Consider the following 144,179-nt stretch of genomic DNA (forward strand, 5'->3'; position numbering starts at 1 on the left):
CCCTCAAAGGTCGAAAAATTTAGTACCATTTTCAGTGCCATTTTCCCGCAAAATAAGATCGACGACCCCCCAATTTTACACTACTATTATATTAGAGACTACCTTAACTTTAATTTCCCAAATTTTCAGATTTTTCGGCCCGGTAGTTAAGTCAAAATTGAAATTTTAAATTACAGTATATTTTCCAAAATCTTTACTTTCGAAATTAAAACCCCCCCCTATTAATCAAATTCAAAAAACTTATTTCAAAATTGTAGTTCAGTTAGCCCTATATCGGACTATAACATCAAAATTTACTTTAACTTATTTTTTCAATAAAAACAAACCACTTTGCGGTTGTTGCGGGAGGGTGGCACGGAGAACACCCCTCAGAAGAGGGTGAAGACGTGGTTGCGCGCAGACGCAAATTAGATTTTAAGATAGTGAAGACTCTAAGCTATAAGCTAGTTTTTAGTTTGAAATTTTTGGAGTGTTTTTCGAGTCGCTAGACTTTTTGATAATTTTGTTTACAAGCGGCATCAACCGCAAAACAAGGTTATCTACAAGATCGCGAATCGAAAATCGACTTCCAAAATAACAAAAAATTCTCATTTTCAAATATACCATTGTAAAGGGCTTGGCGATAAACCAACCCCCACGTCGAAAAAATTGACATAAACACCCTGGAACAGGGTAGAAATCAGCCCTAAAGTTACAAGTCTTAACTTAACCATAGGGGTTACATTTTTAAATATTATTCGGATGTTCTTACCCAAAAACCCTCGTTATAAACACTGCAACCCTAATAAATAGACTTCTTCAATAATTAAATTTAAATAACACGCCCCGGCTTAAAATTCGATTTTTTTTTTATGTTTATGTTAGGGTAGTTTTAAAGGGAAAAATAAATTAATAAAAATTTAAAGCGGCATAGAAAGACACCGACGAGAGCTTTCTAACAAGCCTACACACGTCGAAATCGGTTCAGTAGAAACGTAGTTAAATAATTTTACAAATTTTACAATTTTATCCGACACAACGGAGGGAGGTTCTGTGTTTAAGCTAGTTATATCTCGGAAACTAGGAGAGATGGACGATTTTCGACCTCAAATCCGGCCTTTGTGGTGTCGAAGACACCACGGTTAAAGTCGGATATAAAACGTCCATCCCCCCTGGTTTGCACCCCCTCCCCCGCACACCCTCTAAATAAAACCTACAAATCCCGATATCTCCGAAACTAAGGGAGATAGCTCATTTTGGAGCTTCAAATCCTGCCTTTGTGGTGTCGAAGACACCACTGGCAAAAGTCATATAAGAGGAACCCCCCCCTCAGTTTGGACCTCCCCCCCTCCCCCCCTAAAATTAAAATTTATTTTCTTATAATTTGGTTTTATACATAATTGATGATAAACCGGTGGCGTTTAAGAGCTAAAACATAGTCCACAAACCGACTTCAGGTACAACTGATACCTAAACTAACTGTACAGTTTTTACACTATTATCGACTCTGACCCCCCTATACAGGGTCAGACTGACAACATTCCCCGTTCTTCTCGCCAAACATACAGCACCACACAACACACACACATCACACACATAAGCCGCACACAACATATACACGTTACACAAAAATAAACAAGATGTATCGCACACCGACAACCTCCGGCTTACACCCCAAGCCGGGCACCTCCTCCAGTACCCCTTCATCTCCATCCGCTCCAGCGCAGGACGCTGCGTTCACCTTTATCCGCAGACCAGACAGAAACAGGAGGTCGCTGGACAACATGGCAATATACAAAAAACAGGATTACGGGGCAAAAACAAACGACGAGCTCCTTCAGGAAGTGATGAAGACCTTTGAGGACATTCCCTCAAAGGTCAAAGAGTACCCTCAAATGAGGAAGGACATCAAGACCTTCCTGGAGGAGAGATCAGATAAATGTCTGCGTATCCTGTTCGAGCTTAGCAAGCGAGTGACCGGCCTGGAAACTAAAGAACGAACACCAGCTTTAGCACTAGCCAGGCCTCCCGGAAATGAGGGTCACATGCTCGAAAAACTGGAGGAAGTGGAGTCCCAACTGCAAACGCGGCTTAATCAACTGGAAGAGAAAATGGTTTGGTGCTTCGACCAGCAAACAGCACTGCGCGACGATGGCGGGTCCGACATCATCGACAAGATCGTCGACAAAATCGACGAGGCTAAGGCGGCCATCAGTCAGACGACGCAAAGCGTCCTGGTGGTGGGCCGCACTCAGATTACTCTCGACGAGAAGCTCGACGGTATTGCCGGTGATGTCGTAACAGCCAAAGAAACAATACTTGACGTCGCAAAAGGCAGGCAGCCAGGCGAGACCCTTAACAGGTCTTACGCCAGCGTCACAGCAGCCAGACCCGGGCATCGGCCGGCGCTTCACTCGATGGCGATCACACTCGAAGGCAACCAGGAGACTGCCGACGAGGTGCTCGGGCGAGTGAGGAGGGCAGTCGATGCCAGGGAAACTGGGCTCAAAATAAACAAGGTGCGAAAGGCGAAGAACCAAACCATAATCGTTGGATGCGATACCGAAACCGAACTGGACAAAGTGAAACAGAGAATAGAAAGCCGGGGAGAGGGCTTGATAGTCTCCAACATAAAGAACAAAAACCCACTCGTCATCTTAAAAGATGTATTTCTTGATAGTGACGACGAAGAGCTAACACAAGCAATACGTGTTCAGAATAAAGAAATCTTTATGGACCTTTCGGAAGAGGACACGGATATGACAATTAAGTTTAAAAAGAGAACAAGAAATCCAAAAACGGCACACATCATAGTTCAGGTAAAACCCATTATATGGCGGAGGATGGTGGAGGCTGGAGCCCTTTACCTGGACCTGCAAAGGGTCAGAGTGGAGGACCAGTCTCCGCTCATCCAATGCACGAAGTGCTTGGCATTCGGACACGGCCGGAAATTTTGCATGGAAGGTGCGGACAGGTGCAGCCACTGCGGCGGCCCGCATCTGCGCGAGAAATGCGCAGACTACATCGCAGGGAACGAACCGCAGTGCTGCAACTGTTCGCACTCGAAGTTACAGAAAACCGACCACAATGCCTTTAGCGCTGAGTGCCCCGTCCGCCGGAAATGGGACTACCTGGCCCGACAAACGACAGCCTATGTATGACTCACTACTCACTGGCTGGCACGCAACATACACGACAACACACAAACACATTCACGCGACACACAATAACACAAACCGGGAATGCAACACAAAATCTAACAAACTATCGGTAAAACCAGATACAGCGACACCGGATAAACAAAAAACAGATAAAAAACGATATAACAAATATATAGTGAATATATATATTGTATATCGCAAACACAAACATTCATACAACACACCTCACAAACCTACAATCACGCCCAAACTAGTAAAAAGTATAAGAAAAGTTAATAAATATATATAAAATCAGTATATATATATTATTACCAAAAGTTATCCAGAAGTGTAAATGTATTAGACTATATAAAAGTGAGTAATACAACTACTAAAACAATTGCATAAAAGCCAAACCAACTCAACTAAAGTTATTGAATGCTTAAATACAACTAAGAAAATTAGACATGTATTATTTAAATAGAACAAAATTAAGAAATAGTACCTTACTCATAATAGACTGCAAGTAGGAAAAAGCAACATTTATGTAACATTAAAATCAATAACAAGACAAAAATGCTAATAGATTACTTATATAAGCAATTATACAGCTCCACTAAAACACAATAATCGCCAAGGTATGGAATTAAATACAATGCCCTAATGCACGCAATAGAAAGTAAAACTAGTATTAATAAAAATAAAAGTTCAGTTTATTTACATAGTATAAGCTTGGACAATGTAAATAGATAAATTAGAAAGCTAAAATGAGAGGTACAAAGTAAATAATAAGCTTCAAACTTTGGGGTAGGTATATGTTTAGGGACATAATAACAATTAAGTTTGAAAGGTGGTACAAACTAGTAAACAATTAGTTAATGATACTAGATAGGTAATAAGTAAGTATTAATAAGTTAATAAGCAATAAGTTTTGTAAGATTTAAAATGTCATAAAGTTCCTAGTTGAGTAAGTTAGAAGTACATAAATAAACAAATTCTTTCCATTATAATAATTGTTATCTACATATAATATGTTGTAAGTACGTTAAATATGGTCAAAACATAAAATGTAATAAAAGTTAACGTTTGCATCTACCTATATTGACGCATCGGTTTGTATAAGACAAAGTAGTACCTAAACGACATATTGTAAAATAGACTTAAGTATTGGAAAGTTTGTGTAATAGGGGCGTGCCTGCTATTAAGTGAAACAAGAACAGGATTAAAACTTCTCAAATAAAAATACATAAGATAGTAGTTTCCTTATTGGAACTAGGTACTTTTTACAAAATATGCTGTTTCATGTCATAAAACTGCAATGTGTTAAAACATAAAAATTGTAACAAAGTGCTAGTGTACAAATTAAACATTTAACAAACAAAATTGTATAAATATTTGAAAAACTTTAAGACATTGTTAAATTAAATACCTATGTAATGGACAGACTAAAAATATTGTTTAAGTTAATGTAATTTAATGTTTTGAAAGAAAAAAGTTACATATCTATTATTAAGTAAAATATGAAAAGTATCTAAACTTTATAAATTATTTGCATTGTATAAACTACAATTAAATAAAGAAATTGTAAGTCATTATCAATCTTTGTAAACATTGTAATAACTAGCAAATGTAAAATTGTTAGATAAACCTTTAAAATTGTAAACATAAAAATAAATATGCATTGTCATCTAATTATTGTTCTTAACATACATATGTACATAGTAAGTATTAAAAATTTCAAGGTATAAATATAAGATATCAAATTCTAAAATGTAAAATAAACAAAATTGTGTGACCTACCTTATTGAAATAAAAACAAACCTGATAGTAACATCCCTGTAGGAAATTCATAGGCTATTAGCGGGAATCCCACCCGGCAAAGAATAAGAGATGAAGTATGCATGTGTAACGTATGAGGCTTGAAAGTGCGAGAGGCATAACTGCGAGAACTGGCATGAATGAGAAACTTAGAATACCAAGGTCCCGTTGATCTCATGAACGGGGAAAAGCAGAAAATAATAAAAAAAAAAAAAAAAAAAAAAAAAAAAAACCTAACCTAACTGCCTACTGCTAAGGTTGAGCCTACCGCACCCGGAATCAGCCAACGAGCAAATCGACCCCGACCTGACCCAGAGTACTCGGTCATCCAGACAAACCTCCAGAGAAAAAACCTAGCCACGCAAGAACTGCTTATAGAGGCCGGCGATAGGAAAGTTGCTCTGGCGTTGCTCCAGCAGCCGTATGTGGGCGGGATCCGGAAGATGCGAGACTACCACGGAGTTAGAATCTTCCAGAGCGCCGACCAAGGAGAAGGAACTGTAAAGTCGGCAATAGCCGTCTTCAATCACGACCTAGACGTGCTACAGTGTCCAGAACTTACCACCAACAACATCACGGTGGTAAGGATCCGTACCCGCGCCTGGGAGATTGCGGTAGTCTCGTTCTACTTTGAACCGGACCAGCCCATAGAGCCATACTTGGAGCAACTAAGGCGGATCCGAGAGGAAATGGGTCACCTAAATATTATAGTCGGGGGCGATGCGAACGCAAAGAGCACCTGGTGGGGTAGCTCAATCATCGACAGCAGGGGGGAAGAAGTAGCTGGCAGCCTCGAGGACATGGGCTTGCAGGTACTCAACACCGAAACCGAAACAACAAAACTGCGACCTTCGACACCATCAGAGGAGGAAAGCAGTTCACCAGCTTTGTTGACCTCACAGCCTGCTCGGAGGGACTCCTTGGTCTAATTGAAGACTGGAGAGTCGAGAGCGGTATCACGAGCTCGGACCACAACGGTATTGTGTTCAAAATTAAATTACAAAAATCAAAAGGTATTAACATTAATAGGCAAACAAGAATTTACAACACCAAAAAAGCCAATTGGAGTCAATTTCGTGAGAAATTGGCCCAATTGGAAGAAGAGTATCAAATTAATAGTATAGAAATAAACAAAATTAACAGCACACAATCTTTAGATCAATCAATTCAAAATTACATCAACATAATAATTAAAACAAGTCAGGAAACCATACCAAAAATTAAAAATAACAGTTTAGTCAACATACCGTGGTGGTCAACCGAGCTCGTCGAGATGAAGAACGAGGTCAACACTAGGAGACGCCGTACACGTTGTGCTGCAAAGATCCGGAGACAAAAGGTCGTTGATGAGTACCTGCAAGCAAAAGAAAAATATGAACACGAGGCAATGAAAGCACAAGTGCAAAGTTGGAAGGGGTTCTGCGAGAAACAGGATAGGGAGGGGGTATGGGAGGGGATTTATAGGGTTATCGGTCGCACCGCAAAAAGATGTGAGGATGTGCCCCTGGTCAAGGACGGACTGCCATTGAGCCCAGAAAACTCAGCGCGGCTCCTGGCGGAGACCTTCTACCCCGTGGACTCGGAAGAGGGCGAAACCGAGGACCACCGCCGTACTCGTGAAGATGCCGATCGTTCGAACGTGTGGTCGCATGATGAGCACCATGACCCACCGCTACTGGAACTGAAACGGCGGTGGATAGCTTCAACCCAAAAAAGGCACCCGGGGCGGATGGTCTCACCGCCGATATCTGCGCTCAAGCCATCTTCCACGATCCGGGGATCTTCCTCGCCCTGGCCAATAAATGTCTGGAGCAGGGACACTTCCCCGGAGCCTGGAAGGAGGCCACAGTGGTGATCCTCCGGAAGCCAGGAAAAGACACCTACACCGCCCCTAAGTCTTACCGACCCATCGGCCTATTACCTGTCCTGGGCAAAATCCTGGAAAAGTTGATGGTAGCTCGTCTCAAATGGCACCTAATCCCGCGGCTTAGTACTCGCCAGTTTGGCTTCATGCCACAAAAAAGCACTGAGGACTCCCTCTACACCATGATGCAACATATCAAGGAAAATTTAAATGACAAAAACTGATCACTGTTGTCTCTCTTGATATAGAGGGAGCCTTCGATAGCGCATGGTGGCCGGCCATCAGGACCAGACTGGCTGAGGAAAAGTGCCCGGTAAACATAAGAAGGATGATAGACAGCTACCTCAACGACAGGTGTGTCCGGGTCAGATATGCCGGAGCGGAGTGCCGCAGGGACACGAACAAGGGATGTGTGCAGGGGTCCATCGGAGGCCCTATCCTTTGGAATCTGGTGCTGGATCCCTTGCTGAAAGGTCTAGAACAGCGAGGCGACTACTGTCAGGCGTTCGCCGACGACGTCGTCCTCATTTTCAGCGGGGATACGGCACTCGAAATCCAGAGACGTGCCAATGCCGCCCTCGAGTATGTTCGGGGGTGGGGCATCAGAAATAAGCTGAAATTTGCGCCACACAAAACATGCGCGATGGTCGTAACCAGGAAGCTAAAGTACGATGTCCCCCTCCTGAGCATGGGTGGGGTCGCCATTGGCATGTCAGAGGAAATAAAGATACTGGGGCTCACTGTGGATCACAAGCTCACCTTCAACACGCACGTCGCAAATGTTTGTAAGAAGGCCATTAATATCTACAAACAGTTGGCCAGGGCGGCAAAAGTCAGCGGGGCCCAGCAGGGCCAAGGCCTGCCGGGGCTGCGGGTTGTTCGAAAGAGATACCGCGGCCCTGGTACATAAAAGGCCTATGACGGAACACGACGATTTTAGTCAGTAAGAGTCTGACACTCCCTCACCGCTGCTAACCCACAGCGGGAGGGGTCATTTGATGATTTTACGTCGCTAAAAAAAAAAAAAGGGCGGCAAAAGTGGGCTGGGGTCTACACCCCGAGGTGATCCGCAGCATCTACACGGCGGCGGTGGAACCGGTGATTTTGTACGCGGCTAGCGCCTGGGCGCCAGCAGCCAGGAAAGTCGGTGTGCAGAAACTCCTTAATTCGGTCCAGCGAGGGTTCGCTCAGAAGCTGTGCGGAGCATACCGCACCGTCTCACTGCATTCGGCACTTGTGCTGGCGGGGTTGCTCCCGCTTGACCTCAGGATTCAAGAAGCAGCCGCGCTCTATGAAAAGAAAAAGGGAGTAACTTCGCTGGCCGGTCGTGAGGTGGAACGGGTGGTAGCGTTCGCAGACACGCCACATCTGGCGAAACATACGGCCATGGGGTTTGTGAGCTTGGTAGATCAGTCTCATGTGGAGCCCCACAACAGCCAGGACATACGGTTCTTCACAGACGGCAGCAAGATCGAGGGCAAGGTCGGAGCAGCACTCTCCCTTTGGGATAGAGAGGCCGAGATCAAGTCCTCGAAACTCAGTCTGCCGTCTTGCTGTACTGTCTACCAGGCAGAACTCCTGGCCATATGCGTAGCCACCAGGCAAATACTGCGGCGCCGGGAGGGCACTTTTGGCATATATAGCGACTCGAAAGCAGCCCTGCAAACGGTCACCAACCAGAGTGCCGTCCACGCCCTGGCAGTGGAAGCAAGGGCGAACCTCAGCGTGGCTTTATCCCAGGGCAAAGTTACATCCTTGTTCTGGGTAAAGGCACACGCTGGACTGGAGGGAAATGAGCGCGCCGACCACCTGGCCAAGGAAGCGGCTTTAAAGAACAAAACCAGGCCAGATTACGACCTCTGCCCGGTTTCATTCGTCAAGCGGCAGATCCGATTGGAGTCGCTGGGCGAATGGAATCGGAGATACAGAAACGGAGCGACAGCGGGGGTCACAAAGATCTTCTTGCCCGACGCTGCGGACGCGTACAGGATCGTCAGAAAAATTCTGCCACGTGGGGTAATAATACAAGTGCTGACGGGGCACGGCGGGTTCTCCGAATACTTGCACCGCTTCAAGTGTAAGGAGAACCCATCGTGCATCTGCGACCCCAGTGCGATCGAGTCTGTCCCCCATATCATACAAGAATGCCCTATCTTCGCGCGGGAACGGTGGACACTGGAACAGGAATTAGATATAGAGCTGAGCCTGCAAAACATTAGCCACATAATGCACAAACGAAAAGCAAGAGAAAAATTCCTAGAGTATGCCGAAACAGTTGCAAATAAAACAATACGTAGGAATAAAGAAGCCTGACCCATGCTTCCACCTTATTAGAAATAATATGGCCTGGTAAGCATGGGGTATACAAAACAGATCGTCAATTTATTACATATACATATACAGGGTTACTGGTAAGTAGACCGCATCCTTTCAGGAGGTGATAGTATAGGTCAATACGGACAAATTTGACCCTGGGATACACATAGGAAGTGGCGAAGGGCGGGCGTTTTGGGGGCTGTCTTTTGTTCTGACTAATTTGAATAAACGTTTGAGTTTTGAGTTTGTTTGAGTTTTGAGTTTCTTTGAATTATCTCTTTGCTTGATTACCCTAACTGATGTCGGACGATAGTGCCATCCTGATGACGCCTCCGACATCAGAAGTGGGATGTAATCCGAATGTCCACAGTGTCACGTGTTCAAAATGTGAACGTGTAAAAATTGTAGTGGTGAAAATTGTAACGCCTGATACGATACTGCTATCACATTGAATCGATCTAGGTAAGCACTAGGAAGAATCCTAAGTGGTTATTCGGTGGAATGGTTATTTGGGTGTGCCTGTCAGACGCCGGATAGAGGTTGTCTTGAAGGGCAAGTCGACTATCAGACTCCGGATAGAGGATGTCTTGAGTCGCAGATATCAGACGCCGGGGAGAGGTTGTCTTGACGGAAATTGTTGAATTGAGCTTAGTTTTTGACTTTTGTTAGTAAGGTTTGCTATATGAATTTTGCTAGTGTGTATTTAACGATGTAAGTGGACTTTGAATCATCTGGATTAAAAAAAAAATGGAACGTCTATAATTTGAAATGGAGTTTGTAGTAGAAGATTTATTAAGAATTTCAGCGAAGGTACAAGTATGGTAACCACGGTTATGGTAATGGTATCGTTTTCCATTGTTACATGTCAAGCTTATTATTGAGGGTATGCTAGAAAATTAACTGAATCTGTCTTTTTTTTCATGTTTCAATAATGACGGTGGTTATTGTGCAATATGGCGACAAAATTACTGCGGAGCATCCCAGCTGCCTGCCAGGAGCCCAACGTGTCAACGTGTCATGTGTTATCGTGAGTTCGGAGTGTTGGTGCTCGTGCATCTACGTGGCTTCACGTTCGCGAAAGCCACTGTACTGCGCGCTATAGCGATGTGCGCATCGTCACGCACGTTGAATGGAAACCCGGTGAGACTGATCCATTTTTGCTTTATGTTGACGTTATTTGTTTTGCGACATTTTTAAACTTGAGAGGCAGTCTGTCTCGCTGATTATTGTTGGTTATGAACTGCCTGGGTTCAGGGAGCATTCATTGCCACAAGCTTCGTTATAAAGCTGCTGTTAGGTTTGTTTTGATCCGAATGTGTCCAGGAGCTGACATAATGTTGACGTGACCTTCATGAATTGCATGGTTGGGAAAATCGTCAGTCAGTGAAATTAGACTTATGCCATGATAGTAATATTGTCATAGTTGTTATGAAAATGTTGTGATAAAATTAACCGATTTCCGATTTCTTTTGCATGTGATAATCCCGTGAGCCTCTCCTGCTTCGAGTGAAAGGAGTCTAGTCTGCTAGTTCGTCGCTGCGGCGTCCGCGAGCGCGACGCCTGGATTCTACTGCGCGCCGGATTTCAGCATGAACATACACGAGACGCTATGCACAGAGATGTTACGACGCCTGAATGATAAACCTGGTGAGATCAATCCAATTTTATTGTGGCTTGTCATTGTACATTGTACTGTTTGACTGACTCGTTGGCCTAGTGGTCGCAAGCGTGACTGCTATACACGAGGTCTTGGGTTCGATTCCCGGGTCGGGACGAAATCGCTTTGTGAGTTTTAGAAACTTTCACAAAGCAGCCCTTAGTATGGATGTTGGTGATTGATTCACTCGTGCATCGGAGAGCATGTAAATGTGTGTATGCTTGTGTGTTGCGCTTCAATCACAGGGTTGATTGACTGTTAAGTTGGAAGTCACAGAGATGACTGCCGTTGAACACTTGTCACAGGGATGGCTGAAGTGTGTACCTTATGTTTGGACACAGGGATGACCTGGTTTCTGTTTATCAATTATAACCTCAAGTTAGAATATTTCAGTTTTTGCGTCATTTGATTGAATTGTGCATCAGACTATAGACTTTTGGTAACATTTTGTGCTAAGTTGTACCAATGATGGATACCGGGGTGACTTGGAAAAGACCCGTTGGCCTGTGTGATGGCATCGGGGTGACCAAGAACAGACCTGTGTAGTCTGCGGTACTGTTGTTTTATTGTATTAAGCTGTAGCTATGATGGGTATTGGGGTGACCTGGAAGAGACTCGTTGGCCTGTGTGACGGCATCGGGGTGACCAGGAAGAGACCCGTATACATCTGTGGTACAGTTGGTGTCATATCACTGTGGTTGTGGTCCCTAGGAGGCCAGGATGGGCGGTGAGCTCGGCTAAGGGACAGACGGTTATGTGAAGCCTATCGAGTAGAAGGCGTTGATGTGAATGACAACCATAGCTGTAATGATTTAGTAATTTACGAGTTGAGTCTGACTAGCAATTCGATCTTTCTTTGATTTCGTGCTTAGCATTTATAGTTCGGCCATTCAGAGAATGCGTTCCTGACACGTCGCGATTGAACTGACGACGTAACTTTGCAATGGCGTTGCAGTTACGATAAAAATATTTTTGCTGGTTGTTTACCGTTTTAACAATTGAGGAGCATTAAAACAACATTATTATATCAATAATCAATGAATGTAGTTACGTCGTCAGTTCAATCGCGACGTGTCAGGAACGCATTCTCTGAATGGCCGAACTATAATGTAACTAGTTTCTTCATTTAAATGGTGATTGCTATTCTTAAAACCCATAACATGTGTTTGGGTCTTACCATCGTGGTAGTCTGTTGCTGACCCATATGTTGTCAATATTTGATCGGTTGCCTAAGCACTTTCCATTTCTGAGTTAACAGATAACATCTAAGGTGAACCGAGCCTGGAGAACAGGACGAGGTCTACTAGTCGAGCGGTGGGCGAGGTGCGCTGCAGTTGCTGTTTGGAGCGTCATCCTCCCCCGGATTTGTCGTGGAGGCTGTATGAGTTACGACAGGCCAGGACATCGCATGTCATCACACAAGGTGAAAGCATTCTATTTCATTGAAAATGTTTAAATTGACCAGACAAACTTCACGATAACCAATTAGAAAATGTTGTAACTTTGAATTATTGAGCAGGTCCCATCAAACGATTTTTAAGTTGGTTCGAATGTTGAATTTGTAATTTAAATGCTGAGATTCTTGTGTTATGACAATGTAAATGTGAATGAGAATCAATTTTGTTGTTTTCATTTTACGATTTCATTTCCCAACGTTTGGTCAGGAAGGCCGAACAAAGGACGTCTTACTCTCCGTGAATTCTTGTTCCAGATACCTACCTCACACGAGGACGTGTGAGTTGTCAAGATGGCCGTGTCGGAGACTGTCATTAGTACGGACACTAAACGTCACGCAAGCGCGCCCTCTGGTGGCGTTTCCGGTGAAACAACATTTTGGCGCGCTTGGCGGAGTCGTGGCGGTCAGCGTGGCGTCCGCGGTGCTCAGTCTTGATCGAGTCTTGGTCGAGGCTTCGTCGAGTCGTCGCGTTACTGCCTGTCGTTACGTGTAGTGTACCCAGTGTTATTGCTTAGCGTTGTAGTACCTAAACTTATTGGAGTCTTGTGATTTTTGTATTGTAATGGTTCTTCTAACCTAACAGAGAGACATGTGTTGCTGGGGAGTTTGTTCCGCCACTTCTTCTCCCCAGCCAAAACACATAGGAAGTGGCGAAGGGCGGGCGTTTTGGGGGCTGTCTTTTGTTCTGACTAATTTGAATAAACGTTTGAGTTTTGAGTTTGTTTGAGTTTTGAGTTTCTTTGAATTATCTCTTTGCTTGATTACCCTAACTGATGTCGGACGATAGTGCCATCCTGATGACGCCTCCGACATATACAACTATATACAAAAATTTATAATTTAATATATACAAATAATAATACTGTACCATATACAACTATACACAAAAATGACAATGTATTATATACAAAACTGAGATTTTATGATATAGACTACACATGAACTACTTAACATAAATATATACAAATATGTAAATGTATATGAATATTTATAATACACAAATATATATTGAATACGATCTAAGATTCCACGTATCATCAAAAAATAACCTAAGCTATAATAAAAGACAAATAGACTAAACAGGTCCCTGATCACGTCAGGGGAACAAGGGACGGCAGGAGTGGGTTTTAGCCGGTAAGAGTCCGGCACTACCCCTCGGGGTGTCCATGAGGATTTCCCACTCCTGCCACAAAAAAAAAAAAAAAAACCTAACCTAACTTAACCCCACGTTTGCCCACAGTCGAGAACGGCTTCCGCTCTTATTCAAGAACCTTACGTGGGCTCTGTCCGGAGAATGCGGGGCCACCGAGGGTACTGTTAAGGCTGCCGTAGTGGTATTCGACCATCATCATTTCATTCATCATCAGCCTATCGCAGTCCACTGCTGGACATAGGCCTCTCCAAGTGTGAGGATCCGGACCCGAGCCTGGGAAATCGCAGTGGCATCAGTATACTTCGAGCCGGACAAGCCCATGGACTCGTACCTGGAGCACCTCAGAGTGATTCGGCGGAAGTTAGGAAGTCGCCACCTTCTCATTGGAGGCGACTTCAACGCAAAAAGCCCATGGTGGGGGAGTCTCACGGAAGACAGCGGGGGGGAGGAGCTTTGCTCCACACTCAACGAGCTGAAGCTGCAGGTGCTCAACAGCGGCACCCTGCCCACATTCGACACCATCCGAGGGGGCAGGAGACACTGCAGTCACGTCGACGTGACGGCATGCTCCACGGCTCTTCTCTGCCTGGCTGAAGGCTGGAAAATTGACGAAGGTCTGACGAGTTCCGACCACAACAGCATTAAATTCAATATAAAATTACAGAAATCATTTGGCATAGAAATAAAATCAACAACCAGGTAATATAACACAAAAAAAGCAAACTGGGTCCAGTTTCATGAGAAACTGTTCCAGTTTAAAATAGAAGAAAACATAAATAGAGAAAAATTTGAAGAAATTTACAATAAACCAAACCAGATTTAGAAACTATCCTACAAAAATATTTAGACATAATTAACAAAACTTGCGAGGATACAATCCCCAAAAAGAAAAATTTTGATAAAATCACCTTGCCGTGGTGGTCCCAGGAGCTCGTCTGCCTAAAGAAGGTGGTTGCCACCAGGAAGAGAAGACTCCGCTGCGCTGCTCCAGTCCGTAGGCAGACCGTCGTTGAGGAGTACCTGCAACTAAAAAATGAATATGAGGAAAAGGCCAAATGCGCCCAAACCAAGAGCTGGAGAGAGTTCTGTACCAAGCAGGACAGGGAAGGGATGTGGGAGGGCATCTACAGAGTAATCAGACGAACCGCAACACGACACGAAGACGCAACCCTAACTAAAAGTGGTGTATATTTGACTCCGGCAGAATCCGCATCGCACCTGGCTGAGACATTTTATCCCCAAGACCTGGAAGAAGAGGACACAGAAGAACACAAGATCATCCGGCGTTTGGCCATGCGGGTAAACGACCCGGATCATGATGAAAACCATGACCTGCTGGTTACAGTGCATGAGCTTATGACTGCGGCGTCGTCCTTCAACCCAAAGAAGGCGCCAGGTGCGGACGGTCTCACAGCGGACATCTGTCGCCAAGTTATCCTCCAGGACCCCGAGGCGTTCCTTGCCCTGGCCAACAAATGCCTCAGTCTGGGCCACTTCCCTAAGAAGTGGAAAGAAGCCACAGTCATGGTACTGAGGAAGCCGGGCAAGGACAACTACACAAACGCCAAATCATACAGGCCAATCGGGCTCCTGCCCGTGTTAGGAAAGGTCCTGGAGAAGATGGTTGTCACGAGGCTCCAGTGGCACCTAGTACCGAGACTGAGTACCCGCCAGTACAGTTTTATGCCCCAGAGAAGCACTGAAAACCATAAAGGTTAGACTGGCGGAGGAAAAGTGTCCGGTTAATATTAGGCGGCTACTCGACAGCTACCTTGGCGACAGATGTGTGCGACTAAGGTACGCCGGTGTCGAACACTTTAGAAACACGCATAAGGGTTGCGTCCAAGGCTCGATTAGCGGGCCGATACTTTGGAATGTCCTCTTGGATCCCCTCCTCAAGAGCTTACAGGACCGCGGGGTTGTGTGCCGGGCGTTCGCCGATGCCGTGGTTCTGCTGTTTGCCGGACATACTGCGCTGGAGGTGCAGCGACATGCCAATGCCGCCCTCGAATTTGTTCAGGAGTGGGGAGTCAGAAATAAACTCAAGTTTGCGCCACACAAGACCTGCGCAATGCTGCTGACCAACAAGCTTAAGCATGACACCCCACTCATGCGCATGGGCGGGGTCGACATTGGCATGTCTCGGGATATAAAAATCTTGGGCCTGACTATAGACGATAAGGGTCAATTCCCACTGAAAGAGCAGCGGCCGGCAGCGGCCGTAAGAGCACGGAAAATGTAAGAGCGCGGCGCCGCGCGGCCCGCCGCGCTCGCGCTCAATCCCTTGCAATTACGGCCGCTGCCGGCCGCTGCCGGCCGCTGCTCTTTCAGTGGGAATTGACCCTAAGCTGATCTTTAACACCCACGTCGCAAACGTCTTCGTGGCGCTTCAGAGCACACTTCAGCGGCTTGTCGACGCGCCTGATGAGGACCGCGGGCGCCCTCTCATGGCTCCTCCCAAACATCGGGAGGCCCGGCGACCAATGCCGGCGTCTATACGCCGGCATACTCAAAAGTATGGCACTGTACGGGGCCCCAATCTGGGCAGACTCATTGTCCAGTCGGGTGAACGCCGCTGCCATCCGCAGGCCACAAAGGGTCATTGCACAGCGGGTGGCGAGGGCGTATCGCACGGTGAGCTTCGCGGCGGCGTGCGTTCTGGCAGGAACCCCTCCCTGGGAGCTCGAGGCATGGGTGCTCGCCAGAGTGTACGACTGGACGGTGGCGCAGAAGGCGCTAAACCGGCGCCCAGACCCGATAGAAAAGGAAGAGGTGCGTGAGGAGGCAAGGGAGGCAATAACACTACACTGGGCCGAAGACCTTGCCTCGGCAACGTACGGGCGCTGGACGCTGGATGCCGTCGGGCCTGTCCTGAAGGGATGGCTCGATCGGCGGCACGGGTGCCTTTCGATGCGTCTGGTGCAGGTGCTGTCCGGGCATGGCTGCTTCGGATCGTACCTGCACCGGATTGGGAGGGAGGAGAATCCACAGTGTCACCACTGCGAAGCCACGGTGGATACGGCAGAGCACACACTTCAGGTGTGCTCATCGTGGGCTGAACCCCGCCGCGCCCTGATGGCAGTGGTCGGGAACGACCTCTCGCTTCCCAGCGTGATTGCCGCCATGCTGGGAAGTGAGGAGGCATGGGAAGCAGTAGCCTCCTTCTGTGAGGACATCATGTCACAGAAGGAAGCGGCGGAGCGCATGCGGGAGAACGACCCTCTCGCGGTGCCGCTCCGCAGACGAAGAAGGGGCAGAAGACGACAAACACGACGTCCGTCCCCATCCGCCCCGGGGGGCGATCAGCAGGCGACAGGCGCGGGGGCGCCACCGCCTGCATCACAAGGATCAACCCCTGCGCTCCGGCCATTATAAGGACCCTTCTCCACTAGGGGGAGGTATGAGGGGCCTGCCGTAAGGCGGGCAATCGCCGGTGGGGGACTGGACGCCATAGATTCCCAGACCCCCTCCACTCAGGCGAGGTCGGAGTGCCGCTGGGCCTTTTTAGTGGGTATACCGGAAACGATTTTACCGGGGAGTCCCGCATACCCCTCTCCCGTCCCCCGACGGAAGGGGATGCGTAATAGCATTTTTAGCCCAGCGACAACAAAAAAAAAAAAAAGTCTCCACCTGCCATTTTTACATGTACCTAATACATTGTCATCTACTAACATCCCATCACAATAGCCCAAGTACTTTTCCTCCATAGTTAGCAATAGTTTAGCACAGAACCGGGGATTGTCTTTTTTTAACGACGTCCACCGGGGATTGTCCTTGGGTTCATTTCTATAGTGCATAAAGGGATAATCGTCGGTTTTGTGTCACTAAAGTTGTCATTTCATTAAAGTTGTCTCAAAAGGGCTTCAGCGTGTTGGCTTCGGCCCCACGTTTGCCTCCCAAAAATTCGGAACTCTGTAGTCCCGAGGTCTGGAAGAGACATACAAAATAATAATGAGATATAACGCAACAAAGTCGGAGAGTGGGGGCTCGTGACGCCACGTCTAGGTATGTAAAATTTGTACTAAGCAGTGACTTAACACAAAATTCAAGCGTGTTGTATATTCGTTATTATTTGTTTGTGAGAGAGAGAAAAGAAAAATATGTGTCCATTATTTAAGGGTTATCTAAAAGACGGACTAATTACTTTTTTTTGATTCGCCATACCTATTTCATAACATTCGTTTCTATACATTTCAAGTGTAGTATTGCTCTTGAAGTTCCACATCAGGTGTTCCAGATCTTCGATGTATATACGTCAATAGAGAGTGCTTATTAGATTGAACCACTTTTGCAAAAACGTCATATCTTTATATGTTATAGTCTAGCTGGGCTCCTGGGGTTCCACATCAGGTGTTTTACATCTTCAATTTTTATAAGTCAACAGAGAGTGGTTATCAGATTGAACAACTTTTGCTAAAACGTCACACCTCTATATGCTATAGTCTAGCTGGGCCCCTGGAGTTCCACATGAGGTGTTTTAGATCTTCAATTTGTATAAGTCAATAGAAAGTGCTTATCAAATTAAACAACTTTTGCTAAAACGTCATACCTGTATATGGTACAGAGAAGCTGGGCTCTTGGGGTTCCACATCAGATGTTCCAGATCTTAAAATTTATTATCTCAGCTGAAAATGCTCATCACATGAAACAATTTTTGCCATGGCATCATTTTTGTATCTCTTATAGTTTTGTTGGTCTGTTGGTGTTCTGCATCAGGTCTTCAAGTTTCGAAGATACATTATAGCCTATATGTTGACCAGGCTTAATACTGATACAACAAAGAAAAAATCATTGAAATCCGTCCAGTAGTTCCGAAGATTAGCGTGTACAAACAAACAGACATACAGACATACAGACAGAATTTTTTTTTTGGATTTGTGCTCCATTGCTGTTTCTAAACCCCACCCAATTATTATTTTTTTAATATATTCAATGTACAGACACAGTTTTTTTACAGATTTATTATATGTATAGATAAGTAAATATAAAAGTACATACTTTTTGTTATAAAAGGTTTTTTTATATAATGTGCACAATTTGTTTACATATTTTTTTTATTATTTTTACCAAAAATAAAAAAGTCTTTCATTGTGGCCCCATTGCCTTCAGTCAGCATAGATCCATCATTTGTCTCCTCCAATGTAGTTAAATGTGGTGGAGGGGATGGGATATGCAGTTGTACAGATGGTAAAGGGTCTGACTGAGGGATGTGGGATCTGAATTGTATATTCCTCCACAGTATGAGAAGATTGTATTTGTCGCCATTCTCAATTTTTCAAATAACAAACGGCATGCGACATATTGACACATCCACTCGCCGAAAGTGCTGCACACCGACTAAATCGACTAAATGCGATCATACTTTCCTAAATTCGACTCTAATTAGATTTCTAAATGATTTAGTGGGTCAGTAGCCGTACTTTTTCCTTAATTTAGAAACCTACCTTCCTGAATGCGATTACATTTGTCTGAATTTAATGACTGAATCATTTAGACGACTGAATTTAGTCAAGTGTAATAAGCCCTTATGTAAAATTTGTACTAAGCAGTGACTTAACACGAAATTCAAGCGTTGTTGTATCTTTGTTATTATTTGTTTGTGTGAGAGAGAAAAGAAAAATACGTGTCCATTATTTTAGGGTTATCTAAAAGACGGACTAATTACTTTTTTTGATTCACCATACCTATTTCATAACGTTCATTTCTATACATTTCAAGTGTAGGTAGTATTGCTCTTGAAGTTCCACATCAGGTGTTCCAGATCTTCGATGTTTATACGTCAATAGAGAGTGCTTATCAGATTGAACCACTTTTGCTAAAACGTCATATCTTCATATGCTATAATCTAGCTGGGCTCCTGGAGTTCCACATCAGGTGTTTTAGAGAGTGCTTATCAGATTGAACTACTTTTGCTAAAACGTCATACCTCTATACTTATGCTATAGTCTAGCTGAGCCCCTATAGTTCCACATCAGGTGTTTTAAATAGATCTTCAATTTGTATAAGTCAATAGAAAGTGCTTATCGAATTGAACAACTTTTGCTAAAACGTCATACTTGTATATGGTACAGAGAAGCTGGGCTCTTGGGGTTCCACATCAGGTGTTCCAGATCTTAAAATTTATTATCTCAGCTAAAAATGTTCATCACATGAAACAATTTTTGCCACGGCACCATTTTTGTATCTCTTATAGTTTTGTTGGTCTGTTGGAGTTCTGCATCAGATCTTCAAGTTTCGAAGATAAATTATAGCCTATATGTTGACCAGGCTTAATACTGATACTACAAAGAAAAAATCATTGAAATCCGTTCAGTAGTTCGGAAGATTAGCGTGTACAAACAAACAGAAATACCTACAGACAAACAGACAGAATTTTTTTTTGGATTCGTGCTCCTTTACTGTTTCTTAACCCCACCCAACCCTTTTTTTATTGTATTCAATGTACAGACACAGTTTTTTTACAGATTTATTATATGTATATAGATGACCAAATCTAGCTCTGCACAAAAATCAGCTTTCTGGGAATTTTTGTTATTTCAAATGTCTATTTTGACCGGGCTAGTAGGAGAAGCCCAAAATGCATTAAGTGTGCTGGTGATCATCTATCAGCCGACTGCCAACGGAAAACTAGATCCGAAAGCGTTAAGTGTGCGCTGTGTGAAGGAAACTATCCAGCAAATTATAAAGGCTGCAAAATATACAGGGAACTACAAAAAAACAAATTTCCACCAGTACCCCTAAAGATACAGAAATACAGACAGTCATATGATAAGACCAAACAAACAAGTAGCTGGAACATATGTTCTACCAGCTACTGGAACAACGTATGCTGAAATAGTGCATAACAAAATACCACCACAAGCAAGTGAACCTGTCAATAAGACGAACAGTAACCAGAACTCTGATATAAAAGAATTAATGATAACAATGAGATAAATGATGGAACAATTAACAGCAATTACTAAACTAATACTGAATCTCACGACCAAACTAACTGCACACTGGACTCCATAATAATGGTGCTCTGGAACGCCAATGGGCTGTCACAACATACCCTTGAGGTAAAAAAATATTTGAAATTAAATATGATTGACATAATGTTAATCTCGGAAACCCACTTTACTAGCAAAAGCCATTTCAATATGTTGTCCATATGGGACGACCAGACCGAACTGCGTATCCGAAAATTGAGCTTGCCAGCGTACTACACAGTCTACCAAGCTGAACTCCTGGCCATATGCATGGCCACCAGCGAAGCCCTGACCAGCGGAGCGGAGAGCTGTGGCATATGCATTGACTCGCGGGTGGCCCTACAGACTGTGAGCAATCCCGGGTCTATGCACACCCTCGCAATCGAGGCGCGCCGAAACCTCAGCGTGGCCTTGACTCGAGGCAAAGCCGTGACCTTGTCCTAGATCAAGGCTCACACCGGCATCGATGGCAACGAGCGCACCGACAAGCTTACAAAAGAAGCAGCACTTTCGAGTCGGAGGAAGACAGACTATGACCAGTGCCCGGTCTCATTCGTCAGGAGAGAACTTCGTAGCGAATCGCTTGACGAATGAAACCGGAGGTATAAAACCGGCGAGACGGCCTCCGTCACCAAAGTGTTCTTCCTGGACGCGAGGGAGGCATATTGCTTGGTGCGGAAAATACAACCGCAGGGAATCCTTACTAGCATCTTTACGAGCCATGGGGGGTTCTCCTAATATTTGCACCGCTTCAAGTGGCGGGAGAGCCCGTCATATGTTTGCGACCCTGTCGAGGAATCTGTCGAACACATTTTGTTTCAGTGCCCAGTGTTTGGAACAAAACGATTCGAACTAGTCCAAAAAATAGATACATATGTGACAATCGGCGAAGCCTTCAGGCTGGTCGCAAGCAAAAGGATAAGAAGTCATTTTATAGACTACGCGGAACACATCTGCAGAATTGTTGTGGAGAGGAAAGCACCAGACTAAATCGGGGCGTTTCTCTTCACAACAAAATAAATGAGACGAAAAATCGTTAAGATATATAATGTCTCATATCATGTCAGAGGTACACTGCAGTACCCAAGATGGGTGCATTTTAAAAGTAAAACCTAACCTAAAGACACCAACAAAGGATGCGTCCAGGGCTCGGTAGGGGGTCCAATTCTCTAGAATTTGATGGAATGATTGGATTATTCGTTGTAAAAATGTTGTGTTTTATTGACCTTTTCCCGGTACTTTCTTGACAGAGTGTACGTCGAATCAAAAGTATCCTTGTATTATTAGGTAGGTAAATAGACCCATCAGCCACATTTTTTTTTATTTTATTTATTCCTTTATTTCAGGCAACTAAGGCCCATAAAAATACAATACAAAAATTTAAAAAATACTTATAAACTAATACATACATATGCTTACTTATAACAATAAATACAATACTGTAATATTTAACTTAAAATACTATACATACATACAAAATAACAAAGAAAATAAAAACTACTGCACACGAATCATCGGCGTCGTGTTACGCTGACTGGTGTCACGTAGCCGGCCACGAAACCGGCGGAACACAACACCTTTCGGCCAAAGGTCCTCCTTTAGGAACTTTTCGAGATCGCTCGTCGGAACACGCACCACAAACGAATTGAAGTTCATGTTGTGACGCGGCTCCAACCTCTCGACCCTCAAGGTCCATTTGGTCTTTATGCACAGGTACTCCACGATCTCCTCAGCCTTCGTGGAGTGGTGCCGTCTGGAAACGTACAGCAGCGTCGTATGAATAGCTGGACGCAGCAGCATATTGGGTCCCGTCAGTGCAGTACCGCACTGGTTCCGACAAGGAGGCTTCTTCTTCTTCCTCTTCTCTACCACCTTGAAACCATCCTTATCGCACGTGTCCTTCTGTGGACCCTGCCTCTTCAAAACCTGTTTTGGTTTCGACTGGCTCCTTTTACCCCCTTTTGGTTTTTCCGCTGGTTTTGCCTGCGAGATTTGAGGCCCAGCAGGCTTATTAGCGGCTACTATTGCTGCGTAGGCTTGTTTGGGGGTCACTAAACCCACGCAAGTCATCGTCTCTACCAGTGGCGAGGCAGGGACGGTGGCGGCACACGTTGCAACGCATGCATTCTCGGCAGTTGGTGACGCATTCGAGCCCGCCGACTCGAAACTGCAGATGGAAGCATTTTTTGCCTCGCGACGCGTGTTTACATTTACAGCGTCGACATTCGTAGGTGACCTACTTGCAGAAATTGCATTGCGCAATGGTACTACTTCTGCCCGTAGATCACTGATGGTGTTGTTGGACACCTCCAGCTGATGCTGTATCTCAGCCTGGCTCTGCTTCAGGAGTGTGATGTCCTTCAGCAGCCTGGTGACGTCTACGTGGTCGAACGTGACGGGAGGAAGCTTGTGCAGATCCTTCGCCACGAATTCAGGCACGTCGTTCGGGTCGGTCTCCTTGAACATCGTTATGATGTCCTGGACACTCTTCTGTGTGCCATCCCTTCGACGAGACGGCATCTGGCTAACTTTGCCAAGTGTCGTGAACAACAGCAACTTGGCACTGCTAATCTCATCCTCCTTGAAAGATGATTTGCAGATCTGCATGATGCTGACTTCGTCCATATAATCGATGGCATCCTTACTAATATTATAAATCGGAAAGTGAGTTTGTTTGTTTGTTTGTTCCGTTTTCACGCCGTAACTACTGAACCGATTGCTTTGAAATTTTGCAGACGTAAAGTCAGAAGTCCGGATTAAATAATAGGGTACTTTTTATGACGAAAAAATAGACATTCCCGAGGGAAAACAAAAATATTGTTTGCTTGATGGATGGATTGTAGATGGCGCTGTGTGTCGTTTAAAACAAGGTAATATATTGCAAACGAATATAAACATGTAAAAGAAGCTAAATGATACGATAATGAATCCTCCAAAATGAGGAATTCCCGAGGGATGACGTACAATTTGTTTTATCGTCTTAACTGTTTTTTTTACATCTACTTATCCTGAAATAACTATAATTCAACGAATTACTAATTGGTAAAAGTATTAGTTAAGTTATTTAGTTCTTGAGGTATGCGATAGATGGCGCTGGGTGTTTTTAAAACGTGGTAACGATGTGTTTTTAAAATACGTAAGAAGTGGAATGATAGCTTTTTAAAACGTGGTGACGTTGTTTTTTTTAAGATACGTAAGAAGTGCAATGATATCTCGCGCTTTAACCTGTAGCTCATTGTTCAATCGCGAGCTTCCCGATAGCTCGATAGATGGCGTACTATTTATCTTTACTACTCTACTACTACTACTTTTTATCAACACACCACGCGGGCGAAGCCGCTGGCGGAAGCTAGTGTTTTATAAATGCCAACACCTCATTGGCTATAAGCGTTTGATTACTCATAGCCGAAATCGGGCAGCGGCTATAGCCGCGCAATTCGCGAATGTAATATTCGTACACTGCAGCGCAAACGCATCCGTACTTGACCGCGCATCGCACTGCACTCGTGCAATTTTGTGGAACCGCAACCTTTTTACTGTATGACTTTTGACAATATGTTCTGACGCTTGTCACGGTTTTGGGGTTATGTAGAAATGTTTATTATAGTTCGGCCATTCAGAGAATGCGTTCCTGACACGTCGCGATTGAACTGACGACGTAACTACATTCATTGATTATTGATATAATAATGTTGTTTTAATGCTCCTCAATTGTTAAAACGGTAAACAACCAGCAAAAATATTTTTATCGTAACTGCAACGCCATTGCAAAGTTACGTCGTCAGTTCAATCGCGACGTGTCAGGAACGCATTCTCTGAATGGCCGAACTATAGTGGAGAGTTGAGACGGTCAAATCAAACTTTTCAAGAATTATAATATAAAATGACTCTCTCACCTAAAAAGTATGTTTCTAATTATACTACTAGTACAGCTCAGAGAGGAGTACACGCTAAAGAAGTCGAATTGGGGAATACGAATTTGGGTAACTCCTCATAAACACATTTTATAGTTTTATGCTGTGTGAAATTCCTGCGTTGTATAAGTGCTCCTATTTCGGTCTTGTCTATTTGTACCACGCTATCATGGCTGAGGACATATTGGACTATTCAAGAGCTTCATTCCTAATATAGGCTGTGGGTCTACCCGCTTCCCGGGGAAACTATCAACGTTCAGGGTAGGGCAACATTTCAAAATAATATGTACCTAACTAACAGTTTTGCCCCGAATAATTTGATTGTTATGTCTTATACTTTATATCTTGATAGTATACTTTCAGGTACATAGTATTAATAGTTATTTTGTACGCAAGAGTGCAAAGTTGCTTTTTAACCGCGGGCTATATTATTGAGCAAGCGAAGGATTCTAAAATTGAAACAAGTGTGTAGCGAGTATTTCAAATATTAGAATCCTGAGCAAGTATGAGGTCGCGGGTCCAATTCCAGGTCAGGCAAGTACCAATGCAACCTTTCTAAGTTGGTATGTACTTTCTAAGTATATCTTAGACACCAATGACTGTGTTTCGGATGGCACGTTAAACTGTGGGTCCCGGCTGTCATTGAACATCCTTGTCAGTCCGACAGAAGCCAGTAAGTCTGACACCAGTCTAACCAAGGGGTATTGGGTTGCCTGGGTAACTGGGTTGGGGAGGTCAGATAGGCATTCGCTCCTTGTAAAGCACTAGCACTTAGTTGGATCCGGTTAGACTGGAAGCCTACCCTAACATAGTTGGGAAAAGGCTTGGAGGATGAGAATCCTGAGCGATAGCGAGGGAATCAAAAGAGCACAAGGTGAAAAATCTTAGCACTCGAGTGCAACACGGAACTTTTCATCCCACCTCATCGGGGAAATTAGGTAGGTTCTAAATGCAAAAAAAAGTGTAGAACTGCGAGTAAAAAAAACGTAAGCGGTTCGTGTCTCAGCGTAGGTACGGGGTACATCGCACGGAATGGTGTGTATTTGTATGGTTGCATGTCGCTGGGCAGAACTGGACATGTCGGCGTCGACGCCCTGCGCGGCCGAGAGCAGCGCGGGCTCGGCCGGGCGCGCGGCGGACGCGGGGCAGCCGCCCGTCGCCTCCAATGACGAGACAGGTTCCTACCTCCAGGTGCATAACAACCCTTGTTTTACATAGGTACTCGTTCAATAAATTTTATATTTTTATAACCCTAACGAGAAGTATACAGCATATATTTGTAAAAATAGTTTTTTACTGCTGTCGTTGTGGCCTAGTGGGTAAAAGACCAACCTCTCAAGCATGAGGGCGCAAGTTCGATCCCAGGTCAGGCAAGTACCAATGCAACTTTTTTAAGTTTGTATGTACTTTCTAAGTATATCTTAGACACCATTGGCTGTCTTTCGGATGGCACGTTACAACTGTAGGTCCCGGCTGTCATTGAAAATCCTTGGCAGTCGTTACGGGTAGTCAGAAGCCAGTAAGTCTGACACCAGTCTAACCAAGGGGTATCGGGTTGCCCGGGTGACTGGGTTGAGGAGGTCAGATAGGCAGTCGCTTCTTGTAAAGCACTGGTACTCAGCTGAATCCGGTTATACTGGAAGCCGACCCCAACATGATTGGGAAAAAGGCTCGGAGGATGATGAGTTTTATACTGCTGTATATATCTTTAGCTTTTCATGGTGTCCAGTTGTTAATGCACCTGCATGTCATGTTCGAATCTACAGATTCGAATCCAGGCAAGTAACAATGTTTAAGTTTAGTTATATTATTTACATTTTTTGAATAATAGCCATGCCTTCTTAGTGTTAATAGAGGTTATGCACATCCGTACTTTCCTATACCTAGATACTCGTGGTTTTTAATTAAACACTGATTATTGTTGTGTAAGTTAGGGCATGCGTTGACGATATCGACCATCTTGCTCTCGCACTGGTCCATAGCCCGTCTGTCCTGGAGCGACTGCATTGAAGAAGACCTTAGAAAGATGGGAAAGTTTACCAACTGGAGAAGAACAGCCAAGCTTCGTGATAACTGGAGGATGATTGATAGGCCAAGACCCACAAAGGGTTGTAGAGCCAACGGAATGAATGAATGAATGAAGTTAGGGCATGCAGTACCGGTTTACCGGTTTCGGTTTTTACCGGTAAACCGCCCATTTTCGCTATTTTTAAATTACCGGTCAAAATAATATGTTACCTACCGGTAAATTACCGGTTTTTACGTTTTTCTGATAAAATATCGAAATTATTCATATTTAACGTCAAATCTTCATTATGTAGCCTGAAAATAATGTAATTTTGCATACATTACATATTGTAAGAGTGTTAAAGTTGCTGTTTTATGGGAAAGTAAACTTATGTGGCTCCCTAGCTATCTCTATACACAAATCAATGGATACAAATCTTCTTTCTTATCTTAATTTACAATATCTAAACAAATTTTATTCATTCGGTTATTCTGATTTAAAAAAAAAAGTCGTGGTGGCCTAGTGGGTAAAAGACCAAGCTCTCAAGTATGAGGGCGCGGGTTCGATCCCAGGTCAGGCAAGTACCAATGCAACTTTTCTAAGATTGTATGTACTTTCTAAGTATATCTTAGACACCATTGACTGTGTTTCGGATGGCACGTTAAACTTTAGGTCCCGGCTGTCATTAAACATCCTTGGCAGTCGTTACGGGTAGTCAGAAGCCAGTAAGTCTGACACCAGTCTAACCAAGGGGTATCGGGTTGCCCGGGTAACTGGGTTGAGGAGGTCAGATAGGCAGTCGCTTCTTGTAAAGCACTGGTACTCAGCTGAATCCGGTTAGACTGGAAGCCGACCCCAACATGTTTGGGAAAAAGGCTCGGAGGATGATGATCGAGATTGAGTACATCGCATTGCCGATGTACTCAGGTGGTCGCCTTTTTACATGACCGTACTATCGCAGCCGTTCCTCTTGCATTTTGTCGGCGACATCGCGTACGGATGGTATAGTTATCGGCACGAATCTTGAGCTCTGACCTTCACCTGCGCAGAAGCATTTATTGGGTCCCTTTTGTGGTATGAAGTGAGGCGCGGGGGCGGGCTAAAGCGGTGATTGGCCCGCAGTGCATCGCGTCATAGCCGTCACTCGGGATTGGTTCTTTGCTAATAAATCACTTCTGCGCAGATGTAGGTCAGAGCTCAAGATTCGTGCCGATAACTATACTGAGTGCCTAGTGCGAGATTTGCAAGTAAATTTTTTCGATGTGAAGATTATCATACCATTGAATCACGTAGCACTTATCGTAGAATCGTTTATTTAATAAAGACTGTCATCGGTACTTGGTCGTATAACACTCCAGCTCACTTTTGCGAGTGTAAGCATTATTAACCGGCAAAATAAATGACCATTGTAATATCTAAATCATGTGACGTAGCATACGACTCTTTATTTCAATAGACTTATAATTACGTATCGAATTGCGAACGCACACAAAACTCGGAATCAGCACTCTGATATGTTTTTTTGTTACGACCCACGTCACAAAAAATGTTTAACACATCATACCTTGTATATTTATTTATTTTTTTCTTCAAGACTACCCAATATTATTGTTATAATATCACATTTAAAAAAAATACAAAAATTACCGTTTTACCGTTTTACCGGTAAAAATATTTTTATTACCGAATTTTTACCGGTAAGAATTTTTATTTTACCGAAATTGCATGCCCTAGTGTAAGTATTATACGAGATGTGAAATACCTGTTATTAAAAATTGGTCTCAGAGATTGTTTTTTTTATATGGTGCAGAGTCAAATCATTTATTTCATTTTTTCACAGGCACTTATTAAGCGTCAAAAAATAAAAAAAAAATGTCTTACTCGTTCTCTTCGTTCGTCTTAGTTTTAGATAAAGTACGGGAATGGAAGTGGAATCAAATAAAAAAGAATAAGAAGAAGAAGAGAGTGTAATAAATAAATAAATGTAACGGTCAAATTCGTTTTTTCTATTAGTTTTGCTGTTACTTTAGCCTAGAAAAACGAATATACTATTACTTTGACTTTTACTTTTGATGAAGAAACTGGCTGTTAGTACCTAAAAGTTACTCTAAATTAAGCGGACTATTTAATATAGGTCTCGCTCGTGGTGGACATTTGGACCGAGCTTCATAGGTACCTACATTCTTGTTCAATCTTAGTAGATTTTACGAGATTGTTTTTTTTTTCAAAATACTTTATGTAGGTACAAAAATAACTTCCCTCAAAATAGATTATAATTATGTAGGTACAGATATTCTGTTCCTGTTGTAAGAAACAGGGTTGAATGAAATGACATTGACGTGCCTTATTCGGCAGGTTGTGGTGGAGAAGCACCGGCGCGCCCGCGGCTCGCCCCCCCCGCGCGCCGCCTCGCCGCGCCTGCCCGCCGCCTCCAGCCCGCTCGCGCACAACCAGGTCATTCACACACTACACTTGCACCCCAAAGGAAGTTCTCTGTTTTTTTTTAAGTATGTTCACCGGTTACACTAAGAGTCCTGGACCGATTTGTAAAATTGTTTTTCCCAGGTGGTTCCATAATAGTATTCAGATCAACATCTGGGGCCCGATTCTCCTAATTTTACTTAAGCAACATACGATTCACATTCGACTGTGATCCAATCCCGACTCGATTACGATTGAAGCGTATGGTTAAAACTACTATTAGGTACGATCATGGTACTATTGCGATCATATTACGATTCGATTTCTATTCAATTTTGACATTATTAACTTAAGAGAATTGGGCCCCTGGTCATTGAAACAGAAATTTCGAAAGTTGGAGGCATTTATAGGGTAAAAACTTAACACTTAGGTGTATATCTGAAAATATTACCAACTAGCTGATCTCGCGAACTTCGTATCGTTTAAACCTTCCCTGGAACTCAGCCAAATCGGTTCAGCCATTCTCGAATTTTAGTCAGACTAACGAACAGCAATTCATTTTTATATATGTTACAGCCAGAGTGATTAAATAAATATTATACATAATCACTGGTCATTGTAAATAATACCCAAATTGACTTGACAATGTAATAAATTAATCACTTTATCTGGATATTATTCATATTAGCTAGTCAATGTTGGCCAAAGTAATAAATATGGTATAACCAACATACTACTGTCTAATTCTTAAAAACGGTTTAAGTTATTGTCGACTTTTTTTATGATAAATCATCAAATGATTCCTCCCGCTGTGGGTTAACAGCGTGAAGGAGTGTCAGACTGTTAGTGACTTCAACCCAATGGGGTTTGTTGCATCTCTTCGTGGAGCGCGTGGAAGAACGTGCACCGCCGTCTCGGCGCCCGTGTCTTCTAAAAGACGGAAGGACGATGAGCCACCCGAAACTCACCGCCCACAGACCCACGCCCACGGTGGCCGGGAGACGTCACTCGACACCCGGCGCCCTTCCACCAGTTCCACCTCCATTGCAGCAGCTGGGATGAGAAGTGTGAACTTCTCTAGCGTCTGCATCAGACCACGGCATCCCATTACCTCTCACCCCGGGCCATGGCTTGAACCAGGGCCGGGCACGAGAGGTCGCCGTTACCTATTGCCTCTACGAGGACACGGCGGTGCCCTTCCCAGGCAGGGCACACATGGACTGTGAGGTTCACCGTATCCTCCGGGCCGTCCGTACAGTGGCCCGAGCCACACCTCAAAGAGGGGACCTTTCGCTTCTATTATGGCGTGCCCTGCATTGGGCTAACTAGCCTTTTTCGAATTATATTAAGGTCAGCTACTAAACACTTTAGTTAGTTAACATCTATCTATATATGTAAAAATGAATTGCTGTTCGTTAGTCTCGCTAAAACTCGAGAACGGCTGGGCCGATTGAGCTGATTTTAGTTTTAAAATGTTTGTCGTAGTCCAGGGTAGGTCTAAACGGTGAGCAAATAAGGAAAAAAAATTGCGAGTAAGATTCCCGGGACGGGAGTGATTAGACAAAAACCAACTTACGGAATGCCGCAGAACCACAAAAGTAAAGTACTAGGACAGCATAATTCACCTTAGTAAAGTATACCAATAACGAAATTTCGATGCAACTGCTCACCATGTACCAGGGTAGCATAACTTATATGAGTATACCAATACCAAGTGTAGGTAGACGCTACTGCTCACCATGTACCAGAGCGGCAAAAAATACACCGGGCGCGGGTAATACCGCGGGGAACGGCTAGTGAAATAATAAATCTTTACCCACTTGTTTTATTACATTATCCAAGTCTATGGAGATATTATATAAAATTGCTAGTTAATGTGATTAATTCTGTGTCAATTATCACTTTATCCATATTGAGTAGATATTATAAATAATAGCTAGATAATATATAAATTATCCAGACCTCTTAATTTGGCTGTAACATATTTATATATGTCTTCTTAAGAAGATAGGTACCTACCTAGGCAAAACAGTGAAGGCATCAAGTTGACGATAATGGAGACGTCAAAGTTGAGGAATGATCACTTAAAAACTAAAAATAATAAAGCATAGCTGCATCCACTTACCACCGATTTCCCGAAAAATACGCAGGTACACGATTTTTTTTTGTTTAATTTTTTGTAGGGTTCTGGACTCAGTCTGTCTGTCCGTACCGTGTCATTCCGTGTCCATTCCTGGATATATACCTACTCAGTGATCGTTAACAATAGAATTGATTTGAAAAATCCTTTCACTTTTGGGACCATCCAGACTACCTAACTAGATTAGCACCGAGTACCTAACAGGGTATATTTTGTCTGGGGACGGGAGGAAGTTCCCCGGGCCGCGGTCGGAATAGCCGGTGAATAATATGTTGGAGACATCGGTCAGGGCGGGCGCGGCGACGGCGGCGGCGTGTACGTGCTGCCGCACCCGCTGCTGCTGGCGTGTCCGGCCGGCTCGCCCATGTGCACTGCGCTACAGGCGCATCCCTACTTTGCGTAAGTTGCTTTTAAGTTAGGTACCTACAGTACTAGGGCCGGCTGCGGGATGCTTCGGAAAGGTTTCCGTGGCACTGGATCTCGCTTCCGCTAAGTTAATAATGTGATAATTATGTAACAATTGAATCTCAATAGCAGTTTGAACCTTACTGGGCATTCTGCTACTAATATAAGACCAATCGTATTCCAATGACATTTCTTTGGTTTTTATTTATTTATTTAATAACAAGGGAACACCAACAGCTTCTGTGTACAAATTAACAATACTTAATACCTATGTGAAGTAAAAACAACTAGGTAAGTATTATAAAAATCTATGTTTATCATCTAATGTAGGTATGTCTACTGGTCTACACGGCTAAGTGTGGCTCCAAAGAGATTAGTATAATGTTTAATTCAGATTAATGTCTATGGGTTGCTTTGAGATTCTATCGTGCCTTCCAGTCAGAGAATTCTATTATTTCGCAAAGAACTAATGCAAGGATGTTAAAGTGCCATTAAAAAAGTTAAATAAATGTATCTTTAGATGTAAATGGACATCTGATCTTATCAAAACCAACTTTTGACAGATTGGTCGTGATGTGACAAGGATCCCGAACGTCTCGTTAGTTTTAGTAGGTAACTGATTCCGCCTAGCCTAGGTACGTTGCCTGACCCACAAGAAGACGTCTGGCCTACCTTCCTTATGGCATCTCCGCTAATATCTTACCGTCTTCCGTAGGAGGATCAAATTTAAATGCAGGTTATTGGTGCCCGCAGACGCAGCGGGCGCGCGCTGGCGGACGCGGCCACGTCGCCGTGCCGCGCCGCGCCGCCGGCGCCGCCTCCGCGCGCGGCCTCGCCACCGCCGGTGCCCCCGCATCCTTCGGTCTGCGTTACAACTACTCCTAACCCTGCATCGACGTCAACTTAGTGTACTTACCTACAACTTTCATTTTCAGAAAAAGTATCATACTTGGAAATTACTTCGAGGCATCGGTATGGAAAGATCGTACGAAAACGGTAGGTCTTAAAATATTCCCCTCTGCCGCTTTTTTAGTGTTCCGTAGTCAAATGGGAACTCTTATAGTTTCGACTTATCACATTATCTGTGTTCCGTGTATTTACTGTTAAGTGTGCAATCTATACATATAATAAATCTGTAGAAAAGTAATTTTTGTACATTGAAGAAATTGACAAAAAAAATTGCCAGCATTTTAAAGGATAACTAACAGAACCCATTTCCATCATTTTTGTCTGTTTGTCTGTTTATCTGTTTGTATGTTCGCGATTCACGTAAAATCTACGAATTAAATACAGACAATGCTTATATAAAAAAATTACGTACAAAAATACGTAACTTGGGGTATTACTTAGTTTTTGTTTCATCGAAATCGATTCACTCTATCAAAAGATATGATTAATTTTGTGAATTCAAGATGTAAAATATTACGACACGCAATCTATTTGTCAAAACTGTACATTTGAATGTTGTACTTATATTAGTTGATCGGCCTATTATCTAGACACACGGCAGTGTGTCCGCCAAGTTCGAGCAAAAAAAGCGACACACCGGCCGTGGGTTATATTACACGAACCATTTCGGGCCAAATTCGACCCCCCTATAACTCAAAATCTATTTTATTTACACATTTCAAATTTCTAGTATCTGTTGAGACCCCCTCACTTATCTAAAATACAAAATTTCATTAATATACCTATTGTAGGTCTTGAGATATTGACGTCAGAAAATCGCTATTTTTACTATACACTCACTGACTGACTCACTGATTCACTGACTCACTCATCAAAAACCTAGACCACTTCCAATGGTCGTATTGACTTGAAATTTGGCATGGAGGTAGGTCTTTATGTCAAGGTAAAGGGAAAAATCTGAAAATGGCCAAGTGTGAGTCGGTTTCAAAATAATGAAGGTGTAAAATACCCAGTGTAAATTTTACTTGCCAAGTAACATCATTAAAAAGTAACTATTTTTAACTGAGGTATGTGTATGGAACTTGGTACTTATTCAGATCTCACTTCTTTTATAGGCGAAGGATTTCCATATTATCGAACTTGGCAGCCTTTCACATTTTTGTTTTGGGTGGGATTAATCTTTACACAGAAAATCACACCTTTATAAGTAAATTAGGAAGAAAAAAAAAAAGAAAATTTTGTTTAGCCAAGGTTAAAGTAGCTAGGGCACGCCACCATCGTGGCGGTAAGTCCCCTCTTTGAGGAGTGGCTCGGGAGGAGTCACGGCGCCCTCACGTACCGCATGACGCAGGTCCTCACCGGACACGGTTGTTTCGGGAGGTACCTGCACCGCATCGGTCGTGAGGAGGCGCCCGGGTGTCACCATTGTGCGGACAGCCCCGAGGACACGGTGGACCACACAGTCCAGGTGTGCCAAGCATGGGAAGGGCACCGCCGGGTCCTCGTCGAGGCTTTGGGCGGCGGCGACCTCTCGCGTCCGGCCCTGGGTCAGGCCATGGTCCGGGGCGAGAGGGAATGGGATGCCGTCTCCTCCTTCTGCGAAGCGGTCATGCTCGAGAAGGAGGAGGCGGAACGCCAGAGAGTTCGCGCCTCTCATCCCGGCCGCCGCGCTGGACCAGGTAGACACCATGGGCGCCGGGTGTCGCGAGATGACTCCCGGCCACCGTAGGCGTGGGTCTGTGGGCGGTGAGTTCGGGTGGCTCATCGTCCCTCTGTCTACTTAGACGACAGACCCGTGTCGACGGCGCGCGTTGTTCCACGCGCTCCTCAAAGAGATGTCAGCAACCCCAGCGGGGCCCAGCAGGGCCAAGGCCTGCCGGGGCTGCGGGTTGTTCGAAAGAGATACCGCGGCCCTGGTACATAAAAGGCCTATGACGGAACACGACGGTTTTTAGTCAGTAAGAGTCTGACACTCCCTCACCGCTGCTAACCCACAGCGGGAGGGGTCATTTGATGATTTTTGAGGTCGGAAAAAAAAAAAGGTTAAAGTAGCTCCATCTGTGGTAAATAAAATACATCAAATTTGTCAAAGGAGCGAGGTGGTAAATGACAATATTTACCATACATTCTTTATAGAGGACTAGCTTTTGCCCGCGACTTCGTTCGCGTGGAATAGTGACTTCCGGCAGATTTGTGTGTAATGACACCATTGCGCGATTAACGCCATCTATCTACGGAGCATAGGAACAGCTCGACATTTGACCAATAGATGGCACTGTATGTCCGTAATAAATTTTATTTTTTATTTTTATTTTTTGTAATAAAAACTATCCTATGTCCTTTCTCAAGTTTCAAACTATGTCTGTACCAAATTTCACACAAATCGGTTCAGTAGTTTAGGCGTGAAGAAAAGACAGACAGACAGACAGAGTTACTTTCGCATTTATAATATTAGTTTGGATTATTATTTCAACAGATTGAGTTGTGTATTTTCCGTAATTCACCATATTTTAACACGTAGTGTAATTTTTCGATAGACATTTCAATAGTGTTTGTCAGTTTGCCGTGCCACATCAAAATCCAACTATAATAATTATTACCTTGATGAAAAGAAAATTAATAGTTCTCAGCCAAAAAAACGGTGACATCTAAATTATTTTTTGAACATTATGTCAAAAATGATGACTTTAGTGGCACAATTAATTATCATTTAAAGTTACAGATGATGGAGTTCATATCAGGATTTTTTCATAAACATACTTTAGCTTATCTTCCACTAATGTGGTGGCCTTAAAACAAATTACTTTGAGTGAGTAGTATTAAGTAGACCTTAATTATTTTTTCTGATGCAAAATATGTAAACTTAATCCTCGAAGAAATGAGAATATATCTCTCGCAAGCGCTGCTAAGCTTGAGGTAGGTAATGTAGGATTCTGTGGCTTTAAAAACAAGCCCAGATACAAAGCGCAGATAAGAAATGGGAGCTTTCTCTATTTAATACCATACACACGTAAAATGCTTTATGCGTCTGAAAACGTACAAATTACGCGCCGCATACCAGAGACATGCTTACTTTCAACTTCTGATCGCAAATACACTGTTCACGATTACGAACAGTCTCAGTAAGACCCGAGCCAAGTCTAAAAAAAAACCTTTTATATAAAACTACGTTTGATGTCATTTAATCACAAAGACAGAATTGTTCTCTGTTGCAAATCCTATCCACCTATATCCTATCCTAATCTAGAATGCATTGTAGATGTGCATTGCACAAAAACCAATGGTATCCTATTCGAGAAGTCAAAAGAGTTGACCTGCCAACGTCAGCTTCTGCGCTAAGCAAGTGTTCTTAATAGTACCATCAGAATTACATTCATCGTTGAATGAGGTGAATAAATTTTCAGAAACCACAATAACAGTAGGAGCCAAAGCGTATTATAGAGCTCTGATTGGCCCCGGGTGACCAAGTCAGGTCTGATTTGTTCGTTCATCAGATCTTTGAAAGTGTTTCGGTGGATACTTACTGTCGTCCTGTTTACGTGTGACACAAAATATGGTATATAAACGTCCTCCGCAAGAGCGAAATTTTCCCGGTGTGCGGTAGTGACGCACAGTATACAACACTTATGTTTCTTTTGATTTGCTGGCTCCACCAAGAAATGACAAATCGCGAGCGTACATTTTGAAAATCTTGGCAAAACTGCAGGTTTTAAGTACGAACACATGAAGTGGACTCTCACAGATACGTACATTTTGCCTATTCGTGAACTAATGCAAACATTTCGGTGGAGTCCCGGCTTAGGCCACCACATTAGGCGTGCGCGATCCTCGGGCGTGTGAGTAGCGCGGGCGGCGCGCGTGCGTCGCGAGCGCGCTGCGTGAGCGTCGCGTTTTGCTGCCCTGTGGCATTTGCAGCTCCTTGACGTTTAACTGCTAAGGCGTTTAGCGGGCGGCGGGGATAGCGGGCGAAGGGGTAAAAACGCAACTCGAGCGCCGAGTGCTCGCCGCGAGCGTGTCGCTTGCACTCTTCACACATGCCGCAGGGCAGCAAAACGCGACGTTCACGCAGCGCGCTCGCGACGCCCGCGCTACTCACACGCCCGAGGATCGCGCACGCCTAATGTGGGGTCAGCTTTACCATAGTGAGTAAATGAAACTATCCTACCCTATGTGCCTGCTGATGATGATGACTCATTTTATCATCCATCCAGCTATTCCCCAACTATGTTGGTGTTGGCTTCCAGTCACCGAATCTGTTTGAGTACCAATATTTTGCTTGGAGCGACTACCTATCTACCTATCTTCAATCCAGTCAACTACACAAGACGATATCCATGGTAAGACTGACAGACTTTCTGGCTTCTGATTAGTCGCAGCAGCTGCAGAAAATGTACAAATGACAGCTTTGTCAGACTCAAAGCATATAGACATAGATTATAGCTGTTTCCTGTGAAAATTACTTACGCACCATACGTAATAATTTTCCAAATTGGCTGACTAGATCCAGAGATATTCACAACGTCACAAACTTTACTTCTTTTGTTTAGATAAATGGTCACATCCACAACACAACCTTGATCAATGAATCTATGCGACTGCTAAGTGCTAATCCTAATTATACTGTCACGTGAAAGAATGCACCTACGGGATAAGTAGTACCTATTTGACTATTCTATATTGCCCACGCAGACGAAGTTGCGGGCAACAGCTAGTAAATAATAATAATAATAAGCCCCGCAGGGCATCTGAGGCGGATGACGGGGAGTAGCGACCCCGCGGGGCTATATATCCGAGTGCTCCAGGGAGAGTATACTGTCCCCCATCTCCGGCCTGCCGGAGTGAAGCATGACTGGGGATAGGTCTCCCGCCTCTTGGCTTGCCTTCATCGGCCGGTCAGAGTGGAGTCGCTAGAGTAGGGTTAGCAGCCTGCTCGGAGGGTAGGCGTCTCGTGGTAAGTGGCGAGTGGGCCGGTGATGCTGGACCCACAGGGAGCGCGTGATCTGCGTTTAAATTCCGCCGAGGTATCCTCACCCTTCAGCCGCTCATGTACCTGTTGCCCTCTTGTTGCGATTTAGCGACTGATTCCCGGGGGCCCAGTAAGTGAGTTGGCGAGTCTCCACCTGCCATTTTTACGTGTGCAAACATTGTTATCGGCAGGTGCCATAGTTCCCATAGTTATCCCCATTCCCAGTCCATTAGCATCCCATCCAAATAGCCCTAGTAGTGTTATTCCATATTTAGCAATAGTTTAGCGAGTTATGCCCGATTCGTCATTTTAGTGATTTGGCATCCATAAAAAACGTGTCCCAGTTTGTCAGTCAATAAAATATTTTATTTTGCTTAGTCCCAATTGGTCATCCGTACTTTATTTTGTAAAAAGTACTGTCAACAAGATAAGCTGTACGATATTGTATTACGTTTTTTTTTATCTATGTTGGTTATGTTTTTTCCGATAATGGCAAGACGCTATTAATAAAATCGCGATTTCAACGGCGTCACACAACGCACGGCCAAAACCAAAATACCAGGATCGCATAAATCAGATGAGTAATATACCAATCAACGAGTGTCCATGGAACTGCCCACCATGTACTAGGACCGCATAACTTACAGGAGTATAGCAGTCAAGAGTGTCAGGATTTTACGTTTTTTTCCTAATTGTAGATAAACATACCAATTTACACCATGTCGATGAATTGTATTTTATGTATGTGAACCAATTTTTTGAAAATCCCGGTATAACTTATTTATATATAAAATCAGGTAATAAAACAGAAGCCTTTTATTTTCTAGAAAGAGACGACAATATATAGAAGGGGCAAAGTATGGTCCGGTTTCTATTGTTTTGTGTAAGTAACTATTTACTATTATCGGTATTAGCAAAAAAACATGTGGTGTAAATGCATTATTAGTTGGTTATTGAGTGCCCTGGAAGTGTATGTGACTTGTGACCAAAACTTAAGCACATAGGTATACATAAATAAAATATATATATTTTCTCAATTGTGTATGGATAGTAAAGCACTGGTACTCAGCTACATCCGGTTAGACTGGAAGCCGACCCCAACACATTTTGGGAAAAAGGCTCGGAGGAAGAAGTGTATGGATAGTAAGAACAAGAAGTTTAAGAAGATAATTGAACGGAAACGTTCTGTTTAACCGAACAAGGACCAATTTAAAAGAAAAACTGCAGTATGTACAACACAACTGCTGACTACATTCAAATTATTTTTGTTAATTAAATTTTATATTTATGAATATTTTTATGTATACAATCTCTTTGCTAGTTATGGGCCCCTGGTACTTTTGTTACCGGTACAAAAAGTATCGAGTCACATTTTCGGGTTTATAAAATGCCCATGTTGTCTTCACCTGTGTTTTAATGTAAACTTTATTATATGTATATGAGAACTATTAAAACCTTTACCTACATTGAAGTTTATCATTTAAAATTTCTTCTAACACTTTTATTTCTGACGGTACTCTGATACGTGAAATTTTATGCGGGTGACGAATCGGAACTCAAAATTTAAATATTAAATTATTTATTTTGCTCGAATGACCAATCGGGATTTGGTGTATGGAAAAAATAGTTGGTGACCAATCGGTACTAATGACAAATTGGGAATAACTCAGTTTAGCACAGAAGCGGGGATTGTCCTTGGCTACGTTTCTATAGTGTATACAGGGATAATCGTCGGTTTTGTGTCGCTATTTCATTAAAGTTGTCTCAAAAGGGCTTCAGCGTGTTGGCTTCGGCCCCACGTTCGCCAAGGTCAGAAAGAGGCATACACTCATAATAATAACACGTGGGAGGGTGTTCGGCGGTAATTTTGGATTGTGTGAACCGATTTTAATAATTATTTTTTTGTTTGAAATCGCCAATTTTTTGTACATCAAACACGATTGTTTTATGGGAGCCCCCCAAATATTTATTTGGGGGATCCCATACAACTCTAACTATCACGGTTCATGAGATACAGACGGACGGACGGACAGAGGAGCGAAAACAAGGGGGTCCCGTTTTACCCTTTGGGAATGGAACCCTAAAAATAAAGAATCAGACCATACTATGAGATAATATGTGATACCTACCTTTTAAATTAATGGCATAATAATGGCGTCCACGGCCGATTTCGGCCACGGCGGCTGTTCTCATTTAAGGCCAGGGGCCCGATTCTCCTAATTTTACTTAAGCGACATACGATTCATGTTCGACTCGGTTCGACTGAGATCCAATCCCGAATTCCGACTACCGATTGAAGCGTATGTGGCATTCCGCCATTTTTTCTTTGAAATAAACGTTTTTATCCTTTTCTGTCATTCAATAATGAATCATTTTGTCTGCAAATGATTTACGATTGCAAAATGATTGTACAGCAAACTACTGTATAGACCAAAATCACCAAAATAGAAGACCAATCGCAAACCAATCGAATGTCATTGGAATACGATCTTACGTCTTATATTAGTAACAGAATGCCCGATAAGGTTAAAACTGCTATTGCGATCATATTGCGATTCAATTTCTAGTCGATTTTGACAACATTTTTCTTTCTACATAGTTTCTAAACATAGATTTTTTTACAGATACCTATATTTAGAAAGTAGAAAGAAAAAATGTATTGTAGCCATTGTAGGGAGCAACGTGATTATTTTGGTCAGTTTATAAATCGTACAGAACCTTTATAATTTTAGTACCTCATATAATACAGAGTAATAACATAGGTACTCTGTGTCTAATATCCCTCTGCGTATTAAGCCCCCAGTACACATTGACCTGTTGGGCCAAGCTTTGCAATGCACAAATGTAGGCCACGATCAAATGGTGTTTACACATTGGCGCATGGCTCATGCTGTCTGGCAAACCACTTGCGATGGAGGTCGAACTAACTAAGTACTTATGACCCTTGAGTTTGTTTCGGCGTTTCTTCTCAGGGATAAGTCAGTTAGGAAATGCCGACCTCAGCGTTCTTAAAATGACGTGTAAAAGTGATGTAATGTCCAACTTGCAAAATAAATGATTTCATTTAAGGTTGCGGCTATTTCTTTGTATACTACACTAATATATTTACATATATTACTATATTTATATTATACTACACTACTATATTTACTACTATTTTTATTTTTACACGCAATACAAAAGTGTACTAACCTCAGAGGCCGGTGACGAACTAAACATTGGCCGAATGTGTAAACACCACAGGCCACGCTGGGCCACGATTCCTTTGATGTATGCCCAAAAAACCGACAACTCGCCGAATGCGCGCCAACCTTGACAAATGTCCGCCAACATGCACCAATACCCCGTGTACACATTGGTGATGGCGTGTATTTGTCACGCTTGGGCCAATGTGTACTGGGGGCTTTATGCTGGCCATACAAGCTACGGTCTACCGGAGAGGTAATCTACGCAGGTGCCTGCGCAGGTCAACCGAACAATGGTAGCGTTCAAAAAACTGCACAGGTCTATTCCCATACACATTCAGGTTCACCTGCGCAGGCATACCTGCACAGGTGGACCTCTTCGGTAGACCGTAGCGTGTATGGCCGGCATTAGACACGGGTAGTGAGTCGGTAGACGCGGCCCGGTGTGCACAGAGCCTGACCGCGTGGAGCTGTACTACTTCGAGCACGGCGCGGGCGAGTTCCTGAGCGCGTGCTCGGGCGAGCGCGTGACGCGGCTCGAGCGCGCGGCGCGGCCGGCGCAGCGCCTCGCCCGCGCCGCGCTGGCCGAGCTGCTGGCGGCGCCGCGCCTGCTGGCCGCGCTGCCCGTGGCGCTGCTGCTGCAGCTGGCGCGCTGCGCGCTGGCGGCGCTGCGCGGCGCGGCGGCGGGGCTGCTGCAGACGGCGTCCGACGTGGCGCTCAAGCCGGCGCTGGCGCTGACGTTCAACGCGCTGCTGCAGCCGCTGCTGGTGTTCGCGCAGAACGTGTCGCGCGGCGTGCGGGCGGCGCTGCAGCCGCTGGCGGCGCTGCTGGGCGACGTGGCGGAGCCGGCGGCGCGGCTGCTGGCCGCCGTGCGCCTTGTGGATGTGCGCCTTACTTGCCCGCACCATACCGTCTAGCTACCAATATTGCATTCAAATAAATATTGCTGGTTTTTATCTAAATAAAAATGCCCTGCAGTTTGGTATTCTACTGTGCTTCTTAGCTGGGGCACGATTCTACTAATTTCACTTAAGTGACATACGATTCACATCCGACTGAGATACAATCACGACTCAATTACGATTGAAGCGTATGTGGCATTCTGCTATTTTTTTTTTTTTTAATAAACATTTTTATCCGTTTGTGATTCAATAATGAATCATATTGTCTGCAAATTATTGCAATATGATTGTTGAGCAAACTACCGTATAGACCAAACGACAGACCAATCGAATGTCATTGGAATACGATTGGTCTTATATTAGTAGCATAATGACCACTAAGCTAATGCGATTCAATTTCTATTCAATTTTGACATTATTAACTTAGCAAAATCGGGCCTCTGTAGTGTTTTTTCAAGATGGTGTCTTAATAACAGTACTTAGTTTTCAGATTTTTTACTAAAATAGTTCGATTTTAATTGTAATTTTAATCAATAGATTTTAATTGTAATTTTAATCAATAAAACCTTTTATGGATTGTCAAAAAGTTATTTAGTACATAGAGTTCCTGGAAGCATTCATAAATTGTGGCCGCTATCTTCTTCGTATAAAAATGAACTTCATATATAGTTTTATCGCGTATATCATAAAGAAATTACGTCTTGGATAGAACGTAGACCTACGTAAAAAGACGCAGAGTTGTCAACAGTCGTCGCTCAGCATTGCAGGGGCCCGATTCTCCTAATTTTACTTAAGCGACATACGATTCACATTCGACTGCGATCCAATCACGACTCGATTACGATTGAAGCGTATGTGGCATTCCGCTATTTTTTCTTTGAAATAAACATTTTTATCCTTTTCTGTCATTCAATAATGAATCATTTTGTCTGCAAATGATTTACGATTGCAATATGATTGTAGAGCAAACTACCGTATAGACCAAAATAGCAGACCAATCGCAAACCAATCGAGTGTCGTTGGAATACGATTGGTCTTTATTAGTAGCATGGGCCCGATTCTCCTAAGTTAATAATGTCAAACTCGAATAGAAATCGAATCGCAATATGATCGCAATAGCAGTTTTAACCATATCGGGCATTCTGCTACTAATAAAAGACCAATCGTATTCGATTGACATTTGATTGGTGTGCGATTGGTCAGGGCCCCGATTCTCCTAATTTTACTTAAGCAACATTCGATTGACGTTCGACTCGATTCGACTGAGATCCGATCCCGACTCGATTACGATTGAAGCGTATGTGGCATTCCGCTATTTTTTCTTTGAAATAAACATTTTTATCCTTTTCTGTCATTCAATAATGAATCATTTTGTCTGCAAATGATTTACGATTGCAAAATGATTGTACAGCAAACTACCGTATAGACCAAAATTACCAAAATAGCAGACCAATCGTACGCCAATCAAATGTCAATCGAATACGATTGGTCTTTTATTAGTAGCAGAATGCCCGATATGGTTAAAACTGCTATTGCGATTAGATTTCTATTCGATTTTGACATTATTAACTTAGGAGAATCGGGCCCCAGGGGCCCAGGGGCCCCAGGGGCCTGCTATTTTGGTGATTTTGGTCTATACGGTAGTTTGCCGTGCAATCATTTTGCAATCGTAAAACATTTGCAGACAAAATGATTCATTATTGAATGACAGAAAAGAATAAAAACGTTTATTTCAAAGAAAAAATAGCGGAATGCCACATACGCTTCAATAGTAATCGAGTCGGGATTGGATCTCAGTCGAATCGAGTCGAACGTCAATCGAAGGTCGCTTAAGTAAAATTAGGAGAATCGGGCCCCTGAATGCGCGATATGGTTAAAACTGCTATTGCGATTCGATTTCTATTCAATTTTGACATTATTAACTTAGGAGACTTGGGCCCCAGAGCGCGCCCGAGCGGCTCATGAGAATTTATTATTTTGTAGACCGTATGTCCGAGCCGTAGCCGCATTCCCGGGGAACTTCTTCCTGTGCCCGGATAAAATATGGCCTACATTCACTGGGGATAGTGTAAATCTCTAATTGTGAAAGCAAATCAAATCAGTTAAGCAGTTTCAGAGCTTATACAATCCACAGAAACAAACAATCAAATCTTCCCTCTTTATAACATTAGTATAAATTATTTAACACTGGTCAAACGCTTTCATTTGATACCCATATTGAGAGAGCTATAAAAAAACAATGCAATTCAGCATTTTCTGGCGGTGGCTATCTTGGACTTTAAATAATATTATACATGATTCTACATACTAATCAAGCCCTTTCATTTGATATCCATACTGAAGGAATTGTAAAAAAAAATATGTTATTCGCCATTTTGTGGCGGCGGCCATCTTGGGCCGATATTCACCAAATAAAGCTAGGAACACTCCCGATTAATTTCATTTCAAACAAAAAAACCTAAATACATATCGATTCATCCGTTCTGGATATACAAACACACATACACGACACACCACACATACATACACACAACCATACGCGTCCAAATTATCATATTACTCTTCATAAAAAGTTTTCATTACAAATATTTTTTGTAAGTACAACAAAAAAAAATCCGATCAAAAAATAAAAAACTTAGGTAAGTTGCGGCTCCCTATCTTCCCTGTTCGGTTCTCCTGACCCCGCGCTGACCTCGGCGTGTGCGATTGGCGCGAAATTCAAATTTTACACATTGAGTGAAGAGTATAGCTTGCGCGACGCGATAGACGCGGAAGTGTAGTGGGCGGAGCTATCTAAAATCAAAAAATCCGCGGTGCGGTCTTAAGGTTTATACACCGTGACTTTTTAGTCGTCTTACAAAGGTGGTCCACTCAATCTTTCCGACATAAAATACCACTAGACACGATTATTAACTTTATAGCCTTACGTAATTAAAATAATAGGTGCAAATAAAAATACTGAAAAAAAAATGTTTACGTATCAAACGGTAGAAAGTAGGTACCTTCCCAACGCGCCGCGCTTCATTGATACAAGATTCGGGCAGCGCTCAGAACAGGGTGTTCTTATAATCTATGTCATGCATCATAATAATGAATTAATTTTTATTTTTAAATTATTCAAATCTCATAAACATTTTTTTTTTATATGAACGTTTACTAGTCATTGGATACATGAAGTGGGCTGCTGTTGTAAGACGACTATAGTTCGGCCATTCAGAGAATGCGTTCCTGACACGTCGCGATTGAACTGACGACGTAACTTTGCAATGGCGTTGCAGTTACGATAAAAATATTTTTGCTGGTTGTTTACCGTTTTAACAATTGAGGAGCATTAAAACAACATTATTATATCAATAATCAATGAATGTTATTACGTCGTCAGTTCAATCGCGACGTGTCAGGAACGCATTCTCTGAATGGCCGAACTATAAAAAGGTCACGGTGTATTAAATCGCTGTCTTCAAATGCGCTCCGATGCGCATCCAGCAGTGTGGGCTGGGCCTTGAAGTGCGCAAAGAATATTGTCATTTTCTTTACAGAGTATATATATATATATACAGAGTGTATATATATATATACAGAGTGTATATATATATATATATACTCTGTAAAGAAAATGACAATATTCTTTGCTTTAAATATCTTTCGGTATCTGGTATCTTTATCTAGTCTATATGAGGCGCATTTCGGGAAATAAAGAGTGGAGTGTGCATTTGAGTCGTGGCGTGGTAATCATGATGGATGAATAAGAAGATCGGGTGCGTTAATGATAGGCCTCGTATCGGTGGTAGCAGTTTATTGTTCACTGGCGCGGGTCGGGAGCACGCGGGCGCTCGGGCGGCGGCGCGGGCGCGGGGGCGGCGCCGGGGGCGGGGCCGGGGGCGGCGCCGGGGGCGGGCGGCGCCAGGTGCGCCACCACGACGTGCGAGTGCGCGTGCGGGCGCACGAGACCGCGCCGCACGCCCACCTGCTGCAGCTGCAGCTTGCGCACGCCCGCCTCGCCCTGCAGGATCTTGAGCTGGCGCGGGAACTGCTGGCGGTACAGCAGCGCGGCCGGCTCCTGCGGCCGCACGCGCCGCGCGGCGTCCGCCTTGCCGGCCGCCGCCACCACGATGCGCTGCGGGGCGGCGGGCGGCGCGGCGGGCGGGGGCGCCGCGCTGGGCCCGGGCGCGGCCGCGGCGCCCGCCTTCAGCTTCTCCTTGGCGATGCGCTCGGCGCGGCGCGTGGCCACGTCCATGGGCGAGGGCGGCGCGTCGTAGTCGACGCCGTGCTCGTGCAGCAGCGCCGCGTGCTTGGGGTTGTGCGGCGGCGGGTCGTCGTGGCGGCGCTTGGGCGCGGCGCGGCGACGCTCGGCGGCGTCGCGCATGGCGTCGAGGCGCGCGAGCGGCGGGCGCGGCGCGTCGTCGTCGAGGCGGCGGCGGGCGGCGGGCGGGCGGCGGTGGCGGCGGCGGGCGCGCTCGGGGTCGGCCAGCGCGTCGTGGCGGTCGCGGCAGGCGCGAGGCGAGCGGTAGGCGCGGGCGCAGGCGCCCACGAGCTCGGCCACCCACTCCCAGTTGGGCGCGAGCGCGGCGGGCGGCTCGGCGGGCAGGCGCTGCAGGCGGAGCGCGCGGCGCAGCGCCGCGTCCTCGCTGGGCGCCCAGTCGGGCTGCGGCGCGTGCGGGTGCGGGTGCGGGTGCGCGGGCGGGGGCGCGCGCGCGCGGGGGCGGGGGCGGGGGCCGGCGCGCTCGAACAGCGAGGGCGGCGCGAGGGGGGCGCGGGGCGGGGCGCGGGCGCGGCGGGGCTCGCGGCGCGGCTCGCGGCGGTGCACGGGCGGCAGCAGCGCGTCGGGGGCGGGGCCGGCGCGGTAGAGCGGCCGCGCCCAGCTGTCGCAGTACACGTCGCCGTCGCCGGAGGGCGGGGTGGGCGGACACCACATCTGTAACGGTCGAAGAGTGAAAGGGTGGACTCGCTATTGTAAGAATATTTTGTAATCTGTGATAATGGTACTTACCGGCATTCGCTCCTCGGTTCCCGAACTGCTCACCCATATCTGAACAGAAATCGTACATCTATACTTGATACGGGTGTTCGGAAGGGGTTTTCTTGGGGTTTGAGAATAAAATGATTAGCGATGTCGTAACTCAGTCTCCTAAGTAGCGCACCAAAATGCGGGTGTTCGCAGGACGGAGAACGTTGCTAAGGCCTGGCAAGCTCGTTAAAGCCACTCCCGAGGTCTACGCGAGTATGCGGGGGACGTGACTGTTAATAGCTTCGTTACAAAGGGCTGTTCCCATTGCATCCACAAAACTATCTTCAATGCGACAGATGAATAAAAAAAACTTATTTAAATATTCACATACTTCTCTACGGCCTCTAAACTATGATAGTATATTGTATTTGCTAAAAATGTTTCATGTAATTCTCTCGTTATCAAACTATTGCAAACATTTCATACATAAAATTATTTCTCTCTGACATAGTATCAAAAGAAGTCTGAAGTCCTTTGACAGGGCCGATTTTTTACTTTTATCCAAATTATTATTTTGATTAAGCATAAAAAAATAACTAAAAAGAAACAATAAAATTGGACTAATAAATGCACCACTGACAATCCTGTCAGCTGTGACCGTCCCCTGTAATATCCGGACCATGGTAATGTTACTAACGAGCTGGCCAGACTTTCTCTGCCCTTACACGCCTTCTACGAGACCCTAAAAATGGGCATTTTAAAATAATATCACCAACCAATCTTTGGCAGGTTAGTTTTTATTTGACAAGGAACCTGAACGCCTCTTTATTTCTTTAGAATATATTTTTTTAACAAACGACTACGGAGTTTATCTCTCGTACATTTCCGGTATTGACAGCGTGAGATGGATAATTAGTCAGGGCGGGACCAAGACTGTCCTTAATTTTAAATGAATAAGGCCGCTGTAAAGAAAGAAATGTGTGTGACAGCTGATGAATATTCAATAAACAATTGCACCTTCCATAAAGTTTCTCGTTAATACTATATTTTCCATAAATAACCTACAACTAACAACGGGCATCACCTTATAATTACATCGTTGTCAAATTAATAAAACGTGTAATAAATAGGCTTTTTTGTGTCTCTGTACCCTAAAGATTCCGAAACTATTGAACCTGATTTGAAAAAAAAAAAACTTTCAGTTTTTAGAAACAAAATAGCGAAGCACGTACGCTACTTCATAAAACAATGGAAAAAGTTTAGAATACTATATTCCTCAACTTAATCTGTTTCTGTCTTACTGGCCATCTAATAGCCCGGATTTAAATCCTATACAACACCTATATGTGGTGTGAAGTTAAGAAAGCAGGGAACTATACGCGATTTTTTTAGAAGAGTCAAACTCCGTGACTTACTTGACCACTTGAGTTTCGGTTTCGGCCGAAACTGTCGGACTCTTAGTTCTTTGCGCGAGTCCGACTCGCACTTAGCCGGTTTTTTTTGTTATTAATTACACTTCGCAAACATAAGCATATTATCTGGTACTAAGAACCGAAACACGAAAGTATTGAATTATTATTTATGAAAAAAAAAACTAAGTTTGAGCAATGAAAAATTTCACAACTACCAAATCTACTTATATAGGAAATAGTAAATAATTATATTCATATTTCAAAATTTATAACTTCAATTATTTTTCTAGGATGATGATATCCACTTTGACAACAAAAAAAATCTAAAATATTGATGTTAATACAAACTCATAAGTCCATGTCCGACGTAATTATATCTCACTCCATCACATGTCTACGCTATATGTATTATTTTCATCATAGCCAATCTATCAAATGGTAGTGGTATAGTGTGATGAGCATATAAGGTGTAGAGTATAAGAGAGAGGTGATGTCATGTATAACCAATGTATCGTTAGTTATTAGAATAGTTAGTAATAAATGGAATATCGTCCTACACACACAAGTCTTATAGTGTCTCCTTGTGGAACGCTAAACTGATGTACTAAAAGATTTTTTTTTTTTACTTTTGCCCAACACAGAACTTTTCCTATATCATATTTATGTACTAGCTGTTGATTTACATCTGTGCAATATTTCAGGAGGTTGACATAAAATTCGTAAATAATCGATTGGAATTTCGATAGACGGGAAATCGCTAATATGTTAACCCAATTTTATGAATGATTGTTGCGAATGCTTTGTGTTTGCGTTTGTTTGAAGGCGCAGCGCGGTTTCAAAGCCAGTAACACACACGCCGAGCTTAAATACGTCTAGATGACGCTGACGGATTTCCGTTAGTAAATTTTAAAATTTTAAAACAAAATTACGTACCAATGTTTTTTTTTTTATTTGGGGCCAGAATTCGAATCGAATCCGTGCATAATTACTCTTCCTTGAATTTTGCACGGATGCAAATCAACAGCTTGTATACGTTCACAATAATAATCATTTGAACTAGTGATTAACACCCAATCTGTTTTAGTTGTCCGTTACGGGAATCGAACCCAGGAACAGGTAGCGCAGCAATAGATTGTTGCGACCGTCGTCACCGAGAAATGTACGGCTGGTTACGTATGAGCGAGGCGGGAGGGACGGTCGCCGGCCCGGGGCCGACTCGGTTCGCCCGTAAATGCTTGTACGCCGTACATCCCTGACGTTCTGATCGGTGCCGCAGTTTGCCGATCACGAGGAAACACCGCCGTCTCGGAGACATTCAAGCATTTACGGACGAACGTCGAGCGGCACCGAAACTTCGAACGTCAGAAATATAAAACGCACGAGTCTTATGTCAAAGTCATTTATTATCATCGTTAGGTTTCGGCTTAGCGTCGGTCGCGTCGGCCGGCGCGCGGGCCAGCCACGCGTCCAGCGTCCCGTTGCGCAGTCGCCGGCCGCCGCCGCCGCCGCCGCGGTCCAGCGCCCACAGGTCGATGTGCACGCCGCCGCGCGAGCGCGTGCGGGCCGTGGGCGGCGACGGCGGCGGCGACGGCGGCGGCGGCGGGCGGCGGCGGCGACGCACCTGCGCGCGCGCGTCGCTGCGCGCGTACGTCAGCGCCGGCTCGCGCGCGGCGGGCGACTGGCTGCGCAGCGCGCGCCGCGCCTGCTCCCACTCGCGCAGCTGGCGCCGCATCTCGCCCAGCGCCGCGCGCTCCGCCTCGGTGGCCGCCTCGCTGCTCTCCACCAGGCGCATGGCGTACTTCTCGATGGGCGTGAGCTGCGGACGGAAGGCAGGTGAGTACGCGTGGTGCGGACGGCGGACGGCACGGCTAGACAGACACACAGACACGGACCTGGCTCATGAGCGCGGCGAGGTCGTCGGGGTCGGCGCGGGCGGCGGCGCGGGGCTCGTCGTCGAGCGGCAGCGTCTCGTCGAACTCGGCGAGGTCGCCCTGGGCCTCGGCCCGCGCGGCGGTGGCGGCGGCGGCGTCGGCCTCGTCCTCGGCGGCGGCGAGGGCGGACTCGAGCTCTCCGCCGGCGGCGGGTTCGGCCTCGACCGTTTCTGTTTCACCATTTTCAGCCTCGGAACCGAATAGTTCTTTGATGTTGGCCTATAACGACACACTTTATTATATTTATTTGTATTTACGTGGGTAAACATATAGCTTATGTATTTTACCATATTTTACTTACTCTATGATCGTACTGAGCTAGGGCTCAAAAATATTAAAATGTAGGGTTTTTTCGCGACAATTTCAGCTCAATCCGTAACAAAATTGCATCATAGATTTAAAGTTAAATAAAAACTCCGTCGGTTCAAACGCATGCTTACGACAGATAGAGTACAGTAGGGTTCTGACCGAGCGTAGGTAGGAGGTGGTGAAGTGTCCGTCCTCGATGGCGAGGTGGCCGAGCGCTCGCTTCTGCTCCGCCTTGCGCAGGATGTTCTCCTCGACGGTGGCGGCGGTGACGAGGCGATACACGTGCACGTCGCGCGTCTGGCCGATGCGGTGGCAGCGGTCCTGCGCCTGCGCGTCCATCGTGGGGTTCCAGTCCGAGTCGTAGAACACGACCGAGTCCGCGCCCGTCAGGTTCAACCCCACGCCGCCGCTGCGCGTCGACAGGATGAACGCGAAGATACGCGGGTCCGCGTTGAAGCGGTCCACGAGCGGCTGCCGGCGGTCCACGCGCGTGGCGCCGTCCAGCCGCAGGTAGGCGTGGCCGTGCATGGACAGGAACGCCTCCAGCACGTCCAGCACGCGCGTCATCTGCGTGAAGATGAGCACGCGGTGGCCGGCCGCCTTCAGGCGCCGCAGCAGCGCGTCCAGCGTCTGCAGCTTGCCGCAGTCGTACTGCAGCAGGCGCGGGTGCGGGAAGGCCACGGCCAGCCGCGACGCCGGCGCGTGCAGCAGCGCCAGCAGCCGCCGCGCCGGCGCCGCCGCCGCCCGCTCCACGCCCGCGGCCGCGCGGCGCCACGCGCTGGCGCCGGCGCCCGCGCCCGCCACCAGCGTCGCGGCGCCAGCGCGTACGCCACAACAGCACACGCAGAACCTGTACCACCCAACATGCTCATGTATCACAATGAAATTGTCTGGGTTCGCGCTTACATCAAACTGATTACACAAGTCAGCAAGAAAAAAAAATTCTTTGAGTCTGTTATTTAATGATTATTTTCTGATTGTATACATCGAAAAAAAAAAACAGTAACTCTATTTATAATAAATAAAGTTTGCTTTTGTTCCTTCAAAAAATGTAAAACGAATATTATAGTGTTTTAGCAGTTTTTTCAGGAGCCGTTGCATATAAGATACAGGAGAGGGGTAGGGGGGGCTGTGGGAGTGAAACGGGAGTGACAAACTGTCACCGGCAGTGTGCGCTTTGCAAAGGAATAACGTATTTTATGTGTCGTGAGGCCTAAAAGTCTTCCAAAAATTGCAAAAATCCCGTGGACTCTTTTTGTTATATTTGCTGCGAATTCATTAAAGTGAGAGCCAAAAAAATTTGTTTGTCGTCAAATACGAGCCTTTGTGAAGACTACGAAGCTTATTTAAATTTACCCCGAGCTTATTACTGATATGCTTCACAACTTCAAAGTTATGGGTTGCAGAATGTCTTTGAAAGTCCACATGCTACATGCTCATTTGGATAACTTGAAGAACAACTTAGGTGCATATTCAGAAGAGCAAGGGGAACGTTTCCACCAAGCTGTAGTGAACTTTGAAAAGCGTTATCAAGGACAATATAATGAAAACATGATGGGTAACTACATTTGGTATAGTTATGGGCATGGATATTGAGCCCTGATCTTCACCTGTGCAGAAGTGATTTATTAGTTTATTGCCTTATGTGTACAGTGCGCAAAGCTATCTCCACTCTTCCACCGAGAGCTCAATATCCGTGCCGATAACTATAGCTCATACGAAAAAGTTCCAACTTACACAGAAGAAAAACCAAGTCTGTTCATTTTGAAAGTCTTTTTTGTATTTCTGGGGTTTCCATATGCCGTCTTGTATAATTAAAGTCAATAAAAATATATGAATTCAAAATTGTTTTCCTTTTACATATAATTGAAATTAAAAAATAGAGCTTTTTCATAAAAAAAAATTTCGTTTTAGTAACTACAAAAGCAAACTTTACTAGATAATAAAGTTTTTTCTAAGTTAGGCATAAGTAATCAAAATAAATGTATAAAAAAAAGTAAGGCTCAAATATGTTTTGCGAGTAGTCGACGGCGGCTCGGTCGGACTCACCTATCGATAAGGTCACGCAGGTCCGAAAGCACGTCCGTCACCGTCCGCGCGGACAGCGGCGCCGGACCCGCGCACACCGCCGCGCGCAGGTCGGCGCCGTACAGCGGCAGCCGCCAGCAGCGCCGCTCGTTGCACGCCGCCAGCCGCCGCGCGCACGCCTGCCGCCGCGCCGCCAGCCGCGCCGCCGCGCCCGCCGCCGGCGCGGCCCGGGGCGGCGCGGGCGCCACGCGCGGCCGCGGCGGCGCGGGCGCGGGCGCGGCGTGCGGCGGCGGCGGCGCGCGCGGCACGAGGCGCAGGTGCAGGCGCAGGCCGGCGGGCGGCACGCGCGGCGGCGAGGCGCGGGCGGGCGCGGCGCAGAGCTCCTCCACGAGGCGGCGCGGCGGCGCGAGGTGGCGGGCGCGGTGCGCGGCGAAGGCGCCGGCGCCGGCCAGCTCGAGCGAGGCCAGGTCGCCGCCCAGGCGCGCGGCCAGCTCCACGCGCTCGGCGGGCCCGGCCAGCAGCGCCAGCGCGGGCACGACGAGGCGCAGGCCCGGCTCCTGCAGAGGCGAGGATACGGGCCGCGGTTCGAACAGGTCGGGGTGGTTGCACACCTTACGCAGCTGCATGAGCACGTTGATGACGCTCAGCAGATGGCCGGACGCCAGGCTCTCCTTGGTCCTGCGGACAGGGCGGGCGTGAGGGCGGGCAGCGGGCGCGGACGCGGAAGCAGGGCGACACTCACTTGGCTCGCGACATGAAGTCATCGTAGAGGAAGCGCTGGCGCTTGGAGAGGCGGCACAGCAGCACGTGCTCGTACTTGCGCGGCATCTGACGCTCGACGTCCTGTTTGAGGCGGCGCAGCAGGAAGGGACGCAGCACCTCGTGCAGGCGCCGCACCAGCGCCTCGTTGTAGCGGTTGGAGCCGTCGGCGATGCCGGCCACCTCGCTGAACCACTCGCGGAACTCAGAGTGCGAGGCGAACACGTCGGGCATGAGGAAGTGCATCAGCGACCACAGTTCCAGCAAACTGTTTTGCAGCGGCGTGCCGGTCAACAACAGTCGTCTGCAAACATTTACTATTAGATGTTTGGAACTCCCATCTTACCACATACCCAAAAGTTATTTTTTTTTTTAATATTACTTTGAGAGTTCTGAAGGAAGTTACTATTAAAAACCTGCCAACAGCGTGTCGGCTCAGTGTAGGGTTCCGAAGTTTTCAGAGTATAGCCCATACTACAATAGCCCAATTGAAGGATAAACTAAATGTGTGTTTTGGGTTTTCAGTGGTAATTTTGGATTGCGTGAACCAATTTTAAGAACGTAAATATTTAAGAAAATATTTTACGGCATTTATGATATTTGATTTTAAGTCTGAAAAGATTACATAAGTTGTACAGACATTGTTCTAAATACATATACATGTTTCACTCACCTCTCTGTTTGAAAATTTAATAGCATCTGCCACCTTTGAGATTTGAAGTTTTTAATGTTCTGTGCCTCATCGAGAATCAAATATTTCCAACGTTTTCTTCGAAAACTTTGATGGTCCTGCACTACGAGTTTATACGAGGTTATACACACATGAAAAGAGTTCGCTTTAGTCCACCCGACACGTTTCATCTTGCGTTCCTTTATAGTGCCGTAGTAAGTGAGAATCTTGAAGGCGGGACACCACTTCTTGAACTCCATTTCCCAGTTGAGCACCACGGAGGTGGGCGCCACCACCAGGTGCGGGCCCCAGTCGCCGCGCTCCTGCGCCAGGTGAGCCAGCAGAGCGATGGTTTGCACCGTCTTGCCGAGCCCCATCTCGTCCGCCAGGATGCCGTTCAGGCCGCGCGCGTACATGGTGGCCAGCCAGTGCAGCCCCACGTGCTGGTACTCGCGCAGCACGTGGCGCAGCAGCCGCGGCACCGGCGTGGCCACGGCCGTCTCCGACAGCGTGGTGCCCGTGGGCTGCAGCGACGCCGCCAGCACGGCCGCCGCCTCCACGCGCCGCTCCGACGCGTCGCCCGGCGCCGCGTCCGCCGCCGGCGCTTCCTCCATCAGCGCCTCCAGCGCCTCCGACGCCGCCGACGACTCGCTGGCGTCCGACTCCGAGTCGGAGCTGTCGCTGGAGGAGGAGTCGGCGGAGCGCGCGGGCGAGGAATCGGCGTCGCGCGGCGGCTGCGCGTAGCGGCGGCGCAGCTCGTCCAGGCCGAGGTCGGCGTCGCGGCGCAGCTGTGCCAGCTCGGCGCCGGCGTCGCCGCGCTCGCGTCGCTCCTGCGCGGCGATGGAGCGCTCGTCGTCGGCGGAGTCGTCGGCGTCGGGCCCGTAGTCGGAGGGCGGCGGCGACTGCGCCAGGTAGCCGGGCGGCAGCAGGTCGCGCAGCGGGGCGCTGGAGTCGCGGCGCAGCGCCTCCAGCTCGGCGGCGTGGTCGGCGGGCGCGTCGCGCTCGGCGGCGGCGATGGTGGACTCGTCGTCGTCGGAGGCGCCGCGCGGCGTGAAGTCGTCGTCGGGCGGCGGCGCGGCGAGGTTGGCGGCGAGCTGGCGCGAGTATCGCTCGGTCTTGTCGACGATGTAGCTGAGCTGCTCGTCCAGCGCCTGCTTGCGCGCCCGCTCCACGCGCCGCACTCGCTTCCACTCCACCAGCTGCACGAGACGTCCGAGATCAGTGCATTACTTACTGCGCAAACTATTTATGTAGTTGATAGACCTTATTTCGTAATATGAGGTATGGTATCCCTCAAATATGACCTGCCTAAATTCAGTATACAACATCTGCCTAGCCTTTTCCCAATCTTTGTTGGGGTCGGTTTCCAGTCTTAAATCGATGCAGCTGAGTACCAGTGTTTTACAGGGAATGAGTATGCATCTGACATGATTATACGAGTGGCTTTCTAGCTTTGGACTACCAGTATCGACAGCCATTGAACGTCGTTAGCGTGCCTACATAGAACAATAAAAAGTCAAATACTAAAATTTCTACCTTTTCTACATTGGACCAAAATGTTCTTATTTCCTTAGCTGCAAAAGCAGCAATTTTTCTAAGCTGTATTTCTTGAGCTTTTTCTGCTTTCTGTGCTGCTATAGCTTTATCTTGGAAATACTTTTGAACTGCTCGAGCACACTGCAACAAAGGTTTGAAAAGAAAATAAGAAATAAACTTAAATGACATCTCACAACTATAGGTTCTGGGCTACAAAAATACCTTTTTAGCAGCCTGCTTCTTCCACTTGCGCTCGTGCGCGAAGTCCTGCGCCAGCCACGCCATCTCCTCCAGCAGGTAGTCCCAGTGCGACTTGGTGCGCGGCGGCTCCAGCACGCGCGGCAGGCGCCGCTCCGCCCACAGCCCCGCCCGCGCCAGCTCCGCCACGCGCCCCGCCACGTACGCCTCCTGCTTGGCCTTCTCCACCATCTCGTCCGCCGGCGACGCGGCCGGCGCCGGCTCGGGCGCCGCGCTCAGCGCCGCCGGCCGCCGCGCCTCCAGGAAGGCGAGCAGCTGCGGCGCCGGCGGCCGCTTGCGCCACACGGCGTAGTCCATCATGTTGCCGCCGGCCTGCAGGAAGTACAGCTCGCTCAGTTGCTCCGTGAACCTGCAAGCACAGGGCGCGTGAGCGGGGGCGCGGCGGGCGGCGCTGCGGGCGGGGCGGCGCTCACCGGTCGCGCAGGTTCCTCAGGCGCTGCAGCTCGCAGTCGAGGATGCGGCGGCGCAGCGCGGCGGCGTCGTCGGGCAGCTTGGCGCGCTTGCGCGGCGGCTCGTCGCGCGGGGAGCGCGGGGAGAGCGCGGGCGGCGCGGGGAGGGGGGGCGGCCCGCCATTGAGCGCGCTGGCGCCGCCGCCCTGAGCGCCGACGCGCTCCACACCCTGAAAGAGAATGTCATCTTATTCCACATATAATTTAACAAGCAACGCCGGGGACAAAATCCCCTTATTAGATACTAGCAGTTTTTACGCAAATAATGTAGCTTTTCAAAAAATATTTAAATCGTTTCAGAGTGTTAAGGGTACAAAAAAATGTTTCCTTTTTAACCGACTTCCTAAAAAGGAGGAGGTTTAAGAATAGTTTTTTTATGCTTTTCAGTGTTTTTGTATTAAACAAGGTGGCAAAATGGTACCCATAAAGACGAAGGGGTTTAAATGGCCTCATATACAGAGTCAACTGACCTCACTTGAATTCAAAACGTAACTTTAGGAAACTTGCAAATTCTTGGCCAAATCTGTACTAGATATATATTGAAGAGGAAACATTTGTTTTAGTTTGTTTGTTTATTTGTACCCTGTATTAAGGCTCCGAAACTACTGAACCGATTTGAAAAATTCTTTTACTGCTAGAAAGCTCTTTCCAAGTAACACAGGCTCTTTATCCACTAATGACTTTCATTTTCCTTTTTTCCTACAAAAACCCAGGTTTTCGAGTAGCTGGACAAAAACAGAGTTAACCTAAGAGTTGAGATGTTTAAACTTCTCGGATTTCTTAAAATAAATCCTCAGATCATGTACAATTGTAATTTATTTATTTTTTATTAATAATATATTTTGCTTTAAAAAATATTCCAGATACAAAAACGTTAATGAAGTGAAAACTTGTAAAAATTTTAACAATAATATGTTTAGTATGATGACGTGTGACGTAGTGACGTGTGTTTTGCAATGTGAATTCACATTCTAAAGTCATCTAGCAATCTAGATGACTTTTGTGACATTCTCCTTTAATAATAGTTTAATTAAATAAGTAGGCATAATATGTATTTGTAAGAAAAGAAATTTGGATATTACTGCATCAGAATTGTATGAGCTAAGCTACTTAATTAAAGTCTAAGATGCTTTATTCGGAGCGAAACAATTGTTCTGGCACTGGACTTTTATTTACTCCTAGTCTAGATCATCATCATTCTGATAGTTTGGGACTTTGTTGACTCATGTAGGAAAAGGAAGGAGCTTGTCACTAAATAGCTATTTCCTCCAAGTTACAGAGCATCTGAGCACCTAAGACTGTGCTTATTGTAGTCTGAATTGTCATTTATTTATACCTTCAACAGTTGTTGTGGTTAACCCCTTGCCGCATGAATTATGAAAGAGATGAAATAAAAAATATTTTTTTGCAAAAATGTGTTTATTTAAGCTTAATTAATGAGATCAAATTAACAAATATTTTTTTTTACTTATAATTAAAAAGTTATTAATTAACGCCATATATGGCTACGTATGCATTCTAGACATATAACCTTCGGCCAAATTTGGCTTCGTATGCATTTAGGACCAACGAAAGTATGAAAAATTTTATTCTTGGTGAAATTCTTTGAAACAATTACGTTTATCATTATAACACAGATAAATATTACATTTTTCACATAGTGTGAAAGAACGAAATTTAGAGCAATTTTGACATATTTGACGGGCGTTCTTCATCCAAATTGGAAAATGGCCAATCCCATCGATTCGCACGGACTCCAAAGGCAAGTCTTGATGTCGAGCTGGCTTTTTTCGTGCCTTTTTTGCGGGAACCGGAGATTCAGGAAAATAGGAGGGGGTACCACCCCGGCTGGATGTCGGAGTTCCAAGAATGCTCGATGGACGACCACGTTTCTTTTTCATAACAGCTTTTCCAGCCTTTCGCATATGTTCGGAAACGGCCAATTTGAAATCATATAGTGGCATATAAGAGTCAGAATTAATTCGGCGCCATAACAACCAAGCATTGACAAGGGTCATGTCCACCATGTGAAAAAAAATCCTCTTGTACCATTGACGAGACCGCAAATGGATTCTATAATAACCCAGCATAGAATCAAGTAGGTCTACACCTCCCATATGCTGGTTATAAACATCCACAGCTTGAGGTGAAGGTATGTAAACATATTTTTTATCTTGGCGAACATAACGCCGCTTTGTTGTTGTGGGTTCACTTCCAACATAGGCCGAAAGAAGATTCACATTCTTGTTATCGAACCAGGAAACTAAGCTCAACTTCACATTATCTATGACTGCTACCTTTTCTGCCATGCTACCACGCCCTTGCTTCTTTAGTTCCTTTTCAGAAGGCATGTTGGAATTTGGAACACGATTGAGCCGCACAGTTCCTAACGGAAGTAAACCTTTTTTATAAAGATACACTTGAAGATTTGGGCTATTAAACCAGTTATCGAAACAAACTTTATAATTTTGATGTTGTGGAACTGTCGATGTCAATCGTGTGACAACATTTGAACTTACACCAAGATCTGGCGCATCTGAAGGGTAGGAATTACTTTGGTCTCCGGCAAATATATCAAAATCATAGCTAAAACCGCTAACGCCGCTCAGGACTTGGTTTTTGTATCCCCATTTGTGAGGTTTAGCAGGGTTATATTGTTTTAATTCATGACGGCACTTGGTAGGGATTATTTGCTCATCTACGGCTAAAAACTCTTCTTTAGGGACTAGCATCAAACGTTCGCGAATCATATCCAATAAAGGCCGAATTTTAAATAATTTGTCATGTCCATCTTGCCCTCGGGGTACAAAGTTTTCGTTATTATTAAAATGAATAAACCTTTTGATTAATTCAAATCGGTTACAAGTCATAATTTCGTAGACCTGTGCCTGTCCAACTTCTTTTGACCAGTACTTTCGGGTTGCAGGTAACTTTACGCAGGACATAAAAATTACGATTCCTATAAATTTTTCGACTTCATCGCTCGTAATCATGGCTGGTTTGTTGATATTTTCTTGAATAGACTTGAGGTTACTCTGCTCCGTAATAAAGTCAATAATATCAGCTGTGAACAAGAATTGGAACACGTCTGCTGGAGAATCCAGTTGTTTTATGGTATCTGGTAAATCTGTGATACCCGTGAATTGAAAATTGTTGACATCATAAGCTGGCATTTTTCCTTTTTTCCAGGTAACCCGTTTTTTGTTAAGATTTTTTCCTTTAGATTTGGAAGTTGTTGCTGTCTGAAAATTTATCAAAGGGACGTCATCTTCTTCAGAAAAATCTGATTCTGATTCTGGTATAATAATGTGTCTTTTTGGAGGTAAACGAATGGAGCCAATATTACAATTATCGTCACAATCCGAATCAATATCATCATCACTAACGTCACCATCACCTGGAATAATGTTCACATGCTTTGCAGTGCCATAAAAGCGTGCTGGGTCCATTTCTAAAACAAAAGAGAAAGAAGCCTTCAATGCATACCAAGCCAAATATGACAGTGTCACTTTTGATTATAATGCATACGAAGCCAAATATGGCAATTTTGAAAAAAGTTGAAAATTACGTGAAAATATGCAACACAAAGCAAAAATCAAACATTCACCGCATAAAAGAAAGATTAAAGAATACTGTAATATTTTTTTTCAAGCGTTTACTCACCTTTATGGTATTTATTTTGAAATTACAAAGTAAGACTTTTTTCACTGCACTTGGTCCGCCTCACGCGCTCAACATAACCTTAAAAATATTTGACAGCTGTCATTTGACATGAATTAATTAATTACCTTCCGTTTCCCAATGAAATTTTGGTTCTGTTAATGGTCTGATTTTTTAAATATTACATACCGATAGCTTGTAAAAAAAATGTAAACTTGGTCGTCCATATATGGTATCGTATGCGGTAAGGTGTTAAGTCACACCTGATAACAAGATTGTGCAAAACATGGTGCCTGGAAAGTTACAAAGTTGGAGCGTCCAGCCAGAAATCCATAGGGTATATAGGAGCCATATCATATTATCACAAAAATAGGTTATGTTGATTTTAAAGATTATTTACATCAGGGAACAGAGGGGTGTTTTTTGGCCATCTCCTTTATAAAAAAATATTTTTAAGCAATGGCTTCAGCATTTTAATTCACACAATAATTAACTCATTACACAATATGGTTTCACAAAGGGTTGCTTGGCAATGGATCCAGTGTTCCTCTACTGAAACACATATTCAGTGGATGGGAGAAGTCACAGACTGAAATCAATGTGTTCTGTGATATTTCTAAGGCTGCATCCAACATTAAAGACTTACCCAGAAGCTAAATTAATATGGTATTGATATAATATGTAGTGCACTTAGTGTAACTAGTTCCTAAACGCTAGAATGCAATGTGTATTGTTATCATCTGCCTAACCTTTTCACAACTTTATTGGGGTCGGCTTTCAGTCTAACTGGATGCAGCTGAGTACCAGTGTTTTACAAGGAGTGTTAAGTTAGATTAATTCAACTCAATTCACTCCAGTTATTATATTAGTTCCTGGTTCTTTATGTTTACAGTCCACTCTAATGATACATTGATTGGTATATTTTAGACAGTAAGTATGAATATATTTTTTCTGTGTGCAAGACATTGAAGTTTTGGTCAGTGGGTCGTCTTAGGGGCTTAAATAATTTTTTAAAGCAAAGTCTTCAAGGAACCAAGCAACTATTCCTACAATTAGCAACTCCCTAACTGATCTCCTCAACACAGTTACCCAGGTGACCTGGTACCCCTAGGTAAGACTGGTTATCACACTAACTGGAAATTGCAATTAAATTGTGATTGATAGCTGTGATGCTGAGAAGTTTTTTCATCACCACTTTTTTTTACCAGCCATAACACTAAAAAGTTGTGAAAGGGTGGTTTTTGGGAGTGCTGTACTGTAAATATTACTTTGTAATATTATTTCAATAAATGATCTTGACTTATTCACAACACAAAGGCAATTGCCCCCAATCAGAATGGAAGATGAGAGCCTTCCTCACCAAAACTCACACAGAAGTATGACAGAATGATTCCATTAACAAAAAACTAGACAAACTTAAGATAAAATATAAAAGTTTATTGTTGTTTGGGTACATCCAGTTGTTAAGTTTGCTTGTTGGTTGGTTGTGCTGGTCACTCCTCTATCACACATGTGCAATAAATGCAGAACATAATACTCCATCTGCTCCTAGTATGGGACTAAATAGAAATTCATGCAGTCAGAGAAGCCCATCCAAACACAAGCTCACACAACAGCTAACAATTCTCAACCATGTTAAATTCTATTGTAATTTATTTATTTTTTTATCACAAGAAGGCACCTCATTTGGACTGTAATAAATTTGTTATTATGATCAGGGCTTGTGCTACTTCAAACATCAACAAATTGACACAATAGAGTAAATTAAAATAGATAGCTGTTCAAAGAACACTAAAGGATTACATCTGGGCGGGCAAATAAACAAGTTATAATTTCAAAATAAGGTATCTGCGTCCATAACTAAAATGAATAGCGGAAGTCAATAGTTATTGATAGAATTATAACTTGAAGATACCTAACCGAAGAGCTCACGGTTAGGTCAAAATTAGGTATCTAAATGCTACACTAAGAAAATGTACCATGAGTTGCAGAGCGATGCCGGGGGCGGGTGGCGCGGCAGGCTCATCGCGACCGCTCATATTGTGACATCGCGGGCGATTTCACTACTGACGTAATGTCTTCATTATGGAACAGAAAACACACTACACTGCACTTATTACACCAGTCTGCGTTAACAACACTTCAAAATATAATGTAATTTTCTTAATAGAAAGGTCTTCATTAGACGGTTCACAAAACACACTCAACTACACGGCGTTACACTGTGTTGTTTAAAACATAAATGACCTTTAAAATGTACAAACATAACAGCCGGATAACCCACAGTAAACAACTTTTGAAAATTTTATAGAATCCGCCATATTGGATGGAATCAATTCGTACCAAACGCGTCCGATCTCATTCAAAAAGTAATCTATAATAATAACTAATTTGAAACAGCATCACAGTCAAAAGATTTTTTTTTCAGTATCACAGATATTTAAACAATTACGTGAAAGTAATATTTTTATAATGAAATGCATCAATATATCAGACAATATTAAAATAAGTCAAATCAGTGTTGCCAGCTGCTTTTTTCTCTTACTTTGCATGCATAGTTTGCAAAGTTTGCATTGCACCAGTGTTGCCAATATGCTATTGGCAACAATCAAACGTGAGACAGCTCAAAAAGTAACATTCACGAGAAAAGTAACATTACTATATTAAGTGGAATACGACACGTACATACATATTTTTGTCTATATTACACAAAAATTAAAATAACTTTTCTTACCTCCCCACTCAGAGACATTTAATGATTACTTAAGTCACTCCTTTGTGACGTATGCCCATTTTCACCAACAAATACCTAAATTTAGGGATCCCCTAAGAGCATTTAGGGAACGCTTAATGCGAATTCAGTTTTCAGCAAAGTTTAAGTGTCCCTTTTAACCATTATAATATTTAATAATATTTTTTTTAATAATATTTTTTTTTTAATTTTAATTTCATTACAGCATGAATTACGTAGAGTCTTAAATATAAACTTATATCCGAGTCTTACGTGCCTGAACTAGGGTATCCTGTGTTTCAGGCGAGAAGAGCTAAAATAATTTAAAATTAACAAATAATCAAAAAGGATTCTATAGTACATAATGTGTAAACTATCTGTATCGTGGACAAGTTGTATTCACTACTACAGTATTACCATATCTTAACATTATCATCATTGGGGGAGTCCTTATGGCTGATTTACATTGAGTCAGTAACTGACGTCAGTCCACTGACAAGTCAGTGCTGACCCGGCACTGCCATCGTGTAAATAAATTGATTTGAAGTCAGTACACTGACTGTAATATTTCGTGTAAATAGCACGCGTCAGTTTTCGGCGCCTACACTGACGTCAGTTATTGACTCAATGTAAATCAGCCTTAAGTGACACTTAGTTAGGGAAAAGTTAAGAGATTGTTGGTGAAAACGGGCATCATGTCATACAAATCCTTCACTAAGCAATGGCTTAAGTAACCATTAAATGTCTCTGGGTGGGGAGGTAAATGACCCATTTTTTCATAATGGTCGATCAAACAATCGACTGACAATGTTGAAAAAGAAAAAAACATCAATAATGTGTGTTTACTGTGGCCTGTGCCCAGCAGTGGGACGATAAAAAAGGCTGTAACAGTATGTGTGTTTAGATAATACATATACCAACCAATTAAGTAATAAAATAATTATTATATGAAAAAACGTTATATTGTATATTTTTGTATGTTATAAAAGTCTCTTAAATTAAGCATATTGATGCATTTTCACCAACAAATACGTAAATTTAGGGATCCCCCTAAGAGCATTTAGAGAACACTTAATACGAATTTCGTTTTCAACAAAGTTTAAGTGTCCCTTATAACCTTTATTATTGGGGGAGCCCATATACTTAGGGAAACTTTAAGAGATTGTTGGCGAAAACGGGCGTTAAATCGGTGAAAACGGCGAGTCATGTAACGTAGAGGTAACACGAGGCAATCTACCTTCGTTGTGTGGTCGAGGACTATCAGTCATGAGTAATCGGGAAGTAAACTATTGAATATTTATACGTTACACAGCGTGAACATTTATAAATAGGTATATTTTAAAAATATATTATTTTAAAATATGCAATAGTTATATCACTATATTTACATTTAATGTATGTACAATATACTAACTTGACATTTTACTAAAAACAAAACTAATGTGCGTCGAATAACTCATCTCCATCACTCTTTCAAAATAATTAAATTGATTAAATGTTTATTAGAAAATTAAGACAAAGATTGAAATATCATTATTTTTGGATAGACACAAAGATAACTTTCGTCTTATAGCCCATCCATAAACATGCTGCAGAACCCTACTATAAAGGTGCGACCACACTATGTAGAACTGCACTGAAGCGGAACTGAGCGAAACGACGCGTCAAAATATTGTTTATATTAAATAAATGAGGGATTTTCTTTTTTTAATTATTTTCCTAGCTGATGGTTAGATTATTATCTAAATGTCCTGAAAGATTTTGAAAACAATTTGTCCAGGAATATCTGAATTTCTTTGATCTCGGCTCAAAGGGCTCGGTGCAATGTTTTTTTTTAACTTCGCAAAGGCTCACTCACGTAGTATGTAAGTTATTTGTAAATAATTATGTCTTTGGTGTACCTTTAACCTAACCCTATTAACATGTATCCTCCGTATAGTGCAAGACACCATTCATATGGAAAGTTACAATCATAAATACATTAGATTAGATGAGATTACATTACATTGCATCACATTAAAATTTTAATTAGATAATAATAATAAATTACAACGAGTACCATAAACCGTTATACCTGGCTTTTGTGGATTATTCTAAGGCTTTTGATAGTCTCAATCACACAGCGATTTTCACACCTCTACGCTCTCAAGAAGTAAATGAGACCTATATAAAGCTATTGGAATTAATCTACAGGGCCAGCACAGCATCCATAAAACTACTTTCCCCAGGTCCATCATTTTCCATAGAAAAAGGAGTCAAACAGGGAGACCCACTGTCTCCTAATCTATTCACCTGCACATTGGAGGAGGTATTCAAGAAACTCAGTGTGCCGTGGACATCTAAGGGTATCGTCATCGGAAACAAAAGGCTGACCAATCTGCGGTTTGCTGACGATATAGTTCTTTTTGCGTCTACATCAGCAGAGCTCCAAGAAATGCTCCAAGATCTAAGCAGGGCAAGCCAAGAAGTAGGACTTCAAATGAACATGAGCAAGACACACACAATGACCAACAGCACGAAACGTAGGGTCGAGGTAGATGGGCAAGCTCTACACTATGTGACGAGTACATCTATTTGGGCCAGTTAGTTTCTTTCGACAACAGGCAGGAAAAGGAGATCGATCGCCGCATAGAGAACGCCTGGAAAAGCTACTGGTCTATGAAGCAGTACATGAAAGGGGACCTTCCCCTATCACTCAAGCGAAAATTAGTCAACATGTGTATCTTGCCCGTCCTAACCTACGGTGCACAAACTTGGTCTCTCACGGAGTGTCAGAAGTCCAAACTCAAGGTTTGCCAGAGAGCAATGGAGCGTAGCCTTTTAGGCATTAAAAAGACTATATATCCGAGTGCTCCAGGGAGAGTATACTGTCCCCCATCTCCGGCCTGCCGGAGTGAAGCATGACGGGGGATGGGTCTCCCACCTCTTGGCTTGCCTTCATCGGCCGGTCAGAGTGGAGTCGCTAGAGCAGGGTTAGCAGCCCGCTCGGAGGGTAAGTGTCTCGTGGTAAGTGGCGAGTGGGCCGGTGATGCTGGACCCACAGGGAGCGCGTGATCTGCGTTTAAAGTCCGCCGAGGTATCCTCACCCTTCAGCCGCTCATGTACCTGTTGCCCTCTTGTTGCGATTTAGCGACTGATTCCCGGGGGCCCAGTAAGTGAGTTGGCGAGTCTCCACCTGCCATTTTTACGTGTATCTATTACATTGTTATAGGCAGGTGCCATAGTTCCCGTAGTTTTCCCATTCCTAGTACATTAGCATCCCATCACAATAGCCCAAGTAGTTTTCATCCATAGTTAGCAATAGCTTAGCACAGAACCGGGGATTGTCCTTGGGTACATTTCTATAGTGTATACCGGGATAATCGTCGGTTTTGTGTCACCTTTTCATTAAAGTTGTCTCAAAAGGGCTTCAGCGTATTGGCTTCGGCCCCACGTTCGCCTCCCAAAAATCCGGGACTCTGTAGTCCTGAGGTCTGGAAGAGACATACATTTATAATAATAAAAATTGTGTCGTTAATTAAGATAAGTTAATTAAATAAAATCAAGTGAAAGAAGAAAGAAAACAAACAAAAAAGAAAAAAAAATAAACATCTGAATTACAATATCTCAAGTAAGTAATGAAAAGGTTGTTAAGCTATCAGAATATAATATGTCTAAGCTACTGTTACACACGGGTAGGTACACTGTGTCACGCAGTTGATCAACTGACTGACCAAAACTGACGCAACAACCTGCCACCTAGTGTAGTTCCGTTCCGCGACCAACTTAATTTTCAAACTAAATACTTAATACGATAACGTTTGTCAAATATATGGTTAAATTAAGAAGAAATAAATAATATAATTAGCAAATTTTTTTTTACTGTTCTTTCCTCTTATGCTCACGTTGCCTACCTACTGACTATATTTTTGAAGCGCCGCTGGAGTCCAGTGCGGCTTGCAAAAAAATTACGCATCGTGACGCTCAGCTGGCTTATTCGCTAACTTTCGAATTCTCAGATGTCAACTGGCCTCAGTTGTCATCGGAACTTTGATGTCAACCTATAAGTTCAAAACATTGGTATTCTGTATCGCATGAAGTGGATATCGGTGGATATCGTTACACGGTTGCTGACGCCAAAACTACGATGACAACTTGACAACTCTATTTTTTTGTCGACTATTATACTGCTAAGTAGGAAATACCCTATTAGCATTACATTACTACGTTTGAGAGAACGCTTTATTTTCAGCGTGTTAAATATTTAAAAACAATCTGTGGCGGTAAAATTCAGTATTTGCTTTCTATTGTGTGTGAACTTGGTGTCTAAAGTTCCGTGTGGTTGAACAATATTTTAATTGAGAATATTGTGAGTATTGTATGTAGTTATTATAAATTTAACAACGTAAACAATATTTTGATACGTAGATTCTTATGTTTTGCATGCAAAAAAAAAATTGGTACACTACAGGAAGGTAACTTTACGTACTTGAGTAGGTCGTCCCATACATTGAGAGCATCGGTTACCTCACTTACTAAATGAAGGTTGAGACATGCTGCAAATTAGTAACATCAAATTATGTAATATTGGTATTTATTTAACTTTTTACGTTATAAATTCTTACTTTTAGCTCAATTGCAACAGCAGTGTTTTTTTGAGCACGTTGCAGAAACGGACGTAACTCTGCCGAAACTCGCTGAAACCTTGATTTGTTGATACGGAAATTTGCCATGAATTCCTTCTCCCGTAAATCCAGAGAATTATTGCAATCTCGCATACGACGTTTCTGGATTCTGGATAAACTTCGTTTTGTCTCTTATTCCACAAATGCCAGCAAAAATACACGCGAAATTTATATTCCACACAAAGAAATATAAAACAAATAAAAATAATACAATTAAAAATAACACTATCAAAAAATAAAGGAAATGACTCAGGGTTTGTATTTCTATTGGAATCGCAAAATTAGAGAAATCTAATATGTCTGATGCAACAATATAGTATAGACATCCCAGTGATGAGGCATAAAACACTGCTATTTGTAGTGTATTTCAAAAAATGACATTGGCTATCAATTTGATGTCCACTGGGCTTACGGAATCGCAATATAACGTTTATCGATACAGAAACCGCTGTCAAAATGAGTCATGGTGGATATCAGCCTGTGTCGATGCTGATGACGTCATCTCATTTGGTAACTGGCGTTAGCGAATAAGAAAATAGCTGTTTGACAATATACTGATGTACACTTTACCAATTGATGATATCTGCGAGCTGTCAGTGGAGTTAGCGAATAAGGCTACTGCTGGCTTATTCGCTAACTTTCGAATTCTCAGATGTCAACTGGCCTCAGTTGTCATCGGAACTTTGATGTCAACCTATAAGTTCAAAACATTGGTATTCTGTATCGCATGAAGTGGATATCGGTGGATATCGTTACACGGTTGCTGACGCCAAAACTACGATGACAACTTGACAACTCTATTTTTTTGTCGACTATTATACTGCTAAGTAGGAAATACCCTATTAGCATTACATTACTACGTTTGAGAGAACGCTTTATTTTCAGCGTGTTAAATATTTAAAAACAATCTGTGGCGGTAAAATTCAGTATTTGCTTTCTATTGTGTGTGAACTTGGTGTCTAAAGTTCCGTGTGGTTGAACAATATTTTAATTGAGAATATTGTGAGTATTGTATGTAGTTATTATAAATTTAACAACGTAAACAATATTTTGATACGTAGATTCTTATGTTTTGCATGCAAAAAAAAAATTGGTACACTACAGGAAGGTAACTTTACGTACTTGAGTAGGTCGTCCCATACATTGAGAGCATCGGTTACCTCACTTACTAAATGAAGGTTGAGACATGCTGCAAATTAGTAACATCAAATTATGTAATATTGGTATTTATTTAACTTTTTACGTTATAAATTCTTACTTTTAGCTCAATTGCAACAGCAGTGTTTTTTTGAGCACGTTGCAGAAACGGACGTAACTCTGCCGAAACTCGCTGAAACCTTGATTTGTTGATACGGAAATTTGCCATGAATTCCTTCTCCCGTAAATCCAGAGAATTATTGCAATCTCGCATACGACGTTTCTGGATTCTGGATAAACTTCGTTTTGTCTCTTATTCCACAAATGCCAGCAAAAATACACGCGAAATTTATATTCCACACAAAGAAATATAAAACAAATAAAAATAATACAATTAAAAATAACACTATCAAAAAATAAAGGAAATGACTCAGGGTTTGTATTTCTATTGGAATCGCAAAATTAGAGAAATCTAATATGTCTGATGCAACAATATAGTATAGACATCCCAGTGATGAGGCATAAAACACTGCTATTTGTAGTGTATTTCAAAAAATGACATTGGCTATCAATTTGATGTCCACTGGGCTTACGGAATCGCAATATAACGTTTATCGATACAGAAACCGCTGTCAAAATGAGTCATGGTGGATATCAGCCTGTGTCGATGCTGATGACGTCATCTCATTTGGTAACTGGCGTTAGCGAATAAGAAAATAGCTGTTTGACAATATACTGATGTACACTTTACCAATTGATGATATCTGCGAGCTGTCAGTGGAGTTAGCGAATAAGGCTACTGGTGCGGTCTCACCTTATATAAATTAACCTGTGTTAATGCTACCATGACATGGGGATGCGGATGTCATGCAATGTCATGTCACGTAGTTTCTTGACATTTTCCGATGACATTTTCAGATGTGTCAGTCGAACAAAAGTGTCAGTTTCATAATTGATCGAAAACGTCACGTCACGAAGAACAGCCTCTAAAATAATTCTATATAATAGGAAACGAAAATATAATTTAAAAAAATACTAGTCCAAATCACTATTTGATGACGTTAATGTTCTGTTCGTACTTAATAAATAACGTGAGTCGCGATACGACTTGTGATCTCGTATTTGTACAACAAATTAGACAGTTGTCAACGTTACTTAAATATCACTGTACTTGCTAGCCTGTCGTCGGTTAAAATTATTTATATTATGTGCAAACAGATGTGTTGGCACGAAAGAAGTTAGTTAAACTGTTTTTAATCTCACATTGATGTAGGTGAGTAAAAAGCTTAACACCACTTATTCATAATACAGGTAAGTAAAAACAATGTTTTTCATATCACATCATAACACGGGCTCAACTTATGTTAAAATTATTTACTACGCTATTTTAGCGTAACCTACTGGTTGCACATATTAAAATGTATAGTTTTCCCACAATCTCTTATTAGAATGTTCATATTTAGGTATGTTTATAGTAAGCGGTAAATGTCTCATAATATTTCGTGCCTGTACATGCGATAAACACGTTTCGATAACGGCGTTTTACGATTGTTCAGTACCTACTTACATTTTAGCATCATCAGTAGTTTTTCTTCAAGCAAAAAATCGTTTGAATAATTCTGTGTGTTCATAATTCACATAATGAACTATGTGGCACACAAGTGAACTTGGTGTAATGCTACAAAACAAAGTTATCTATAAATTGTTCCAGGATCTGTTTAAAATCATAACAGGAACTGCTAGAAACAATCGTAAGTTAATATTGTAATTTATAGCTAGTTTATTGAAGCTCAAGCCCCCGACCTCTTGATACTGTATTGAAATTTAAAATTTGCCCAATATGACCTTGTAATTTGACATATTATGTGATTGTGCCCCAAAAACAATGATTGTTATTGCAATCCAGAACTACAAAGGAGAGATTATTTGAATGCATGCTTGTATTAGTGGCTTGAAGATGGTGATAGGATGCAGTATACCTCTTGAGAAATACAGTAAGTGTCTAATAATATGATAAAATTTTAAGAAAACTCAAAAATATTTACTAGATTGTTTCGATAGATACTATATTGTTCATCCCATTTTAGATTCCAATTGTACCCTGTACATGTAAGACTAGATGCCAGAAATGTTCGAGTTCAAAATAAAAATGCATTTTTTAGGTTTTGAAGTTGGTACACCATGGGAATAGACATTCCAAAATCATCACTAGCTGTTAATGGTCTAGGGTTCATAGCAATTCAATCATTGTCCTTAAGGCTCGTTTACACAGTGCGAGCTGCTGCCTGGCCAGTAGACAGCTACTCGGTTTGTCTACTCGTACGCCAGTAGCTCGGCTTGCCTTTGCTGTCTACACGACACCTAGCTACTGCCCAGTACGAGTCGTGTCGCGATGTCGAGTGAACATGTTTCATAAATGAAATATTTTTGTCAGAAGACCATCTATCCGCAGCCATTTCGAACTCGATTTAGTACACAGGCGTAGCACACAAAAAACACGGGTTTCACTCACAACTGCCCTGCTGGCACTGGTGAGCTACTGCCGAACGCGTCCAAACAATGCGAGTCACTGTCTTGTGCGAGTTGCTGCCGGGCGAGCAGGCGAGTGAAAACAAAAAATGTTGAAGTTACTCGGATGCGAGCTACTGTCCAACTCGCACTTGCGAGTTACTCGTAAGTGACGTCCAAACAGTGCGAGTTATTGCAGTGCAGCTACTCGGCAGGCTGACTCGCACGCTAACTCGTACTGTGTAAACCAGCCATTAGGGATTAAAATAATGCCTCTTCGTGGTGCCTTCACCATTACATTATGGTGAAAGAAACAACACAGCATGTTAGCGCACAGCGTGCAACAGCATACAGAGTGTTAGAAAAGTACTCAAAAGCTGACAGGGGGTAAAATGGCCACTTATAAAGAATCAATTGACAATATCAATTTTAAACCCTAGAAATAAATTGTTAGCAGCAAAAACATACAGTAGGTAAATTACACATACATAATGATATGCTACATTTTTACCTCACATGAACTGACAGCGACAAGGAAAATCATAAAATTTTGTATGGGACCAAACACACTGGACTCGTGACAATAACCACCATAATCAGGAAGGGAACATAGCCATGAAAGGAATTCATAAACATAATACAAGCTGGCATTTTCTTTTTGTGAGAATGTAATGCTTTTTGTAATTCTAAAATCTCAAGTGCTGCGAGTGGTTCCAAACTTCGAATCCTGAGTGTAAGCGAGAGTACCAAGAGTACCAAAACAGCTCAAGATGAAAAATCTTTGTGCTCAACTGTAATATGAATATATGAAATGTAAGATATTCGAAAATAATGAAGATGTGGTGCTGGTTGGCTATTGGGAAAGTTTAGGCCAATTATCAAATAGTATTTATAATTTTAATCGTGTCCAGTTAGACTGGAAGCCGACCCCAACATAGTTGGGAAAAGGCTCGGGAGATGATAACATTCTAAGATGAGAAAAAGGACTTGTATCTAGGTATCTAACCTACATAGTTTAGGAGCTCCAAATAATATACATTTAATATGCATTTCAAAGCCAATACTCTAGGCACTACTAAAATTAGATAAATGTGTGTAGTTTGTATAACTTTGCGAATGAAATAAAAAAAAACCGGCCAAGTGCGAGTCGGTCTTGCGCACGAAGGGTTCCGTACCATTATTTATAAAACGATCAAAAAATGTTTCCCTGCAAAATATTTATTTAATTCTACTTTTCAGTATTTGTTGTTATCTGTGAAAATTTCAGCTCTCTAACTATCACGGTTCATGAGATACAGTTCATGGTGACAGACGGACGGACGGACGCATGGACGGACAGAGGAGCGAAAACAAGAGGGTCCCGTTTTACCCTTTGGGTCCGGAACCCTAAAAATAGTTAATATTATAATAGTTAATGGTGGCTCATTAGCCACTCTATTTTATAAATAGTCTATCTTGACTTCTTTTCAATGTCATGACATGTTTGCAAGGGTTGGCAATGTTTTTGGCTATGATCGTTGTTTCAGCCGAATAACGTTCTGCGGGGCCCAACAGGGCCAAGGCCCGCTGGGGCTGCGGGATTGTTCGAAAGAGTTATCGCGACCCTGGTAATATAAATGGCCTACGAAGGAACACGATGGATTTTTAGTCAGTAAAAGTCTGACACTCCCTCACCGCTGCTAATCCACAGCGGGAGGGGTCATTTGATGATTTTTGCCATCGCAAAAAAAAAATTGCCAAATGACGTATGTACACTGCTGGACAACGGCCTTCCCCGAGTTTCCGTCATTATTAAATGGCGTTCAAGAATCAGTTGTCCCAATATTTAATAAAAAAAAACAGTAAAGGGCGAGCCCAAATTCTTTGAATCTCTTAAAAGAATGTAACACTTAATAAGCAATATAGCCGAACTTGATGTAAACTGTTTTTGACAAATGAATTTATCCTTATCTTTTTTATATTATAGTTCGGCCATTCAGAGAATGCGTTCCTGACACGTCGCGATTGAACTGACGACGTAACTTTGCAATGGCGTTGCAGTTACGATAAAAATATTTTTGCTGGTTGTTTACCGTTTTAACAATTGAGGAGCATTAAAACAACATTATTATATCAATAATCAATGAATGTAGTTACGTCGTCAGTTCAATCGCGACGTGTCAGGAACGCATTCTCTGAATGGCCGAACTATAATTACCTACTACTATTGTTCTCATGTAAATGACTTGCGTCTTTTTTGAGAATAAAATCATTGAACAAACAAGTTCACCACTATGCTCAATCTTCAGCAAACCGCGTCCACTGCTTACCGGCAATCTCGACCAGATCGTCCATCCATGTAGCGGGGCGCCTGCTCACGCTGCGTCTTCCGGGTCTTACGGTCGAGAACTAACGGATTGCGAATCTCCTCACTTCTGATTCGATCTCGCAGAGAAACTCCTAGCGCAGCGCTCTCCCTTGCTCTTTGAGTGACTATGAGGTTTCTCACAAGACAAATAGCAACAACGTCTCTGTACCGACGTACTGGCAACACACATTGGTCATAAATTAATTGGAGACGTAGCTTCCCGAACGCTGACGTGCCGAGATAGATTCGCCGATTGACCTCCTTCTCGAAGTTGGAATTACCTAGCTGAACCGTTTGTCCTAGGTATATGTACTGGTCAACAACTGCGAGCATGCAGTCACCCACTTTAACAGGATTAGGTACTTGGAGGCAAGACCTGACCATCGTCTTATCCTTATTCATTTTAAGACCTACTCGCTGGGAAACTGTTGATCATCGAGCATTTTACTCAAATCCTCCAGGATCTCTGAAAGACGATTCGTACTACTTTCGGAAACAGTTTGTAGACATGGTTCAGCAGTGATATGGGTCTATAGTTCTTCAAGAGAGTCTTACCCACCCAAAACAAAAATGTGAAAGACTGCCAAGTTCGATAATATGGGAATGCTTCGCCTATAAAAGACGTGAGATCTGAATAAGTACCAAGTTCCATACACATACCTCAGTTAAAAATAGTTACTTTTTAATGATGTTACTTGGCAAGTTTTCATACACCTTGTTATAAACCTACTAAACGCAATGAATCAAGTATTTAATTTTCTATTAAAACTTGCCAAGTAATCATCATTAAAAAGTAACTATTTTTAACCGAGGTATGTGTATGGAACTTGGTACTTATTCAGATCTCACGTCTTTTATAGGCGAAGCATTCCCATATTATCGAACTTGGCAGTCTTTCACATTTTTGTTTTGGGTGGGATTTCATTTATTTTTGTAAGGTTGTTTATTTTATTTTTTTCTTATGATGAAGTTAGTTAAAGAAATGTCTCATTTATACTATTTTTTAGATTTTTTAATATGCACTATGTTTCTTACAAAGAAATGAACTAGATTAACTAAATGGACTAGATTTACCAACTGACTGACATGACATGTTATCATATATTATGTTCGTGGATCAAAGTTACACATTCGTTATTTTCGAAAGTGATTCACACTTGGCCGTTTTCAGATTTTTACTTTACTTTGACTAAATACAAACCTTTGTACCATTCAAAGATATATTATATAAATATAGATAAATTTAGTTCGTTTTAGTTCCTTAGGGGTATAAATTTACACCGGGTATAAAACACCTTCATTATTTTGAAACCGACTCACACTTGGCCATTTTCAGATTTTTTCCTTTACCTTGACATAAAGACCTACCTCCATGCCAAATTTCAAGTCAATACGACCATTGGAAGTGGTCTAGGTTTTTGATGAGTGAGTCAGTGAATAAGTGAATAAGTGAACCCACCCAAAACAAAAATGTGAAAAGCTGCCAAGTTCGATAATATGGGAATGCTTCGCCTATAAAAGAAGTGAGATCTGAATAAGTACTAAGTTCCATACACATACCTCAGTTAAAAATAGTTACTTTTTGATGATGTTACTTGGCAAGTTTTCACACACCTTGTTATAGACCTACTAAACGCAATGAATCAAGTATTTAATTTTCTATTAAAACTTGCCAAGTAACTATTTTTAACTGAGGTATGTGTATGGAACTTGGTACTTATTCAGATCTCACTTCTTTTATAGGCGAAGCATTCCCATATTATCGAACTTGGCAGCTTTTCACATTTTTGTTTTGGGTGGGATTTCATTTATTTTTGTAAGGTTGTTTATTTTATTTTTTTCTTATGATTAAGTTAGTTAAGGAAATGTCTCATTTACAGTATCTTTCAGATTTTTGAATATGCACTATGCTTCTTACAAAGAAATGAACTAGATTAACTAAATGGACTAGATTTACCAACTGACTGACATGACATGTTATCATATATTATGTTCGTGGATCAAAGTTACACATTCGTTATTTTCGAAAGTGACTCACACTTGGCCGTTTTCAGATTTTTACTTTACTTTGACTAAATACAAACCTTTGTAACGAATTTCAGATCAGTACGACCATTCGAAGATATATAAATATAGATAAATTTAGTTCGTTTTAGTTCCTTAGGGGTATAATCTGAATTATTTTGAAACTGACTCACACTTGGCCATTTTCAGATTTTTCCCTTTACCTTGACATAGAGACCTACCTCCATGCCAATTTTCAAGTCAATACGACCATTGGAAGTGGTCTAGGTTTTTGATGAGTGAGTCAGTCAGTGAGTGTATAATAAAAATAGCGATTTTCTGACGTCAATATCTCAAGACCTACAATAGGTATATTAATGAAATTTTGTATTTTAGATAAGTGAGAGGGTCTCAACAGATACTAGAAATTTGCTATGCGTAAATAAAATAGATTTTGAGTTATAGGGGGGTCGAATTTGGCCCGAAATGGTTCGTGTAATATAACCCACGGCCGGTGTGTCGCTTTTTTTTGCTCGAACTTGGCGGACACACTGCCGTGTGTCTAGATCAGTCAGTGAGTGTATAGTAAAAATGCGATTTTCTGACGTCAATATCTCAAGACCTACAATAGGTATATTAATGAAATTTTGTATTTTAGATAAGTGAGGGGGTCTCAACAGATACTAGAAATTTGATATGCGTAAATAAAATAGATTTTGAGTTACAGGGGGGTCGAATTTGGCCCGAAATGGTTCGTGTAATATAACCCACGGCCGGTGTGTCGCTTTTTTTGCTCGAACTTGGCGGACACACTGCCGTGTGTCTAGATCGCCCTTCTTGAAGAAAAATATCACTTCGCTCCTGAGCTATGAGTGCGGCGCTTTTTTAGACTAAAACGATAACATTAGAAAAGGGCTATTTTCAGAGTCACATGTTTACACCCTATCATCTGTATCACTATGGAACAATATGATTTTTCCTTGTCTGCTGTTTTACCCTTTTGTTTGTATTGAGCTTCATAGTAGGGATGTAACGAACGTGCATCGCATGCTATCGACATTCGCGAATACAAATAGTCAGTTTTAGTTTTTAAAGTACCTACTTACCAGTTGCCTTTTGGGCCCACTTTTTTCAACATTGTCCAACAGTGATGAAACATATGCAAGGTGTTATAAAGAGACCTAAACCCCTTATAAAAAGTAAATTAATATTATTTTTAAATCGAAATAACGATATTGGACTTCCCGCGAAATAAAACAAATTGAGTGCAAGCCTTTGCTCAGTAAGTTCATATTGTGTAAAATACGCATACCTACGCTAAATTTTTAAAACGAAGTGATCGCGACGAGGAAAATCAGAAATGAATAGAATTTGTTCAGATATTGTAAATTAAGATGAGGAGGAAGATTTTTCTCTAATGTTGCCTGTTTGTTAATATTGCCATATTATAATCGTTAAACATTCAACATCGCAAGGTTCCGAATGCGACTTTAAAAATAAAATGCGATTGCTAATGCTTACTAATCACATTACAACATTCACAACATCATAGTTTAATCTACCGCGTAAATAAACTGTCTCGTACAGACGTCGTAAAACTCGGTCCGCAACAATTCTGAGCACAAATACGAGCATGTGACTATACCCCTCCCCACCTTCACCATCCGCCGATGTTCCGTGTAGTAGCGCTGTTGGCGAGCACGCTACTAGTGCAGTGGAGGGTCACGCGCTGCTATTGTGATGTGCGTGTGGTCGCAGGCTCAGGCGGCGGCTAGAGATGGGGCGCGGCGCTCGCTGGCGCGTGGCGGCGGCGCTGCTGGCGGGCGCGCTGCTGGTGTGGCTGTGGCGCGGCGGCGCGCGGCCCGCGGGGGCGCAGCGCCGGCGCGAGCTGGACGAGCCGGTGGAGGGCCGCGAGCTGCCGCTCATCTTCATCGGCGGCGTGCCACGTTCTGGCACCACGCTGATGCGCGCCATGCTGGACGCGCACCCCGACGTGCGCTGCGGACAGGAGACGCGAGTGGTGCCGCGCATTCTGCAGATGCGCCAGCACTGGATGCGATCGCAGAAGGAGAGCGTGCGCCTGGAGCAGGCGGGTGTCTCTAAAGCGGTGCTGGACAACGCCATCGCCGCCTTTTGCTTGGAAGTGATCGTGAGGCACGGGGACACGGCGCCGCGGCTCTGCAACAAGGATCCGCTCGTGCTCAAGATGGGCACCTACGTGCTGGAACTGTTCCCCAACGCTAAGTTCTTGTTCATGGTGCGCGACGGCCGCGCTACAGTGCACTCTATCATCACTCGCAAGGTATGTTATCCAATACACGTACTTCACGATGTCCTCCGCTAAAGATACATATCCACGATAGACTGCACGAGACACGTTCCGGCGAGGGTTGACATACAGCGCTACGCGCAATGTCGATGAGGACAACAGCATTGAGCAGCCTCATGACCACCTGCGTTTGCAGGCTGCCCGATGTAATCCGGCCTCTTGGGCTTTTCAAAATATAACTTTGGCACTTAGGCAAAAAGACACGCAACACAGAGGAGTTAATGTTTCCTACACAAAATAGAAAGTAATCTACGATAGGCATTTAATAACCATGTTGTACATGCTCCCGGCACGTAACTTGGCAAGAATCGTTATGAAAACTATCATAAAATAACGACAAGCACACAAAGGCACTAAGTGCGCAAAGTTATCCTTAGTTTTTTTTAAGTTTTTTTTTTGTCAAGTTATGTGCCGCTGACTGTACCTACCAATTAAAATTATAGTGTTATTTTTAATCGATGTGCAAACTCATTTCACGTACCTATTAAAATGATTGCAAGTACCTACAAGTAAAATTAAAACACTAATTAAATGCTTGCTTGAGGTACAAACGTACACTACTCACAGGTATAGTTTTTCATGGTGGATTTTCTTCAGCGAAAACCAGCAAATAGGGTTGTTTCCAATTTTCGGAAATCTATTTAGATAGCTTCTAAATAATTTTAAGATCACCCTCTCTTTCATTTTTCGTCTCAAATCTTTTTATTTTTTATGTATTACATGTTTTTCTATTTGTCTTAAAATATTGCTCAGAAAACGCTAGATCACGTGACTGTGACGTCAACGTTCTCTGTTCATTCCTTTACATTTTAAAGCACATCTAACGAGAAAAAACTAACATACCAACTAATGGATTTCTTAATTTTAATAATGTATTTTTATAAAATAGCTACTAAACTATAATATTTTATACATATAGATTATTTTTATACATTTGAACAAAAATAAAATACCTCAAATGTTTTGAGTTGTGGGTCAGTGGATACGAAACGGGACACTATGAAAAAAAGACTTAGAAAAATTTCACCAAAATCTATCGCCTAATCAAGCCTTCGGGACCCGGTGGGATGTGGGAGTAGAAGGGTGGGGAAACACCATGGTGCACCTCAAGGTCATTCAAGGTCAGTGACCTTGACCTCAAGGTCGGTGACCTTGACCTCAAGGTCAATTTTTTATGTAAAATCCCCGATTCTAGTTAGGTCACTGACCTTGTCCTTATGGTCCTTGACCTTGAGGTCAAGGTCAATGACTTGAGGTCAAGGTCATTTTTTTATGTATAATCCGCGATTCTAGTAAGGTAACTGACCTTGTCCTCGTGGTCCTTGACCTTGAGGTCAAGGTCAAAATTTTTAAATAAAATCCGCTATTCTATTAAGGTCACTGACCTTGTCTTCATAGTCCTTGATCTTGAGGTCAAGATCAATGACCTTGAAGTCAAGGTCAAAAATTTTTAAGTAACATCCGCGATTCTAATTATGTCACTGACCTTGTCCTCATAGTCATTGACCTTGAGACAAGGTTGAAATTCCGAAAAGCAAGATCCGTGATTTCCTTGAATAGACAAGGAAGCGTGTGTGTGTGTGTGTGTGTGTGTGTGTCTTCCCCTGTGAAAGCCATACATACGTAAGCGTAGTCGAGGGTTAAAAAAATTGTATATGTCAAAAAAGGGACATGCAATCCAAAGGTTTTCTGTGACGGCTCCGGCGCTGCGGTGCTCCGGCGGTCCCACGCGAGCTTGTCGTCGCAGATGGTTACTACGCTTACCGCCGCAGCTTTGGCTTGCTGGCCGGCTCCGCCGGCCAGCCTCAGCTGCGGCGACAAGCGTAATAACCACCTGCTCCTCAGCTCGCGGGCCGCCTCGCCCCTACGCGCCTACGCGCTTTTGAATTGCTCTCTAGGGTTGGGACAAACTAGACCACGTGGGGTCGGATTTGCAGCGATTCGTTTCTATTTATCCCTTCTAACCTAACCTATCCGAGTCGGGGTGCCCCATGCTCCGAGCTCGCTTCGTTCGCTCTTTTATCCTAAAGGGTCAATATTAATGGTTAGTGACCTTGAGGTGACGGTCGTGATTCTGGAGGTCAAGGTCGAATGACCTTGAAAGTCATAGTCAAGCCTACATTGGGAGTTTCTGGAATTCCATTGCATGACACTCCAGACCAGATGCTTTTCGCCATCGTTTTTACGACAAACGGTTGGTCGGAGACAAAAATCACCCAGATGCTTTTCGCCTTATTTTTAGGTGTTGTATACGATAGAATCGAGAAAACAACGATTTGAGAGAAATAAAAAAAAATGTTTTTTATTTTCTAAGTCCCTGGTGCCTTTTTAATGGAATCCCTTCGACATCGTTTTTACGACAAACGGTTGGTCGGAGACAAAAATCACCCAGATGCTTTTCGCCTTATTTTTTGGTGTTCTATACGATATAATCGAGAAAATAAACAAAATACAAAAAAATAAATTTTTGCAAAAATTTTCTAAGTCTTTTTTCCTCAGTGTCCCGTTACGTACACTCCAACCGAGTTGTGTACGCGGAAAAATGAAATGGTGCAAAGAAACGTAAAGTTTGTGTTTATTTATATTGAGGTTATGTTTGTGTCCGCGTTCGAAAAGATTTGATGCTTTTTCAAAAAACTTAAATTAAATGAATGTCTACAAGGTTTGTGTTGTGCGAGACTGTGGAAATACGACCATTAGTGCTCTAAATAAACTGTTCATCCACGTACCGCTGAATAAAAATCTTGGTTATTGATTGGCAAAGAATTGAGCGACCATAAAAGAGTCTACTCTTGGCAGATTGGAACTATCAGCTTTCATAAATCGTTTCTCCGTAATTTTTTAGCAGTTGTATCACTTAAATGCAATTAACACACAGAACTTCACAGAAGCAAATAAACAAAACATTAATTCTGAGGTTATTTCGATATATCTGTCACTGTCAAATACTTGTCATTGTCAAATATAGAAAGGATGACGTCATCGGTCTCTTCTCGTCGTTTTTAATGGCGTGACGTCACAGGCTCTAAATTAAAATTTCATAAATTAATTAAAAAATATATGGTCAGTTATAAATAATATAATATAGCTTATCGTGTTTCTAGTTTTGTGAACTTTCGGTGCATTTATTTAATTTTAACTAAATGAATACAAGGAAACAACCCTATTGTAGGTTCAAGTATTTTAAATCTTTAGTTTTGGAATAATCGTACAAGAGCTAACGAAAGCAAAAAATTGCAGTTTTTTAGGGTTCCGTAGCCAAAATGGCAAAAACGGAACCCTTATAGTTTCGTCATGTCCGTCTGTCCGTCTGTCCGTCTGTCCGTCTGTCACAGCCGATTTACTCGGAAACTATAAGTACTACAGTGATGAAATTTGATGGGAATATGTGTTGTATGAACCGCTACAAAAATATGACACTAAATAGTAAAAAAAAGAATTGGGGGTGGGGCCCCCCATACATGTAACTGAGGGATGAAATTTTTTTTTTCGATGTACATACCCGTGTGGGGTATCAATGGAAAGGTCTTTTAAAATGATATAAAGTTTTCTAAAAAACATTTTTCTTAAAGTGAACGGTTTTTGAGATATCAGCTCTCAAAGTCGTAAAAAGTATGTCCCCCCCCCTCTATTTTTATAACTACGGGGTATAAAATTCTAAAAAAAATAGAGGTGATGCATGCTAATTAACTCTTTCAACGATTTTTGGTTTGATCAAAGTATCTCTTATAGTTTTTGAGATAGGTTGATTTAACTGTAATTTACGGAACCCTTCGTGCACGAGTCCGACTCGCACTTGGCCGGTTTTTCACCTTAGCCGAGCTCTCATGCCGAGCTAATGGTTCCGGGTTCGATTCCCGTTAGATCAACATTTGTATGATGAGCATGTTTGTTTGCAATAATAAAATAAAATAGTAAATTGGTTTACTAATTTGTAAAACCGGCCAAGAGCGTGTCGGGCCACGTTCAGTATAGGGTTCCGTAGTTTCCAGAGTATTATAGCCCATACCGCCGCATGGATACTCTATTATTTATTTGCGTTCTATATGTTATATAGGTGGTATTTTTACAAAGTTGAAACAATATATTAGAAACAGTGTGGACCCGGCTGAGCCCTACACAGCATAAAGAGGTTTGTAGTACATATCATCTTATTCTTATTACCCAGTTTAGTATTATTAAATCTATACTTATTACTAAAATTGAAGTACAACTTAAGATTAAAAAATATGTAGACTAATTTAAAAATATTTGCAAATATGGTTAAATTGCGAATTATAATTGTACCGGTTTCTCCCGCAACAAAGACCGCTTAAATAGGTTTCAAAAGTAGGTATTTTCTTTGTGAACTGAGATTTTTACCCACGGCGGAACAGAGCAGGTATATGCGTTTAGGGTGAGAGATGTGCGTTTGTGTGTTTTTATTGCATTATTTCACAAAACCGGAATTGGTCAATACCAGTGTAGCTACTTTCTGGAGAACATGCTTTTAAGGATTTGACCCGTACTATCCTCGAAGGAAACTTTATTTCCAAAAATATAATAATATGATTTTAGTAAACCCCTATCCACACTTTAGAGTGGGAGTGCACTCCCCACTTTCTACACTACACTACCCTAATACAAAATTTTTAGCACATGGTCGGCGTGCGTGATTGATATACGTATTGGTACCAGAACTCCCTAGTGCTAACGGGTCCTGAGATTATCTGCGGTCGGCTTCCTAGTTCCGTAGTTAACATTAAAAAGGTTACCGAAACGCACATTGACGGATATCGTAGTTACTTATTTTTTAACCTTATGGTATTCCGGAAAGTCCCTGAAATCCTTTAGCTGTCACAAAAAGTTACCATTCTAAACAAGTTACGGATTCATCCATCATAAAATTAGATTAGGTCCTACAAATTGCTGTACTATATTTTTCCTCGGTAATACAGCTTCTTGGAAATCACTTGAGAAAATCAACTATAAAAAGATATCCCAAAACTGTGAGTAGTGTATTATTTATTATATAGTTAATGAACAATTATCGTTGTTTTCCTACGGGAAACCAGCTATAGCGTCAGAGATTGCTTAGGTTGCGCCAGATGAATTAGAGAGGCGCGGCGGGTTCGTCGACTGAGCGGTAATGCGACGTGATGCGTGCGCAGGTGACGATCACGGGATTCGACCTGACGAGCTACCGGCAGTGCCTGACCAAGTGGAACCACGCGGTGGAGCTGATGTACCAGCAGTGCAAGACGATGGGCCCGGACAAGTGCCTGGTGGTGCGCTACGAGGCGCTGGTGCTGCGGCCGCGCGCCACGCTGCGCCGCGTGCTCGCCTTCCTGCAGCTGCCGTGGCACGACGCCGTGCTGCACCACGAGCGCTACATCAACCAGCCCAACGGCGTCGCGCTCTCCAAGTAACTTTACATCTTAACGCTTAGCGCCTCTGCTCCTCTACAAACCAACCCGGGTTCGATTCTCGGCACGGCCCCAAATTCTATTGTGGATTTTAATAAAAGACCGGATTCTAGAAATTGGTGATTGAAACACTCGTGTCTCTAAATGTCGATCCTGCTCCTGATCTCTCTCCAGTTGTGTCGTAATGTATTCGAATATAGAATACACCTGTCTGTGCAAACCTTTGCGCTCTACAATGTCCTTCAGCTGATCTCCTTAGGCTCGAGAATAGCTGCCGTGGTTTAAATTCAGTCTGTATCACGCCGCTTATCGAATGTTAGTAGGTAAAACATCAACAAACAGCAAAAAGCCATTTCATATTGAATACTATGCCGGCTTAACTAGTTTCGGGCTTTAGCCATAACATATATAGGTAGTATATATTGTATTTAATTGGACACCAGGGGCCCGATTCTCCTAAGTTAATATTGTCAAAATCGAATAGAAATTGAATCGCAATAGCAATTTTAACCTTATCGGGCATTCTGCTACTAATATAAGACCAATCGTATTCCAATGACATTCGATTGGTTTGCGATTGGTCTGCTATTTTGGTGATTTTGGTCTATAGGTACGGTAGTTTGCTGAACAATCATTTTGCAATCGTAAATCATATGCAGACAAAATGATTCATTATTGAATGACAGAAAAGGATAAAAACGTTTATTGCCGGCTCTTCTCCATGAGACCAACTTTTTGGAACCGTGCAATTAATTAATTTTACGTTTCATAGGAGCCTGCAAAGGCCTATTTGAAATAAAAACAATTTGATTTTGATTTTATTTCAAAGAAAAAAATAGCGGAATGCCACATACGCTTCAATCGTAATCGAGTCGGGATTGAATCTCAGTCGAACCGAGTCGAACGTGAATCGTATGTCGCTTAAGTAAAATTAGGAGAATCGGACCCCAGCTGCTTCGTCCGCTTTGTGGGAATTCTGTGTTTGTCAGTTTTATTTTATCAACATAAATACAAAGTATACAAAATACATTCGTAACGCAGTGATACTGGCCGGAGCAGTCGGAACAGCAGTACGAGAGTTAGGTCCCTGGTTGTTGGCGACGTGTGGCGGATGTGTTACCGTGTGTGTGTTGCAGCGTGGAGCGCTCGTCGGACCAGGTGGTGCGGCCGGTGAACCTGGACGCGCTGGACAAGTGGGTGGGGCAGATCCCGGCCGACGTGCGCGCCGACATGGCGGAGCTGGCGCCCATGCTGTCGGTGCTGGGCTACGACCCCTGGGCCAACCCGCCGCGCTACGAGGCCACGGCCGACGCCGCCACCGAGCGCCGCCCGCCCTAGCCGCGCCCGCAGCCACACCCACCAACGCGCAATAAACGATAACACCAAACAGTACTTGTTTTATTGCGACCGACTCGGTCGCCTCTGGTGTACAACACATTTCTGCGACGAACTGGACACATATTTGTATATTATGTATTGTGTTTCTCGAAGTATGGATCAAGTGGATCAAGGGCAATTTTCCAACTTTTTGACTTCATAATGTAATGAATGAATATTTTTTTTTATCGGAATGAAAACACGTTCAGAATGAGGAATTTGTTTTTAAACGGTTTTATTTAGCTTACCCCGTTTGTTTTATTTATTCATTCTTGGGTCAAATTTAGTAATTCAAATTTCACCCTCTTCCTGTCAACCGATTAATCTGAAATTTTGTATACACCTTTAATTCCGATGACAATACAATATAGTAATATCAATAACATTGTAAATCCAATATGGCCGCCGGCACAAAATGGCGGATAACGTAGATTTTATCAATCCCATCAATATGGGTATCAAATGAAAGGGCTCAACAAGCAGAATACAATATACTATAAAAAATTGAAATCCAAGATGGCGGCCGCTACAAAATGGCGGATAACGTAGGTTTTATCAATCCCATCAATATGGTATCAAATGAAAGTTCTCAACCAGTAGAATACAATGTACTATATAAAATTAAAATCCAAGATGGCGGCCTCTACAAAATGGCGGATAACTTAGGTTTTATAAATCCCATCAACATGGGTATCAAATGAAAGTTCTCAACCAGTAGAATACAATGTACTATATAAAATTAAAATCCAAGATGGCGGCCTCTACAAAATGGCGGATAACTTAAGTTTTATAAATCCCATCAACATGGGTATCAAATGAAAGGTCTCAACAAGTAGAATACAATTTACTATGCAAAATTGAAATCTAAGATGGCGGATAACGTAGGTTTTATCAATCCCATCAATATGGGTATCAAATGAAAGGGCTCAACAAACAGAATACAATATACTATAAAAAATTAAATCCAAGATGGCGGCCGCTATAAAATGGCGGATAACGTAGGTTTTATCAATCTCATCAACATGGGTATCAAATGAAAGGTCTCAACTAGTAGAATACAATTTACTATGCAAAATTGAAATCTAAGATGGCCGCCGCTACCAAATGGCTGATAACAATTTTTTATCAATCCCACCAATACGGGTATCAAATGAAAGGGCTTCACAAGTAGAAAACTGTCAGTAACTCCAGCGGGGCTCAACAGGGCCAAGGCCTGCCTGGGCTGCGAGATTGTTCGAAAGAGTTACCGCGGCCCTGGTACATAAAAGGCCTACGACGGAACAAAACGGTTTCTAGTCAAGAGTCTGACACTCCCTCACCGCTGCTGACCCACAGCAGGAGAGGTCATGTGATGATTTTTGGGGTTGTTAAAAAAAAAAGTATCTGGAAGGGCTATGTATTGAGGAATTAGATTGTAATAAATTGTCAGGTAAGAGACCGTGTAATAATGATACACTAAATGAATTAGATAGAATGAGGAATATTCGGTACGCATTTTCATTAAATACTAAAAACTAGAAAATAAAAAATCGGTAAAAAAACTTTTAAGTTAAACGGTTTTATCTTATGTGCACTGAAAACTAGAAAATAAAAAAATAGTTACTTACCTGTCAACCTACGTAGGTGGTCCCGGTCATATTAAACTAAAATAAAAACGTGGGGCCCCTGTGAAATCCTACCTATGGCAAAGCATATCTTTATACTTTGGTAGATCATGAGCTCGGCGTTCGCTGGTGAAGCCGCTACGGCTGATTATTGATTGTCAAAATCTCCAGTTACGATTATAGTAAGTCGATGCAATCCACACCTATTATACCTCTAGAAGAAAGTACTACAGCAATAGTTAATGGGCCCCACGTTTTTATTTTAGTTTAATATGACCGGGACCACCTACGTAGGTTGACAGGTAAGTAACTATTTTTTTATTTTCTAGTTTTCAGTGCACATAAGATAAAACCGTTTAACTTAAAAGTTTTTTTACCGATTTTTTATTTATTCTTTACCTAGCTGATGACTAGATGGCGCTGAACAACTTCAACGTCATATAATTTTTAGGTCGTATAACGAAGGGTACGCCACCATAGTGGCGGTAAGTCCCCTCTTTGAGGAGTGGCTCGGCAGGAGTCACGGCGCCCTCACGTACCGCATGACGCAGGTCCTCACCGGACACGGTTGTTTCGGGAGGTACCTGCATCAAGCGCGGATCCAGCCCTCAAAAAAGGTTGTGGTCACAGCTACTAGAAAATCGGCTAAGTACAAATCGGAGCATGAACATGCTCAGTAACAATCATGCAAGTCGTTTATGAACTTTTGAATTAAACTATTTCCTTTTTTCTGAGCATCAGGACTTTGGCATTAGGAATTAAAATAAACTTAAGTATATAAATAAACGGAAGTCGGACCGATTTAAAAAAATATACCGGGAGCGATCATTGCTAAAGCACCCCTATGTAATGGAAAGATTGTGAGTAGTTTTTTTTTTAGGAATATATCTAAACGCATATTATGCTCACTATCAGTTCCGTCTCTAGCTTATGTACCGGGAGCAATCATTGCTAAAGCACCCCTATGTAATGGAAAGATTGTGAGTAGTTTTTTTTTTAGGAATATATCTAAACGCATATTATGCTCACTATCAGTTCCGTCTCTAGCTTATGTACCGGGAGCAATCATTGCTAAAGCACCCCTATGTATGGAATGGAAAGATTGTGAGTAGTTTTTTTTTAGGAATATATCTAAACGCATATTATGCTCACTATCAGTTCCGTCTCTAGCTTATGTACCGGGAGCAATCATTGCTAAAGCACTCCTATGTATGGAATGGAAAGATTGTGAGTATATAGTAATTTTTTTGCGCGAGCGTAGCAAGCCGGAAAATTTTTAGATTTTGTTGTAGGTACCAAGTTTTAAAATCAAAAGTGAAGACGTATAATAGAAGCATATAAAGTTGCGCGAGCGGAGCGAGCGCGAAATTTTTGAGTTCTGAGCCACAAATTACCTAAAGAAATTATAAAAAAAGTACTGTGAAATTAAGAAGCTGTGAGCGCAGCAAGCGCAAAATTTTGGAGTTTTGGAACACGAAATCACCCAAAGAAGTAAAAAAAAGTAACTTCTGAGGGAAAAACTTTGGAACAAAACAGTACCAAAACAACTAAAAAATTTTAAATAGTGCCTATTGTAAATAATAATAATTTTACGGTAATAGATAGCTGTGTTGCTGAGAAGTTTGTTCTTCACTGCTTCTTCTTAACCAGAAAGTGCTGAAAGAGGGCGTTATTTGGGTGCTATCCCTTTCTACTTCTAAATTTTAACTTAAACTAATCGAACGTTTTGGACTCAAATCACCGCAAAGTGAAGAAGCCGCGAATTTTTTGAGTTTTGGGACACAAAAGAACCTCAAAAACTAAAGCTGTTAGAAAAAAAATATCATCATCAGCCTATCGCAGTCCACTGCTGGACATAGGCCTCTCCAAGTGCACGCCACTGAGATCGATTTTCGGCTTCTCGCATCCAGCTCCTGCCAGCCGTCTTGCGCAAGTCATCACTCCACCGTGCCTGAGGACGTCCTACACTACGTTTGCCGAGGCGTGGTCTCCACTCTAGAACTCGTTTACCTCAACGGTTATCGGTTCTTCGGCTAATATGGCCAGCCCACTGCCACTTCAGCTTGCTGATTCGGTGGGCTATGTCGATGACCTTGGTTCTCTGACGGATTACCTCATTTCTGATGCGATCCCTCAGAGAAATGCCGAGCATAGCCTCGACCTGATCCCGAAAATGAGGATTCTAGAGCCACATTAACACGCCATTTCACCGAAGACCTGCCAGAAGTCAGCAGTGGCGAAATCGAGATCGCTCTGAGACAGCTCAAAAATGGAAAAGGCCCTGGCGAGGATGGCATTACAACAGAGCTATTAAAAGCAGGAGGAAACCCCTTACTGGGGAAAAAAATATGGTGACCTCGAATTAGTAAACAACGGTTATAAATAAAATTAAATGCAACAAAAAAAAGTCTTATTTCGTTCCCTTGTGTTATGATCAGCCTATCGATTTCAAAAGACCGTAAAAGTGTGAGGTCACAAGTCTTTTAAGGTTGTGGGCATGCCCATCGTGTCCACAACGGTGGATCCGCCCTTGACCTGCATCGAATCAGTCGTGAGGAGGCGCCCGGGTGTCACCACTGTGCGGACAGCCCCGAGTACACGGTAGACCACACAGTCCAGAAGTGCCCTGCGTGGGAAGGGCACCTCCGGGTACTCGTCGAGGCTTTAGGCGGCGGCGACCTCTCGCGTCCGGTCCTGGTTCAGGCCATGGTCCGGGGCAAGAGGGAGTGGGATGCCGTCGCCTCCTTCTGCGAAGCAGTCATGCTCGAGAAGGAGGCGGCGGAACGTCAGAGAGTTCGCACCTCTCATCCCGGCCGCCGCGCTGGACCAGGTAGACACCACGGGCGCCGGGTGTCTGTGGGCGGTGAGTTCGGGTGGGTCATCTCTCATGTCTATTTTAGACAACAGACCCGTGTCGTTGTTTCACGCGCTCCTCAAAGAGATGTCAGCAACCCCAGCGGGGCCCAACAGGGCCAAGGTCTGCCAGGGCTTGCGGGATTGTTCGAAAGAGTTACCGCGGCCCTGGTACATAAAAGGCCTACGACGGAACACGAAGGTTTTTAGTCAGTAAGAGTCTGACACTCCCAAAGCGGGAGGGGTCATTTGATGTTTTTTGACGTCGTTAAAAAAAAGGTCGTATAACGAAACGGTTTAGTTAACAACAATAAAAAATATAGAAAACAGGGAATAAAAATTGAATCCCCGAGAGATTTTGTTAACAATTTCTCCAAAAATCTGAATTTCTTAGGTCTCGGCAAAGGCTTCTGTGCAATGTTTTTTTTTTAACTTGGCAAAGACTCACTCACGTAGTTGGTAAAACCACAGATTGGTAAAACGCCATAAGGCACTGTTTTTGGGATTTTTTTTATTCTCAAAAAGAAATATCCTCCCATTATAAAATATGTCAATTAAGTTAAACAATGCTTGAAAATACAAGTTGATTTCAAAATTATTTTAACAAATTTTCTAAAACTGTTCAAGCAATCAAGCTCAAAAAAAAAATCGAAAGTCTTTATGAGGACTTGTATATTCGAACCTCAATTCGAAGGACCACACATTTTGTTCAACTTTCGGAACGATTATTTCCGAAATGTTACATTATCAAAAAATGATTTTATAATCTATCCATTTTTAAATACCTCATCATCTCCCTAGCCTTTTTCTTAACAATGTTGGGGTCGGCTTCCAGTCTAACCGGATGCAGGTGAGTACCAGTTGTTTTACAGGGAGCGACTGCCTATCTGACCTTCCCAACCCAGTTACCCGGGCAACCCAGCACCCCTAGGTAGACTCGTGTCAGACTTTCTGACTATCCGTAACGACATCCAGTCCATGAAAAAATATTTACACAAATACCTATATTACGTAAATATTTTAAAAAAAATCTGTCAGTTCTAACAGTGACGTTTTAAATGCCCACTTATTCAAAGATATATCACACGTTAGAATAAAATAAAAAAACTCCACTCCTCTCTTTACGTGTTTGGGGGATACCTATCCTAATAAAACATTTTATTTTACCACTATGTCGTCGTGATTGATACGGTACATACCAATATGGTACCAAATTTCTGCTTTCTAGTAAGTACCAGTAAAGCAGAATATCATTGAATATCATTGACCGTTAGGTCAATACATGCACATCATTAAATTTAAGTATATGCATGCCTCTGTCACTCGACGTACTTGCGCGTGATAAATGCCTACCGCTCGCTGGGCTACCGGTAGCCCCACGCGGCACAGGGCTTTCGACAGCCGCTCGCGACGCGCGCGTTTTATGTTTATTATTTTTATTTGTGAACATGACGACCTCTGGCCAGTTATGTGCTGTGCTTGGTTGCAGATCAAGTAAGAGCTCTTACACACGAGCGGCATGTTTCCATCGGCAGATGTAACTGCAGCCGTCGACGGGCGTCGGCGGCAACCGTCGACGGCAGCCGCCGACGCCCGTCGACGGCTGCAGTTGTAGTGTGCCGCGTCCGCCATTTTGTCAGTCGACTGCAAATAGTCCAAGAGTGCGCTCGCGCTGCGAATTTGTAAAATGAGTTCTACCGACGAAATTGATAGTGAATTGCTAATTATGGCAGTAAAAAAAACTGCTTGTATTTGGAATTATAAATTGAAAGATTATAGTATTAAAACAATAAAAAAATAGAGCATGGATGGCGGTTTGTGAAGAAGTTGTAAATGATTTTAATAATAAATCCATTTTAAAACTGACTCCTATACTAAGAGAGCAGACGACGGCTGCCGCTGATCTTTGAAGTTGAAATCTCGACGGCTACCGTCGATGCGTCGACGGTTGCCGCCCGACGCTAGTCGACGGCTGCAGTTACCTCTGCCGTTGGGAACATGCCGCTCGTGTGTAAGAGCTCTAAAAGGAAAAATATAAAGCTTTCCTTTTTCCGTTTACCTAGAGATGTAGACAGGTCAGTTATTGTTTATTTTTATTTGGTTTTTAAAATTATCTAATAAACTGAAGAACTATTTTGATTTGTGTAGGTGTATATATAAAGGTTTCCTATTATATATGTATAGGCATTTAGAAATATTTTATACCTATGTATGACATAGGTTTCTACTTTTTAAAGTAAAAATACTTATCTTCTTTGTCATCTTAAAAATAAGCAACTTACTTTAGATACTTAAATTATAGATACTTATAGGTACCTTATACTTAGTTATACATGCAATGATTACCGAGTTTTGTAGCTAAAAACATTTCTAGTATAAGTAGCTACAGTTTTCATCCAACTAAATGGTGGCTTGGAATTGGAACATTGCATATATCGCTGCGCAGAAACCAATTTTGGGTAAATAGGTATGTATCAGCGGTCAGCGGTGTTGTGCCAGGGGTAATAGGTAAGTATAGAATATTTGCGTGTTCTGTGCTCGAAAAGTATGTAGTTGGGCAACTCCATTGATTTGGGAAGTCAGTTACAACAAATAAGCGTAACTTTGTTTCCCTATTTAATTGTAAGAGGCAACCCTACGCTCGCTGTCGGCACGGTCGCGGTCACTGAACTGTGCGCTATCGCATTGAAATAACAATCGAGCGCTGGAGCTTTTAAGGTTCATTTTCTAACGCAGCTATGAATTTGTAGGTAGTTTGGGAACTTGTACCACAGATTATATAATAGTTACTACGTAACAGATAAATCACTCCATACAAAAAGTCCATACCTACTGTTATAAGCACCTACAAGTTCCGCAACTACCTACAAATTCCTAGCTGCGTCATAAAATGAACCTTAAAAGCTCGAACGCTTGATTGTTTATCCAATGCGATAGTGCACAGTTCAGTGACCGCAACCGTGCCGTAGCCGTGCTTAGGGTTGCTTCTTACAATTTATTAATATTTAAGTAGGAATACAAAGTTACGCTTATTTTAAGATAGCCTTTTTTAAAACTGAGTTTTTAAATAAAAAGTAATATCAAGAATATTTTTCTTTAGTTAACTATTGTATTGCCTACTAAAATGGAGTATGGGTACATATTACTAAATATTACCTAATACATAAGCATAGGTAAGTGCTTAAGTAAAGCTTTCGTCAAAATCAAAGGCGGTTTCCAACTATTTTTCGAGCACAAGTGCCATACCCCATATGGTACAACTCCGTCGAGTGTTGATACATACCTAAAATTGGTTTCTGCGTAGCGACACGCGTAATGTTCCGAGTCGTCATTAAGTTGGACCAGAACTATACCTACTTACACTCGAGATGTGTTTTGAGCTACAAAACTCACAATACAGTTCATATAACTAAGTAGGTATCTAAAGTAAAATAAGTACCTAATGATCTCTGTTGTTAAAATCATAAAGTAGATAAGTATTAATTTATTAAAAAAAAAATAGAATTACTAGATAAGTTCATACATATAAAATGGTCGCATATAAACCAACACAACTCAAAATAATCCATCAGTTTGTGAGGTAGCTTAAAAAACCTAATAAAAACCAACAGCATAATATGCCATGAAATAAAAATAATAATATTGGAGCGCGCGCGGCGCGTGTGACAGTTGAAAGCCCTGAGCCGCGTGGGGTTACCGGTAACCCAGCGAGCGGTAGGCATTTATCGCGCGCAAGTACGTCGAGTGACAGAGGCCTGCTTGTACGTGCTTATAACAGTAGGTATGGACTTTTTTGTATGGAGTGATTTATCTATTACGTAGTAACTATTATATAATCTGTGGTATATGTTAATAGTAAATGGATTACAAATTAGGTACTATTTTGTTTAAAAAAAATCGTACTCGTTCGGGGAAAAAATGCAATTTACGCCAAATGTCCGGGTTTTTTTAATGTTTGTCCGGGTTTTGCGAAATTCGAGATGGCAGCCCTAAATTAGAGTAAAAGACGTGTTCTATATGTACCTATACATTGTACGCGCGCGCCACTATTATAGTGGTGCAGGTGTGTGGTGTGGCGTACCTACATTATTATGAGACTCCAAGCATGGGACTGACGATTGTCTGAGTATGAGAATATGAAAGTATTCACAATGTCGGTCTAAATAGTCACACAGTGCGCCGCGTTGTCGCCGTAGATGCCTCCTGAAGTTTTCCTAAATCATAAAGAGAAGGGAAGTCGTGGTGGCATAGTGGGTAAAGGACCAACCTCTCAAGTATGAGGGCGCGGGTTCGATCCCGGGTCAGGCAAGTACCAATGCAACTTTTCTAAGTTTGTATGTACTTCTTAAGTATATCTTAGACACCTTAACTGTGTTTCCGATGACACGTTAAAGTGTAGGTCCCGGCTGTCATTGAACATACTTGGCAGTCGTTATGGAGAAGCTAGGGCCCCGATTCTCCTAAGTTAATAATGTCAAAATCGAATAGAAATCGAATCGCAATATGATCGTAATAGCAGTTTTAACCATATCGGGCATTCTGCTACTAATAAAAGACCAATCGTATTCGATTGACATTTGATTGGTGTGCGATTGGTCTGCTATTTTGATGATTTTGGTCTATACGGTAGTTTACTGTACAATCATTTTGCAATCGTAAATCATTTGCAGACAAAATGATTCATTATTGAATGACAGAAAAGGATAAAAACGTTTATTTCAAAGAAAAAATAGCGGAATGCCACATACGCTTCAATCGTAATCGAGTCGGGATTGGATCTCAGTCGAATCGAGTCGAACGTCAATCGAAGGGCGCTTACGTAAAATTAGGAGAATCGGGCCCCAGTAAGTCTGACGCCAGTCTAAGCAAGGGGTATCGGGTTGCCCGGGTAACTGGGTTGAGGAGGTCAGGGGCCCGATTCTCCTAAGTTAATAATGTCAAAATCGAATAGAAATTGAGTCGCAATATGATCGCAATAGTAGTTTTAACCATATCGGGCATTCTGCTACTAATATAAGACTAATCGTATTCCAACGACATTCGATAGGTTTGCGATTGGTCTGCCATTTTGGTGATTTTGGTTATAGACCAAAATCACCAAAATGGCAAATGGCGGTTGTTTGGTCTACAATCATATTGCAATCGTAAATCATTTGCAGACAAAATGATTCATTATTGAATGACAGAAAATATATATATATATGGTTATAGACCAAAATCACCAAAATGGCAAATGGCGGTTGTTTGGTCTACAATCATATTGCAATCGTAAATCATTTGCAGACAAAATGATTCATTATTGAATGACAGAAAAGGATAAATACGTAATGGGTCACTACCTATCAGTTCAGCAAAATCTTACGGAATTACAGTTTTACAAATTTTTCCGAAATACCGAAAATCTCTACCTTGAAACAGATTTTTAAGCATCTCGTAATGAAAAAATCCTTTTCTAGTACCTATATCATGTAATTCTAATCGAAGTACGACCTTACAACGATTAGAATTCAAAGTCACATTACTTGTATTTAAAATAAAATGCTCTTATTAATTAAAATAGCATTTTTTTGTAATTTTTTAATGAAAATGCACTACTATTGTATCTTTCCAAAATCACCATTAAACAAGCATTTTTTTAAGTTTGTTGTATAAAACTGCCCCATACATTTTTTTTTTCACCACGGTAGGTTAAACTCAAGTGATAAGAAAATAGTTCTGTGCAAATTTAAACAAAAAATTGTATTTCTTGAAAACATTCTCGTTTTTGATAGAAAAAAGACTTATTAATGAGTAAAGTAACCATTCACGAATAATTTGATGTTAAAAAAAGTACTAGAAAAGCTTAAAAATCTGTTTCAAGGTAGAGATTTTTCGGTATTTCGGAAAAATTTGTAAAACTGTAAATCCGTAAGATTTTGCTGAACATATATTGTGTTGTATTGATAGGTAGTGACCCAAGCTATCACCTCCTGCAGTATGCACCTACCAACGCTTTCTCTCCGCCACCCAAAGGTAGACTGGTAGAGAACGCCTAAGGCGTTATGTCCGCCATTGTACTGTATGTGCAAGAAGTATTAAATAAACAAATAAATATGCAGTCGCTTCTTGTAAAGGACTGGTATGTCGTGGTGGATTCGCGTTTCTTGTCATTTTGGCATAATATTCATTGAAATCGGCACCGGTCGCGCCATCTGTCGGTCGTTGGCATCGCCGCGACAGGCACGCCGCTGTTAGTTGAGCGCGGTTTTAGTGCACTGCCTTTTGATTACGTCCAAACTACGCATTTTATTCTCCAGCCGCCAGGTGGCGCTATATGGCGCTGCATTCGTTAGACAACACGTAGTCAGACGGTTTGTTTTTTTACAAGCTCAACAAATCCCGTGTCATCTATACAGGGTTACTGGTAAGTAGACCGCATCCTTTCATGAGGTGATAGTATAGGTCAATACGGACAAATTTGAGCATGGGATACACTGGGCAAAAGTTAACCCGTTTCAAGATAATCGAATTTCAAGATCTTTTCTTAAAAAGTCGTCTAGGTACACGTATAAATTCTTATTATTAGTCAAAAGTCCCGTTATTTGTACATATAAACCTTCCCCTTGAAACACTATCTGATAAAAAAAACCGCATGAAAATCGTCAATCTTTTTGTGAAATTAAGAAGGGGTGGTGATTTGAAAAATTATATGTTTCTAAATGAAAAGTATAATTTCTGTTTTGAATACCACAGTTTCTGAAGAAGACAAAAACCTAATCAAGGAGTTCTGTCGGCTTTTTTGTGCAAGTCTAAATAAAAAGTGGATCGAGTCAAGTAGAAGTAAAAAAACTTTTATGAATCGTGTAAATAATCGCAAGTGGTTGGAAAAAAACATCAACTGGCCTGTTTGTGACAGTGTTGACCTGAGAAGTGACTTGGGTTTTTCGGACGCAGCCTTATCTGAGCCAGTGGATATGAATTCCCATGTTCCTAATCTTGCAGTATGTACTACGGAAGCGGTAACATCTACACTCTACAGAAAAGGAGCACAGAAAACCGGTCGAAGACTCAAGTAATAAGCAAAAGAAGAAGAAAGAAAGAAAGAAAGAAAATACATTTATTCAAAAGAAAGACGTTCTACTTCCATAGTAGAAGAAAATTCCAAGGAAGAGTTGCAGCACTGGAACTTAACAAAATCAAAAGACAACGGCAAAACGAATCTGGCAAAAGTAGTACCTTTCCAGTAATCTAGAAACGCTACTGTCTCTGAAGATAAGTGCTTAGCTCTTTATACATCACTTGCGCTCTCGAGATGGAAGTACTTAGCTCTTCGAAATTTTTTTTCGAAAATTCGGTGACTCGTTTGTTATGCACGTAGACGAGCGCATAAACAAATGAGTCGTCAATCACAATGCAGGTGCCACCGATAACATGCAGTAATAACTAAACCTTTGCCAGAATTACTAGTTGTGAGTACCTATGTGCTATTAAAACTATATATTTAACTAAAAAGAAGGTGAAAACAGCCAAGTGAGACAAAAAATATACTTTGAATTGATTTTAAAAGGCAAAAAATTTCATAGAAAATATTATTTTTTTACCGAATAATTACTCGCGCGGCTGCAGATGGCCGGCGCTGGTATATTTTTTCGTGGATAGGGAATGACCCTAGGTATCATATACTCACGCCATAGACCTAACATATTCGTACAATTGAAGAAAAAAAAATAAACGTGATTCGCTCCATACAAAAAAATCTATTTTTTTTTTTTTCAAACAAACTATCAACTTTAGAAGAAATTTCACAAGAGCAAAAGTTGTTTGGAATATCATGAAGAATCACATAAAAAAATTTCGAATCGATATTGGAACTTTGTTGCCTATGTCCACTAATTTTCAAAATGGATCCACTGTGGGACGTAGGGACAGAAAAAGCGACTTTGTTTTATACTATGTAAAGCTCAAATTCTCTGAGGTCTCGCGTACCCAGGAAAATAGTTCAGTCAGTTTCATACAAGAAAATTTTGGAAGACGGAGTTGGTATTACTTGCTAATCCTTCTGACTGACTAGACTTCTTTAGAAGGAACTTACAATTCCAAACACCTTGTTTTTGTTTTAATTTCGTATCTATACTTAATATTATAAAGCTGAAGTTTGTTTGTTTGTTTGAACGCGCTAATCTTAGGAACTACTGGTCCGATTTGAACAATTCTTTCGAACATTTCTTTAGATAGCCCATTTATCGAGGAAGGCTATAGGCTACTTTTTATCCGGGTTCGTGCAGAGGTTCCCACGGGATGCGGGTGAAACCGCTGGCAGAAGCTAGTACCTAATATGTATTTAGAAGATTTTTCAACCAGATGGTTACAGTTTGGGGGTCGCGGGGGTCGTAATCTTTTTGGCACGCGTTTGACCACAGTTTCACCTGATAGTAGGCAACGATGTGGTGGAAGGTGGAGCTCGCTTGCCTAGAAGCAATCGCTTCACTCTCGACGTGAACCACAGGCTCAAACATGGACTTTAACTCCTTCGCTGGCCGCATTCTTAATTCTACATAAATTGTTAAACGTTTTGTACCCTATGAGTGGTAACTAGTATTTTCATCCATTTAATTCAGGCATCAAAGTTCATAAATATTCCTCAGACCAAGTGTGGGTATGTCCAGCATGTGACGGTGTATCGCCGTGTGTCTGGAGCTCTCTCTCTGATGCTGAGGGAACCGGCTGCGTGGATTTCAATTGTTGTTCCGCCGCACGCTCGCTAAGTATATAATACAACCGAATGAAAACTGGCAGGCTACCAACTCGGCATGGGTGGTCAAGACTTTTGAGCCGCAATTCAATTTTCTAATTAGGTATAATCACCACTTAATAGATCTATTTCTATATCGATTCAAACTAGTATGGTTACTATTCCAACTTCCCAGTCATAGGCTGCTACGCTAAAAACAGAAGAAAAGTAGAAAATTCAAACACTAAAAAGCAAAGAAAAACTATTATAGTGGATCGGCCTAGAAGTCGGTGGCAAAATACACATATGTATCATCATCCACTAGACACCGAATTCTAGGCCGATGCACCTAAGAATACTTTTTTTTGCTTTTCTGTGTTTTTGGGAGTCGGTTTTATTTTTTTGTTGTAAAAAGTTTTTTATTTTTGGCTTTTCAGTGACAAGCATAGTTGTCACTATCCGCATAAGTAGAAAGTTCTCATCAATATCTACAAATAATATAAGCCCAAACACGAGGTAGTTTACATATTCGGTTGTCAAGTTCCCTCGACCTTCTCTGGTCTCCATCATCAGGTCAGCTCCAAACCTTCAGTGTTGCATAGTGTTATCAAACTTACAACTCATTGTTAAGTTTTTAACTTAAGCATGCACGCCTACAATTTTCGAATGTTGCCCTCGATTTCTCAGGGTCCTGATCCTGCCCTGATAATTATGGGACCATCTGGGAGGTAGGTATCAAACAAAAAAAGAATTTAGCAAATCGGTCCAGGCATCTTCTAGTAATCGGTGAATATACATAAAAAAAGGTCCCTAAGAATTGAGAACCTCCTTTTTAGGAAGTCGGTCTAAAATGATGTTAATATACAACATTACAGAAAAATACCGACGGCGCCGAAAAGGTGACTAACAAGTTCAACTATGGAAGTTGTACCGCTCACAAGAAGTTCTTTATAGTATTCAGTGTATTATATTCATATTAAATAAAGTTATCGTATACAATTATCGCGTTTGAATGCCGATTGTTACAAGTAAGTCCTAATTATAACAGTTTAAATAAAATTATACTATTTGCCTTTTATTTTACTGATTCCGAGTCTTTAGACTATGCAAATACAATTATAATTGTATAACTAAATAAAATATAAAATAAATAAATAAATTGTATAACTGCTGAAAACATATTTCACTGGAAAGCTACACTAACCCTGAGTGACACAGGCTATACCTTTTCCCATTTTAGGAATAAGTTTCCACGGAACGCGGGACATGGTAAAACCGTCTTAACAATGATACAAGAAGTAGTCGGGCCATCTTTATCGTCATACATATTTGGCGCAACATTTTGTTATTTTATTTTAACATTTTCGGAAAACTTACACTTACTTATTACTTACTTATTGTTGTATATTATGTGTATGTCTTTTGTTGTGCCAATAAACATTTTTTCTTTCTTTCATACAAGATATTCACTTCTGTTCATGTAAATTGGTAGCATTTGCTGCCTACTTTCCTATCAAATCAAATTATTCATTTATCAACGTTCACACTAAAATACAACATTATTTCTTAAAATCTAGACATACAGTCATGGACACATAATTAAAGACACCCCCCGACTCGAAGTGAAATAAATTGTTGTTAATGAGCTTAAGCACGGTATAAAATTCAATCTAATTATTATTAAAACAAATATCACATTGTGTTCTTTAAATTAAGGACAAAAAATATTTACTGTCTTTAATACTTTAGATAAAACGCTTTATGGGAACTGAACACTAACTTTTGTAGCGGATACTTGGCTGGTCAGCTAATTAAAGACAGTAAATGCTTAGTTAAGAAAAAAAAAACGGAAGATATAGAAATAGTCGCCATACTTTTTTTTGAGTGAGTAAAATATTTATGAGAACTCAAATTTGGGATAATTTAGGTTCTCTTCATTAACATTTTTCATTTTAGTCCAATCAATACGACTAAAACAAAATTTCTGGTAAGTAAAATATTTTAGGCTTTTTTAAATAAAGTTTTATCATGCGGATTCATTCATACCACTTGAACTGTAATAAGAACATGGTAATAAAATTATTATTAAAGTTGCCTTGTTAATGCACTAAAAAACTCAAGGTTTGAGAACAACTGAAAACCGACTTCAAGGAAAACTTATCCGCATTAACAGACTTCATGGTGGTATTATAACGAAAATAGATAACCATTAATATTATTCGGTACTGTTTCGGAGTCATTTGATGCTAAAAGGACGAAAATTGTGTCTGCAGAACTTTAAGATAACAGCCGTGTCGGGAAAACCTGTAGTGCAAAGTGTTTCGGAAGATGTTACTTTTGGAAAAGCACCGCACAGTACTGTAGTTGGCGTTTTCTAGCAAAGGTGAAAATTGCTCCGAACAAGTATTGAAAAATGATTTTTTTATCTGATAGAACAAAGGGATTTGAAGAATTCTAAAAAAATAATTGATTTTAGTCACTTCCAAAACATGTGATGTAACCAAAGTACACCAAGAAAGTTCTCAAACGTAGGAGGCGCAAAATGTTATAGTGTGGGGCTGGTCGCCACTGTTTAGTGAAAGACCCTTCAGAAAGGTATTATTAAAAATAGGCGAATTCAAGTACTATAATATTTCATAAACAAGCATATCGTTATAAGCTAAGCATAATTTACCGGTCATTAGGACTTTCCAAATTAGAAAAGCTCTGAAAAACACTGCAAGGGTAGTAAAAATGACTCTTTAATCGGGCAACTTATGGCGGCTTTGGTTTGGCCTATTGCAAATCCAATGAAATAAAAACTGTTAATAGGCGAAAAATACCATGGCAATAAGTTGTACATGGAACATCGATCAATTTTACACAGATTTTAATTAAGCATGGAAGAAAATCCCCTTAGCGACTTCTGCAAAACTGACCGCTTGCTCGTTCAGGGATGTCGTAATGTTATTGAGGTAAAATGAAATAAACCAAATATTAATAAATATTGGAATGTTTCATTATAGTGTAGGGAATGTTGTTGTAGAAAGGTAACTCCTACTCCTAACTATTTCTTCCCCTGAGCAAATGGAGTGTCTTTAATTAGATGGCCAGGCTTCGTTATGGATCATACCGCCCGGGATTCGGATAAAGCGAAAAAAAACTAGGTGCGGGGGATTATTAAATATAGTCATTAGTTTTAATATTTCACAATGCCTTCTTAAATATTTTAAAATAGAAAAGAAAATTCCCACGGCAATGTAAAAAAAGAAATACAGATGAAATGCCCCGGTAAGTTAAGATTCCAACAGTGTCTTTAATTACGTGTCCATGACTGTATGTGCTAACATTACAATTGCTTGAACAAGGTTAAACCTGTGTCTCAAGCGAAAGAAGAGCTTATTACTTATTTGTTAATTTGACAATGTAATATACATTTTTTTTGTTGTAAATAAAATATTTTATTTACATAGATATAAAACAACACAGAAAAAAAAACTATCCTAGTGAAATAATAACAAAAAAACACTATAGGTCTCTAAATATTCTTTCCCATCCCTGTCTACTGGGATAATAAATTAAATTGCTAATCAATTAATTTAAGTACACATTTTTACTTATACTAATACTTGTTTATTATTGTTTGCGTCAGTAGTTTCATTTACACAGTGTAAGTAGTCCTATATCCAGTACAAATGTGTTTGACACAGGTTTTTTACCTTCATAAATTACTACTTCGCGTGTCTGGATCAAACATAGCCCACAGCCACCCCAGCCTTCATCGTCGCAGAGTGGTTTATATATTCAAGGCTCTGATGACCGTTTACTTTAGACTTTAGAGTTTTGCGCTCCCTGGACGGTCAATTCCCTAGATGCTCAGGTCATTAATATTGGAGATTGCGCAATGATTTTTAGCGACCATTCGCAATTGTCAATATGGCATGGGTTAATAGTCGCGGTCAATGCAAAATTCGTAATATTGGGAATTTTAATGGTTCGTCCAGAGAGCGCCTTTGATAGCTCATTTTATCGAGGGAGGCTACTGGCTATTTCTTGGTTGAAACCGCCAGCTGAAGCTGTTAAAATACTCTAGTTTGTTTCAATTTTCGTTTTATTATAACTACGGCCCCTCAATGCGTAGTCCGTGGCTCGCCACTCATTTGGCGGGTGTTTGCATTAGTCGGTCGAGGTTTATTGTAAGTTTGTATTGTGTGTAGCGACGCGCGAGTGCAGTGTGCCGGTGCAGCTAGCGTGTGGCGACCGTGCGGGGCGCGCGAGGCGGGAGGGGGGGGGGGGAGCGTCGCCTCCAGTCAGCTGTACGCGTCTCCGCGAGCCGACCGACCCCGACTGCCGGCAGTACCGTGCCAACTCCCCGAGTGGAAGGTTGCGTTCGCTGTGGTTTAGACCTTTCACCACGTGTTTACTCTCGTTCAACATTATCATTGTTGATCTAAATATTGTGTTGTTTTTCCAACCAGGCATTTCATAGGGAACCCGCTATTTCATCGAACAGTTATTGTGTATGTATGACGGACAAGTGTGCGAGTTAGCGATGCCTGGCTGGGGACAGTGTACTCGTCGGTGTGATCGGTGATTTCGGCGCGGCCGCTGACATGTCTCGGGTGATCGGTTACTTGGCGGCGTGGAGCGCGCTGTGCGTGGCGGCGGGCGGCGTGAAGCCGACGCCCGTGAGCGTGCCGCGCTGCTGCCCCGCCGGGCAGGCGCTCAGCGCCGACACGCTGCGCCTCGCCGTGCTGCCGGCCGGCGCGGCGCCGTGCGCGCCAGCCGCGCCCGCCGCCTGGACGCCGCGCGTGTACGCGCCGAGCCGCGGCACGCTGCTGGCGCCCGGCTTCCTGCCGCCGCACTGGCGCGTGGTGCAAGGCCAGCTGCCGGCGTGCGAGCCACTGCGCGTGCTGCCCGAGCACGCGGCACCTTACGCTTTGCTCGCTAACAACGGATTTATGCTACTGCGGCGTGCGTCGGCGCCGCTGCCACCCGACCGGTACTGCGCCGACGCGACGGCGGCGCTCGTGTGCGAGGCGGACGCGCCGCTGGAGCCCAGCAAGTGCTGCGCCGAGGGCAGCGCCTTCAACGGCACGAGCTGCGTGGAGGCGGAGGAGCGCGGGCGGGAGGCGCTGGAGGAGCTGCGCGCGCTCAGCAACGGCAGCGTGGGCGTGGGCTGGCCGGCGTGCGCCGAGGGCTCGCGCTACGCCGTTGCGGGCGCGCTGGCGGGCGCGCGGCTGGCGGGCGGCGTGCTGGAGCTGCGCGCGGCGGGCGGCGGCGCGGCGCGCCTGGCGGCGGGCGCGTGGTGCGCTGAGGCGCTGCTGGGCGAGCGCGGCGCGCGCGTGCTGGCGTGCGCGGCGGCGGCGCGTGCGGCGGGCGGCGGCAGCACGCGGCACACGCTGTACGGCGCGGGGCTGGCGGTGGGCGCGGCGTTCCTGGCGGCCACGCTGGCGGCGGGCTTCGCGCTGCCGGCGGCGCACCACGCGCTGCACTGGCGCTGCCAGACGCACTACGTGGCGGCGCTGATGCTGGGCGACGTGCTGCTGGCGGGCACGCAGCTGGCGGGGGACCGCGTGCCGGGAGACCTGTGCCGCGCGCTGGGTGAGCTCGGCGCGAGTGCGAGTGCGAGTGTCGCGAGTGCGAGTGCGAGTCTGACGGCTCTGTTTGTTTCATGTGCGGTGCTGCAGCTGTGTGTATGCATTTCCTGTTCCTGTCGGCGTTCTTCTGGCTGAACACGATGTGCTTCAACATCTGGTGGACTTTCCGGTGAGTAGCTCCTCCTCTTCAATTCTTCCGTCATATGTCGAAGGTCTGTTACTGAACAAGTTCTAAGGAATGCGAGCCCGTTCGCTGTGAGTGTAGTTACCGCGGTGGCAGCAGTCTAATTAGAACAGTTCGATGCGACTATTTTTTTAGTTTGTTTCACTGACACAGTTCTTGGAAATAGAAATGCAGTGCAGCCTGATGTCAAATAGAACACTCTTCCCGAGTAACACCTAGCTAGGCTTAGGCTATATCTTACTGCGGCCGCGGTAAGACGGCTAGTTTCTAATATATAGGTAGGCACCTATAAAGCATTCGTTGTAAGCTTAAAGACGCTGATCCCAGGAGTGACTGGAATGATAAAAAAAGTCTTTATTTATCCAAGAAAAGAATTCAGTGTTTGATATGCCATTGATCGCGATAGGCTTTTTATTTGAGTGCGTGATGTAGGTAGTCGGGATGCGCGGGAGAAACCGCCACCATATCGGTCTACAAAAATGCTAAATAAGAGAATAGTGAATGAATGGTGGGAGTGTGCAGTGACTTCCGGCCGACGTCGCTGGAGCGCGGGCAGGAGCTGTGGCGGCTGCGCGTGTACATGGTGTACGCGTGGGGGGGGCCGCTGCTGCTGGCGGGCGCGGCCGCCGCGCTGGACGCGCTGCCGCCCGTCGCCGCCGCGCCCTTCCTGCGCCCGCGCTTCGCCGTGCAGCGCTGCTGGTTCTACGGCGACATGGAGATCCTCGTCTACTTCTTCGGGCCCGTGGGCGTGCTGCTGCTCGTCAACCTGGCGCTGTTCGTGTCCACCACGCGCCAGCTCACCTGCGGCCTGTGGCGCCGCGACGAGGTCAAGTCCACGTCCGAGCGGTGAGTACCTCCTCGAGCCCGCGCTCTGCTCCGCCGGGCCGCGCTCACTGTCGCTGCTTGCAGGGCGGCGCTGGGGCGAGTCTGCGCCAAGCTGGTGGTGGTGATGGGCGTGACGTGGGGCGCCGACGTGGTGTCGTGGGCGGCGGGCGGTCCCGACTACGTGTGGTACGCCACGGACTTGCTGAACGCGCTGCAGGGCGTCTTCATCTTCCTGGTGGTGGGGTGCCAGCCGCACGCGTGGGCGGCGCTGAAGCGCGCGGCGGCGGCGTGCTGCGCGCGCGGGCGGCCCGGCGCGCGCGCCACGCACTCCTCCACGCACCTGCCCTCCTGCGGCGAGTCGCTCACGCACACCACGCCCGCGCCCGCCGCCGCCGCGCCCGCGCCGCACGCCGCACCGCCGCGCGTCCCCATGGAGACCGTGTGCTGAGTGACACATTCAACTTTGCCCTCTGAGGCTCTCGAGCTTTAATGTACTTTACGTACTTAGTCATAGTGAATATTTATTCTTCAGTATTATTTTGTATTTCCGTAACGATTACGGTCGGTGTTGTCGTAAGATTGACCGCTGATGAAGTGATGACGGACACGAACAGTGCGCCTGATGTGTAGAAGTGTAAATCTGTGTAAATATATGTAATTGCGATATGTGTCTTTTATGTAAGAAAGCGAACGACGAAAGCTCCCGATACGTGAGCTTTGGTGACATCTTGCCCTGTTAGATTGGCTGTTGATCAAAAAATAAATGTTAAACCATTACGTGTAGTTTTACTTAATAGTCGGTGGGTGGGTCGCGCGTTGATATCTTTTGTTCGCGCGCGCCGTCCGCGTCAGTTCGCGTGTCCGCGTCGGCTCGTGGCGCCAAATACCTGCTGAATACACTGAACATATTCAACAACTGTTAACAAGTCTGTTGATGGATACCTCTAGAACTTATGTTGTTAACTTAATAAAAAATCTGTAAAAAAAACTTAAGTTAAACGGTTTTACTTTATGTGCACTGAAAACTAGAAAATAAAAAAAACTGTTAAGTCCTTACCTATAAACCTTCGTAGGTGGTCCCGGTCATATTAGACTAAAATAAAAACGTGGGGCCCATTACCTAACTATTGCTGTAGTACTTTCTTCTAGAGGTATAATAGGTGTGGATTGCATCGACTTACTATAATCGTAACTGGAGATTTTGACAATCAATAATCAGCCGTAGCAGCTTCACCAGCGCACGCCGAGCTCATGATCTACCAAAGTATAAAGATATGCTTTGCCATAGGTAGGATTTCAGAGGGCCCCACGTTTTTATTTTAGTCTAATATGACCGGGACCACCGTAGGTTTATAGGTAAGGACTTAACAGTTTTTTTTATTTTCTAGTTTTCAGTGCACATAAAGTAAAACCGTTTAACTTAAAAGTTTTTTTTACATATTTTTTATTTTATAGTTTTTAGTATTTAATGAAAATGCCTACCGAATATTCCTCATTCTATATATGGGTCAGCAGCGGTGAGGGAGTGCCAGTCTCTTACTGACTAAAACCCGTTGTGTTTCGTCGTAGGCCTTTTTTGTACCAGGACCACGGTAACTCTTTCGAACAATCCCGCAGGCCTGGGCCCCGCTGGGGTTGCTGACAGTATTCTACTTGTGTAGCCCTTTCATTTGATACCCATATTGAGGGGGTTGTGGAAAAAATATGTAATCCGCCATTTTGTACCGGCGGCCATCTTGGATTTACAATGTTATTGATATTACTATATTGTATTGTCATCGGAATTGAAGGTGTGTACCAAATTTCAGATCAATCTGACAACAGGAAGGTACTTAAATTTGAATTACTAAATTTGACCCAAGAATAATAAATAAATAAAAAAAAAAAAACAAACAGGGTGAGCTAAATAAAACCGTTTAAAAACATATCTCATCTAGGTTGTCCGCTACGCGGTACAGAATACGGGTACGCAGGTACAAGACACGAGCTGGAAAAAAAAGAAATAAAATAAAATCATCAATGGATAAATAACCAAAAGTGGATATGTTTATTTCGCAACTGACTTTTAGGCCGATGCACCTAAGAATAGTTTTTTTTTGCTTTTCAGTGCTTTTGGGAGTCAGTTTTATTTTATTGTAAAAAGTTTATTTTCGGCTTTTCAGTGACAAGCATAGTTGTCACTATCCGCATTAGCGGCAAGTTCTCTTCAATGCGAATAAAAACAGGCGCGGCGCAGGCGAGTGAATTGTACTGAAGCGACGCGAGGCAACGAAACGGCGCCTGTTCCACGCCCGCTGCTTTACGTCGCTTGTTTTAGGCCTAATATAAGCCCAAACATGAGGTAGTTTACATATTCAGTTGTCGGGTTCCCTCGATCTTCTCTGGTCTCCATCATCAGGTCAGCTCTAAACCTTCACTGTTGCATAGTGTCTTATTGTCAAGTTTCTAACCTATGCATGCCTATAATTTTCGAAAGTTGCCCTCGATTTCTCAGGGTTCTAATCATCAGATCCTGACCTGATGATTATGGGACCACTTGGAAGGTATACCCTATCAAACAAACAAAGAATTTTGCAAATCGGTCGAGGCGTCTTCGAGTAATCGGTGAACATGGGCGTAGCCACACTGGGGCAAGCTGGGGCACTTGCCCCACCCTGGGCCCTGGCTCTGACCTATAAGGTGTCTGATTAAACATTTTTTTTTACTAACTCTAACTAAAAACATCAACAATCATATGTACTATCCGTAAGTAATTGCACAAAAAAATTGTCGACTTTGAAAAGAGCGCGATCAAAACAAAATACACGCTCGAGTTCCCTAACGTGCGCGGTGCGCGCTTCATTTGAAAGCGAGCCGTATTCCCTAAAAGAATAGTTGCTATGTGGCGTAGCGAGCCGAGCCGTCCATCTAATCCAAAAAATAATGCATTGAAAGAGATGAAATGGTAGACGTGATCAAAATTTCGGAAATGCAATTTTATCCTAGTGTAAAAACCGCGCTCGCTATTTTGCTTGCCCAGCCATTTACGACCTGTACAATAGAACGATCGTTTAGCACAGTGGTTCTTAACCGGTGGTCCGCGGACCACTGGTGGTCCCTGGAGGCATTCCTAGTGTCCGCGAAGCTTAAGCTGCATCTACGCTAGAAGAGTCGAGCACGAGCGGAGCACGAGCCGAACAAAATTCGTCTAGTGTGGACCAACTTACAAGCCTCTAACGACCACGCTCCGAGCATTTCGTTCGTGCTCGGCTGCGTTCCGCCTGTTGTCGGTTTTGCCCTTGTGACGCCCGTTATAAAAAGGGCTTGGTTGGCTGCAATAGCAGCGGCAACTATTATATCGTCCATATTCAATATTATTATATCGTCCATATTCGCCAAGAGCCGTGAAATCACTGCGGAAAACTACGTTCGCGAACAGTGATCGTTGTAGGTTCATTGTACGTCCACACTACTCCACACTATATGCCCTTACTTTTGGCTTTTGTCCTGTGTGTGATTGTTTATTTTCTGTACCTGAAAATATAAACCTCTCAAATTAAGAAATTAACAAGTTTGAGATTAACGGCTCAAGATACAAAAAATCGGAGGGCCTCCCCCGGAGGATAGGTTGACTGCTGCCCCACCCTGAGCCCAAAGCTGGCTACGCCCATGTCGGTGAACATACATAAAAAAAGAAGATCCCGACGAATTGAGAACCTCCTCCTTTTTGGGAAGACGGTTAACAAGTGCATAATGAATAGTGTTGCTGCTGCTTGTGTGCTCAGTGCCTGCAGCGCGCCACTTCTTCCACGCGTTGCCTTAACACTGTCACTAGCCTCAAACGATTATAGTCATAAATAACGACTGTAATACGTGTGCTCGTGGCGCCGCAGGCGTGCCCGGGGCCGGGAGTCAGTACCGCAGCACACGCGCTCCCGACGCAAGCTGATACTGATAACATTGTTTCCCATAAAATATAGTAATGTGTAAACATTTACAATTCCTGAATGTTAGTAACGTGTTGGGCGGACAGACGCCTCACTCGCGTGACAACAGAGCGAGCGCTGGACGTTCGCTGCTGAACATACTCCTCCCTATACATATATTGATTGCCGGAAGGATCGAACTTATAAATAAATGTTCTTTGCTTGTTATTACGGAATTCAGCAAGGCGTGTCTAGGTTAGGAAACTTCAACAGCATAGCATCATTCAAGAGAGCTGATGAGGGCGCGGCGCGGTGCTCGGGTTGCACTACTGCACCTGGACGATATTATCCGCCTCTAGGTTCAGAACTGTTAGCATGTAAAAACAATCACACTTTTCCTATTACAATGCAACACTATCAAGGATCTTGTGATTGTTGTTTTCGGTAATTTGATTGGGCACTCTATGGTCTTTAATCAGCTTACGGCGATAAATCAGAATCGCTTCATTTGGAAGGAATTTTTGTGGCAGTAAAGTTCGCGAGAAACGCCTTGTTCGTGAGTCGGTAACGGTCACGATCTGCTTGACACCGGTGACGCGGGATGCTGCGCGGGCGCCGCCCGATTTCTATTCCGTTAGCGAGTGCGCGCGCTGTCTCTCGCTCCACTCGCTGGAGACGAGCCAGCAGGCTCCGCGCGGCTCCTCAGCTGAGCTGTGCCGTCCTGCCTCGTGCCTGTCTTGTGTCGGTCGGTGTTCAAAGTACCTAAAAACATTAACAGCGACAGATAAACATTACGCGTACACCCGACTCGTCAATTCTTTTGACCACCTCACGCTTCGCGCGCTCACAGGCATAACAATGCTACGTCAGGATTGTCTAAAAGCCGGTTATGGTAAGCAGGTGTTAAAAATCATCAGTGAAAATATGTCGTCGTCGTTGCAGGAAAAAGACTGCTCCAAGACCTTCCCCAAGGTTCGCCACTAAACTTCAACATATTTGTATGATTAGTAAACAATATTGTCAGCTTTTACATTACATTGTTACATTATGAAATCGTTGAGTGAAGCTGTTCGCTACTTGTGCACAATTTGGTTATTCTGTCGTGGGTAGTGCCCGCCGCGACCATTACTGGCGCATTGATTACAGTCGGCGAGTCGAACGATTGCATACCGCAGCTATAGCGCAGGTAACGAGGGAATAGCTTCACACAGAAAACAGTAAACACAACAAATGAAGGGTCTTCCTTAATTGCTGGGATGGTGGCGAATATATGAATGTAGGTATAGGTTTGTACTCTTTGAGACGAGAAGAGCCACACGGTTTGCGGCTCTCCGTCTATTAGCCGCTGCTGACGACTAAATAAACCACCACAAAAATATTTCTTGTACGAGTAACTCTGGAACCTAATGGACCAGCAGGGCGGGCGGGGCGGTGGGTGCGCGGTGAAGGGGGGGGGGGTGTCTGGTGCGCCTGCTGTATTATTCAGGCTGCGTCGCTAAAGGCTGGCACTGCGGTGGTCACTGAAATAGCCGCAAACCGCCTTCCGGCAACATTATTTAATTCTTATATTTACTAGCTTCTGCCAGCGGTCTCACCCGCATTCCGTGGGAACGTTCCGTTCTGCATGAACCTGGGGCCCGATTCTCCTAAGTTAATAATGTCAAAATCGAATAGAAAACGAATCGCAATATGATCGCAATAGCAGTTTTAACCATATCGGGCATTCTGCTACTAATAAAAGACCAATCGTATTCGATTGACATTTGATTGGTGTGCGATTGGTCTGCTATTTTGGTGATTTTGATCTATACGGTAGTTTGCTGTACAATCATTTTGCAATCGTAAATCATTTGCAGACAAAACGATTCATTATTGAATGACAGAAAAGGATAAAAACGTTTATTTCAAAGAAAAAATAGCGGAATGCCACATACGCTTCAATCGTAATCGAGTCGGGATTGGATCTCAGTCGAATCGAGTCGAACGTGAATCGTATGGCGCTTAAGTATAATTAGGAGAATCGGGCCCCTGGATAAAAAGAAGCCTTTATCTGTAAATCGGCTAGATTTTTTTTAGTTTTATTTAGAAACACAACAGCTTATTATTAATGTGGCATTTTTTGTGAAATTTCACCCCACTCTTTATGACCAGCGCAATGCAGTTGCAAAAGGCGAGGACTTTATAACCAAACCTTAACTGGAATCTTACGCATGCGCTGATCATTGACGGCGTGATGATGACAATACACAAAGTTGGACTAGTAGATCCTGAAATTATTCGTATCCGTGTGCGGGAAGTATTTTTCCACAGCAAGCGGAACGTTCCTCCTGAAGAGGAACTAAGATTGCATCTACACGGTTTTGTGGTCTGGTAAAGAACTACAGGATAAATTGATACTTTTTCATAATTACGAAAATCAAAATTATGCACTTCAACGTAACATTTATTGTTTGATTTGATTTATGACACCATCATTTGGGTCTTGTTATGTATTTTGGGTGGAAAGCATTTACAATGATGAACCATGTCGCGATGTGTTGCGGCAGGTCAGTGACCCGGCCCTGCGCCCGCCACGGCTGCGCTTCACATTATCGGCTCACCTCCGCTCTCTGACATTCATTTTAGCGACGCAAAGGGCCTCCTTTCCTATTGACCCTCCCTTCCTATCCATATTGATGAAGGGAAACATATCGCACCACGTAGGTACTTGACTATACACAAATGAGGGTAGAATCAGGTACCCGCTGTGCGGGTAGTTCACGTTACCGGATAAATTGTTTAGAGCTTAGAGACTCAAAAAGATATCATCAAACGACTTTTAGTGGCAAAGTTATGAAACCACTGAATAGTGAAACTACACGACACATGTCTGCACATTATCGGGAGACTGCGGCGGCAACAGACGTGACCATTTTAGCGACGCCTGCGCAATGCAACAAAAGCATCAGCCGATGTGCACGCACGGCGTGCGCGTGAGTCACCGCGCGGGCTCGCCACTGAGCACTCATAATGTCGCGAGTTACGAATGTCACAAGGACACTCCGTTACGTCACCGCAACAACTTCGGGGGTGTCGCGTCGGAAGGTAGAAAGCGATCGCCCCTCGCTATTCATTAATGATCACCATTAGGTACCTACCTACTTCCATTTGAGGTCAGCAAATTTGAATGTTCATATGCATTACGTACGTACTTATAATAAGATATCTGTGGTCATGTAGATATGCCCCGGGATCCCAGGAATATGTTCATATTACCTAAAGTATCTTTTCATCGACTGTTTATCATTATTTATGTTTTAATTTCTATTTTTTTGTCCCTTTACCCGCGAGACACAATTCATTTTCAATAAGACTATATTATAAAACGTATAAAACTATAATCCCTGCAACCAGGGGCAACCAGGGGCAACCAGGGGCAATCAGGGGCAATCGAGGGTTCTTGCGGACTAAACTATGTTACATATAATACTTACATTTATATTTTCTTATTTGTTTCTTAATTAGGTATTCACATAGCTTAATAACTAAAAACTTTGTTAAAGCGAGAAATTAGACACGACTTATTTATTTATTAATCCCGGCAACAGTGGGGGATTTACTCTCGAGGCGAACAGCCCTAAATTACGTGTAATGTTACTGTACCAAAATATTAAATAATAATGGTAAAACAAATCCCATACAACGTGCCCATGTCCATTTACTTATATCAGTTTGCAACGCCCTTGACTCCTTCTTTGAAGAAGTATTTATTTGAGTTTAGACGTGTCTATTTTCGGTTCTTTAGGGAACAAACTTACAAACAAAAATAAAGCCTCCTCTTAATTATATTAGCAAAGATACAGAGATTACTCAAAAATACCACGAGACCAGCAAACTGACAGCATGTAGCACGCGCGGCAATATTTACATCGTTCAGATTGAATCACATAAAAATGACTTCCTTGAGACGGTGGTCGGGAGTGCTCGGCGGTGCACGGGAATGTTTGCTTACGATATAGTATGTAGGTCAGCCAGTATGTTGTTCGAGCGACGCCCACCAGTCTGCGCCGCTCATAGCATTGTCTCACAAATAGATTTTTCGTCAAGGAACAAAATAACTCCGTCACAAGAGTTAGATAGAGTTCTTAAGATAGTGTTAATGTGTCTCGCGCGATGTCAACACTGTCACTGTCGCAGGAATGCAAGGCGCGCGACCGGCCTGTGACGGGTAGGGGGGGGGGGGGTAATTATTAAAATGGCTATATAATGGTAAAAATCAGAATAAAATAAGTAATCATGAAGGCATCACCTCACATCACAGGCAAACATAATGATGGAGCAATAGGTACATACTAAAATGTGTGGAACTGAGACAATTTAATTTGAAGCTGTGCACTGTAGTAACAGTGAGACTATCGAGCGACACACAATAGCACAGCTAACAATGGTGTACGGAGGAGCAGCGGCGACAGTAGCCGCACGTACGAGCGACACGCCGGCGACGCGCCTTCCGCACGTCCTGCGCCGCTAGGGGCTGCAGCCTCGCCCCACATCGCGGGATAGTCTCCGTGAACAAGAACACGTCGCTTTCCAAACATACTGACTGATACATGTCCTTAAGCACTATAAATAAAAAATCGTTTACTACTTTCACTTACACTTGTCTAAGATGGACCATTTAGTAGATATATAGTTCTGGTAATTTATTTCTTATCACATATTTTATGAGTCCTATATGAATGTTCAGCACAACTTGTCTGTTGCCGTAATGTTTGTTGAGTGCAAATTCTGTGATAGTTGGCTAACGCAATGATGGTCACCTGAGTGGACGCAATGCGGCTCTTTGTCACGTTTACTGCGGAAAAGGACAAAGTTCCGAATGCAGTGAGCGCAGTGAGCGCACTGAGCACATTGGGCGCAGGACGACGGCCGACATGTCCTGATGTAATGAAAGGAGTCGCCGTGTGTGCTCCACACACATTCGTTGAAAGCATACTCATGACGCAGCCGAGAAGTTTATAAAATAAAATAAACTGAATATGTTCTTTGTTTAGGAATTAAAACACGAACCGTCTTACCACAAAAACTTTTTAACGTCAGTTTAAGACTTGTCTAAAAAAATGTCAAATTATGACGTTGACATAAGGTTCATTTTGGAGACACATTTTTTTTAGACAAGTGTAAAACAGTTGTTAAAGTTTTTGTAGTAAGGCCAAATATCAATAATATAAAACTATTAAAATCCATCCCTAGACATTTACGATACTATAGATAACTAAATACCTAGTTACTCTATGAAAATGACAAAAATAAGAAAGTCAAAGTCAAAGTCAAATCATTTATTTCATTTAGGCCTTTACAAGCACTTATGAACGTCAAAATTATAACTAAGTTTGATTCTAGTTGCCCATTCCAAAAGTAGCTTCCTATGGAGAAGAACGGGCAAGAAACTCCATGGTTACTCTTTTTAAAAATAATAGGTATTACAGTTTGTATGTATTGATACATACAGTAACAGCATGCGAAGATCATGTAGAATCGCAAAGACAAGTGAGGATAAAATGACAATTAAAATGCTACATGGTGTTCACATTTACAAATTGGTTTATAACGTATTTTAGTTTTATAACGCAACCGCTTTTCGGACTCTATTTTTGTGGCTATTTCTGTAACTCCACTGTATGTTCGTCATTGGATGCTGAACAATTTTAAATTGTTAAATTATTTTTTTTTACCAGACCAACGAAGTGTTTCTGTTATGTATGAAGATGACGTATATTATTAAGAGCTCGTGTAGCAAGTGGTGGCAGGCCGCTGCAGCGGCAGCGTGGTCGCGCCGTGAAGGTCGTTCATTGACCTCGGCCACACATTCTGTCTGACGCGCGCATGCTAGCCCCGGTAAGCGCTCTGCACATTCGCTGAACTCCTCATTAGCTCACAGGATCATGAGCTAGCGCTACCACTATTAGAATTTGAGCGAGGCTATTGCTAGCGTAGTAAAACTTTAATGTCCGGTATTAAGACGAGTGCCCCCCTCTGCCCCCGCACTTACCCGCCGCCGTGTGCTGTTTGATCCGGAGCCGGTTTACGATAATTGTGCGTCCAAACAAATACACACAGCGTTGATTAATACGTCATTAAATGTTGTTTATGGAGAATTCGTGGAAAGTTAGAGACAATAAACTAAAGTAACAGTTTGTGTACATTAATTGATTATTTTTTCGTGTGAGCGTTGAGTTGTTTTCCTCAGTAAATTTACGAAGAGTTTCGCGGCTAGTGGGGCGCGCGGGTAAATCAAGCTCTGTGCGGCCGGTCCGGCGGAGTAGTACGCGGCGCCGAGCATACTGCAAACAACAACATGATGACTATAGCATTCAAATTACTTTGCGACTGAGTGGACACTAGTCATCTTGTTCTCCATGGTGGACACCTTCTCTCAATTAAAGACCCTGGTCAACCTTTAATAAGTTGTCTGTAGGAGAGGTAAGTGTATATTCAATGTCTGTTTGTGGGTTGCCGGAAACAGATGAAGTTTAATGTTCTACTGTCATATGAGTGATGATATGATGACTATGACGACTGCGACGAGTGATGCGGCACGTCTCCCTAACGTTACAGTAAGGGCCGGCGCAAACTGCCGACGCGACGCACATACGTAGATTTGACCAATTTAGGCGGCCAAAAATATTTTAGAATGTATTTCGTTTTATCTATCTTTATTTTATCATTTTTTTATTATTTTTTTATTTAAGCATTGTATTTTGATAATAAGCATGTTTTATTGAACAAAACCGTAAATAAATAATAAAAAAATGTCGAGTATTATATATTTTCATTATAAAAGTAGTTATGATATTTTTTATTATATGTATTCAAAATAATATGTAATGTAGTAAAAAAATAATTACTATTTTTTTTATTCCTCACTTTCTGCCTCTGAGATATCAGACTCTGTGATTGATTCAGCTGGTAGTAGCATATTTTATTGTTTCAGGGCAAAATAATCTTGCCTTGATGCTTTTGTTTTGTTTGTCACATTTCTTCAGTTTCGTATTTCTTTAGTTTTCCTTCGTTTAGTCCTCTCACCACAATCTTTAAGTGATTTAGATGGCCGCCCCGGTCGATTTCCAACACTTGTCGGGCGTTCAAATGTTCTGCTTAACCTATTCTCATTAGTTTTAAGGATTTTTTTTACAGTTTCAGTTTCTTACTTTCATAGCTGTTTTAAAATATGCAAATCTTTGTTTAAAACTGCTTATATTATCAGGTGTGTCACCCTAATAGGTCAAAAGTTAGTTTCCTAGGTAATTCAGTATTTCTTCCAAATTAGTCAGATCTTGCTATTGTATTTTATTGTAAATATAACGTAGGGTCACTATTTTTACGCCAGAGGTACCCAAAGCAAAAAAAATGCACTTTGTTACATTTTAAAGAAAAAAGTATTTTATTTTTGTATGAGCTTCAAATCTTAAAAAGGCTGTAAGTCGGACATCCGCAGCTATCCGCAGCCAAAAAATATGTCGTAAGCTAGTTAAATATGTCAAATATCTAAAACTAAAAAAAATGTTACGCGGTCGAACGCGACAATATAACAAAATTGTGTTTAAATAAGAAAATTACTAAAAAAATATTTTGCTTACACACCCTCTTTTTAAATTGAAATAATACTATAAAAAATTAAGTGATCACACTTACAGCCAGTTTCTTCATCAAAAGTTAAAGCCAAAGTAAAAGTCAAAGTAATGTCTAAAGTAAAAGTAACGGTCAAATTCAATTTTTCTATTAGTTTCACTTTAGCCTTGAAAAAACGAATTTGACCGTTACTTTTACTTTAGACATTACTTTAACTTTTACTTTTGATGAAGAAACTGGCCGTTAAAATACATTAAAATATAATAACTGTTACCTGCACAACTCGAATCCATCACAATAGTTGCTTAATATCAATTAGATAGCACAAAAATATTTTTTCTTTAATACCGTCTACTGAGATCTCTAAAAACGTATAACGTAAAATTTGCACTAAGGTCAAGTTCTAACTACTGGTGCAAGCGCATATCGCATGTTTCGTAGGTAGATGTGGTAAATTCTTGTTGCTGGGGTACTCCTCTTTCCATTTTACCCACAATTTGATGATAACCTTTATTTAAAAAAAAAAAGACTTATGGCCAGCTAAATTGGTCAAATCTACGTTAGTGCGACGTGACACGACATGGCAAGGTAGGTTGTTTTTGGGAGTCGGTTTTATTTTTTTGTAAAAAGTTTTTTTTTTTTTTATAATTAGGGACGCCGTATAGTTATCGGCACGGATAATGAGCTCTCGGCGGAAGAGTGGGGATCGCTTTGCGCACCGTACACTTAAATCAAAATCAAAATCAAAATCATGCAATATAGGTCAACTTTATCTGGTTATATGAATAAAGTAATGTCAAGGGAGTTTAAATCATTTAACTTTGCATTATTTTTATATTTAAACATATAGACGAGTTTGTCGGTATGAACATGAGCAGTGAGCAGCGGTGAGTGCTGCCCGAAGTGATGTTCGCAGCACGCGCCACGAGTCTCACGAGCCCTAACTCAATTAGCTGTGAAAACGACGTGTATTCAAGTGAAACTTATAAATCTATACTTATAATAAATCTGTAGAGAGGTCAATTCTGTACATTGAATATATTTCCAAAATAACTATTAGGTGGTGATTAGTGATCGATACTGATGCCAAAAATGCAATCAGTAAAATTTTTGTCTGTCTGTCTGTCTGTCTGTCTGTATGTTCGTTATGGAAACAAAAACTACTGGACGGATTTTAATGAAACTTGGCACAAATATTCTTCATACTCCTGGGCAGGTTATAGGATACTTTCCATCACGCTACGATCAATAGGAGCAGAGCAGTGAAGGTAAATGTTGGGAAAACGGGAGAAGTTACTCCATTTTTCAAGCTTCCGTCGCGTGTGCAGCCTTAATGGTTACAGCTACACAGAAACCATGTACGACGGAAATATTCTTCATAAAATTATGTAAAAAATATCCCATGGCAGCATATGTCTATCTTTTATGGTTGACTCACAATAACACGTAAAACTCTCGGTAGCTTAGCAGTTCGGAGCTTTCTGATTATATTTGTCTACTATTTCGTTTATAACACTCTCACTCACACTAATTAAACATAGTGAACAGTATTATCTATTAATTAAAAAAAGAATGACTTAAATCGGTAAAGAAACACCAAAGTTATACATGAAAAACGGTAATAAGCCATCGCGCGTGAATACTGAATCACGCACGCTATAAGGATCATTTTTGTGCAACGGTCGCCGCGCTCGACGCGACTCGCGGCGCGGTGCAGTGGCTGCGCGAGCTTCATACAATATTTGGCTGTTGGTGCGATTGATGCGAATAGACGTTCAGAGCGTTCAACCTTATTGCGCGACTTTTAGGTTTTAAATAATTTATTTTTAACTTTCTTTTGTTGTTATTTTATAAAATAGGTTGGTATCTATTAGTTATTTTTGTGTTTAAATATTCGTTCAAATTACAAATTATTAATAGTTTACATTTTATTACTTAAAGAAGCAGTAAGTACGCATAGATTTAGATAATTGGAGGGGCTGGTGTTTATTATTTCTTCCTCTCTTTGCACAAAGTCCGACTCTAACGCGGACGAAGTCGCTGGCAGAAGCTAGTCTAATATACAATTTTGAAATGTGAGGCTTCTATATAATGGTGTCTAACGCTGATTTTGGCCACAATAGCTGTTCTCATATAAAGACATCAGACAGCTGCGTAGGATATATTAGGTACCTATATTGCACAAGCATTTTCGCAGACACAAGTGCACTCACTATTCCTTCCCTGTCATAGCCCGTTACTAGGAGGTTTGTGCACAGCTCGCAGTAGGGAGCTGCGCCCGCTGGCCGCTCGCGTCGCCTCGCAGGCTCGCTCTCACTCAACTTTAACACAAAAGAGTAACACATGTTGTATACAGTGTATGGACCGTTGACGTCAGCTCAACGTGATGTGCTACGATAGCGCATTTCTACAACTATGTATATAAGTGTTGTGTTGCTACTGTAATGTTTTCCAATTGCTTGTGCTTGAATTTATTAAACCCCTTTAAGGCAGTCGGATACTTAGTATATTTTACGAGGACGGGTGACAATGGCGGCGTCATAGGCGGAGGCGGATGTCAGACATCGCAGACTGCGTGGGTATCCTTAAAGGATTTAATTAATGTTTTATTTAGGGGAAGATGGGTAACAGTGGATCGTGGGTCACAGTGAATCACTTTGCATAACTTTGTATGTATTGCACGCACACACTCACGCGCTTGTGTGTTTGATGACCTAGCGGTGCCCCCCGCGCCTAACTAGTTGCTCGCAGTGTTTCGAAGCGGGAGGCCGCGCGGCGAATATCTCGAGACTAGGTAAGTACGATAATAAATTTTAAGGTTATTTTTGAACACGTGTTTTAAACATATTAAATTAAATTAGCTGGATTTTTGTCTTAAGGCCTTGCTCTTTAATGTTTATGATGTTATTTTGTAAATAGATGCTTGTGATATACGCAACAAAAACTTTTTTAAGGTTGTTTTTTTGATGAAGGTATCTTTGGGTTTCACTGAATCATTTTGAATTGGGAAACAGTGGATCGAGATCCACTGTTCCCCAAATGAAGAAATCAGGGGGGCACAATGGATCATAAGCGAAACCCAAAGAATTATGTAGAAATCAAAATTAAAATTAACTGTAAACATTGTTTTTACGAAATGTTTAAAATTACAGTAAGGTACTTACATAAATACAATTGTTTTTTTCATGCCTTTGTGGCACAGTGAATCAGAATAATTTATTATTAATGGAATTGTATTTTTAAGGTAAAGATGCCGAGATACAAGAAAAGAAAGACCAGTATAGGTCTAACCACTGAAGAAGAAATGCGGAATGCCCTACAAATGATACAAAATGGGCAAAAAATAAGAGCTGTTGCAAGAATCACTAACATCCCTTTCACAACTTTATACAGATACAACGAAAAAATAAAAAAATCAACCAACGAAGATCCGTTAAGTTCGGAAAAGCTAACACCTAATTACAGTGTGCGTAAAATATTTACTACAGACCAAGAAGAAGTTCTGGCTGAATATATAGCAGAATGTTGCAAAGTATTTTATGGTTTATCTACTTTAGATGCTCGCAAAATTGTTTACGAAACCGCTGTCGTTAATAATATAGAAGTACCTCAGAAATGGCATGATACAAAGCAGGCAGGAGTTGAATGGCTATATGGTTTTCGAAAAAGGTATCCAAACATCACTTTAAGGACACCTGAGGGGTGTAGCCTTAGTCGGGCTACATCGTTCAATAGACATAATGTCACTATGTTTTATGACAACCTAGAAACTGCAATGTCTCGACACGAAATGTTTGGGAATGGAACTAGAGTGTATAACCTTGACGAGACAAATACTATGACTGTTCAAAAATCGGCTAAAGTTTTGGCATTAAAGGGACAAAAACAGGTGTCAAAAGTCACAAGCGCAGAAAGAGGGACTCTGGTAACAACATGTTATATAATCAACGCGTTAGGAAATACGTTACCGCCAGTAATGATTTTTCCGCGAGTGCACTTCAAAAATCATATGCTGAATGGTGCACCAACTGGAACACTAGGATTGGCCACGCAAAGTGGATGGATGAATAAGGAACTATTTGTCAAAACAATGAAACACTTTATTACACACACAAATAGCAGAAAAGACAACCCTAGTCTCTTGATTTTAGACAACCATGAGTCACACATCAGCATTGAAGCTCTTAATTTAGCCAAAGATAATGGTGTTACTATACTCACTGTTCCACCACACACAACAGGTAAGATACAACCATTAGATGTTGGCGTTTTTGGCCCTTTTAAAACGGCATATAACAAAGCTGTTGACAGCTGGATGATGCGGAACCCCGGGAAGACCTTCTCCATTTATGAAGTAGCTGCGTGTGTTAGAGAAGCACATATGAAAGCAATGACCCCAAATAACATATGTAATGCCTTTAAGGCAACCGGGATTGTCCCCTTTAACAGAGACATATTTTCTGATGATGATTTCGCGCCCAGTGAGGTAACAAACAGACTATTAGAAAAAGAAAATATAGTGCCACCAGAAGAAGAAAGATTAAACAATGAGAATGATGTGAGAACAAGGACCCCATCTCCATCAATAATACATAATGATACAATATTACACTCTATTGACACCCCAAGTTCTTCAGTGAATTTACTGTCTCAAGCAGTTTTACTGTCCGGTAATATAACGAGTGAATATCCTTCTGAAGAACACATTTCTATCCAACCAAACCGACTTTCCCAGCTCGCATTGCAAGCAGTTTCCTCTACCAGAACTAGTCCAGCACCTTTGAATATCACAATTGACATAACAAAATTTCATCGCACACCATCCAAAAATCCCAGTCCGATTCCATCCTCATCTTTATGTTCTCTTCCTCCCTCCCCTCATAATTTACCGCAAAAAAAGTCGATAAATTCGGAGGTTTCCTCTCCAGCATGCAGCAAAAGAACACCCAGTGTTAAAAAATTCATTAGTCCATTCGAATTTAAGGGATTACCCAAAGCAGGACCACGAAAGAAAGGAAAATCTGTTATACGTAGAGGTAAAAGTATGATCGCAACAGATACACCTTATAAAAATGAAATAGAACAGAGAGCTGAAGAAAAAAATAAACAAAAAAATAAAAAGAAGTCTGTTAACGTAGTAAAAAGAAAAATCTTAGAAAGCGACAGTGATAGTGAAGAAGAGGAGCGTATGAGTCTTTATTCAGAGGAAGAGCCTACTTTTGATGAAGACGATGATAAAATTGATGTTGTGGATCCTAATAACTTTCCTTTATTACAAAATTTGCCAGAAGAGGGAAGATTTGTACTGGTCGAATTTCAAGTGAGAGGGAAAAAAGTCTATTATGTAGCAAAAGTTATAGGAATAATTAATGAAGATGTAGAAGTTAGCTTTCTTAGAAAGTCTGCAAAGAATCCAAATAAATTTTGTTTGCCTAATGTTCCAGATATAGCTACTGTTAATAAATATGATATTAAACTAGTGTTGCCTCAGCCTGGATTTAGTGGGAGTACTAAAAGAGTACAAGGGTTGTACCAATTTGATATGGACTTCTCTAGAATAGATCTACGTTAATTAGTTTTCTTTTCTACTCATAAGATGTTAAATGTTTGTAGAATAGATCTGCGTTAATATTTTTTTATGTTGATTATCTACTCATAGGATGTTATTGTTGAGTTTTCTTTATTAAAATTTGAATTTTATGTCAAAGTGGCTAACAAATTGCTTATTATAAAGTGTTCCTTAAGGGTATTTTGACGGATCTAGTCTACCTACTCATAGTTAGTTTATTTCATTACTTTCAAAGTATAAAATGTTTACCTAATTAAATATTGAATATCATTGTTCAGTGATTCAATGTGAAGCACTATTTTAGAATTTAATTTTTGTTGTCTTTTTGTTCAAAAACGGTAGTTACCTAGTTTAATTTACTTAGAGTTTAATTTTTATTTAGAGGGAGTTCTTCATTTGATTTTGACTTGCAACAATAGTGTTGCTCAACTGAAAGTATTATTTGATCTCATTACGCAATAAATAATAAATATTGTGTCTATAATTGTGTTTTATTACTATTATAATAATGATGATCCTGTGTACCCCATATGATCCAGTGTGCCCAACCCAATGATTCACTGTATCCCAAATATGGGTCACAGTGAATCAATTACCACTTTAAAAAAAAACGGTTATATCTCATTAATTTATTGTGTAATATGGCCGTTGACGTTTTTTTTCAATAGACAGATATATTTATAGCTGAATCATTCAAAAACGCAGTACTTATAGCTTAAAATTCCGTAATACAGGCGCTTCGAAAAAAAAATGATTCACTGTCCCCCATCTTCCCCTAGTCTACGAAGGAGAAGTCTTACATAAACAAAGTCTGATCTAAAAAACTGTTGAGCGATTAGTTCAATTTGTCTCTGTATCGGATCTAATTGCATTTCGTTTGGGAAAATAAATAAAGTGAGTGTTAGCGCGGTGTGTAGCGCCCCCTTGCGGCCGAGCGCGACTAGCCACTGATTAATTGAGTGACGGAATGAGAGCGGCCTGCGCACTACTGCACTAAGGATCACTCACTTATTGGGTGGGATAAATCGTGGTACTGGCAGTAAATTAGTAATATGCTCTGTGTAGTATCTCTATGTTACACTGTCAGCCGTAAATATCACTAACCGTTACTACGTATACAACATGGTGCTGGATATTCTGACTTGATATTTAATTAACATTGCTACATAGTCGTTGTTGGTGAGTTTGTGATCTGTATAGAGACATATCAAGCAAAAATCCTTAGTGCGACAATATGTCCCACGGGCCCCCTCGTCTGTTATCCCGGGCCCCTGCGCCGCAACTCGCTAAGTTTGCTAGCTTTTGTGTGAGAATAATTAATAAGTTATGGATTGTCGCACAATGGCGTGCGCAGTGCGAGGACTCGTTGTAAACATTACGTACACTAATATAATTCGATACATGCGGTGCACCCCTGCGTCAGAGGGGTGAGAGCTGAGGGTCGACTCGAAATGCATTCCAGTCCATTGTACACGCAGATTTGGCGCGATTAATCCTGCAAAGCGCATTGACCCCGGAAAACAATCTGCTAACTAAACGCTTTGAATTGTAGTAAATGTAAAGGAAATATCTCACGTCCATACTTTGTCCACTATATTATGTCCATTAAATAACCATTGAACTGGGGCCCAATTCTTCTAAGTTAATAACGTCAAAACCGAATAGAAATTGAATCGCAATAGCAGTTTTAACCATATCGGGCAATCTGCTACTAATATAAGACCAATCGTATTCCAACGACATTCGATGGGTTTGCGATTGGTCTGCTATTTTGGTCTATACGGTAGTTTGCTCTACAATCATATTGCAATCGTAAATCATTTGCAGACAAAATGATTCATTATTAAATGACAGAAAAGGATAAAAACGTTTGTTTCAAAGAAAAAATAGCGGAATGCCACATACGCTTCAATTGTAATTGAGTCGGGATTGGATCTCAGTCGAATGTGAATCGTATGTCGCTTAAGTAAAATTAGGAGAATCGGGCCCCTGATTGTACCGTGAGAGGCGTTCTCAAATAGATAATATCAGTAAGACTGGCGAGCAGCTCTTTCTCTACAAGGACTACTGATTTATGGAGCTTGCAGTGCGCACGCGCAGATAGCGTAGTGAAAGTATTGTAATAGCTGCGGTCCATCGAACGCGGCTCGGTGGATGTGCACTATCACAGAACATTGGAGCCTTTCTCTGCGAACCGGCTTCGGCTTGCTCGAGCACTTGCTACACTACATATTGAGTGATACACATTATGATACACTACATATTGAATGATACACATGATGATACACTACATATTGATGAGTTTTTTCGTTTCCAGCTCACGTGGATGTTCAATTAGGTTAGCTTAGAGCTTCGGACACTAAAAATTGTTTCGGAACGGACAAATCGGACCGCCCATGTCATATTCTTATAGGTATGGATCATTCAATCATCATTGTAAATTGGAACTCAGCTTATTTTTATAAATTGGAACGTTCATTGGTATTGAACTTCTTAATACAACAACAATTATACAGAAACTGATAGTGGACAGTGTTACGAAAATGTTTGAGATTCTTTCGTGACAGTTCGACCTTCCGCTGATTAATTAAAGTTCTTGGAAGCAAAAACTTTTGCCATCTGAGGACTGCTGACGCGGGGTGGAATGGGAGAGTTACACCCGTTCTTGATAATATAATATAGAGGTTGTTTGATCCCAGGTCAGGCAAGTACCGATGCAACTTTTCTAAGTTAGTATGTACTTTCTAAGTATATCTTGGACGCTAATGAATGTGTTTTGGAAGACACGTTAAACTGTAGATCCCGGCTGCCATATAACATCCTTGGCAATGGTTACGGGTAATCAGAAGTCAGTAAGTCTGACACCAGTCTCACCTGTTGGGTTGCTGGGTAACTGGGTTGAGGAGGTCAGATGGTCGCTCCTTAAAGATAAAGATAAATTTATTTGTCAGAATACAGTACATTAAGGTTTTACGTAGGTAGTATTAGTCTCTTGTATTCTACCATTACTGGTGTATAAATATTTAACTTATAAACTAACAAAATCAATATAAACTAACAAAATACGTATCATTTACGAGCAGGTAATACAGCCAATCATTTACTACGCCGCGAGCATATGGTCCGGCGCACTGCGATACTCGTACATTCGGAAAAAAACTCCTCTCATTACAACGGCTCTTTGCCCTCAAAATTATTCAGGGATTCCGCACTGTGAACACCCTCACAGCAATCTCGCTTGCCAACCTTACTCCTCTTCCCTCAAAAATTCTTGCAATAGCTGATTGCGAACGCACCAAACTCAACGGCTTCTCTTCTTTTCTACCCTCCGACATCCCACTGGAAACCCCCATCCACCCAACTTACTCCCTTCACCCCTCTCTCAGGAATGGCATTAAATTCAATGAGTTAAAATCAGTGCAAGAAATTGCTGCAGTGTGTGGTCCCGACGCTACCCAAGTATACACCGACGGCAGCAAGCACAACGACAGGGTAGGTGCTGCTGTCGTTATTATACAAAACAATAGCGTCAGATATATTAAAAAACTGAAACTCCACGAGTGCTGTTCGTTGTTCCAGGCCGAAATGCTTGCAATACTGCATGCCTGCAAGCTGCTTATAGACCGGAGATCCTCTCCTGCCACAGTCCTTTCAGACTGCAAGTCCGCCCTTACAGAACTGGCAAACCCCTACAGCTCGAACCATTTTGCTACACAAGTCCACAATCTCCTCTTAGATGCTGAGTCTGCTGGCCTCAGTATATCGTTCGCTTGGATTAAATCCCATAACGGGATTCCAGGCAACGAACTGGCTGATTCCGCCGCTAAATCTGCTGCCAATCTTCACCGTTCCTGTGACTATGCATCGATCCCAATCAGTTACGTTAAATCTATATACATATAATAAATCTGTAAAAAAACTGTGTCTGTACATTGAATATATTATAAGGGGTTTAGAAACAGTAATGGAGCACAAATCCAAAAAAAAAAATCTGTCTGTATGTCTGTATGTCTGTTTGTTTGTACACGCTAATCTTCCGAACTACTGAACGGATTTCAATGATTTTTTCTTTGTTGTATCAGTATTAAGCCTGGTCAACATATAGGCTATAATTTTTCTTCGAAACTTGAAGACCTGATGCAGAACTCCAACAGACCAATAAAACAATAAGAGATACAAATATGGTGCCGTGGCAAAAATTGTCTCATTTGATGAGCATTTTCAGCTGAGATAATAAATTTTAAGATCTGGAACACCTGATGTGGAACCCCAAGAGCCCAACTTCTCTGTACCATATACAGGTATGACGTTTTAGCAAAAGTTGTTCAATTTGATAAGCACTTTCTATTGACTTATACAAATTGAAGATCTAAAACATCTGATGTGGAACTCCAGGGGCCCAGCTAGACTATAGCATATAGAGGTATGACGTTTTAGCAAAAGTTGTTCAATCTGATAAGCACTCTCTGTTGACTTATAACAATTGAAGATGTAAAACACCTGATGTGGAACTCCAGGAGCCCTGCTAGACTATATGAAGCATATGAAGATATGACGTTTTAGCAAAAGTGGTTCAATCTGATAAGCACTCTCTATTGACGCATTTTTCTTTTCTCTCTCACACAAACAAATAATAACGAAGATACAACAACGCTTGAATGTCGTGTTAGGTCACTGCTTAGTACAAATTTTATATACCTAGACGTGGCGTCACGAGCCCCCGCTCTCTAACTTTGTTGCGTTATATCTCATTATTATTTTGTATGTCTCTTCCAGACCTCAGGACTACAGAGTTCCGAATTTTTGGGAGGCAAACGTGGGGCCGAAGCCAACACGCTGAAGTCCTTTTGAGACAACTTTAATGAAATGGTGACACAAAACCGACGATTATCCCTTTATACACTATAGAAATGAATCCAAGGACAATCCCCGGTGGACGTCGTTAAAAAAAAAGACAATCCCCGGTTCTGTGCTAAACTATTGCTAACTACGGAGGAAAACTACTTGGGCTATTGTGATGGGATGTTAGTGGATGACAATGTATTAGGTACATGTAAAAACGGCAGGTGAAGACTCGCCACCTCACTTACTGGGCCCCCGGGAACCAGTCACTGAATAGCAACAACAGGGCAACAGGGACATGAGCGGCTGAAGGGTGAGGGTACCTCGGCGGACTTTAAACGCAGATTACGCGCTCCCTGTGCTTACCATGAGGCACCTACCCTCCGAGCAAGGCTACTAATCCTGCTCTAGCGACGGCTCCACTCTGGACGGCCAAGCCAAGCCAGAGGCGTGAGACCTACCCCCGTCATGGTTCACTCCGACCGGCCGGAGATGGGGGACAGTATACACTCCCTGGAGAACTCAGTATATATAGCCCCGCGGGGTCGCTACTCCCCGTCATCAGCCTCAGATGTCCTGCGGTGCCTATATCTCATTATTATTGTCGTTATTATCTCAAGAGCCTTTGTCCCAATTATGTTAGGGTCGACTTCCAGTCACGATGCAACTGAGTACCAGTGTTTTACAAGGAGCGACTGCCTATCTGACCTCCACAACCCGGTTACCCGCTCAACCCTTGGTAAGACTTACTGGCTTCTGACTACCCATAACGACTGCCAAGAATGGAATGTTCAATGACAGTCGGAACCTACAGTTTAACATTCCCTCCAAATAACGGTCATTGGTATCCAAAATATACGTAGAAAGTACATACGAACTTAGAAAAGTTGCGTTGGCAGGCACTTGCCAGACCTGGAATCAAAGACGAACGCTCATACTTAAGAGATTGGTTCTCTACCCACTAAACCACCACGAATTCCACTAAGTCACCACGACTTTGTCATCTATTTAATGTTTTTTTACATAATATTTTTGCCACACACAACTTAAATGCGGACTAATTAGAATCACTACTTTTATCCCTATGTTCACGTCTATTGCGACTATTCAGATCTTTGATTTTGCTGACCCCGTAGTCGCTGGTATAAGAGACAGGATCCGCGTACGAAGTCGCGGGTAGAAGCCAGTATAAGAATAATCTCCTCTGCCGCCAGGCAGCCTCTGATCTCTATGACACAGCAACTCACATCAAAACTCTTATCCCCAGCTATGAGCAACTCCAAATATATTTAGCTTCAGTCAAACCAAACTTCGCGATCACGCAATATTTATCCAACCACGGCTACCACAAATCATATCTTCACCGCTTCCACATCACCTCCGATAATCTGTGTCCATGTGACGGGATTAGCATTTGTATGTCTCTACCGGACCACGGGACTACAGAGTCCCGGATTTTTGGGAGGCGAACGTGGGGCCGAAGCCAACACGCTGAAGCCCTTTAGAGACAACTTTAATGAAAAGGTGACACAAAACCGACAATTATCCCTGTATATGTCCGGAAAATAACAAGATCCGTAAGTTTATCAATTTACTAGGAAGTTTATAAACTTTCGTAAGATTCTAAACGGGAGATAAATTGTAATATTTTACGTTCACATTTTCGTAAATTGATAAACTTACTGAACTCACTCGTAAAATAATAAGTAAGCAGTAACCAAACGCTACGCGCGATCTGATTGGTTGGCTGTCACGTGTCACTTCTCCTTCCTCGCGGCCGCCATTGCTGGCCACGGAACATAAACAAATCGGTTTGCTCGTTCGTTTTTATTAGTTTTGAATGTTGAACTGTGTTGCAACTGTGAAAAATAGCTTTATTTTGTTAAGATTACCTAGCAGTACCCATAATGAGTGACCTACAAGCTGCGAACACCCAAAATGAAGCAAGCCTGATTATACCAAAGTCTATGGAGGCAAGCATTGCCACTATGAACATTGACCAATCAGAGAGCAGTGTGTTATTTTACGTATTTCAAAGATCGTATATTTAAAAGAGTTTCTGTGATTGGTCGAACCATATAAAATCTTACGAATAGATATTCGTTAGTTTATAAATTTACCGTATGACGTCGGAAATTGATAAATTTACGAAAATGTGGACGTAAAATATTACAATTTATCTCCCGTTTAGAATCTTACGAAAGTTTATAAACTTCTTAGTAAATTGATAAACTTACGGATCTTGTTATTTTCCGGTGACATATACACTATAGAAACGTACCTAAGGACAATCCCCGGTTCTGTTCTAAACTATTGCTAACTATGGATGAAAACTACTTGGGCTATTGTGATAGGATGCTAATATTAAGCTTCTAATATTAAGTACTTCACTTCAACTTTACTGTCTCTAACGAAGCATATTTATCCTTGAATGTTATGTACAGGAATAATTGGACTTCAGATTTATGTACTGTATGCTAACTGTTGTTTTTCTTGATTTTCTTAACCTGTAGTCTGTCACTGTACTTATTGAATAAATAAATAAATAAATAATGGACTAAGAATGGGAAGACTACGGGAACTATGGCACCTGCCGATGACAATGTATTAAATACATGTAGAAATGGCAGGTGGAGACTCGCCACCTCATTTACTGGGCCCCCGGGAATCAGTCGCTAAATCGCAACAAGAGGGCAACAGGTACATGAGCGGCTGAAGGGTGAGGATACCTTGACGGACTTTAAACGCAGATCACGCGCTCCCTGTGGGTCCAGCATCACCGGCCCACTCGCCACTGACCACGAGGCACCTACCCTCCGAGCAGAGCTGCTAACCCTGCTCTAGCGACTCCACTCTGACCGACCAATGAAGGCAAGCCAAGAGGCGGGAGACCTATCCCCCGTCATGCTTCACTCCGGCAACTCTCTACTACTCCTCGTCATCCGCCTCAGATGCCCTGCGGGGCCTTTTATTATTATTATTATATCATCTCTACGCTACAGCATAGAAGCAAATCAAAAGGAATAACAACTATACTCTGATAGTGTTGCTTAGTACCTGCATGCATGTTTAACATGGACCTCAATACTGTGAGGAATATGCAGAAGCACGAATAAAACGATGCTGTCTAGTAGCGCTATAGACTGTCTCCGTGTGTAATGACAACCGTTGACCGTGTAAGCTCGCCCTGCTCGCGCTCATCCCACAAATACCGCGGGGTACTAAGTTACATCGTGACCCTTCGAAACTATTTCGCAATTTTAATAAAATCCTTTGTCCCGAGAATTCTATTATATTCTGAAACCGCAGAATGGCGTTAAAAGCTTAAGTAAAATGTTTTTCTAGAGTCGACCGCTGGAGGTCACACACTCAGGAAATAGCTCGCCAGGCGGGACCCCGTGCAGCGGAGTTTTTCCAAGGTGCTTAAGAGGACGAATTGGAAATTTTGGCGCCGAGGATCTCAATTTTTCTCAGTAAATACAAAACTGATCAAAATACAACTTGGTTACCTACCTGAAAGTTCATGATAAAAAACTTACTTTGTTAGACTTCAAAACATGATTAGGTAACTTTGATAACAGAGAAAAATATATCAAACATACCTCTTTTTAAAAAGAGATTCACATATTATGGGCAAACGGGACCGATTTATGCCTCTTAACTTTTTTAGTAGTTGAGTATATATGAACATACTCTTTAAAATTGTAGAAGGAATTTTTATCAAATTATCATTTCTAAATAAATTCCGCCGCCGTTGTTGCCGTGTCAACACCTGCGGCCGAACCTCGCGTAGGAACATCGACCCCTAAACGCGCCTACGCGGCAGTAGCAGCCACCAACAAGCCCGCTGTGACGCAAACAAAGCGGGCCAAAGAAAAGGGGGTAAACAAACCCGTGGCACATCACAGCCACAGACTGGTCCTAAGCAGGTCACGTGCGACAAGGATGGCTTCATAAAGGTAGAAAGGAGAAAAAAGAGGCCACCTTGTAGGAATCAGTGCGGTACCGCACAAACTGGACCCAACATCCAGCTGCGTCCTGCAGTACCTACGACGCAGTTGTACGTGTCCTGACTACATCACACCACGACGGTGGAGCAGATCGTGGAGTATGTCCGATCCAAAACCAACTGGGTCTTGAGGGTGGCGAAGTTGGAGTCGCGCCACAATACGAACTTCAATTCGTTCATGGTGCGAGTTCCAACTCATCACGTCGAGACATTCCTCAAGGAAGAGTTTTGGCCGAAGGGTGTCGTATATCGGAGGTTCCGAGGATGGCTACGCGACACCTCGCAGCGTAACACGACGCCGAAACTTCGTGTGCATTAGTTTTAAGTAGTTTATATAAAATATGTATTAGTATATGATTTAATGTTATAATATTTATGTATAGTGTTTTCTATGGGCCTTGATGCCTGATTTAAATAAATAAATAAAAAATCTAGACACACGGCAGTGTGTCCGCCAAGTTCGAGCAAAAAAAGCGACACACCGGCCGTGGGTTATATTACACGAACCATTTCGGGCCAAATTCGACCCCCCTATAACTCAAAATCTATTTTATTTACACATTTCAAATTTCTAGTATCTGTTGAGACCCCCTCACTTATCTAAAATACATATTTTCATTAATATACCTATTGTAGGTCTTGAGATATTGACGTCAGAAAATCGCTATTTTTACTATACACTCACTGACTGACCCACTGATTCACTGACTCACTCATCAAAAACCTAGACCACTTCCAATGGTCGTATTGACTTGAAATTTGGCATGGAGGTAGGTCTTTATGTCAAGGTAAAGGGAAAAATCTGAAAATGGCCAAGTGTGAGTCGGTTTCAAAATAATGAAGGTGTAAAATACCCAGTGTAAATTTATACCCCTAAGGAACTGAAACGAACTAAATTTATCTATATTTATATAATATATCTTCGAATGGTCGTACCGATCTGAAATTCGTTACAAAGGTTTGTATTTAGTCAAAGTAAAAATCTGAAAACGGCCAAGTGTGAGTCACTTTCGAAAATAACGAATGTGTAACTTTGATCCACGAACATAATATATGATAATATGTCATGTCAGTCAGTTGGTAAATCTAGTCCATTTAGTTAATCTAGTTCATTTCTTTGTAAGAAGCATAGTGCATATTCAAAAATCTGAAAGATAGTATAAATGAGACATTTCCTTAACTAACTTAATCATAAGAAAAAAATAAAATAAACAACCTTACAAAAATAAATGAAATCCCACCCAAAACAAAAATGTGAAAGGCTGCCAAGTTCGATAATATGGGGATGCTTCGCCTATAAAAGAAGTGAGATCTGAATAAGTACCAAGTTCTATAAACATACCTCAGTTAAAAATAGTTACTTTTTAATGATGTTACTTGGCAAGTTTTAATAGAAAATGATATACTTGATTCATTGCGTTTAGTAGGTTTATAACAAGGTGTGTGAAAGCTTGCCAAGTAACATCATTAAAAAGTAACTATTTTTAACTGAGGTATGTTTATGGAACTTGGTACTTATTCAGATCTCACTTCTTTTATAGGCGAAGCATTCCCATATTATCGAACTTGGCAGCCTTTCACATTTTTGTTTTGGGTGGTAATAAAATTACAAAACCATTTTGTCGCTTACGACTTTTAGTTATAAGCTAGCGCGCGTATTGTAATCCTCGCCCCGCTCAGACGCTCCGTCCCCTCTTGGCCCCTTAGATGCGCGTGCCGGTTATGGAATTATTGTTTACCAATTCGTCGCCTTAATAAAACTGATTAGAATTTGTATTCGTAAAATAATTTCCCACATCGAGAATCCCGCGATCAGTGCGTACAGGGGGCGTAGCCTGGGCTAATATTCTACTAAAAGCTCGGTGTAGAATCGTGTTTTTCTGAATATTATAATAATTATTAATTATTATTTACGATTAAATCAACTTATAAGCTTTAAAAACGGAACATTACAATGTATGATGGTGTTCTCTCGGCAACCAGGACAGTCAGAAATTTCGAATTTAATGTATATTGTGAAAATAAATACTTACATGTAAACGTAGATACTGACAAGATCCTTGAGAGTGTCCTCGCCCTCGCAGCTGTCCCCAGAGAAGCTGCCATCGACTTCTTATTAATTGCTAGGTCAGGTCTGTCTGAGTTACCTACACTATCTCAAGTTGAATGTATGACGATTTGAGCTGAAAGAATCATGACTTAGGCATGTATGGATACATAGTGTAGTAAATATATTTCTAACTTTAACTGTTTCTTAGCTCTTGTCTCAAAATTATTGTCAGTAAACAATACTATTTTCGTACTTGATCAGATACTTATTTTTCATCCTTTAATTAATAATATAAATTGGAATTCTGTTAGTTACATTATGTATGATGTTAGTGTCGGGAGTTGAATGCTGATAGGTCCGCTCTATTCAAGGCGTCGTCGGAGACCTTCTGCTGACTCTATGGGTGGGTATTGTGGGTAAGCAATCAAAAAATATCTCTAATACCTACGATATAGTACCTAATAAACAAAATTTTGTGATTGAAAATAATCTTTATTTATTGACAGTATTTTTTCTGATCTCCGCAGTTTTTTGTCTCAGTTTTTGAATATTTTTCTGTTATTTTCATTGTTTTCGCACGATTATTATTCAACTAAATTCAATTAAACTGAAAAGAAATTGTACAAAACCGCAGGGGCCTAGATTAGTCACTTGTATAAAATGTACGGAATGCGCAAGGTCACGGTCATCACTGTGCGAGAGAAGCCCGGGGTCACTGACCCGTGGTCGCCTATCAACCATCGAATCCAATAAAATCTGCATTGATAAGGAAAACCGTTAACTCGCGCTACGATTATGATCATACATGTAAGTATGCATGTAATGGTTACGCGATAGAATGAGGGAGTTGACCAGGGGATTATCTATATTGTTCAGAAACTGCAAGAAAGTATCTCCACTTTCTTATGTAGGTAAATCTTTACAAAAGCAAAATATTTATTTTATAAAATATTTGCAGAAGGTTAGAGCCGTTGTCCATGTCACAGAGTAAAAAACTACAGAACAAAAGTTACTTAAAAGTTACTGAAGCTATAAACGCAGAACCCGAAAATTCAGTGAGGCGCGTCCTTGAGCGTGACGTCACGGCGAGGTCGTTCGCATAACGGGTTCAGCTTCAGTGTGACGCCACATGTGCCTTCTCGTGCGCTCGAGAAGGCACATGAGAGGGGCAAGCAGGAGAATCTTTTTTTTAACGACGTCAAATATCATCAAATGACCCCTCCCGCTGTGGGTTAGCAGCGGTGAGGGAGTGTCAGACTCTTACTGACTAAAAACCGTCGTGTTCCGTCATAGGCCTTTTATGTACCAGGGCCGCGGTATCTCTTTCGAACAACCCGCAGCCCCGGCAAGCAGGAGATATCTCAAGTAGAATTAGTTACATTTTCATACTGGCCGATTTTCTTCTTCTTTAAGTCAATCGGTAATTATGTTGAAAATTGGTCACTGTTCGTACAGTACGCTAGCGGCTGACGCTGAGCGCTTTGACGCGCAAGTGTCGTGCTGCAAACAATAGCGCGGGGTAACAATCACTCGATTATTCTCCATTTCCCACATTTCATTCCGTTGTTAGATATTTTGAAGTATGTCACCATTTATCGGCCGCTAGTTAAATTCGTATGGCCCCATTTGTAGTGTGTCACAACATTTACTTGATGTGCGAAATGCTAACAGTACTGACAATGTGAACTTTCTCTGTTTCCCCCAGTGGTCGCTTTACACATACGCACGACAGCGTGTCACACTTAGAGTGCTTCTACACGGTGCATTCTGCTGGAGCAATTTAATATGCGCACGTAACATAGCACGCGGGTGGGTATCTTGCTTTGGCACATGCTTGAGTCGCTACCTGCGCAATACGTAGGTACAAGCTACTTGCACCGTGTAATGCAGCCTTACTTTACGGCTTGCCATTGTTTTCATAACCTACTGGCGATCCTTACAGCTTATTTTCGCGTTGGCTTCTATACCCATGTTATCGAAAGATGGCGTGATATTATCGAATGATGACACAGGGAAATACTAGTACATACGTATCGAAACTTGATAAACGTTGAATGTGCCGGTGGGGGCGGATGACTGTAATATCTTTAAATATAATTTTGACGATTCACGCAGCCAGATCGGCGCCGGTCGCCGGTTTTGGTAAAAACTCAAAAATCAAAAAGTAAACAAATCTTATTACAGTGCGTGTAGGTCGCGGGCGCGGGGCGGCGCGGCGGCGTGGCGGCGGCGGGGCGGCGGCGTGCGAGTGACGCGCGGCGTGCAGGAGAAAGTGCGCGCGCGGCCCGCACCCTGCCGCCGCTGTCGCTGGCTTCTACACCAACCACATTTTAGTTAATTTGTACACAACTTGCAGTTGTTTCATCCAAGTAGTTGGTCGGCAAACGATAGCCGCAGTTGCTGGCGTTTTGTAGCTCCGTGCTATTCACAACGTCTCAGAGCCAGACAGCGTCCACATGTTGCTTCTGAACGAAATGTTACAGAGAGCACGACACGCGTGTGCTTACAGTTATTATGTGAAAGTGTTCAGCGGTAAAGTGCACGCTACTGTCATTACACATTTGTTGAACTTGATAGATTCTCTGACTATGTAGTATCTGCGTTGTTGGATGATGACAGCTCGAACATGTTCGGCAGTATATTATTTGGTGCACTGGACGCGCGCCATAAACTATGGCGATTTGTTTGTAAACACCATGCATGAGCAGTTAACTGTCGTGTGGAGGATGGCGGCGCACGAGTGTTGTTATGAGCGTTTCGAATGAGCTTCACTAAGCGATGTGTCGCTCTTTGCTGCAGCCCGCTCATTCACAGTGCACTTCACAAACACCTTCTATATTGTGTGTCGTTAACGTTTCCGTTATAATCTGTAGTCTTTACATAAAATGTATAAGAGATAAGGGAGTACACAAGTGTGAAAATAGGGGAAGTAGGTAAAGGCATATATAATGGCAGTATAATGGCGTCCACGGCCGATTTCATTCTCATCTAAGATCAGCCAGCTGCGCAGGACATATTATAGTGCAAAGCATTTGCGCAGACACAGGTGCACTCCCTATTCCATCACCCTCATAGCCCGATGGGACGGCAATCCGACACGACCGGAAAGAGATCAGGCGCAGGACCGACATTTATGTGCTCTCCGATGCACGGGTGAATCAATCACCAACTTCCAGACTACGGGCTGCTTTGTGAAAGTTTTAAGAAAACCCACAAAGAGATTTCGGCCCGACCCGGGAATCGAACCCAAGACCTCGAGCACAGCAGCCGCGCTTGCGACCACTAGACCAATATGAGGCAGTAATGGCAGTATATAAGAGAGTAACGAGTACGTATATAAGAGAGTTTACGGGAGGTACTACTTGGGGATACGTTTGGGGAGAACATAGGAGTATTATATCGTATCGGTCGCATGCTTCACATGACTGAAAACTTCTTGTATTCGACCTCTGCAGCTGATCCAGCACTGGGTTACTGCCAGCCATGGTCATCAGAAACGAGTTTGATAGCAAACATAATAGCACGTACATAGGTGCAAAACGAATGGCCTCGTTTGAAGAATGTGGCATTAGAACATATTGTAATTTGGAAATGGAGAAGTGTATAATGTATGCTGTGTCGCCATTACATAATGCCTACGTGCCGCGCCGCCCAATACAAAGCGCACGTTAAGGACTGACGCGCTAACTTCACCTATAGGTGTTGAATTTTCTTAGTGACAATATCAATAATAAATGTTGACCAATTATGATCGAGCAGTAGATAATCGCGCCAGTGATGGCACGCAGCGCGCGCGTCGGGGCGCGTCGTGCGTGCTCAGCGCGTAGTGCCCGGCTGCAGCTCGCAAGTCGCAATAACTATAAAAGGAATCGTCTTATCAGCACGTTGCCGTTCTTAATATAGCTTCAGATAACGTGTTTGTGCACCAGACTTGAGACTGCACCGAGATAAGCGACTGCAACTGGCCGCCTAAATATTATGTGCCCGTCAGATAACACAAAGTAAAAGGAATTTTCTTAAACTTTGCTCAAAGAGACGTCGTGTAAATTAGTGTATCTTCAGTGGAACAAGATATAAGCCGGCATCACCTCGATCCGTCTGTCCGGTTGGTACGTTCTGTCGATATCTGGCTGACAGTGGGTTGATGTCAGACATAAATAATAAAAAGGAATGTTGAATACATAAACTTCAAGATACAGTGACCAGACATAGACATTCTCGGGCTAGGATACAGCCGCATGCGTCGGTCGATTATTATCACGTAGAGCGTATGAGCGTAAGTCAATAGCCAGTAGGTATAATATTCTGACTTGATTGTATTAAATGTGTAAGTTAATGACCTCATTAATAATAAAATGTTGGCAGTACTTCAAAGGCCCGGGGAACAACAAGCGATAATTCCTGGCTAGACACAAGAGGGGCTTATCGGCGCCTGTCAGTGTCCACTCCTCGGCGCAGTATATTTAGACGATATCAGGCCATGGAATGTCCATATGCATTTAAACATCGTATTGAGACGTTAGCTGTCCACTCGGCATGCCGAACAATGGAGTGGAAGCTTTTATCTCGTATCTACATGAAGCTTAAGCAGTCCTTTTGTTGATAACAGGAGCACAGATAACATTAAGCTTAACATAAGCTTAACAATTTCCTTGAAATTCCTAACCGAGGTGATTAGGACATGATTTAGACCACCCAAGACGCCTCACGCATGAGCCACAGTCGGAGCCACATGGAGGAGGCGACACACTGATCCACAATAGTGAACACGTGGCTACGGTATCTGGTAATCCTGGCGCGATTAGCTCATCAATTAGCGCTATCGGCAGTTAACGAGCGCGCCTGCGGCAAGTTCAGCTATTAGGCAACATTACGAAATAGAAAGCTGCTGAGTCGCACGCTTGCTCAACCTCTCGAGAGCATCACTCACGACTGTGTGAGCCGAGGGAAGTGTTCCTCGGAACGGTATCGACAGATCCGTTACTATTGCATCCGTGTGATCGCCGGCGTCTACGCACATTCAGAAGGTTAACTTGCACTGCTTAGTTATCGTTAGCACTTGCTTATAATGCAAAAAAATACGTTAGATGTTAAATAGCATTTAATTGATCGCTTTAATTACACAAATAATAAATAAAAAAATTTGATACTTAGTTTTAATATTTCCCCCTTTTTTATTTTTGTAAATGTAAATATAATTATAAAATAAAGTTCATAAATAATATTTTTTCTATTGCTATTAACGGTATCTCCTTTTTTTCAACCGACTTACAACAAGGGACCTCAATTTGACTTGTTGTTCCTTGTTACCCGACTGCCAAAGAAGGAGGGTAATGTTTTTCGAGTGTATGTAAGTATGTAAGTATGTATGTATGTCTGTTCCTTTGTGACCTCCTGTAGCCTAAACGGCTTGATGGATTTTGATGTATGAGGTATCGTTAGATTTGTCTTGATTACGGGAGTGTCATAGGATACATTTTATCCTAAAAGTCCCACGGGATATTTTTTCTAAATTTCCCTTTAAAAAAATATGTATGCGGTATCATTAGATTCATTTCAATCACGGGAGTAATAATTAATATAGGATACGTTTTTTCTCAAAATTCCCACGGGAACATGTTAATTCTGCGTCAACGCAAAGCAACTCATGCGTTAGCAAGCAAAAAGATAGGGCGTGGCCTGGCATGCGGTGCGCGGCGCGGTGCGGAGGGGGATATGCTCGAGTATACAGCCCGAATGCGGGCACACGCATAAGGGCACACGTCGTTGACGGTCTTCAGCAGTAATGACTCACCTAATTCTTTTTCTTCTTCACTACCAACAGTCCAGATTGGCGGTAAATTTATGTTGCGGAGTAACATCACTCGTAATCTAAAGCCAAATGTCGTCGAAATAATTTAAAATGGTACTTACATATACATAGTCTTCTACATCTACAACATTTTCGTTAAATAAAAACAGCTAAAAAGTTATAAATAAAAGAATTATTATTAAAAAAACAAAATACCCGACTGCACACTAAAAAAAGAGTAAAACAAGCCCCACAATAATATTTAATTTATAAATATTGATGGAAAGCATCGCAGGCGGGGACCACCTTAACCGCCACCAACGAAAATTCTGCTAAATGGTGCACAACCGAAATGACTATAAATAAGCCTCTGTTGGTCCCCGCCTGCGATGCTTTCCATCAATATTTATAAATTAAATATTATTGTGGGGCTTGTTTTACTCTTTTTTTAGTGTTTTCATTCATTTTTCAACAAAACAACTGGAACCATATGGAAAGCTATATGATATGATAGATCGAGTTGTAGTGGAACTTCTGTATCGTGTATGTTATTGCAAAGCGCCGGGCGGCGTCGTATTGTGTTATGGGGTTTAAAGGTTATGGTGTTTTAATATCGCATTGCCGGCAGACTAACGATGGCTCTATTACATCACGGTGTCAGACGGCTGAGTGCCTGAGTCAGTGACTGCGAGTGTGTGGGCAGACGAGCCTGTGTCCTATCAACATAGAAATGTATGTGGGCGACTCACTAAACTTCGATACAACAACGACTAGAACATTTGAGTCCTAAAATAGCATTCAGATTAAACAACTTATTCCAGTTAATCTCAGGAATACGTAAAACTTCAGACAAACATCGAGTCGGTGTTTGGGCGAGTGTTTTAAAAGAGTTAAAATATGTACTGTTCTCCGCGAGAAATGTTTGTTGAAATCTTGTAAATATATCTTAGACATGTATTTAGAAATATTTGTCTGTTTAACGTCAAGAGTCGGCGCGGGAGCAGTTAATGTAAGGTGTTTATACGTTGCTCGGCAGCTCGCAGCACACCGCGGCGCTTCCACTGCGCCCTACAAACCAAATTCTGCTATTGTAACAAAATGAACATATCTTTTGCTCGCTGATACTTCTCGAGGCAATGTCAAACAGCGAAGCTGAGCGAAACGTAATCTGTTCTAAAGGGATGTCTGTTTACAAACGAAGCTCGGCTGGTAAGTCCGTACTCAGCCAGAAAATAAAATAAAGAGGAGTGTTCGGGCGACGTCGTGCGAGTGCATTCATCTGAGAACAGAGATGTGTTGTAGTGTGTGAGACGGCGACGTCTGCGAACATGATCGCTACACTCGTGTTGCAGTGGATGCTGCACAGCCTGCGTGCACGACTTTATCTCTCTTGTTAACAACTTTCTTATAAATGCTGCACTGTTGCGCTCGATAGCGACAAGTGCGCGGTGTCTCATGTGCCTGTCTCGCGGTTCATGTTAGTTTATGGCGCGATATATTATGTCCCAAGAATTACAACCCATGCATGTTTATGTCGTAATATTAAGATATTACAAACGTAGCCGTGATGACAGTGTGAAACGCTCAAATATTTGGACAGTACATAAGATGGTACATACATATTTATGAAGCAAAGCCTGGAATGGTACGTAAACTCTAAAAATATTTACGAATAATTTTATACAACAATTTTTCAATAAAAAGTCTAACCTTTTTTTGAGGAACATCTTCGAGGCCTTACAACAACAGTATCGATGTAAGGCCATGTTTAAGCGGCTTTAGTCCCCGGGCGCGGCGGTGCCCTCGCCTCGCCATACTTACTGCGCGTACTTTATTCTTTCAGAGCTTCCTTCTTATCAAGGCTTCCGCTTCTGTATTAAAACATACCAGCCCCGAGGCTGTTGTTAAGGCCTTTAAAGATCTTAAAATAAAATCAACAGAAGATCTTTGAGGTATGTCTGTCAGGGTGTGTAGGTCAATTATTGAAACTATTGCGTTAGCGTAGACCAAGGCGTGTTTCCTGATCTAATGAAACACAGTAAAGTAGTACCTTTATTTAAATCGGGAAATAGCAAAGAATCAAACAACTATAGACCCGTTTCTATAAATAAAATCCTCAATAATTTAGCGTGTTCGCAGGTCATAGACTTGGTCGCTACTAAAGGATCGTACTGATCGTAGACTTATAGTACGCGCAAAATCGCTAACGTTTGGCGAGCGTCGGGGCACTGTATGCGCAGTCAAGTGGTTTTATAGTCTTTGGTATCAAATTATTGCGAATTAAAAATTACACCCGCTAGTAAGATTGTGTTATTCTTTTGATTGTTTGTTTGTATAAAAATATAAACTGATGATACTTAAGTCGTGGTGGCCTAGTGGGAAAGGACCAATCTCTCAAGTATGAGGGCGCGGGTTCGATCCCAGGTCAGGCAAGTACCAATGCAACTTTTCTAAGTCTGTATGTACTTTCTAAGTATATCTTAGACACCATTGGCTGTGTTTCGGATGGCACGTTAAACTGTAGGTCCCGGCTGTCATTGAACATCCTTGGCAGTCGTTACGGGTAGTCAGAAGCCAGTAAGTCTGACACCAGTCTAACCAAGGGGTATCGGGTTGCCCGGGTAACTGGGTTGAGGAGGTCAGATAGGCAGTCGCTTCTTGTAAAGCACTGGTACTCAGCTGAATCCGGTTAGACTGGAAGCCGACCCCAACATGATTGGGAAAAAGGCTCGGAGGATGATGATAAAAATATAAACTGATTTGTAAATGTGAACACCATGTAGCATTTTATTCTTTTTTTTTTACTTTTTATTCTCATATTCTTTGTCTATTGTGATTCTACATGATCTTCGCATGTTATTATAGTATGTATCAATACATACAAACTGTAATACCTATTATTTTTAAAAGAGTAACCATGGAGTTTCTTGCCCGTTCTTCTCCATAGGAAGCTACTTTTGGAATGGGCAACTAGAATCAACTTTATTTATATTTTTTGACGTTCATAAGTGCTTGTGAAGGCCTAAATGAAATAAATGATTTGACTTTGACTTTTGAAGCTACTTTTATTTTGTGAGCATTTAATTTTAAGCTATTTTGATAACTATTTCACTTAGTTAGGTCATCTGTAGTGATGTGGGCAAAATAAACGGAAGAGCCGAAGGTGAGCTGACGCTCACCTGATCATTTAAAGAGTTGAAAGAATGTCCTTTTTCTTGGTGAGAAACCATCAAATGATCCCTCCCGCTGCGTCAGCTAAAACCCACCACGTTCAATCTTCAAACCCTTTGTGTACCAGGGCCGCGGTAACTGGCGCGAACCATCCCGCAGCCCCGTGGTGATCACTCTTGCCTTCTCGTTTTTTCTTAGTTATGAAGGGCTAAATAACTTGCAAATGTACTTTATAGCGTTATGTTTGTCATCCTAACTAGCCGACTAACTAGCTCTAGCTGTTAGTACTAGGAGACCTGGTATGGTTCAGTAGCCCGCGTGTCTGTGTGTTTGTCCCAGTTTCGTTATTATTGCTATAAGTACATTAGTGCGGGAAGCAGGTTTCCTTCCGCTGGGAGTTTCTATCGAGGTTTCATCTTATTTGAACGAGTTCAAGGAATATATATAAAAAAAAAACACGTGAGTTGTCTCTGCTTCGCTTTTGTTTTCTTCAGCAGCTTTGTTTATTTCATTGTATTAAGCAATCTAAAAGATAAACGTTTGTCTTCATTCAAATTCAAATATTTTATTTCGGATTTCTATCTATGGAATAAATGAGATTCCGATAAAAGCACTAGGTTGTATCTAGCACAACACTGTCGTTCGATGAACTTTAGCCCGGGCTAGAATCAGGTGGTTTCCGACATTGGACGAAAACACCTAAACATTTATATTGAAAGGTTCTGATGATAAGCATCATGTTAAGCTTTCACGCTGACAAGCGAGCCCATTTAAAATGGAAATCTGCTGAGTGAAGTACTTCCGATAACTTTTTCTTGTCACAAATAGTTTGCACTTAAACGAACTGCAGCTCCGTTCTACGAATAAAAATTCTACAAATGAACACAGAAATAAATCCCGAGAGGAAAGAGATGTTCTTTTACAAGTCGCTGTTGTTTTATCGAATTTAAGAAAATGACAAGTTCCGGCTGAGAACTAAGTGCAGGCGTGTTCTGTACTAATGCATGGAATAATGTAACGAGTAATGATGTGGCATGGCTCGCGCAGAGCGGCCTGCGCGCAAGGCCGGCCGCATGCCGACGCGCAGACCTGCTCGACCTGCGAGCGCTCACTTGTCTATACACAACTACGTGTACATCAAGCACTGCCTACATCGTACATCTCTACTAGAGAACAAACACTTGAACACAAATTCCAAACTGAAATATGCGCCCAGTAAAAAAAACTATTGTATTATTACCTTTGGTGTTTTTACAGGGTCAAGTCCCGATCTCTTCCGATCAATAAGCATTTCCTCGTAAACAAAATAATGGTTTGTTTCATCCTATTGTATGAGTCGTAAGGTTTTACAACGCTTCGTTGAATTCTTTACAAATCACGGGTCACCAGGGGTTGAGGGCGGTCGTCATAGTTTAGGTACACCAGTATGTATTAACCGTGGGGGTTGCGATAAGGTAAAAATATATCTATTGTCCACTTCCTGAGAACTTTGATGTCAAGTACAAAACTATTGGAAAAACCGAGGATGATCCGCTTTGACAGTCCACTGGTGGAGATCAAAGCAGTAACATATTTTCATATGGTTTTACTCGTATCAGATTAGAACACACAGTGTTGAGGGCCGTGGAGCAAGTTGCGACAGCGCGGGGCTGCGGCGCGCGGAAGCGATACCAACTTATGAAGTGAAGCGGTCGCCGGTGTCGGCAGACTACACGTCTCTCTATCAACACAACACTGTATACTAATGTTTTATTGTGTGATAACGCCACACCTTCTGCTAAGAAATCTCCTATCCTTTACAATTTTTGAAGTATTGACGTTCAAGGTAAGGTATGCAGGAAAGAGATTTTGCGATGACTGTTTCCGTGATCTGAATCACATAAATTAAAAAAAAAAAGCATTTTTTATACCTAATTTATTAAATAAGTCATATTAAGGTGCAGTTTACCTACTGGTTGGTTTTTCACCTGAATGTAGTTTCCATCGCATCCCGCTACTGGCGGTGATTTGATTTTAATGCAAATAGATAAACGTAGAGTTGTTGAGCGATATTTACGATCGATGTAGAAACATCGCCCGAACCGTCCGCCGAATTTCATACACAAAACGAGTTCAAAATAAATATGTAAGTGTGCAGGATGCTTCGGAATGGAACAGGATGGTGTTTTTATTTTGGAACATATCATTATCATATTGCGATCTTATATACCTAGTAAGGCAATTATTATTGTCGGGGTATGAGAGGACGTCGCGTCGTATACTACATAACAAATTTTGTACCAGTTGAACATAAAGTAAGTTAACGACTGCATGCGTTTGTCGAGACTCGTAGTAATGATAGTGTCGAGTCCATCGACACCGTTATCGATACCGTACTCGAGAGTACCTTAATGGTGGTGTCTGTAATGACCATGCATCATGTTTAAGTTAAACGCAATTACTTATAGGGCGCGGCGGCGTGGCAATGTCCGACATTCTTTTAGTGAGTGAGTTCCATCGGTGGGTGTGTGAGGCATTGTGAGTAGAGCGGAGCGGCAAGCCGGCGATGTGCGCAGGCGCGGCCGGCAGGCGGCGCGGTGCGCGAGCGCGGGTGCCGCTACTCGGTAACGGCTCGGCTGCGCGCACGCACAGACAATCAGCAATGATTGCAGTGATTGTCGCGCTGTGCCGACTGTCAGCCAGGCATTACCTGCGCATACTGTGAAATTGTCCTCTCCAGTGTTCATGTTCACACCCAGTGAACATCTAATGTCTAGTATAAAAACAAGCCAATATGAAAACGCGCGGTACCTACGTGCGTGTCAAATGATAAATGGTTGGTACCTACCTACTTGTTGCTCAGTCCAGCTTATTGTATCGTTTCTCACCTTGTACAGACAAATAACTTCACATAGATGCGTTCTTATTCAGGCGTCAGAGCGATCTAAACGTTACAATACTTTCCTGTTTAATAATAATAATAACCAAAAAAATGATTTTGTTTAGATGTTCATGTGTGAAGACCATGGAAAAAAGTATTATGAGGCAACCCGTTAATTTGTAAACAGAAGCAGATGTGAGCTGTTGTGGCGCGGAACATTACGGCAATAAAATTACATTAAAATGGAAACATCCCGCGTTGTAAACAAATCAAACAATGAATTCATACGTTTGATGTGACCGCGACTTGTGCCGACTCCGCCAACACCGCGGCTCTTGTCCACATCTACATTACACATATTGTATATTTTCAGTGTTCACCGCCCACTTCATACTACTGCAAAAATGCGCGATTTTTAAAACTAGAAATAGATTGAATCATGAAATCTTCATAAATCATTTCTACATACATATAATGTTCATGATATTTACCGATTCATATATTTATGTAGTGGTAGGCACATGTTATTTTATGATTGGAATACATTTTAATACTGAGTTTAAACTTTGTCAACATTATTTTAATAATGTTTTTTTTTTACCCTAAAAATAAATATGAAGTGTAAACAAAATTGTGAAGCAGTACACAAACGTGACACTCTGGCACTATATTTTTTTATAATAATTATTATTTGACACAAGTGAGCAGACTTAAGTGAGCTGATTCGAGTTAATAAGTGGTGGTTTTTATTTTGGCCTTGAGTACTTTTTGATGCAGTTTTTTATTAACTTATAATTAGTGTAACTAATTTCAGTTTAGATGGTAAGTGTATATATACATGTAACGCTCAAAGATCGAATACGCTGAGTGAACATGGCGAAAATTCATGTCACATTGGTGTTTTCTCTTGTATGAGGAAGTGGCGGCTGCGGGAACTGTCTGTAGGAGGG

General features: G+C 42.4%; 6 protein-coding genes across 10 annotated transcripts; 4 read left to right on the forward strand and 2 right to left on the reverse strand.

Annotated features, from left to right (window-relative positions):
* The first annotated feature begins 7,129 nt into the window (after positions 1-7,129).
* Positions 7,130-9,114, forward strand: LOC124630893. Its single transcript, XM_047164936.1, has 2 exons — positions 7,130-7,586; positions 7,841-9,114. The coding sequence occupies exons 1-2, from the start codon at positions 7,130-7,132 to the stop codon at positions 9,112-9,114; spliced, it is 1,731 nt and encodes a 576-aa protein (XP_047020892.1).
* Positions 9,115-21,841: 12,727 nt separating this feature from the next.
* On the reverse strand, positions 21,842-23,853 carry LOC124631223. Its single transcript, XM_047165479.1, has 2 exons — positions 23,709-23,853; positions 21,842-22,993 (listed from the first exon to the last, which is right to left on the reverse strand). Exons 1-2 carry the CDS (start codon positions 23,755-23,757, stop codon positions 21,852-21,854), a joined length of 1,191 nt encoding a protein of 396 aa, XP_047021435.1. The 5' UTR covers positions 23,758-23,853; the 3' UTR covers positions 21,842-21,851.
* Positions 23,854-44,985: 21,132 nt separating this feature from the next.
* On the reverse strand, positions 44,986-61,721 carry LOC124630987 (helicase domino). Of its 2 annotated transcripts, XM_047165051.1 has the most exons (13): positions 61,508-61,721; positions 61,144-61,242; positions 55,469-55,674; positions 55,020-55,404; positions 54,798-54,938; positions 53,265-54,460; positions 52,575-52,895; positions 51,854-52,510; positions 49,964-50,654; positions 49,457-49,714; positions 49,186-49,380; positions 46,195-46,233; positions 44,986-46,119 (listed from the first exon to the last, which is right to left on the reverse strand). In XM_047165051.1, exons 2-13 carry the CDS (start codon positions 61,201-61,203, stop codon positions 45,007-45,009), a joined length of 5,262 nt encoding a protein of 1,753 aa, XP_047021007.1. In that variant the 5' UTR covers positions 61,204-61,242; positions 61,508-61,721; the 3' UTR covers positions 44,986-45,006. The 2 variants fall into 2 exon arrangements, with proteins under 2 accessions (XP_047021007.1, XP_047021006.1); XM_047165050.1 differs by having other exon boundaries at positions 61,144-61,721.
* A 6,905-nt stretch (positions 61,722-68,626) lies between these two features.
* On the forward strand, positions 68,627-83,676 carry LOC124631140 (protein-tyrosine sulfotransferase). 4 transcript variants are annotated; one of them, XM_047165339.1, is made up of 5 exons: positions 68,627-69,007; positions 69,408-69,447; positions 76,314-76,857; positions 82,035-82,288; positions 83,426-83,676. In XM_047165339.1, the coding sequence occupies exons 3-5, from the start codon at positions 76,333-76,335 to the stop codon at positions 83,625-83,627; spliced, it is 981 nt and encodes a 326-aa protein (XP_047021295.1). In that variant the 5' UTR covers positions 68,627-69,007; positions 69,408-69,447; positions 76,314-76,332; the 3' UTR covers positions 83,628-83,676. The 4 variants fall into 4 exon arrangements, with proteins under 4 accessions (XP_047021295.1, XP_047021293.1, XP_047021296.1 ...); XM_047165337.1 differs by having other exon boundaries at positions 68,627-68,969; XM_047165340.1 differs by lacking the exon at positions 69,408-69,447.
* A 17,433-nt stretch (positions 83,677-101,109) lies between these two features.
* LOC124631406 (probable G-protein coupled receptor Mth-like 1) lies at positions 101,110-104,198 on the forward strand. Its single transcript, XM_047165781.1, has 4 exons — positions 101,110-102,416; positions 102,503-102,581; positions 103,119-103,442; positions 103,506-104,198. The coding sequence occupies exons 1-4, from the start codon at positions 101,426-101,428 to the stop codon at positions 103,867-103,869; spliced, it is 1,758 nt and encodes a 585-aa protein (XP_047021737.1). The 5' UTR covers positions 101,110-101,425; the 3' UTR covers positions 103,870-104,198.
* Positions 104,199-117,577: 13,379 nt separating this feature from the next.
* LOC124631111 lies at positions 117,578-120,987 on the forward strand. The gene is made up of 2 exons (XM_047165291.1): positions 117,578-117,731; positions 118,182-120,987. The coding sequence occupies exon 2, from the start codon at positions 118,188-118,190 to the stop codon at positions 120,507-120,509; it is 2,322 nt and encodes a 773-aa protein (XP_047021247.1). The 5' UTR covers positions 117,578-117,731; positions 118,182-118,187; the 3' UTR covers positions 120,510-120,987.
* The last annotated feature ends 23,192 nt before the right edge of the window (positions 120,988-144,179 follow it).

This window comes from Helicoverpa zea, chromosome 6 (assembly GCF_022581195.2).
Source record: "Helicoverpa zea isolate HzStark_Cry1AcR chromosome 6, ilHelZeax1.1, whole genome shotgun sequence".
Taxonomy (NCBI): Eukaryota; Metazoa; Arthropoda; class Insecta; order Lepidoptera; family Noctuidae; genus Helicoverpa; species Helicoverpa zea.

Excerpts from the sequence above, each read along its gene's own strand:
- LOC124631223 (XM_047165479.1), bottom strand. The coding sequence starts at position 23,757 with ATGAGTAATCAAACGCTTATAGCCAATGAGGTGTTGGCATTTATAAAA. Across the intron at positions 22,994-23,708 it reads GGTGTTGGCATTTATAAAAC|ATGCCATCGATTATATGGAC; the intron begins ACTAGCTTCCGC and ends ATATTAGTAAGG.
- LOC124631406 (XM_047165781.1), top strand. The coding sequence starts at position 101,426 with ATGTCTCGGGTGATCGGTTACTTGGCGGCGTGGAGCGCGCTGTGCGTG. Across the intron at positions 102,417-102,502 it reads AGACCTGTGCCGCGCGCTGG|CTGTGTGTATGCATTTCCTG; the intron begins GTGAGCTCGGCG and ends GCGGTGCTGCAG. Across the intron at positions 102,582-103,118 it reads AACATCTGGTGGACTTTCCG|TGACTTCCGGCCGACGTCGC; the intron begins GTGAGTAGCTCC and ends GGGAGTGTGCAG.
- LOC124631111 (XM_047165291.1), top strand. The coding sequence starts at position 118,188 with ATGCCGAGATACAAGAAAAGAAAGACCAGTATAGGTCTAACCACTGAA.
- LOC124630987 (XM_047165051.1), bottom strand. The coding sequence starts at position 61,203 with ATGAGCGGTCGCGATGAGCCTGCCGCGCCACCCGCCCCCGGCATCGCT. Across the intron at positions 50,655-51,853 it reads CTGCGTGACCTTATCGATAG|GTTCTGCGTGTGCTGTTGTG; the intron begins GTGAGTCCGACC and ends TGGGTGGTACAG. Across the intron at positions 49,715-49,963 it reads CCACCTCCTACCTACGCTCG|GCCAACATCAAAGAACTATT; the intron begins GTCAGAACCCTA and ends GTGTCGTTATAG.
- LOC124631140 (XM_047165339.1), top strand. The coding sequence starts at position 76,333 with ATGGGGCGCGGCGCTCGCTGGCGCGTGGCGGCGGCGCTGCTGGCGGGC. Across the intron at positions 76,858-82,034 it reads ACTCTATCATCACTCGCAAG|GTGACGATCACGGGATTCGA; the intron begins GTATGTTATCCA and ends ATGCGTGCGCAG. Across the intron at positions 82,289-83,425 it reads AACGGCGTCGCGCTCTCCAA|CGTGGAGCGCTCGTCGGACC; the intron begins GTAACTTTACAT and ends TGTGTGTTGCAG.
- LOC124630893 (XM_047164936.1), top strand. The coding sequence starts at position 7,130 with ATGATAGACAGCTACCTCAACGACAGGTGTGTCCGGGTCAGATATGCC. Across the intron at positions 7,587-7,840 it reads CACGCACGTCGCAAATGTTT|TGGGCTGGGGTCTACACCCC; the intron begins GTAAGAAGGCCA and ends GGGCGGCAAAAG.